The sequence below is a fragment of the Rhinoraja longicauda genome, chromosome 13 (genome assembly GCF_053455715.1).
Source record: "Rhinoraja longicauda isolate Sanriku21f chromosome 13, sRhiLon1.1, whole genome shotgun sequence".
NCBI classification, from domain to species: Eukaryota; Metazoa; Chordata; class Chondrichthyes; order Rajiformes; family Arhynchobatidae; genus Rhinoraja; species Rhinoraja longicauda.
In genome coordinates, this window is record NC_135965.1 from 16,461,969 (window position 1) to 16,606,147 (window position 144,179).

Genomic DNA, 144,179 nt, shown 5'->3' on the forward strand with positions numbered 1-144,179 from the left:
AGCTTGTTCACATCTTTTCTTTTATTTTTACTTTTCTCATAGTCTTGTTGCAAGATATATTTTGACATGATATTACAAAATTCTGTGCTTCCTATGACACTGTGTCACAATAACCAAACCCTATTGCCACTGCTTGACACTGGAACATCCTTTTTAAGTAGAAGACAATGACATTTTAATATGAGGGATTGGTGGCATAGTTTCCGAAATTCTTTTATTTTTTTGTCTTAATCTGACAGGATCAAGTTATCCTGCTGGTATGATGTTTAGTCAAGGAGACAAGCTCATTCAAAAGCATGTAAAATTGAACTGGTGCATAATCTTTTACCAATTTCTTATTTTATACTCCCCTAACTTTGTAAGCTTTTAGCAAAGAAAAAAAATGGTAAGGATCTGCTCCTCATGAAGAGTGCATCTGCTGCTGTGATCTCTGGCGATGCTAAAGGGAAAGAAGCTAAGTCCCTAAATTACTAGATCCTACAATTGGATTTCGAAGTTGTGTTTCATATTTTAACAGTATTTTAAGATGTACAGAAACACGGAACTGCAGTGCAGTGCTGATTTAAAAAGAAAGACACAATGCACTGGAGTAACTCAGCGGGTCAGGCAGCATCTCTGGAGAACATGGATCGGTGACGTTTCTGATCGGCACCCTTTTTCAGACTGATTCAAAATGGGTAGAATCATTGTTTCGGGTTAGGACCCTTCTTCAGACTGATTGAACATAGGCCGGTGACATCTGAAGAAGGGTCTCGACATGAAATGTCACCTATCCATCTTCTTCAGAATGTAGCTTGACCTGCTCAATTACTCCAGCACTTTGTATCTGAGGTGATTTATCAGAATGCTGCCTGGATTCGAGGATTTCAGTTACAAGGAGATTTTGGATAAACTTGGATTGTTTCCTCTGGAAGGTTGGAGGTTGAGGGGAATACTTGATAGAAGTATATAAAATTATGAGAGTCATAGATAGGGTAGCCGGTGAGAACCTTTTTCCCAAGGTTATCAAAATGTGAAAAATGTAGAGTAAACATCTGAAGTTAACTGAAGTTAATGGGACCAGACTAAAGAAGTGTCTCCTTTGAAGTTAACTGACTGTAGGACATGTTTATGCGTTCCTCATCTCCACAGAGATGCTTGCTCTATGGTGATTTATCTTAACTGGAAAGTCATATCAAAAAGAGATTTGATGTAACCAGGTTGTTACATATGTAGTTTAGTTTAGTTTAGTTTGGTATAATTTAGAGATACAATATGAAAACAGTCCCTTCATACACAGTAGGGACAAATTTATAGAAGCCAATTAAATTAGAAACATGCACATCTTTGTTATGTGGGAGGAAACCGGAGCACCCGGACATACACACTCCATACAGACAGCACCCATAGTCAGGATCAGACCTGGGTTTCTGGTGCTATAAGGCAGCAATTCTACCGCTGTGCCACTGTGCCATCCCTACTTGCCTGGATTAATTTGAGCACCCAGCTAGAGAACAATGACTTAATCTTGAACCAAAGAAGTCATTCAGAACATTCTTGTTATTTTGGGGACTTTCCCTGGTTATACCAAATTCTGATTTTGTGTTTGTTGGCAGGGATTATGTGCAAGACAAGATCAACTTCAGTTTGGTTGATGGGCACTTCTGTGATATGCCCTTGTGCATGTGTAAGTCTCAAGTGGAGAATGGTAAAATGCTGTGGATTATTTGTGGTACAGTCAAAGCCTCTTCGGATACCAAAAAATATACTGTCTTGGTATCTGGGATAAATTAGTCCAATCTGGAAGAAGATTAGAAATGGGCTAGGATCTATTGTACTGTCCACCACATGAGATTCTATGGATTATTAAATACTCCCTTAAAGCATCTCCAGTAGGCACACTGGTGGCACAGCACTAAATGTTATTCCCATATCATGTATCTATACACAGTAACTTACTTGATTGTAATCATGTATCGTCTTTCCGCTGACTGGATAGCATGCAACAAAAGCTTTTCACTGTACCTCAGCGCACGTGACAATAAACTAAACTGAGAACTGAGGGTTCATATGCACAGTAGTTAGTGTAGCTATTCCACAGTGCCAGCTTCCTGGGTTCAATTCTGAGCTCAAGTGCTATTTGTATGAAGCGTGCACATTCTTTCTCTGTGTGGGTTTCCCATGTGTTTGTTCCCACATCCCAAAGACATGCTGAGATATTAGCATATTGGCCACTGTAAATTGCAGAGAGGAAATGGTAGGAGAATCAGGAAGGGCATGCGAGGCTAGATAGGTTATCAGGAGATTTCCAGCATCTGCAACACATATGGAAAATGCTGGAAAAACTCAGCAGGTCAAGCAGCATCGGAAAAGAAAAGCAGGCAATGTTTTGTGTCTGCGACCCTTGAGCAGAATATATTTATAACAGGACCTCCCTTCCACCCTCACAAAGGGCCAGAGGAACTCAGCAGAACAGGCAGCATCTACGGAGGGAATGGACAGGCGACTTTTCAGGACGGGACCCTTCTTCAGGCAGATTGGAATAGGAGGGAGAAAGCTTTCAGATCCCGACCCAAACCATCGCCTGCCCATTCCCTCCCCAGATGCTGCCTGACCCATTGAGTTCCTCCAGCAATTTGTGTTTTAATCAAGATTCCAGCATTTGCAATTCCTTGAGTCTACCTTCTGCACTTCCTGCTCTTCTGATCTTTCACTGCACATACTGTGATTGCTGTTGATGCTCAATCAACTCTTCCTTATCATCATGCACTGATCCTGCACTCCCTCTTCGTGTTTCTCTTGTGTTTCCTCTTTCCTGAGGGGACTAGTAATGTCCTCAACTAAGCTCCATGTTCTGCCATGCCTTTCATGTTCGTGGGTCTGGAGATCAGATGAAAGTGAGAAGCCAGATAAAAATGGATGATCTCCCAATATCTAACCATTGGGGATAATGACTTTGAAAGCTAAATGGCAACTGTTACTAACTTAATATGGTGGAATAAACAATATCTGGTTATTTAGGTGGTTCTTGTGTATATATTCAATGCCTGCTGTACAATATGATCTATTATAATCTGCCGCACACTTTTGGCATGCGAAGAGGTGAGGTGGACGATTAAATAGCAACCTTAGGGGCAACTTTTCACTTAGAGGGTGATAGGTGTATGGAACAAGCTGTCCAATGAGGTAGTTGAGGCAGGTACTATAACAGCATTTAAAAGACAATCGCACAGGTGCATGGATAGGAAAGGTTTAGAGGGATATGGGCCAAACATCGGCAAATGGCCCTTAGATGGGACATTTTGATTGGCATGGAGGAACTGGGGCCTGTGTAACTCTAAGAAGGGCCTGGATAACTCTAAGAAGTTGACCTGTTGGAAACTTGGGCTTACCTAATGTATTGGAAAATCAGGCACGGCACCACCAGAGAGAGTAACACTCCCAATGTATCTCAGCTTAGATATTCCGCACATTTTGGTGAATGGAGATTGAAGCTGCAACTACCTGCCTCAGAGGTGAGACTGATACCAGGTAAACTTTGCCAGATCCGTAGTTTACTCACTCGCCTCTTTGTGCAGATTAACCACTTATTATGGAAGCCACCCATCTTTCAGTTCCAGTCCTCGCAGTAACTCGCATCTACAACGCAATGTTGACAGCGGTCATTTTATCGGGTCTTTAAACAAAAACAAAAAGTCGGCCTTCTTATCTCCTGCTGTTGTTAAAAGGAAAGGTTTTCTTTCGGCTTTTGTTTTTTTTTAGCTACCATGACAGGATGGTGAAATCATCTATTTATTCTCCCCTCACTGTTCCCACCGCCCCCCCAGTGTGCTGTACACATCACTCTTTTGCTGAGAAGAGGAGCAAGCACCCTGCTGCCAGCCCTTGGCTATGGCTGCTCTTAATCCAGCTGCTGAGATTTAGGGAACATGGTTTGAGGTGACTCAATGCCTCGTTCCTCACTGGGAAAATATCTCCCACTGCAACATAGACCCCCTCCAATCATCACTGGTAAAATAGGGGTAATAAATAACATCGCTGCAATGCTCCAACATCCCATTTTAAATGGTACTTAACGCAAGCTGGTTAAGTTAATTATCCTGAGAGTCGGCATTGTAATAGTGCATCGCAATCTGTGGCATGGCTCCCCCATCTTTCCAAGTCGGCTGATGGGCTTTTGGTGTTAACATTCAGTCCAAATGCTTTTCGCACAAAGAAGAATTGAAGCTTGATCTGTAATAAATTGGGATCAAAACTGCCCATCAAAACCGTGACAGAGAGAGGTATTATTCATGTACAAAGAAGCCTTTCAGCTGTCCCAGTGCAGCCAGTGTGTATCTGCTGATGATTCTTTTACATGCTTCTAGCTGTCACTTACTGTCATGTGAGGGTGATGGCATACACTGCTCATTTCCAGGCTCCGTTACAACCACATAAAATTTCAAAATCGGTGGCAGAAATCTGTCCTGTGATTTACACTCTCTCACAGTGGGTAGTGAGCACCATGCTTTGAACCAGTTGATACCATTTTAAAAGGCTTTGTTTTAATCAATTTCTCTCGCAGCTTCCACCCTAAGGCCAATGAGCTTTTTCTGGTGCCAATCTTCCTCCAAAGTACTTGATCCCTGCTGACTCCAATGAGACACCCAGCCCTGTCACATTCTCTCTCTGTACATTTTCCATGGCTCCCATCACCAGTGCACACTGACAGCCACTCATCAAGGCTGATGCACCGATAACTACTTTAATGTGTGGCAACAATGCAGAACTGTTAGCCTTGGTTGCAACAAGATAAAAAAATTAAAAAGTAATTTTGCACATCTCTTCATAAACACTGGTGGTGAATAAACTGTGATATCAGCCCATTGAAGATTGCCAAAGCACATTTTCTTGGTGTTCGCCTTGTTGGACATAAAGGTCGTGATGGCTTATGTATAGAAATAAACTGCAGATGCTGGTTTATACCGACGATGGGCACAAAGTGCTGAAGTAACTCAGCGGATCAGGCAGCATCTCTGGAGAAAAAGGATGGGTCGCGTTTCTGGTTGGGACCCTTCTTCAGATTGAAATAGCTGAAGTCTGAAGCTGAATGAAGACTTTAAAACTTTTGATATTTCCTACAATAATTCTGCCACATGATTAATTTTTATGCAAAAAACTACTATTTACTCAACTTACCTTACCTTCCATACATATGCATAATGGCATAAAATTGAATGAGTGCAAACCTTATCATTAATGACACAAGGCTATACAGGGCCTTGGTGAGACCACACCTGGAGTATTGTGTACAGTTTTGGTCTCCTAATCTGAGGAAAGACATACTAGCCTTAGAAGGAGTACAGAGAAGGTTCACCAGATTGATCCCTGGGATGGCAGGACTTTCATATGAAGAAAGACTGGATAGACTGGGCTTATGCTCGCTGGAATTTAGAAGATTGAGGGGGGATCTTATAGAAACATATAAAATTCTTAAGGGGTTGGAGAGGCTAGATGCGGGAAGATTGTTCCCGATGTTGGGGAAGTCCAGAACCAGGGGTCACAGCTTAAGGATAAGGGGGAAGTCTTTTAGGACCGAGATGAGAAAACATTTCTTGACACAGAGAGTGGTGAGCCTGTGGAATTCTCTGCCACAGAAGGTAGTTGAGGCCAGTTCATTGGCTATATTTAAGAGGGAGTTAGATGTGGCCCTTGTGGCTAAAGGAATCAGGGGGTATGGAGAGAAGGCAGGTACAGGTTACTGAGCTGGATGATCAGCCATGATCATATTGAATGGCGGTGCAGGCTTGAAGGGCCGAATGGCCTACTCCTGCACCTGTTTTCTATGTTTCTATGTCTATGTTTCTAAGGTTGCCCTGCATATCACAAAGTCTGTGAATAGTGTGTGCCTCGAACATTGAAGCTGGTTTTAATCAAAGGTTTAAAATCTACTTTCACACAAGTTAAATTGAGTTCAGTTTTTCTTGGTCAACTACTGGAGAATTCAATATATCCATTATCTTCCACTTGGATCTTCCTTCAAATGATTTTCTTCCTTCCCATTCTCACTGAGCCTCTTGATGTTGTTATCCTCAGGGCATTTAAATCACCTCTCCAACAGACCCTCGTCCATGACCAACACAGCCTCCCCAATATATCACTCATGCTCACCCCAGCTTAATCAAGTTGTTCAACTTGTTCCTACTTCTCTGTGCTACCTCATCCCCCGACCGAAGATTTGCAGCCCAAAGGCAGGACCTGGCAGAGGAAAGATTTGTGCACACAAACGTGTAAGACCTGTTCCATTATATTCAAGTCCTTGGCCTAATGTACGATAGAAATTTACTGCGAGACTTCACAAAAATGTAGTGTGGCAGCATGTGCATTATAACTTTACAAAATATCACACTGCCATTCAATTTCTAGTTCACTATACGTGTCCTCCCCAGATTACAGAAGTGTTCTCTTCCTGTGAACCTTTTGTAAAAATGTAAACCCATTCTGCTTGTCTCCCAAACCTTTGTTTTATGTACAGACTTTCCATAAGTCAGCTATTCATAAGCTAGAGTGGACCTATAGTTTGTATACCTACAATAAAAAATATGCACTTTAGGTTTCCAGAACAAAATAGGGAGTGAGGTGCACATTACTGAACAAAGAACACACTTATACTTTCATTGGACAAAGTTACAATTCATTTGATTACGACTAATATATAGCTCCTGACATCCTTTCTAATAAGAACCTGTCAATCTCTGCCTTAAAAGTATCCATTAACTTGACATCCACAGCCGTCTGTGGCAATAACCATCCTCTGACTAAAGAAGTTCCTCCTCATCTCCTTTCTAAAGGTACACCTTTTTATTCTGATGCTATGGCCTCTGGTCCTAGACTCTCCCACTGGTGGAAACATCCTCTACACATCCACTCTATCCAGGCCTTTCATGATTTGGTAAGTTTCAGTGAAGTCCCTCCTCATTCTTCTAAACCCCAGTGAGTACAGTCACAGTACAATACAATACAATACAATACAATACAATACAATATATCTTTATTGTCATTGTACAGGGGTACAACGAGATTGGAAATGCGCCTTCCATACGATGCAATAAATTAATTAGCTAATCAGTATAAATTTAGACAACCCAGTGAAACAAAATTAGAAACAGTTTTAAAACAGAATAAAGTTCAAGTAGGTCTGTGCCGGTTCACTGTGCGATGTGACCATCCAGCTCAGCAGGATCGGTTCATAGAAGCTATGGCCCTGGGGATGTAGCTGTTTCTGAATCTGGAGTTGCGGGCGTAGAAGGCCTTGTAGCATCTGCCAGATGGTAGAATTTCGAACAGACTATTGCAGCGGTGTGAGGAGTCTTTGTGAATGCTGGTGGCTTTTCTGAGGCATCCTGTGTTGTAGATGCCCTCCAAGGCAGGTAGCGGTGTTTCGATAGTCTTCTTAGCTCTATGGACTACCCGCTGAAGAGCTTTCCTCTCTGCCTCCGTGCAGCTGAGATACCACACAGGGATGCCATGCATTAGGATGCTCTCTATGGTGCAGCGGTAGAAGGTCGTCAACAGCTGTTGGGGCAGACCAGACTTTTTCAGTGTTCTCAGGTAGAACAGTCGTTGCTGCACCTTCTTGACCAGCGCAGCGGTGTTAGTGGACCATGTGAGATCCTCCGAAATGTGAGTGCCCAGAAACTTGAAGCTGGACACTCTCTCCACATTGTCCCCATTGATAAAGATCGGAGCGTATTCCCCGTTGTGTGATCTATGGAAGTTGATGATCAGCTCTTTGGTCTTGGAGGTGTTTAGGGACAGGTTGTTATCTGAGCACCAGTCCGCCAGGTTCTGCACCTCCGCTCAAACTGTCAAACGCTCATCATATGCTAACCCAATCATTCCTGGGATCATTTTCGTAAACCACTTCTGGACCCTCTCCAGCACCAGCACATCCTTCTTCAGCTAGGGGACCCAAAATTGCTCACAATACTCCCAGTGCCTTATAAAACCTCAGCATTACTGAAAGGTATCTATCAACCTCTACCTTAAAAATCATTCGTACTCTGCATCAAATCCCCTTCCAACGGAGAGAGTGCAAAAGATTCATACACCGATCAGTCAAAACATTATGACCACCTGCGCCGACCTACCGAGGCATGGACTCTACAAGACCCCTGAAGGTGTCCTGTGGTATCTGGCACCAAAACATTAGCAGCGGATCTTTCAAGTCCTGTAAGTTGCGAGGTGGAGCCGCCGTAGATCGGACTTGTTGGTCCAGCACATCCCACAGATGCTCAATCGGATTGAGAGCTGCAGAATTTGGAGGCCAGGAAAACACCGTGAACACTTCATCATGTTCCTCAAAACATTCCCGAACAATGTGTGCAGTGTGGTAGGGCGCATTATCCTGCTGAAAGATGCCACTGCCATCAGGGAATACCATTGCCATGAAGGGGTGTACCTGGTCTGCAACGATGTTTAGGTAGGTGACACATGTCAAATTGACGCCCACATGAATGGCTGGATCCAGGTTTTCCCAGCAGAACATTGCCCAGAGCATCACACTACCTCCACTGGCTTGCGTCTTCCCACAGGGCATCCTGGTGTCATCACTGCCCTTGCGCATCGATGAGCCTTGGGCGCCCAACACCCTGTCGCCAGTTTGTGGTTTGTCCCTCCTAGGAGCAAAGAGGTCCTTCTACAGTTGTACCGGGCCCTGGTGAGACCGCACCTGGAGTACTGTGTGCAGTTTTGGTCTCCAAATTTGAGGAAGGATATTCTTGCTATGGAGGGCGTGCAGCGTAGGTTCACTAGGTTAATTCCCGGAATGGCGGGACTGTCGTATGTTGAAAGGCTGGAGCGATTGGGCTTGTGTACACTGGAATTTAGAAGGATGAGGGGGGATCTTATTGAAACATATAAGATAATTAGGGGATTGGACACATTAGAGGCAGGAAACATGTTCCCAATGTTGGGAGAGTCCAGAACAAGGGGCCACAGTTTAAGAATAAGGGGTAGGCCATTTAGAACGCAGATGAGGAAGAACTTTTTCAGTCAGAGAGTGGTGAAGGTGTGGAATTCTCTGCCTCAGAAGGCAGTGGACGCCAGTTCGTTGGATGCTTTCAAGAGAGAGCTGGATAGAGCTCTTAAGGATAGCGGAGTGAGGGGGTATGGGGAGAAGGCAGGAACGGGGTACTGGTTGAGAGTGATCAGCCATGATCGCATTGAATGGCGGTGCTGGCTCGAAGGGCTGAATGGCCTACTCCTGCACCTATTGTCTATTGTCTATTGTCTATTGTCTATTGACCACTGTTGGTAGGTACTCACCACTGGTGACCGGGAGCACCCCACAAGCCTTGCCGTTTCAGAGATGCTCTGACCCAGTTGTCTGGCCATAACAATTTGGCCCTTGTAAAAGTTGCTCAGGTCTTCAATCCTGCCCATTTCTCCTGCATCCAACACATCAACTTCAAGAACTAACTGTTCACTTGCTGCCTAATATATCCCACCCCTTGACAGGTGCCATTGTAACAAGATAATCAATGTTATTTACTTCATCTATCAGTGGTCATAATGTCTTGGCTCCTGCCCATGCCCCCGCCCAGAGAAAAAAACATTATCAAATCACTGTCTTAAATGAGTGTCCCTCCATTGTTAAATTGTGACCCTTAGTTTTAGATCCACTACACAAGGCAACATTAGCTCCACATCCATCCTATCACAATTCCATCTTTTAATCCTCATTCACTCTTCAAAACTCCAAGTCCAACCTTTCTTTCTAAGACCATCCACCCATTCCAGGTATTTTTCTACTGGAGATAAATGGGTCTATTGTGGATAGGGTGAGCAGTTTCAAATACTTGGGAGTCCGCATCGCAGAGGATCTGACGTGGGCAACGCACATTGCCGCACTGGTGGGTAAGGCTAAGCAGCGCCTTTACCACCTTAGACAACTGAGGAAATTCAGAGTGTCGCTGAGGATCCTTCATTGCTTCTACTCTGGGGCTGTAGAGAGCATCCTGTCCGGCAACATTACAGTCTGGTTTGGGAACAGCTCTGCCCAGGACAGGATGGCCCTGCAGAGAGTAGTGCGTTCGGCAGAACGCACCATGGGAACTACACTCGTCCCCCTGCAGGACCTATACATCAGGAGGTGCAGATCCAGAGCAAGCAAGATCATGAGGGACCCCTGCCACCCCAGTAACGGACAGTTCCAGATGCTACGGTCAGGCAAACGCCTCCGCTGTCACGCTGTGAAAACGGAGAGGATGAGACGGAGCTTCTTCCCACAGGCCATCAGGACTGTCAACTTTGATAACCCCAGAGACTAAATTTTTGTCGACACTTTTTGTGCTATGTTTAGTAACTTATTAACTTTATTTATATGCTGTAACTGTAATTATTTTTGTGCACAACCCGCAGGCATTGCCACTTTCATTTCACTGCACATCGAGTATGTGTATGTGACAAATAAATTTGACTTGACTTGACTTGACTTCTCTCCAGCTAAATGCAATGAATAAAGAAAATTATACCTACAAGTCATTAAAAATATAAGATTGCATTTCAAGTTCCAATCTACCATCAATGGTGCCTGCATATAAAGTGGATAACTTGGGCAAAAATTTCACTGAAATCAATGGAAAACATCAGCTGGTATAGAATCTACAGATTATTTGATACTGTCCATTTTACATTGCCATTAAAAAATAAAAGTAATTTCCTGAGTGATTGCAGCTAGATGGTAGTGCCTTATAGTGTGGTGAAGACACAGCCGCCAATTCCCCCACAGTTCTATCATACATGTACCAGCTCGTAACTGTGTTGTGTCAATGTCAAGCTGTATCTTGGTGTAGATATATCCCCTGTGTAAAGTGGAGGTGACGATGTTTGTTAGTGCACATACCTGCGGAAATCATGCGCAACATGACAGCCTAACTAGTAATAACTTCCCTGCAAGGCATTAGCACTTTAAAAATAATTAAACCACTATGGTCTTACCATTGGCAAGCGCCAGCTGTAACCATGGTAACTCCCCGACCATGGTTGCTGCTGAGAAAAACGGGATTTTCAGTAATACATGAAACAACTGGCTGGCGATATGTTCACCATTCGAAAGAAATTAGACAATTTGCAACAAAACAACTGCAACACATTTCAAGCATGTTAGCTAAACACCGCACACACAGATACTAATTCACTGCACCTTCTCACAAAAGCCAGCATATACTCCCTGTTTTCTCTTTATAAATGTCTGCTTGTGCATGTTATGCCTTTGTTGTTACTCTTTCTAATGACCATCACATGTGCATGTAATTGTTCAATTGCTTTCATATCGGCCAGAACACGAACTCACGTCCTATCACTTCACTCTCTCCTAACAACTAAATTGCATTTCTCACTATAACCACTCACATAGAAAATAGGACATCCCCCTAGTCAGTTCACACATTCTGCAACAGCATCTTCTTTCATATCTTTTTAATAGCCAGTCCTACCAGGGGTGAAAATAACTTACATTTCATACTGGCATCACCAAAGTAGCACATTTAACCTATTTGTATCGATAATATCAGCCATTTTCCACGGTACATCATTCTCGCCTATACTGGCTAATGTGCATGCATATGTACATGCACATGCATCCACAGACACATACCCACATGCACACATTTACACACACGCACACGCCCATTCACTTTATTCTTTCCTAATGAGCTAACAGTTGATTGCAAACTGTCATACATTTCTTCACCAAATCCTCTTACTCAAAATTACTACACAGTACTGTAGAACTGCCTGGTTTTCCAGATAGCCAGGAGTAGACAACCATCATGTCAGTAGTTAGGTGGGTCTATGCATCAGTGCTATCTCAGAGAATCTGGACACTGGAGTGTCAGAGGAACGAGTAATAGACAATAGACAATAGACAATAGGCGCAGGAGTAGGCCATTCAGCCCTTCGAGCCAGCACCGCCATTCAATGCGATCATGGCTGATCACTCTCAATCAGTACCCCGTTCCTGCCTTCTCCCCATACCCCCTCACTCCGCTATCCTTAAGCTGGAGAAATGTCCAGGATTCATGGAGTCAAAAGTGAAACTGGAATTTGGATGGTGTAATAGCAAAGCACGGTTGTCACATGAAAGCCCAGCAACTTACTCTCCTTTCTCTTTTAATGTTTGAAAAGCAGCATTGCTCAGACAATGATGTCAACCCATGCATAACTGAAGCAAATTACAATATAAACCACCCAAATAAAAATTTGGAGTGACAAGAACAAAAGTGAGGCAGAAACAATTGTCAGTGCAATAAAGTTGATTTTAAATTGTAAGGTTTTAGAAATTTCCACTTGGCAGTTGATGATCTAGCCCTATACAGTTAAGGTGGAAACTGAAGGAAGAATGGAGAACGTTTCTGTGTCACACTTGTTAACATCAAAATCGCACAAATAATGGACTACAATATGCTTGGCTCACAAATGTAGTTTGTATAATGAAGCAACCTTCCCCTATTAATGCCACAAAAGAATAGGCCAAACACTTAGCAGGTTTGTTTCTATCTAAAAGAAAAGAAGTTGCAGCAGATGTAACAGAGATAGGTCAGATGCAGTGATAACAATAATCTGTTCATATGAATATCATAGAGTATTTCCTCAAACAAAAAGCATAGATTGCTGGGAGCTATCCACAGTGGAATCAGCATTTGAGGAGCGAATGGACATATTAACATTTTGGAATAGCCTTTTACTATAACTGGGGGAAAAAAAGCCCAATGGAAAACATTTAAAACACATTAGATCAAATGGAAAAGGAAATACAAAGTGAAGATATGTGGCAATTAAAACATGATTAAAGGACTTAAGTGACAATGAAGTGAAAGAAGGAAATAAAATAAACAAAAGTCATTTGATGGGATATTCATTTGCAGGTGATATTTTAACCTGCCACAAATCTTTACAGGGAAGTCAAAATGAAAAGTATAAAATGAGCATCGCAACCAATCCTGTCTGTTTTAGTTAGTTAGTAAAGTTAGTTTAGTTTATTATCATATACAACAGGGTGCAATGAAATTCTTTATTCACACGAAGCTCATGGAGTAAACAGAATACATGATAATGATGGATACAACAATAAATTCAATGGTGTAAAGATTACAGTGCAATCTAAAGTAGTGTAAAAAAACATTAAATTGAAGTAACAGAATAAGTGAATGATGTAGAGCTAAGAGTGCATGGCAGCATATGTCGGTAGAGGGTGTGTCAGAGGGGTAGGGAAGGAGCTGCTCATGTCCAGACATTCTGGCTTTCAAGCTCCTGTATCTTCTCCCAGAAGAAAGAGAGAACAGGGAATGGTCAGAATGACAGCCATCCATGACAATACATCCAGTCTTCCTGAAAGCACCATAAAGTTGGACTGGATGGACAGAAATGATGTGCCTGTAATGGACTGGGCTGTGTTCACCACACTCAGCAGATTAAAGTCGGTCAAGAGCAAAGCATTTGCCGTGGCAGGCTGAGACGCTTCCTGTAGAATATCTCCAATACCACAGCTGTAGACGTTCAAAGGAATCCTCATGGAACTGCTCGACCTTCTCAACACCTAAGTAAATATACGTTGATGCACTTCCTTGATCACAACATCAGCATGAAAGGTCCAGATTAGGTTCCTGGTGATATTGGAACTTGAAGCTGTTGGCCATCTCTACATCAGCTCAGTTACTGAGGACTGGGTTGCATTCAACCCCTCACTTCCTGAGGTCAATAACCAAATCTTTTGTCTCTCTGACACTAAGGGTCAGGTTGTTGTTCTGACACCATGTTCATGTTCTCCGGAAATGCTGCCTGACCTGCTAGGTTACCCCAACATTTTGTGTCTTTCCTGGGTAAACCAGCATCTGCATTTCCTTACTTCTACTTCAATACTTAGTATGATTGTGCCAATGTATAATAGGATTGTCACTCAACTGTATGCAAAAAAATAATAATTTCACTATACTTGGGTACATCTGAATAAAGTACCATTGATCTAATAATTCATGACATGAGGTATACTATCTACTGTACTCATCATTGTCATTGATTTAACAGTAGTATCATTGGCGAACTTAAAGATTGCTTGGCTACAGGGAGTTGTGCAGGGGACCGAGCACACAATTCTGACGAGCACCAGTATCGAGGGTCAGGATGGAGGAAATATCATAACCAATTCTAATCGACTGAGAAAAGGTACAAAGTGCTGGAGTAATTCAGCAGGTCAGGCAGCATCTCTGGAAAACATGGATAGGTGATATCTTGGGTTGGGGAACTTCTTCACCTGTCCTTCTTCGCCAGATATGTTCCATGACCCCCTAAGTTACTGCTGCACTTTGTCTTTTTTTGTAAACCAGCAACTGCAGTTCCTTGTGTTTAACTGGCTAAGGTCTGCCGCTCAGAAAGTCCAGTAGTCAGTTGCAGATAGAGGCCTCGAGGCTGAGGTCCAGGTATTTAGAGATGAGTTTATTTGGTATTATGGTGTTGAAGGCCGAGTTGTAGTCAATGAATAGCATCCTGACACAGGGGTTTCCTATTGTCAAAGTGATCCTGCCAAACAAAACAAAATTCTGGAAACACCCAGCAGATAGGCAGCATCTGTGGAAAAGGAAACAGAATTAACACCTGAGGTCAAAGATTAAATCTAATTGTTTCACGATCTTTGACTTAAATGCTAATTCATTTTCTCTTTTCACAGACGGTGCTGGGCATTTCCTGCATTTTTTGTTTTTATTTCCGATTCCCAGCACAGCTTTTAATTTTAACCTATTGATGAGCAGTGTTGCACCAGATTATTGATGACATGCTCATAAACATTGTCACAACATGGAAGAAGTCATTGTGGACAATGGGCAAATTTAGAAATTGTTTCTGTATTTCTATCGGCCTCTCTTCCACTATTCTTAATGCGATTTTACAGGCTGCATGGCAGCACAGAGGTAGAGTTGCTGTGCTACAGTGCGGAGACCCGAGTTCAATCCTGACTATGGGTGCAGCCTGTATGGAGTTTGTACATTCTCCCTGTGACCGTGTTTTTCTCCGGATGCTCCGGTTTCCTCCCACATTCCAAAGATGTGAAGGTTTGTAGGTTAATTGGCTTCTGTAAATTGTCCCTAATGTCCAGGATAGAACTAGTGTGGCTTGATCTTGGTTGGTTTGGCCCCGGCAGATAGAAGGGCCTGTTTCCACACTGTATCTCTAAACTAATTTGTAAATTGACATGCAAGTACAGAGATTGAGAATGGAAACATCTTGCTTTTTGCTAAAGTTTGTGTCTCATGTCTCTTTGCTCCTCTAGTAAACAACTGATTCTTTCTACATTCTGCCCAGAAACTGTTAAATCTGTTAATAATCCAACCTTGTAATCGGCACAATCCACTCAACATGAGGCAGCGAAATAGAAAACAAGCTGGACTAGTGCCATGTCACTGAGGCCTGAGAGTGCGTGTTTTAGTTTTCTCTCCATTAATCTAATCCCCGTGCTTTTTGCTGCAGGAGATCTACCGAAACAACTTTTCACACTATTTACTTGCTTAATTCTTGCTTTGCACATAAATGCTACATTTCCACACCTTTCCCCACATTTTTTTTTACTCTTGCTTTTTCACTGATTTCTTTGTTCCTCGTCTCTTTCTCATGCCAAATGTACCTAGTTTTTTAACCACTTTTTCACTTCTGTGCATTGTGCATTTAATCCTGCTTACATTCTCTATTGACACTGCTGATGGTGTGGTTTGCGACCCTTTTACATCTTCTGTCATTCCCACACAAAATTCCTCTCCCAATAGCAGGAAACATTGAAGGAATAGTTGTACTGCAAGGGCCAGGAAGCGAGTGGGTAAGATCATCTCTTACCCCTCTCACCCTAGCCACAAACTCTTTAAAGCACATCCCTCTGGAAGGCGACTCCGAACTGTCAAAGCAGCCACAGACAGACATAAAAACAGCTTTTTTTCCGCGAGTAGTAGCTCTACTCAATAACCAAAAGTCTGTAGTCTCTTTTTGCTCTTGTTTATTTCACTCACATGTTTAAACCATAATGTTGTATTCTTAATGTTTTAATGTTTTATGCTTTATTCTTAATTGTTTACTGTACGTCCATGTTGTTGCTTACGAGCGGAGCGCCAAGGCACATTCCTTGTATGTGTACATACTTGGCCAATAAATTTGTGTAGGAAAATAACTGCAATGCTGGTACAAATCAAAGGTATCACAAAATGCTGGAGTAACTCAGCAGGTCAGGCAGCATCTCTGGAGAGAAGGAATGGGTGACAAATTCCTTCTCTCCAGAGATGCTGCCTGACCTGCTGAGTTACTCCAGCATTTTGTGATGGCCAATAAACGTATTCATTCATTCATTCATTCCTTCATTCATTCATTCATTCATTCATTCATTCATTCATTCATTCATTCATTCATTCATTCATTCATGCACCCAGTAATCCTAAACTGAAATAAAGAGATAATACCCTTCAAGGATAAACAGTGTTGGAAATGTCACAGTGCTGTGTTTGAGGACATGGGCTTCTCATGATACTCGTTCCCACACCCTGAATTTCAAAGCTATCACAACGACTTATCTGCAATATTATTCAATTAACCTATTAAATTATTCAGGTAATTATTGGCAATTCAATGTGCATTTCTTGAGTTTGAGTGTCAGGTCGTTGTTTAATCTGTTTATGGGATAGTTCTCCAACTTAAATATAAATCTTCAGATGTTCACATGAAAGATGTTGGCTGCATCATCTTGGCTGATGTGCTTTAGTTTTATTGGAAAGCGTTTCTAATATATGCTAGCTGCTGTATCTAGCTTTATTCTTTCTGACAATCAACTAGCCTAATTTTGGTCTGCACTATTTATTTCACTGGTCCCAAGTAGATTGTTCTGTTGGGAGGGAAGCTCCAAGATGATTCATGAGATACAGTACAGCATAGTCTCTCTGAGATGAAATAGTCCCTGTCATATAAGTGTGAAGTATAGGGGTGTGGCTTCTGCCACTGGGTGTCAGGTGTTAATGATACTGAATGTTGGTGAATGTCTTAAATGAGCAGAATGCTAGACATCAATCTGTGCTCAAGAAGTCCAGGTGCTGTCCATTTACTGTCCATGTGTAAAAGCTGGCAGATCTGCTGATTTTTAGGTAAAAGATCTGCCCCATTATTTATGACACAACACATTGACTCAACACAATGACATGCTGGCCTTTGGTACATCCATCGTGTCTTACAGTGTACAACATCCAACAAGGTACAGAGGAGTATGCACAAAATCATCCCTGGTTTAAGACATTTGGGATACTGTTTGAAGAGGAAGAATGAATTACTCCAGAGAAGATGGTCCAAAGGAAATAATGCTGTTGCATTCATAGAACATATGAACAGCACAGGAACAGGTCCTTTGGTTCAAAAGGTCCATGCCGAACATGATGCCAAGACAAACTAATCTCAGCTATCTGCACGTGATCCATTTCCCTGCACTCTTTGTATATTTGTGTGCCTATTAAATAACCTGATGGCCCATTGAATCACAATAACTTCTAAGAGATTGTTTCATTCTAGAATAGTGTTCAAAGGGAAAGTGAAAAAGAGTCAAGAAGTTTGACTCCTTACATAGAGATGGCTGTCTGAGGGAGGATCAGTCACAGAGGATGACAACTGAGGAATTAATCTTGATATATCTGGTTGGATGGACAGTGGAGTCCACTAATTCCTGGGAATCATATTGTCTTCTGCATTGCTGTTGATGCTTTAGATGCGATCTATAATTTGGTTTGAGATCTGCAGTCACTATGTGGCAAAGCTTCAAAAGCAACATCTATGCATCTAGTGATTGTGAAGACCATGCACCATTTAGATCTGATTGGAGCCTTCCCTGGCAAACTAATGCCCCAAGCCTTTTTTCCGAACTTAGTCAGAAGTTAGATGTTTCTTTCCAGATAGTTTTCGTTCTCACAAAGGGAACAAAGTGAGGCACTATCCTGCCCCACAGAGGCATAATAATGTAACACAAAGATTGAGAGAAGAACAAGCACGGAGTTTGATGATTTGTTTCTATTCCAAAAATGAGGCTTGATTGCCATCCATGTGGATTACTTTCTTGCACGTTCCTAAATTGTGATAATGAGGAACAATGTAGGTCAGCTTCAATAACCATTCAATTATGTTATTTTAGGACTTGGGTTATGGGTTATGGCTGCCATTGCAGAATTTACTTTATTAAGTTTACTTTAGAGATACAGCACGGAAACAGGCCCTTCATTCCACCAAGTCTGCACTGACCGGCGATCAGCCCATACACTAACACTATCCTACAGACTAGGGACAATTTACAATTTTATAAAAGCCAATTAATCTACAAATCTGTACAGCTTTGAAGTGTAGGAGGAGACCGGAGCACCCAGAGAAAACCTTCACGGTCACAGGGAGTATGAACAAACTCCGTACAAACAGCACCCATAGTCAGGATCAAACCTGGGTCTTTGGCACTGTAAGGCAGCAACTCTACCGCTGCGCCACTGTGTCACCCCAATTTAGTTGGACAAACATAAGTCTAGAATGTAGCTTTCTTTTCTGCATTCCAGGAGTAACAGAATCAGACACTGCACCGTAGTCATTGCATCGTAGAGCTACACAGCACAAAACATAGACCTTTCAGCCCAAATTGTCCATGCTGACCAAGTTTTAACTGAGTAAGTCCTATACCTGGCCTATACAGCTCCAAACATCTCCTCTACTTGTACCTGTCCGTGTCTTTTAAATGCCTTTATTACATTTTTTTAATATCATAATTATATCTGGTATATACAGCTTTATTATGCCAATTTCTATTTGTTAAACAGTGGACCCTAACCGTTCAAAATTGAAGCACATAGGTCACTTTTACATTTAAAGCACAAAAATATCTAGTTCCAGTTCAATGCAGTTCCAAGCCCCCCTCTTTCCTTCTCTACTGTACTGAGGTCTGCTTAACATATCTAGTAAATTAATAACTTAAATCCATTCCACATTCAAGTCCTCTCCATCAGTCACAGTGATATATGAATAGGCAGCTGTTTCAGAAATCCATCTACACCTCACTGAATGACACCATAAAATAAAGTCAAATGATGGACTATGCATCTGGATTTTTTTAAAGTTTTGCTGTGCGTATTAAGTTCACATTGTAGTTAAGAACTTGTAAATTCACCCACTGATTCTTTTCTCAAAATTGTACCAATAATACAACTACGTACTTAATGTAGAAAAACGTGGAGCTAAAAAGTGGATTGTGGAGTCCTGTGTTCCATTCTGCAAAGAAAGAAAAGTCTTTTTTATGGCTAAATCCTGAAAATGTGATAATTCTATCTGAATTGTGCAGTTCAGGAGCTCTCTCTGCTGTGGTTTATGATACCCATAAAGTGGGTGAGGTTGTCCTTTATGCAGTGCCAATTTGGAAGCAACTAATATTTCTCAGAGTTACTTTGGGTGAGTTGCACTATCATCTCTCTACATTAATCTTTTTACCATGGTTGCTTCCATGAAGATTCAACTGAATGTGGAACACATACTCAGCTGTGGCACATTTGGATGCAAATCAATTGACTGCAAGAACCCAAAGTTGATGCAGAAGAAAGCTTCATGTATGGTGTCTCCAGAAACTGCAGATGCTGGAAGCTTAAGCAAAACAGAAAGTACTGGAGGAACGGTAGCGCAGCGGTAGAGTTGCTGCTTTACAGCGAATGCAGCGCCGGAGACTCAGGTTCGATCCTGACTACGGGTGCTGCACTGTAAGGAGTTTGTACGTTCTCCCCGTGACCTGCGTGGGTTTTCTCCGAGATCTTCGGTTTCCTCCCACACTCCAAAGACGTACAGGTATGTAGGTTAATTGGCTGGGTAAATGTAAAAATTGTCCCTAGTGGGTGTAGGATAGTGTTAATGTACGGGGATCGCTGGGCGGCACGGACTTGGTGGGCCGAAAAGGCCTGTTTCCGGCTGTATATATATGATATGATATGATGATATGATAACTCAGCAAGTCAGGCGGTATCTGTGGAGGGAATGGACAGATGATGTTTCAGGTCAGGACCTATCTTCAGACCACATACAACTAGAGGCATGCAGTCACATGTCCATCAATATAAATAGGCAAAGCTATACCATGCCCTATATCATTGCAATAAGATTCCTTAGTCCAAAAATCAAACATTGCATTTACCCTCTTGATAGATGCCTGAATCTCCATGTTGACCTACAATCATTCATATACAGGCACACCTTCATCCCTTTAAACCTCGCTACCCAATCTCTACCATTTAACAAATAGAATGCATGCCGTCACTTCTCTCTACATTATGCTCCATCCACCATGTTCTCACCCTTCCAGCTTCTTCATAACCACTTGAATCCTCTCTACCTCCCCCACTGTACTCACAATCTCACATGGTTTGGATTTATCAGCAAAATTATAAATAAGATATTTCAGCCTGTTTAGAAAAAGGGGCCAAGCACTGAAACTCTGTTGTAAACACTAAGCACATCCTGCCAACCTGAAGATGTTCCATTCATTCCCATTCTTTGCCTCTTGTGAACCTTATAGGTTTCATGTATTGAGATGGAATGAAAAGCTTTGTTTTGCCTGTTATCCAGACACATCAGGTATACCATACATAGATGCACTCAGTTCAAACTTAAATATAATAGATAAAGCAAAGAGGAAGATAGAGAGTGTAAATATGATTCTCAGAATATTAGTCTCATAAATATACATTCCTACTCTTCCTAATTGGCTGGTTGTCTCTATTAAACATAAAGGTTTTCCAAAGCTGTTGGACAATTTGTATGCCAGCTACATTCATTGATATTTTGTGGTATGTTATTATTTAGGCTGAGAATCAAGATGGATCTAGATTGGGTTACTCTTCAAAAAAGGGCACAGGTTTGTTGGCCCAATGGTCTCCTTTCGTGTGGCTTCATCCTACAGGTCGTTGCGGACCTAATGGGCCGAGGGGCTTGTTTCCACGCTGTATCTCTAAAACTAAACTAAGCCAAACTACAGTGAAACATTTCCATTAATCACACCGGTGAGGTGCATACCCTGCTGTGCTGAAACTCTTCCATGGCATTTCCCCATTATACTTCTCCCTCTGCCTTAATCTTAGCAAAAAGATTTTCATTCCTGACAAGAAGAATGTTACTTATTAAAAATCCATTTCATTTTGTTGACTCTTAATATTGCCCACACTTCATTTTAACTGCGATGCAGCCATGTAGTTTCAGGTTGGTATTAAGAGGAAATAATGCTACAGATAAGGCATATAATTAAATTTGATAGTAGAATACGTGAGGAGAGTGACCCCTTTCCATCTCAGACTGATTTCCATTTTCCCAACTATGATTCAGACCGCTATTTGATTAGAGGTTGCGTCATTAAAGATGCATTGAAATCTCCTCTGATCTTCATAAAACATGCAATGAATTGTCTCACTGAACAATGCAACCACAATCAGGTGAAGTCTGCTTCCAAGGCATTTCCAAGAATAAGGGGTAGGCCATTTAGAACGGAGATGAGGAAACACTTTTTCAGTCATAGAGTTGTAAATCTGTGGAATTCTCTGCCTCAGAAGGCAGTGGAGGCCAATTCTCTGAATGAATTCAAGAGAGAGCTAGATAGAACTCTTAAGGATAGCGGAGTCAGGGGGTATGGGGAGAAGGCAGGAATGGGGTACTGATTGAGAATGATCAGCCATGATCACATTGAATGGTGGTGCTGGCTCGAAGGGCCGAATGGCCTACTCCTGCACCTATTGTCTATTGTCTATTGTCTATTTTTGCACAGGCTCAATACCAGTCGGCCAGCACACAATGCACGGTGGCACAGCGGTAGAGCTGCTGCTTTACACAACAGAGACCCGGATTCTCTCCTGACTATGGGTTTGTATGTTCCCCCCGTGACCACATGGGTTTTCTCTTGGTGCTCCGTTTTCCTCCCACATTCCAAAGGCATACAGGTTTGTAGGTTAATTGGCTTCATTAAAGATTGTACTTTGTCCCTAGTGTGTAGGGTAGTGCTAGTATCTACGGATCGCCGGTCAGCACGGACCTGGCGGGCTGAAGGGCCTGCTTCCATGCTGTATCTCGAACTGAAACTAAACTCTTCTACATGCAGCAAAATGGAGACACAAGGAAATGCAGATGCTGGAATATTGAGCAATAAACAAAGCATGAAAGCACCAGTCTGAAGAAGGGTCTCAACCCAAAACGTCACTTCTTCCTTCTATCCAGAAATGCTGCCTGTCCCGCTGAGTTACTCCATCATTTTGCATCTATCATGAGCATAACTCAACAGGTCTGGCAGCATCTGTGGAGGGAATGGAAAGGTACTATTTCAGGTCACGAGCCTGAAGAAGGGTCCTGATCGAAAATGTCATCTATTCAGTCCCTCCACAGATGCAGCCTGACCCAGTGACTTACTACAGCACTTTGTGTTTTGCTTCTGCTTTCCGCACCTGTGTGCTGTTCTGGGCTGGGTCGGTCTGCAGTGTTAGCAGAGTCTGCCAAATGTAGGTCTCCGCCAGCTATAACTGCAACCGAAAGCATATCAAAGTAGAAACCTCTTGAAAGCAAGTTAATACCGTTTGTTATTTTTGCAAATCTTTTTAAATTAAACGCTCTATAGCCAACACTTCCTCTTTACCTTTTCTACTTAGTTTTATATTTTGACACCAGGTGAAGCATTACTTAATTATTTTTCTGACACTTGCAGATAGAACAGAACAAACAACAGAGTGACAGCCTTCAGCCCATGACGCCAAATTAATCTAATCCCATTTTACTGTTTGTGGTCTATGTTCCACCATTCCCTGCCTGTTTATGTGCTGTATAAATGCTTCTCGGACATCGATATCATGTCTACTTCTACCCCAACCCCTGGCTGTGTGTTCCAGGCACCTGCCACTCTGCACAAAAACATTTGGTTCACACATCTTTCAACATTTCCCCTTTCACTTTAAACCTATACTCTCTGATATTAGAAATATCCACTCTGGGAAAAATACTCTGACAATCTACCCCATCCACTCCTCTATATGTACTTCTATCAGTTCACGCCCTCAGTGAAAACTCCAGAGAAAACAATCCAAATCTGTACAACCTTTCCTGATAGCTAATACCCTCTTATCCAGTTAGCAATCTGGTAAAATTCTTCTGCACCCTCTCCGAAGCCTCCTCATCCTTCCTTTAGTTTTAGTTTAGTTTAGTTTAGAGATACAGCGTGGAAACAGGCCCTCCGGCCCCCCGGGTCCGCGCCGACCAGCGATCCCCGCACATTGACACTATCCTACACACACTAGGGACAATTTTTACATTAACCTACAAAGCCAATTAACCTACAAACCTGTACGGCTTTGGATTGTGGGAGGAAACTGATGAACTCGGAGAAAACCCACGCAGGTCGCAGGAAGAATGTACAAACTCCGTATAGACAGCACCCGTAGTCGGGATCGAACCCGGGTCTCCGGTGCTGCAAGCGCTGTAAGGCAACAGCTCTACCACTGCACCACCATGCCACTCATTCCTGTAGTGGGGCAACCAGAACTGCACTCAATGCTCCAAATGTGGTCTGATCAAAACTTTACAGCTACATCATGACTTCTCTACTTTTATATTCAACACCGTGACTGATGAAGGCAGATAAGCCATATGCCTTCTTTAACATGCTGTCCACTTTCAGAAAGCTGATTCATATTCCAAGATCCCTCTGTACATCAATGTGATCTAACAATTTACTGTCAATTTTCCTCTTACATTAGACCTTTGAAAGTGCAATTCTCACACTTGTGCAAATTAAACTCCATCTGCCATTTCTCCGCTCATATCTCTAACTAATCAATTATTTGACAACCTTCCTCATTTACCACATTTTCAGGTTGTCTGCAATCTGACTAATCAGATGACTTAGATTCTCATTGAAATCATTTATCTATGTAACAGAGGTCCCAGCAACAGATGACCAAAGATAACAGCAAAGAAATCAACAAGGAAGAATAATTTGTGATATTTTTCCTTTCCCATAAAAATCATTTATTACGCTGTTCAAAACTAGTTTAGTTTTGTTTAGCTTATTGTCACTGTTTCTAATAACACTACAAAAAAAGTGCACTCGTTATGCATTTACCTGTTTCATAAAGACAATGTGCACTCCATCCAAACAATGCACAAAGTTTCTCTGATTAAATGGAAGTATTTAACAAGAATTTAAAGGATAGAATGGAAAAAAGAGTGATAGATTTAGAGAGACAACATTGTACTGATCAGGTTTGTGATGAGGGCAGGGTTGTTCCCAACCCCCATGCCCCATTCCCAACAAGCCCCTCCCAACCCCCAATGTCATGCTGCCGCCACCTGCTGGCAAGGGCCCTTTGATGCTGCCTCCTCAGCGTTGCAACCAACTTTGCCCATTCCCGAGTGCAAGTTCGCTCTCAGATACAGCACAGTTGCTTTCCTTTACATCACACAGCTGGCTGTGGAGTTCTCTGCCATAATTCTGCAAACACCTTGTTTAAACTCAATTCATTTACAAATAACAGTCTGTGATTTTTGCCCTCCGGCTAAAAGAACTTGATTTACTTATATTATGTGAACTCTCACCATATGGAAAAACACGGCTCTTTCTACGTCCATGAATCATTTTTGTGACATTAAGAGGCACCAAGTTGTTTGCATTTTGTTTATCTTCCCTCACCCGAGGCATACACTTCATGCTATCAGTTCATGATCCCGCAATCTTTGGAATGCAGAAAAGGTGGCCAGCTGTTTCAGGGAGAGAAGTGCAGGGTATAAACTAAGTTAAAGCGGTGTAATATTATTCTGAAACCTAAGATTACTGAAGAGATCTTACAAAACAACTTTTGAACTCAAATTGTGGAATAGATGAAAAGAGAACACAAGTAAGATGGGCCAAAATCAATAAAAAAGAGAGAAGGTAATAAATGATATTTCATCACAGGCGTGAAAGTGAAAGTGAGGACAAGTATTGAGGGCAATTAAAAAAGCAATGAGGGAAGGTGAAAGGCAGGCAGGCAGCCAAAAACAAATCTTGTCCAAACAGGGAACTGCAAACCTAATTGTTGTTTTGTTGTTGCTTTCTACAAACTCTGGAGATGTTCTTTTACGGCATCTTGTTATCCTGATGTCGTTCTTCAAACACTTCACCTCCTCAATACTATCACACAAATAACTGAACTGCCTTCTGAACGATAAGTAGAGTTTGCACCACTCTAATTGACCAACTCTTTCACTTGTGCGATAGTTTTAGCTGGGTTTGTTGAGTTCACACATGGGTTTCCTCTGGGTGCTCTGGTTTCCTCCCACTTCCGAAAGACATGTGAGTTGTAATTGCCATTTTAAATTATCCACAGTATCTAGTTGAGTAGTAGAATTTGGGGGATCTGATGAGTATGTGGCACAGTGGCACAGTGGCACAGTGGCACAGCAGCAGAGCGACACAGTGGCACAGTGGTGGAGTTGCTGCCTTACAGCGCCAGAGACCCAGGTTCGATCCTGACTACCACTGCTGTCTATATGGTGTTTGTACATTCTCCCTTTGACCGTGTGTGTTTTCCCCAGGTGCTCCGGTTTCCTCCCACATTCCAAAGACATGCCAGTTTGTAGGTAAATTGGCTTCTGTAAATTTTCCCAAAGGTATAGGATAGAACTAGTGTCAGTTGATCGTTGGTCGGCATGGACTCGGTGGGCCGAAGGGCCTGTTTCCATGCTATATCTCTAAGCTAAAATAAAATAAAATGGTTTAGTGTAGTATTTGAGCAATTGGGTGGTTAATGACCAGTCAGACCCGGCATGCCTGTTTCCTTCTCTATGGCTTTATGTTTTGTGATTAAATCAATAAAGATTTGTTTAAATTGCAACAGACAAACAAATAGCAAGAGTTAAAGCTAGATCCTCCTCCTGGTGGATAGTGAATGGACAGTCATGTATCAATCAACCAATATCTGAAGAAGGGTCTCGACCCGAAACGTCACCCATTCCTTTTCTCCAGAGATGCTACCTGTCCCGCTGAGTTACTCCAGCTTTTTGTGTCTATCTTCGGTTTAAACCAGCATCTGCAGTTCCTTCTTACAAGTATTTCTCCATTGTCTGTCTGACCTATATTACTTGTTTCAGGGTCATTTGTACCTCAGGCTCATCCAGTTGTAAGAGAGAACAATTGGGACATTCATATCCACTGTGTAAACCATGGAGCAATATTTTCACCCCCAGTTCAGATTTCCATCTCATTGCAGCTTGGGGGCATTGGTGGAATGTTTCCCTGCACAACAGCCACTACATTTCAAAGTAATTTGTTGTACAGAAGACAGATGTTTTCTAGTGATAAAGAGATAATAAAAACAATTAATTCATTCACAGTATAATTGTGAGATTGCATGACCCAAATACATGTAAAGTAAAGCAAGCAGCAGTCACAAGATCATGCTTCATACAAGCCTTAAAGCTCCCACTTCTCAGTGGTGGATTATTACTGGCTCAAGACAATAATGGAGAGTGTCGAGAAAGTCAAGAGCGTTTATTTGTGATATGCACTGGATCTGAACCGGAACAATATAATTATGACTTGCTGCAGCGTTAGGGGCACATCAGGTGCAACAAAAACAACAAAAATATATACAATTAATTATTAGTTATTGTAAGTAAACTAGACGATGATAGCGAAAGTATGGAGCAAACATCTGTAGTGGTGCAGTGGTGTTGTGGGGTATGAGCAGAACAAAATGTTACCACATTCAGTATCAACTCTGAACACCAGAACAATAGATGAGGGGGGACATTGAAACTTAACCAAAGAGTGAAAGGCCTGGATAGAGTGGATGTGGAGAGGATATTTCCACTCGTGGGAGAGTCTAGGACCAGAGGGCACAGCCTCAGAATAAAAGGGTGTACCTTTAGGAAGGAGCTGAGAAGGGATTTCTTTAGTCAGAGAGTGGTGAATCTATGGAATTCATTGCCACAGAAGACTGTGGAGGCCGTCAATGGATATTTTTATGGCAGAGATTGATAGATTCTTGATTAGGACGGATGTCAGGGGTTATGGGGAGAAGGCAGGAGAATGGGGTTGAGAGGAAAAGATACATTAGCCATGATTGAATGGCAGAGTGGACTTGATGGGCTGAATGGCCTAATTCTGCTCCTATCACTTATGAACATGAATTTATGAACACCATTCCATATTTATCAGATGATGTAATACCCATTCATTTATCTCACAGAGGTTAATTCCCAAGGCTTAGAAAGTCCTTTGCATAACTCCAAAAGTGCCAGTGTTATGCAACTGAAAATTGGCTTATCCTGGAGTGGAATGCAGGGAGCAAATGCAAAGGCCACGTGGAGTTGGTGTCTGAGGTAACGGTGATTTATTAAAACTGGAGTCAAAGCTGATTTCCTGAGCAGGACTTTGGTACAGCTTTTACATTCTCAGCTGACACGATTACACAGAAAACTGATTAACAGTAAAACTAGGTCTTAATTACAGAATGATGGTTACAGAATGACTTAATTAGGTAACAAACTAGGTCTTGATTACAGAATAAAATGATTATCCACAAGTCTAAGTTAGTTGACAATAGATACAATTTTCTGTTACAATGATGGGTGCACACTGTAACATAATGAAGTTCCTGAAACTTGGGTGTCGTCACCTCTGCATTCCATATCTCTACCTATAGGTTTTGTCTGTGGTTTCCGGTCACCACAGTAGCACAATCCACATCCCTATGTACTAGATATTAGCCCTCACTATTCTTTCCACTAAAACATTGATATGAAAAGAACAACATTGCATACAATTCTGAATGTCTTGGTTCTCATCAGAAAATTCCATTGACATTTCGGTGGGAGTCCTACGAACCTTTTTGGGAAGCATAATACTCCCTCTGCAATATCAATGGAAAAGAAGCATGTATGGTATCCTTCCACAATAGTTTCAACTTCATTGGGTCTTTGAAAATTATAATTTTACTCACTTAAAGAGCAACCAAGTTTTGGTAACTCCACTCACCCTGAAATGGTGCTTTTTACACGGCAATATTCAAAGTGCCTTCTTTGTCTTCTCTAAAATCTGAGAGCTTCTGTCTCATAATACAACCTCACACCTGTTAATGTGTGTCAACATAATGGGCACTCTCAGTTTTCTTCAAGACCTGGCTGCACGGGTAGCACCTATGAGATTAAATCCTTGCACCTATGAGATTAAGCAATGGATTAATAGAGTAAGGAAACTGATGCCATACAATATTATAAAGGGAGACCCATATTATGCTAGTTTGTAAATGTGGCAATTCAAGGACTCAGTCTTTCTGAGATTTTTATGAGAAGTGTTAGGATAGCCCAATATGTTCTTTAATGCTCTCAGAAAGGTAGTAAAGCATTTTCTAGGTAATGGTAGGCAGTAGCACTTGTAATCGACACCTCAGATAGTCAGTCCAAAGGCTCTGTGCTATTTTCAGATGTTCATAGATCAAGCTATGGCCACTCATACAAAGGAAAGTAAAGATAGAAAAGCACATCTTGTTTTGCCAATGTTATTTGTGAGGGTTTGTGAGAAAGACAGATCAGTATTGAGCGGGTCCTCAAAGAATGAACTGGTTAGATTCAGAGTGACCGACCAAGATTACATAGATTCCACAAACTTTGTATCTGCTCCTCTGTCAGCAATGCATTATGGATGCGGTGTGTATAGAAACATAGAAAATAGGTGTATGAAGAGGCCATTCGGCCCTTTGAGCCAGCACCGCCATTCATTGTGATCATAGCCGATCATCCGGCACGGTAGCGCAGCGGTAGAGTTGCTGCTTTACAGCGAATGCAGCGCCGGAGACTCAGGTTCGATCCTGACTACGGGTGCGGTACTGTAAGGAGTTTGTACGTTCTCCCCGTGACCTGCATGGGTTTTCTCCGAGATCTTCGGTTTCCTCCCACACTCCAAAAGACGTACAGGTATGTAGGTTAATTGGCTGGGTAAATGTAAAAATTGTCCCTAGTGGGTGTAGGATAGTGTTAATGTGCGGGGATCGCTGGGCGGCACGGACTTGGTGGGCCGAAAAGGCCTGTTTCCGGCTGTATATATATGATATGATATGATAATCAGTAACCTGTGCCTGCCTTCTCCCCATATCCCTTGATTCCACTAGCCCCCAGAGCTCTATCTAACTCTCTCTTAAATTCATCCAGTGATTTGGCCTCCACTGCCCTCTGTGGCAGAGAATTCCTCAAATTCACAACTCTCTAGGTGAAAAAGCTCCTTCTCACCTCAGTTTTAAATGGCCTCCCCTTTATTCTAAGACTGTGGTCCCTGGTTCTGGACTCGCCCAACATTGGGAACATTTTTCCTGCATCTAACTTGTCCAGTCCTTTTATAATTTGATATGTATCATATACAGCAACTTGTCAGCATTGTGGGCATTGCCTCCCATGCCTATGACGCTTCCAAGTATGATCAGAGCAGCAATGTTATGTGCACACCACAGCTCTAAGCTCTCTAGCAGGTCATCCAACATCCAGACTTGGATGTGTCAACATTGTGTTGACTGTAGAAAAGAGTGAAGACACACACAAAATTCAGAACATTTGAATCCAAACTGATTCATTAATATTCTTTTGGCTGAAAAAAAATTATTGTGGAAATATAGTCTCTTCCCTGAAGTTGACTGGCAAATATCTCAGTTGGAACAATGCTGGGTAATTAGGGATGGGAAGTTAATCTCAGACTTCCACAGACCACAACTAAGGAGCAAATTGAAAATCAATCTACCTAATTAAAAACAAAGATTACATTAACATTTCCAAAGGACAAAATTACTGACTACAGTAAAGGAGAAACAAACTGAATGGAAACCAAAGTATTGCAAAACCAAACATCAAGCAAAAGGGAGATATTTTAATCACTGGAAAACCTAAAAAGCTTTCCTTGCTACTTACTCAAATCACAATTGGCCAACAAGATAAATTTTTGAATCGGGAGAGCAACAAAACTCAGTTACCATTGAAAATAAACAAAGCGTTGAAGTTAAAATTTAATTTAACTGCAAAGGAAGGAAAGCGTGTCATAGATATTCTTTCAATTTTATAATTTGTTGGATCATCTAAGAATAGTTAGGGTGGCACAGTGCCGCAGCGGTCAGGCCAGTTGCCAGTGCACGGCCTTGCTCTTCGTGCAGTTCACCCTGGCTCCCGTGGCCGACTCAAACTGGTCACAGATGCTAATCAATCTGCATCCGAGTAGAAGACAGTGACATCGTCCATGTACAGGGAGATTTTGACCTGAGTGCCCCCACTGCCTGGCAATGTCACTCCTCTTATGCTCATGTCCTTCCCGATGGACTCGGCAAATGTTTAATACAACAGACGAACAAGACAAGGGAGAGAGGGCAACCCTGCTTGACTCCAGACCTGACGGGGAAGCTGTCCGATTCCCACCCATTGGTTTGGACTGTACTACAGATATTGGTGTAGAGCAGTTGGATCCAATTTCTGATTCCCTCCCGAAAGCCCATTTTGGAGAGCACATTCCTCATGTACATGTGCGATATCATGTCAAAGGCCTTCTCCTGGTCCAAGCTGACCAGGCAGGCATCCATCCGTCTGTCCTGCACATAGGCAATGATAGCCCTCAACAGTGCCAGGCTGTCTGAGATTTTCCTGCCAGGTACAGCACAGGTTTGGTCCGGGTGGATCACCTGTCCTACAGCAGACTTGACCCGGTTGGCGATGGCCTTTGACAGGATCTTGTAATCTGCATTCAATAATGTGATGGGCCTCCAATTTCTTATAAAATTCATCTCCCCCTTCTGCTTGTAGATGAGGGCGATGCTGCCCTTCCTCACAGTCTCACTGTGTTCAAATTGCGATGGCCGGGAATCGAACCCGGGCCACCTGCTTGGAAGGCAACTTTGCTCACCACATCGTGGTGCAAGGTTCCATGCTACAACGGGAAGTTAGTTAGTCTCAGCACAATTGCTCGGAGACACAAATTCACACTATCATTTAGGCTAATTAGTGGTGTGGGAATTAGAAAAAACAAATTGTGCCGGCCACAATTTGCTTAGATTCTCAGTGCAATGGAAGTTATCCTCAATTTTGTGCACTGTGAATGACACATGTTGCCACTGTTTGCGAATTATTCTTTAATTTAATGCGTCCTTTGCATCAGATGACAGGAGTGTGTTAAATTTTCCCCAATGAACTTCATGTTCCTTCCCTCACAAAACAAGTTAAACTGATAAGTGACTGAGTGTGGAATCGAGGAACTCTGGCAATCAAGGGTTATTCAAGACAATTGCACTGACAGGGACCATACCCACCATGAAGAAAGGCAGTTGGAGATCAGAAAACTCATCCTGAGGATATAAGTTTAATAAGTTCATAATTCCTAGGAGCAGAATTAGGCCATTCGGCCCACCGTGTCTACTTCACCATTCAATCATGGCTGATCTACCTTTCCTTCTCAACCACATTGTTTCCCCTAACCCTTGACATCCTTGCTAGCTGTCAATCTCCACCTTAAAAATATCCATTGATTTGGCCTCCACAGCCGTCTGTAGCAAAACAAATTCTACAGATTCACCTCCCTCTGGCTAAAGAAATATCTCCTCATCTCCTTTCTAAAGGTATGTTCTTTTATTCTGAGGCTGTAATGTCAGGTCCTAGACTCTTCCACTAGTGGAAACATCCTCTCCACATTCACTCTATCCAGGCCTTTCACTGTAAGGAAAGTTTTAATGAGGTCCCCCCTCATCCCTCTAAATTCCAGCGAGTACAGGCCCAGTGCCATTAAACGCTCATCATATGTTAACCCAATCATTCCTGGGATCATTCTCGTAAAATCGCTATATCAATGTAGCAATTGCTCAGTGCAGTGTCCTAGGCCCAACTCTCTTCTGACATGACCTGCCATCAACCTCATTGGAGACCTTTGAAATTTTAATCATAGAAACATAGAAACATAGAAACATAGAAAATATGTGCAGGAGGACGCCATTCGGCCCTTCGAGCCAGCACCGCCATTCATTGTGGTCATGGCTGATCATCCACAATCAGTAACACGTGCCTGCCTTCTCCCTGTAACCCTTGATTCCGCTAGCCCCAAGAGCTCAATCTAACTCTCTTTTAAATTCATCTAGTGAATCGGCCTCCACTGCCTCTGTAGCCAATTCACTGGATGAATTTAAAACTTTATCATACTTCAACCTTTGCACTAAATGTTGTACCCTTTATCCTTTACCTTTGCACTGTGGACGGCTTGATTGTATTCACGTGTAGTCTTTTTCTTATGGATAGCACGTAAACAAAAGCTTTTCACTGTTATGTCGGCACATGTGACAATGAATAAACTGAACTAAGCTATCTCGCTATTGTACCATGATGGAATGTGCTGTTCCTTTTCAATAAGTAAAGTTATCTTTTATAACAATTTAACATGAGAGAAGCTATTTCATAGTTTGGACACCTAATGTTAGCTCAAAACATGCATCTATTTCGACAACAGCCTGTTCACCATGCTCTCATCTTATGGAATTCCACAGGATCAATTTTAATTCAGGCGTGCAAGTCTTAAAAAGTGTTGTGGAGGACCAGGATGGACAGCAAATCCAGATTTTTGTTTTACTGGATATATAACCAGGGATGATCTTATTCTTATTCCGGAAATAAAATCTGGACCATTCATCTTTTCATATCCGTCCTTCAAAGTCATATATTTTTCCATTGTCTGAAGAAAGGTCTCAACCCAAAATGTCACCTATTCCTTTTCTCCAGTGACGCTGCCTGACCCGCTGAGTTACTCCAACATTTTGTGTCTATTTTCCATTGTTAGGCTTTACTTTAGAGATAGAGTGCAGTAACAGGCCCTTCCGTCCACCGAGTTTGCCCGACTTGCAATCACACTGTACACTAGCACTATCCTACACACTATCCCGCATCAGATACACAGCATATTATTTTCTGTGATCGCATGGGATTCCATAAGACCATAAGACCAGAGGACATGCGAGAAGAATTAGACCATTGGGCCCAATCGAGTCTGCTCCACCATTCAATCATGGCTGATCTATCTTTCCCTCTCAACCTCATTCTTCTGTCTTCTGCCCATAATCTTTGACGCTCTTAAGAACCTATCGATCTCTGCTTTAAAAAATACCTGCGGGTCCTCCCAAAGGCGATAGGTTCGGGAGGTTAATTGTCCTCTGTACAGTTTTTCAATGACACAACGTGGCACTTTCTAAATGCAATGCAATGTCAGGCATTTTTCTGCAGCAGTGTGACTGTGGGAAACATGTTCGGCATCCTCGGTTTGATGTTTTCTTTCTCTCTGGCTGGCCACAGCTCAGTGAATGTCTGATGGTTCTATTCCAGTGAGGATATACAAGCTGTTGACATTTGTTGGCTGAAGGTAACAGTGGTGATTCTTCAAAAGCCCAGATATATTCTAGTAAATCTGGGCTGCACTCCCACAACGTCCAATATATCCTTCCTGAAGTTAGTTGCCAAAAACTGAAATCAGTTCTCCAGATGGATCCTGACCAAACACTGATGAATAACATCCACCACTCAAGATAAACACTGACATTTCATTATAGTCTTTTTGATTTGTTTCTTTCAACTATGTACCGATGTTTAGACACTTGTGTACATGGACATCAAAATTCCTCTTCTCTAAAGTTCTAATTTATTTGTCATTGCCTTCACATTAGATTGGCTCTTGAATCTTAAGTGGTTGACACTACATTCATCATATTAAACTCTCCCAGCACAACGTTGTTCATTCAAGGGCAGCACAGTGGCACAGCTGGTAGAGCTGCAGCCTCACATTGCCAGAGATCCTACCTTACATCATCAGGTTTGATCCTGACCTCGGCCTCTATGTGTATAGAGTTTGTACATTCTCCCTGTGGCCATTTGAATTTCCTCCGGTTCTCTCCCACATCCCAAAGACATGCGGGTTTGCAGGTTAATTGGCCTTTGTAAATTCCTCCTAATGTTTGGAGAGTGGATGAGGAAGTGGGATAACACAAAACTAGTGTGAATGGGTGACCGATGGTTAGCATGGACTCAGTAGGGAAAGAAGTTCTGTTTCCATGCTACAACTCTTCCATGATTAAACTATTTAATCTGCCTCTGCCCCTTCACAATCACCTTCTGGCATCTCACAAAATATCAGGTTAAAAACTGAATGGCACTGGGGAGGTGCTTCAAAGAATAGTTGCACCAATCTGGAACAAAAAAAAAACTGCTGGAAGAACTCAACATGTTGAACAGCATCTGCAGAAAGGGTGGAAGGGAATTAATTTTCAGTGTTTTGGGTCAAGACCCTGCATCAGGACTAAATTAGGGTAAATGCTGGGGAACTGGATCACACTAAACTTGTGCAAATTCATGTGCCATAGTCTCTTGCACGAGCCTTTCCTGATGTAGAGAGCAAAATGAGCCGACTTCATATGAGAGGTGGCTCTGAAGATGATAGGACACTAGCCATGGCCTCATTGAAACAAAATATTCAAACATTCAATGTCAATAGACAATAGACAATAGATGCAGGGCCATTCGGCCCTTCGAGCCAGCACCGCCATTCTATGTGATCATGGTTGATCATCCACAATCAGTACCCCGCTCCTGCCCTCTCCCCATACCCCCTGACTCCGCTATCATTAAGAGTCATTTTGATCAAATATGTTAAACAATTACAGACTAATAAAAATACAAGTACACCACTGATTTTCAGGCAACTGATGGGCACCACTTCCTCGGGCACCTCTTTTAATCCGGACAAAATTCCGAGAGCATTGCGTATGGCGCTCACCCTTTTGGGTCGTGTGCCTCCATCCTGAAGGATTTAATTGTTTACTTCTTTGTTAATTGTTAATCCTTTATTTAAGTTTATAGCAGTCCATGGTGCTTTAGAGACACTGGAGGGGTGTAATTAATGGGTCAGAGGTGTATTGTTGAATTATTATTACGTGACCTCTGTTGGTCCGGCAAAATGGATAATCCGGCAAGGCTCTGGAACCAAAGGTGCCGGAAAATCGATGGTTTACCTGTATTAAGATAGAACAAAATGAAATAAACAGCAAAAGGCAGTTATCTGTTCCACAGTGTTACGTGGTCTGATACTACTTTGCATCTGGCCCCTTTTCTCATGTTGCCTCGACACTTTCAGGCTCAGCAGCGGTTGCAGCAGCCAAGCAGTAGGTTAGAATCATCCACATCTGAGCTCCAGCTTGTCTCATTCTTTCTTGTTTCGTTGAGTTTTCATAGAATGTATTAATGAGATGAGCCACAAGCAGCCAACAGCTAACAAATTGTCATGCACTTATAACACCGGTGATAGAGACATTGCAGAATCTCAGATAGTCATACAGCGTGGAAACAGGCCCTTTGGCCCAACTTGCCTATGCCAACCAACATGTCCCATCTACACTAGTCCCACCTGCCTACGTTTGATCCATATCCCTCTAAACCTACCCTATCCATGTACCTGAGTAAATGTTCCTTCGACGTCATCGTGCCTATCCCTTGAAGTCGAGGATGATGGTCTACATTCCGATGTCAGAACGAAGACGCCTGTGCATGTGTTTGTTTACCGTGTACCTAATGTTGCACTCCAAGAAGCACACGGTCCTTCACAAATCAATCAACTAATTCCAATGGCAAGGGAACCAAGACGATTGGAGCTGATAGATCTGTTGCAGCCTTCATCCGTCTTCTCAGCCTTTGAGTTCAAGATAACTTTATCCGCCTGGTCCGCCATTGAGGTCTTGTACGTTGGCCTTGGTCTTGTTCTTTACACGTTGCAATAATACCTGCCTCATCTACCTCCTGCGACAGCTTGTTCCATACACCCACCATCCATTGTGTAAAAAAGTTACCTCTCAGGTTCCCAATAAATCATTCCCCCCTCACCTTAAACCTATGTCCTCTGGTTCTTGATACCTTTACTCAGTCTTTTAGACAAGCAAGGAAATTAGCAGTTCTTATCTACCTTTGAAAGAATTACTTGGATGATTTGACTCAGGATTGCATTCCAGTTCACTATTAAATTGACTTTTGAAAATATTTCAAGAATATGATAGGTTCTATCATTTAAAACTTTAAGAGACACAAAGTGTTGGAGTAACTCACCAGGTCAGCCAGCACATCTGGAGAAAATGAATAGGTGATGTTTTGGGTTCCTGAAATAAGACCTATCTATGTTCTTCGTAGATGCTGCCTGACCTACTGAGTTACTGTAGCACTTTGTGTCCTTTTGTGCATTAACCAGCATCTGCAATTCTTTAAAACTTTAAACTTTTAAAGAGCTATAGACTTATACAGCACATAAATAGGTCATTTGGCTCACCCAGTTGGCATACTGGGCTAGTCCCATTTGTCTGCATTTGGCCCATAGCCCTCTAAACCCATCCTATGCGTTTATCCGTTCACATGTCTTTTAAAAGTCATAAGTGTAGTCACTTCTATAGATCTTTCTGACATTACATCCATCATTATGTCAGAGGGGAATTGGCAAAGCAGATAGAATAACATATCAACACAATTTTCTCAAAGGTTCTGCAGTACACATTCATTGACTTCAATTTAGACTTTGGAGATACAATGTGAAAACAGGCCCTTTAGCCCACCATGTCTGTGCCGATCAGCAATCATGCCATTCACTAACACTATCCTACACACGGGACAATTTACAATTTACAGAGGCCAAGAAACCTAAAACCTGAACATCTGTGGAGTGTGGGAGGAAACCGGAGCACCCGTAAAAAAAAAACATGCAGTCACAGGGAGAAGGTACAAACTCCGTGCAGACAGCATGTGTAGTCAGGATCGAACCCGGTCTTTGGCATTGTAAGGCAGGAACTCCACCGCTGCATCACCATGCCACCCAGTGTCATGAGTTGGGTATGATTTGGACGAGGGAATTGAATGCAACATCTCTAAGTTTGCGGATGACACGAAGCTGGGTGGCAGTGTTAGCTGCGAGGAGGATGCTAGGAGGCTGCAGAGTGACTTGGATAGATTAGGCGAGTGGGCAAATGCATGGCAGATGCAATATAATGTGGATAAATGTGAGGTTATCCACTTTGGCGGCAAGAACAGGAAAGCAGAGTATTACCTGAATGGTGACCGATTGGGAGAAGGGGAGATGCAACGTGACCTGGGTGTCATGGTGCACCAGTCATTGAAAGCAAGCGTGCAGGTGCAGCAGGCAGTGAAGAAAGCGAATGGTATGTTGGCATTCATAGCAAGAGGATTTGAGTTTAGGAGCAGGGAGGTTCTGCTGCAGTTGTACAGGGCCTTGGTGAGACCGCACCTAGAGTATTGTGTGCAGTTTTGGTCTCCTAACCTGAGGAAAGACGTTCTTGCCTTAGAGGGAGTACAGAGAAGGTTCACCAGATTGATCCCTGGGATGGCGGGACTTTCATATGAGGAAAGACTGGATAGACTGGACTTGTACTCGCTGGAATTTAGAAGACTGAGGGGGGATCTTATAGAAACATATAAAATTCTTAAGGGGTTGGAGAGGCCAGATGCGGGAAGATTATTCCCGATGTTGGGGGAGTCCAGAACCAGGGGTCACAGCTTAAGGATAAGGGGGAAGTCTTTTAGGACCGAGATGAGAAAACATTTCTTCACACAGAGAGTGGTGAGTCTGTGAAATTCTCTGCCACAGAAGGTAGTTGAGGCCAGTTCATTGGCTATATTTAAGAGGGAGTTAGATGTGGCCCTTTTTGCTAAAGGGATCAGGGGGTATGGAGAGAAGGCAGGTACAGGCTACTGAGCGGGATGATCAGCCATGATCATATTGAATGGCGGTGCAGGCTCGAAGGCCGAATGGCCTACTCCTGCACCTATTTTCTATGCTTCTATGTTTCTATGAGATAAATAAAGGTGACAGTTTCATGCTTGTGATGGAGGTGGTGTGGCTGTGGTCAGGTGATTCATGTTCAGCCCAACTATCAGCTTCCCATTTATTCTCTTTTGTGCATATTCTGTGGCAACAACATAGGCTAGATGTTCCTCTTTGATATCAATGGCAATTGGAAGTAATTGGAAGGAAATGCAGATGTTAGTGTACACCGGAGATAGAGACAAAAAACCTGGAATAACTCAGCAGGCCAGGTAGCATCTCTGGAGTAAAGGAATAGGCAATGTTTCGGGTCAGGACACAAAGAAGGGTGTTAATCCAAAACATCACCTATCCTTTTTCTCCAGAGATTCTGCCTGACCCGCTGAGTTACTCCAGCTTTTTGTGTCTATCTTCGGAAGTAATTGGTAAATGGTTCATTATTATCACCTGTACGGAGAAACTGTGAAAAAAAATGTTTTGCATGCTGTCTAGGCAAATCATCCCATACATCAGTACAATCAAACCGTACAGGTAGTGCAGAAGGAGAAAGGAAACAGAGTGTAGAATGTAGTGCTAGCGGATAAGACATGTTCCTGTTCAGCTGAGTCAGCATTAATATGACTGCTTTGAATATTTTATTTGGTCTTCAAGCAGTCCTCCTCCTTCCAATGGGGGCTGTTTTGGCGTGGGAGGATGTGGGTGAACAGGAATTAGTGCCTGTTGAAAGATTTAAATACCTGCATTTTTGTTGTTGTATGTTTTGCAGAGGAAGAGGGAACCAATAACACATGCAAAATTAGCCACAGGTGTTACCACTTCCCAACCACAAGCTTTTTCTTTCAGAGGAGGGACCTTTCCAGATGTACAGAGTATGTGTAACCAGAGAGAGAAAGAGAGCGAGAGAAAGAGAGAGAGAGAGAAATAGAAAGACAGATGCCAGCTGAATGTTTTTTTTAAAATATTTTATTTAAATTTTAACAGAACCCATACGTTATACATTTTACATTCCTTAGTAAACAATAGTCACTGACCTATAACTTCGATTATACACGTATTGTTCTGTATTTTCTCCCCTCCCCCCCACCCCACCCCCCCCCCCCCCCCCCCCCCACCCCCCAGTTCAAAAGAAGGAAAAAGAAAAAGCAGAAGAAAGAAAGAAAAAGAAAAACCTGGAGTCCTGAGGGAGTCACTTCCGAGTAGTTTCTTTTTAAATTCTTGTTAGGTATCAAAGCAATCCTGAATTTAACTACTTCCTATTCTTAATCCTAGCTTTGCCATGAATGGGTTCCACACCTTCAAAAAGAAGTCATATCCATTTCTCAGATTATACGTTGCTTTTTCTAATGGGATACAACTCCGCATTTCTGCATGCCATCTTTCAAATCTTATTTCATTTTGTTCTTTCCATGTGACCGCAACACATTTTTTTGCTACTGCTAATGATATTTTGAGAAATCTTTCTTGATGTTTATCCAAACTTAGCTTTGGTATTATTCCTTTTGTATCTCCTAGCAAGAACAACCTTGAATCCATTGGTATGATCTTATTCATCAATTGATCTAAAAACTTTTTTAGGTCTTGCCAAAAAGGAATTACCTTCTGACATGCCCATGTAGAGTGTATAAAAGTGCCCACGTCTTGGTTGCATCTAAAACACCTTTCAGATGAGTTTGGTTTAAATTTATTTAATTTTTCCGGGGTTTAATATAGTTGCTGCAAAAAATTATACTGTACTAAGCTGTATCTCACATTAATAGTATTTTTCATACTATCTAAACACAGTCTTTCCCAACTTGGTTCATCAATAATAGTATTAAGATCTGTTTCCCATCTTTGTCTTGCTTTATGAATTCCTATCTTTGGACTAGATATCTGTAGTAGTTTATACATTGATGATATAAAATTTTTCATTCCCTTGCCCTGAATCAAGGATTCGATTCCTTTAATCTGAAATAGAGACATTGAATTACCTAACTTTTCCCTTAAAAAAGATTGTAATTGATAATAGAAAAAAATACTATTCCCTGGAATTTGATATTTATTTCTCAATTGCGAAAATGTCAAAAAGATATTCCCTTCATAGCAGTCTCCTATATTTTTAATACCCTTCCGTTCCCAGAGTTGTAGTATTTGATTATTCCAAGCAAACGGCAATAATCCATTTTTTACTAATGGAGTTTTAGCTGTTAAGAAAAATCTTTTATCCTTAACTTTAACTGTTTTCAACAATGTATTAATTAAATGTTTTAGCAAAGGTGACTCTTTATCCTTAACTAATAGCTTCGCTTCCCATTTATATATAAATTCTTCTGGACAAGATTCTTTTATTTTATCCATTTCAATTTTAACCCATGCTGTTTTTCCACCCTCTCGATAAAAGGATGAAATAAAACTCATTTGTGCTGCCAGATAGTAATTTTTAAAATTTGGTAATTGCAATCCACCTAATTCAAATTTCCATGTTAATTTTTCCAGAGACACTCTTGGCATTTTACCTTTCCAAAGAAAATTCCTCACAGTTTTGTTCAATTCTTGAAAAAATTTATTTGGCAAAGGTATAGGCAGTGTTGAAAATAAATACTGTATCCTCGGAAAAATATTCATCTTAATACAATTCACTCTCCCTATCAATGTAATTGGAAGATTCATCCATTTCTTCAGGTCCTCATCTATTTTTTTTATTAGTGGTTTATAATTTAATTTATACAAATTATTTAACTTATTATCTACATTAACTCCTAAAAACTTAATGCCTTCTTTTTGCCATTTAAACTGACTTTCTCTTTTACATTGATCATAATTGCCTTCAACAAGAGGCATTATTTCAGTTTTATCTTTATTAATTTTATATCCTGATACTTTCCCATATTCTTCCAGTCTGAAATATAATTTTCTTAAGGATTCCAATGGTCTAGTAGGACAAATTAAGACATCATCAGCAAATAAAGTAATTTTGTGATCTTCCTGATTAACTTTAAATCCTTTAATATCTAAATCTGCTCTTATTAGCTCTGCCAGAGGTTCAATGGCCAATACAAATAAAGCCGGTGACAAGGGACATCCCTGTCTACTAGATCTTTCCAAATTAAATGATTGAGAAGATTGGCCATTTGTCACCACTTTGGCTTTAGGTTGTTTATAAAGCGCTTTTACCCAGTTAATAAAACCATTTCCTAATCGGTACTTCTCTAATACTTTAAATAAAAAATCCCATTCTAACCTGTCAAACGCCTTTTCAGCATCTAAAGCAACTGCTACGCTCAATTCCTTTCTTTTCTGTGCTAAATGTAAAATACTTATAAATCTTGCTACATTATCAGATATTTTCCTTTTTTTGACAAATCCAGTTTGGTCATCTTTAACCAGCTTCGGTAAATATTCTGCCAATCTCCTTGCTAAAAGTTTAGCAACTATTTTATAATCTGCATTCAACAATGATATTGGTCTATAAGAAGATGCAGTTAAAGGGTCTTTCCCTTTTTTTTTAATTACAGTTATAATTGCCAATGAGAAGGAGTCTGGTAATGTAGAAGTTTTTTCCGCTTGATGTATCACTTCCATAAATAGTGGTAACAACAAATCTTTAAATTTTTTATAGAACTCAGGCGGAAAACCATCTTCCCCTGGAGATTTATTACTTGGTAAAGAATATAATACTTCCTCCACCTCTCTCAAAGTAAAGGAGGCATTTAGTCCCATCTGCTCCTCATTAGAGATTGTTGGTAATTGTATCTTGGATAAAAAATTATTTATCTTAATTTCATCCTTTTCAGATTCAGAATGGTACAGATTAGTGTAGAATTGCTTAAATACCTCATTGATTTCTCTAGGTTTATAAGTAATAATGTTCTGATCTGTTCTAATTGAATTTATTGTTCTTGATATTTGTTCTTCTTTCAGTTGCCATGCCAATACCTTGTGCGCTCTTTCTCCTAATTCATAATATCTTTGGTTAGTTCGTAATATTAGTTTTTCTGTTCTGTGAGGATGTAAAGTATTGTATTGAAATTTTTTATTTGCAAGTTGTGTTTTTTTTGTATCTGAAGAAGTTTTCTGTAGGTCTTTTTCTAATACGGTGATTTCTTTTTCTAATCTTTCAGATTCCTTCCTATAGTCTTTCTTTATCTTAGATGAGTAGCTTATAATTTGGCCTCTCAAATAAGCCTTCATTGCATCCCATACAATAAATTTATCATCCACTGAATTTAAATTTGTCTCCAAATATAATTCAATTTGTCCTCGAATAAAATCACAGAAGTCTTGTCTTTTCAATAATAAAGAGTTGAGTCTCCATCTATACACTGACTGTTCTTTATCTGGCATCGTAATTTTCATTAATAATGGTGAGTGATCCGATAACAATCTAGCCTTGTAATCTATTTGTATTATTCTACCGCTTAATTGAGCTGAAATCAAAAATAGATCTATTCTAGAATATGTATCATGTCTATTGGAATAAAAAGAGTAATCTCTTTCCTTGGGATGGCTTTTCCTCCAAACATCTATTAAATTTAAACTTTCCATTAAATTCAAGGTTGTCTTCGCTGCTCTTGTCCTTGTCGTTGTCCTTGATGATCTATCCATTACTGGATTTAAACAAAAATTGAAATCTCCCCCTATCAATATATTTTCATGTGCTTCCGCTAGATTTAGAAAAGTATCCTGCACAAACTTCTCATCATCTGTATTTGGTGCATATATATTCATTAAAGTCCACAATTCTGAGAAACTTTGACAATGTACAATTATAAATCTACCTACTGGGTCACTTACAATATTTTGTATCTTAATTGGTAGCGTTTTCTTAAATAGGATAGCAACCCCTCTTGCTTTTGAGTTAAAAGAAGATGCGACCATACTTCCTACCCAATCTCTCTTTAACTTTTGATGCTCTTTGTCCGTTAGATGTGTTTCTTGCAAGAAAGCTATATCTACTTCCAATTTTTTCATCTGTGTTAAAATTCTCTTCCTTTTTATCGGTCCATTTAACCCATTCACATTATAGCTTAAAAAATTTAATGTGTTATCCATTCATTCCTTTTTTTTTTCGTTTCCTTACCTTGATACCTCTTCCGGTATTTACATTGTGCCGTATTTCAGTGTGCTCCCCTCCATAGTCCAGGTATAAAAACAGAAAAGAAATAAGAAAGATAGAGAAATAGACCCTCCCTCTAATGTTGTTAATAAATAGATTAGCAACATTACCCCCCTCTATTATACGAGGTGTGGTCCGCTGAATGTTTGTCATGACATCTGTTTCTCTTCCTTTTCACGCTACAGAACTATAGATATCTGTCAGCGCATTACATTATGAAACATTCATGTTACTCCTTTAACTGCAAGTCACATGTGAACTTTGTTCCCCAGCAACCCTTTTCTAAGCTCTCTTTGCCCCCCCCCCCCCCTCCTCTGCTGGTTTAAACAACTTTTAGCAACAAGAAGCAGAGAAGAAAGAGCAACTGCTTGGCTTCTGGAGTCTCGGCACAGACCCACCAAAGTCTATGGTCAATCAGTTCTGGCAAAGTGCGTGCCTTGATAGGTTCACCCATGGCACAGCAGGTCATCAACTAGAATGAGTACTAAATGTCTCAATATCTTCCTTACTATCTAAGGCATTGCATAGAGTCAAGAATTGAACCTCAAAACAAAGGTACCTTATTTATGAAACTGTTTACAGAACTAGCCTATATCCCAATTTTCCAATTTCAGGTAAGCTGTTCTCCCTCCATCGCTTTCTCTGACTCACAGATCCACCCAGGTCCTCTCACATATCTCCTTCTTTCCAACTTTCCACCCAGCCCCCTATTTTCTAACCCTTCCTCTACCTACCCCATCTGCCCATCACCAACACACTCCTCCCACAAAGTCCCTAATCCCCTTAGATACACACAACATGTTGGAGTAACTCAGCGGGTTAGCCAGCATCTTGGAGAAAAAGGATAGGTGATGTTTCAAGTTGGGACCTTTCTTCAGACTGAGAGTAGAGGTTGAGTTCATGGGGGGGGGAGGATAGTGGGGGGAGGGTGGTAGAATATTAACGTGAGGCAAGAAAATGCCAGAACAAACAGGGCTGACAACAGATCACCTCAGGCAGGGTGGTCTCCATAATGGCCCATTGTTGGGTGGGGAAGGTGTGATAACAAGAGAGATACAAGGATGTGAACAGTGAGCTTGGTAGGGCGACTAGGGTTGGGGAGAGGGGGAGAGAAGGGAACGGAAGGAATGCAGGGGTTACTTGAAATTAGAGAAATCACCATTCATACTGCTGGGTTATAAGTTGCCTAAGCAAAGTATGAGGTGCTATTCCTCCAATTTGCATGTGGCCTCACTCTGACAGTGGAGGAGGTCCAGGACTGAAAGGTCAGTATGGGAATGTACCCTAATCCCTGTCTTCCACTGTTCCCATCAGCCAGTCATTCCTCCTTTACTGAGGTCTACCTTTCTTTTGTTAAATATATTCCATAATCTGCAGCCTTCTTTTATCTCCACATCCCTTTGAGCTTCTGCACCGATTCAACTTTTCCCTCCCCACGTGACTCCTTCTGCCAATTAGAACCTCATCACCTGGATGCAGTTATCACTTCCTAGCTCTTCCCTTACTCCTCAACATTGCCTCGCTACACTGATAACCTACCCTACTCTTTTAGTCCTGAAGGGTCTTGCCCTCAAATGCTAACCGTCCATCTCTCTGCATAAATAGTGCCTGGCCTGCTGAGTTCCTCCAGCAGTTTATCAATTGCTTCAGCTTCCAGTATCTGTAAGTTCTGTATCTGTATCTTCAGCTTCCAGTATCTGTCATTAATTGGGACTTTCTTTCCCGGTTTGTTGATCTATAATTTTCTATCCCCAAATCCTGATGCAACAGAATCCAACAGTCATCATATAAAATAGTCCTTAAAGGAATGGATGACCTTAGAAGAACAATTATTGTCCATAGAAGATAGAACAGTACAGCACAGGAAAAGGCCCTTCGGCCCATAGTATCCATGCCAAATATAATGCCAAATCAAACTAATCTAATCTCCTCTGCCTGCACATGATCCATATACATCCATTCCCCACATAACCATGTGCCTATCTTAAAGCTTCTTAAATGCCACTATTGCATCTGCCTCTGCCACCACCCCTAGCAGTGTGTTCCAGGCACCCACCACTCTCAATATAAAAGACTTGCACAGCACATCTCCTTTCACATATGTTCCACCAAATGCCTTCTCCTCGTTATGCCATCCCACATGAAAGAATGACCTGCTTCCACTCCGGTTCTGTAATTTCCAAGGTAGCAAACAAAGTTGAGATGGGAACTGTAGACTTTTCCACAGCTAGGGCAGTAAAAGGCTGTGAGAGCTGGCAGGTTGGTAGTTTATGAGGTAGTCCACTCTTTCTGCAGTGCATTTGTATGGCCTTGAATAAAACGACCATGTTCCAAGTATAATCCATGGAGAAGGGGTAAGATGGAGTTTGAGGAGAACGATGAGGCTCTCTATCACCTATGATATGAAGAAAAATACTAAGCAATGAAGAAAAATAACCAGAATATTGGAAGTCTGGTGAAAAAAGGGTGCTAAATGGGAATGAACCATGGAGAGAGTTTAAAGGAACAATGCAAAAAGAACAACCATTCATTTATATGACAGGTAAAATTCACCCCGATGACGTGAGAGGGAAAGAGACCTAACTCGACAAAATGAAATAAATGAACAGGTTGGCAGAGAGACTGTGACAGTTTCAAGTGTGGACAGGGTCAAAAGCTTGAAAGCATCTGTTACCAGATTCAAAAACAGCATCTTCTCTGCTGCTATCACACTATGGAACTCTTAAGCCAAGGATAGATTCCTAATCTTCCAATCTACCTCATTGCGGCTCTTGCACATTTTTTGCCCACCCTTTTAGTGTAGCTGTAACACTATATTCTACACTTTGTTTATTTTCTTGAATACTTCATCATGTTTTGCCTGAAGAGCATGCAAAACAATTTTTTTCACTGTATCTTGGAGCACACAACCATAAAAGATAAAAAACAATTTGGGGTGGAAGCGATATTGTACAGTTTGTCCAAGAGTGACTTCATGAAGAAGGGAAGGATAATGAAAATAGTTTTCTCTCCCTCTACCATATACGGGAAATTTTACCACAAATTATTTTGCAACACCAGCACACGCAGTAAGTCAAATTAAACTATTTTTAAACTGATGACAGATTTAAAAGAACAATTATTGGCTTCAGATCAAAATAACATAATACACATATTATATTTCTTTAATAATGAAAGATAAAATAAATTAAACCATATAAATAATAGTTTAGTCTCTGTGTGCTTCAGTATGCACAACGTCTTTGAGACGATCTTTCCTAGTCTGGTTCAAATTAGTTGCAGTTCTCCAAGGCCCCGTTGTTGAGCTGTGTTCATGCTCTGGAGGGTTAGTGCTGCACCTTCCACTATCATCACCTTTGCATTGGTCAGACAAGCCTCAATGGGGCTCATTTAAGGATGGTGCATATTCCTCTGACATGTGAAGGATCCCTCCATCATGACCTCATGTGATCGGGCGTGTGATTGTGTTGAGTCACTGCTGTCATCTGCCAAATCTAGTGTCAGTTTGATGTGGTCCTCATCCTATTGGCACAGTGGTGCAGCGGTTGAGTTGCTGCCTTGCACCACCAGAGTACTGGGTTCGATCCTGACTATGGGTGTTGTCTGTGCGGAGTTTGTATGTTCTCCCAGTGACCTGGGTGGGTTTTCTCAGGGTGCTCCGGTTTCCTCCCACACTCCAAAGACGTACAGGTTTGTTGACTAATTGGCTTCTGTAAATTGTAAATTATCCCCAATGTGTAGGATAGTGTTAGTTTACAGGGTGACCACTGCTCAGCATGGACTTGTTTTGCCGAGGAGCCTGTTTCCATGCTATATCTCTAAAGCCAAAACTAAAGCTAAAACTAGATGCTGGAAATCTGACCCTCTGACCAAAGAAATTCCTCAGCATCTCCTTTCTAAAGGTGCGTCTTTTTATTCTGAGGCTATGCTCTCTGGTCCTAGACTCTCCCACTCATGGAAACATCCTCTCCACATCCATTCCACATCCAGCAACTCTACTAATGTGCCACTGTGCCACCCAGCTTCCCCTGCAACCGCACGAGATGCAACACCTGTCCCTTTACCTCCCCCCTCAACTCCATCCAAGGACCCAAACAGTCTTTCCAGGTGAGGCAGAGGTTCATCTGCACCTCCTCCAACCTCATCTATTGCATCCGCTGCTCCAGATGTCAACTTATTTACATCGGCGAAACCAAACGCAGGCTCGGCGATCGCTTCGCTCAACACCTGCGCTCGGTCCGCGTTGGCCAAACTGATCTCCCGGTGGCCGAGCACTTCAACTCCCCCTCCCATTCCCAGTTTGACCTTTCTGTCATGGGCCTCCTCCAGTGCCATAGTGAGGCCCACCGGAAATTGGAGGAACAGCACCTCATATTTCGCCTGGGCAGCTTGCAGCCCAGTGGTATGAACATCGACTTCTCCAACTTTAGATAGTTCCTCTGTCCCTCTCTTCCCCTCCCTCTTCCCAGATCTCCCTCTATCTTCCTGTCTCCACCTATATCCTTCCTTTGTCCCGCCCCCCTGACATCAGTCTGAAGAAGGGTCTCGACCCGAAACGTCACCCATTCCTCCTCTCCTGAGATGCTGCCTGACCTGCTGAGTTACTCCAGCATTTTGTGAATAAATACCTTCGATTTGTACCAGCATCTGCAGTTATTTTCTTATACTCTTTAATTAAATATGATTCAGTTGTGGTGTTCAGTTTCTTGACAGTGGTATTATTCTGAATAACTGTAGCCCATGTGATGTTGATACTGACTGGGTGACATAATGTAGGTTTTCTTGGTCTTTGATCGAATGATGAAGGAATGACGATAATGCAGGTCCTACTGAGATTACAACAAAGTTCCGTTCCTGAGAACTCTTTGTAACCCAAATGGATTGCAAGTCAGAAATGCAGCCACCCTGCAATATATTTAAGTAACTCAGTGGGTCAGGCATCATCTCTGGAGAGAAGGAATGGGTGACGTTTCGGGTCAAGACCCTTGTTTGAATGTACAGATTGCCCATAAGTTGGGGTTCAAAACCTGGGTCAGACTGGATATTTTAAGTCAAGATAGCGAGTGATGTGGACTAGAATTTACATTGGAATAATTTAACTATGTTCTTTTCCAATGAAGCCTCTATGAATATTCAGCTGCTATAGAGTCACTTTATGAAGGCAAACCAATATTGGAACAAATGCATGCCATCCAATATACAATTGTTCTGAAAGGTATTAGATGATAGCTAAGTTAATTCCATCAGATGTTGCCAAGCAATTTATGTTAAACATTAATCCCTTTTTTTAACAAGTATATATTTACCCATTTACCCTGAATTTTTAATAAAAAAGGAAATGCAAATACTGGTTGATACCACAGATAGACACTAAATGTTAGAGTAACTCAGCAGGTCGGGCAGCATTTCTGTAGAAAATGGATAGGTAACATTTCAATTCAGGGCCCATCTTCAGACTGAAGAAGAGTGCCGACCCGAAACGACACCTATCCATTTTTGCCAGAGATACTGCCTGCCCGCTGAGTTGCTCCAGCATTTTGTCTCTACCCTGATTTTTATCTCTTGTTTAAATCATTTTAAAATGGTAATTCTAAACCAATTTTAACCAATGCATTTGTTAAGCCTGGTATCCAGTGTCTGCAGGAGTTTACAATGCTCCTTCATTACAGCAAATGTTGTTTCTGATGGATGAGTAATGCACAGGTAACCGAACAGATGGTGCCTTTAAACAAAATCTCCATTCATTGGCAACTTACAGTATTGCATGTAAATACAATTGAAATTATTTAACAAAGTACAATTTGCAGCATTGCTGGTATTGATTTTATGGCAGAATACGGTATGGAAAATGCAGAGAGTTAGAGGCCAATTTGTTGATATTGATCTCAGTAAATTGTTCAGAAATTGTTCTAAAATTAGAAAACAAATAGCTCAAATTAAGTTTGAAGTGGTCATGCTTCTTTTGAACATGAGGCTGACTCTAATTAAGTTTTGGGTTAGCACTCTTCTTCAGTCTGAGGAAGGGTTTTGGCTCAAAACGTTACCCGTTCCTTATCTCCAGAGATGCTGTCTGCACCGCTGAGTTACTCCAGCTTTTTGTAACTTTCTTTTCTCTAATTAATGAAGACCTGTTACTTGAAGCAGCTAGAGCTATGAATTATCAAAGCATTACTGCTCACCATTTTAACTCCCGTTCCCATTCCCATATTGAACTGTCTATCCTCAGCTTGTTCCACTGCCAGAGTGAAGCCACATGTAAATGGGAAGAACAATACCTAATATTCCACTGGGGTACAACCTATTGCATAATTATTGAACTTCAGGGAACAACCCCTCTTTGCCTCATCATCCTTCCATCTACCCCTTCCCCATGCCCCTTGTGCACTTTTCTTTCCATCCCCCCCTTCCCTATCACCCAACACCATTCCCCTCCTCAACCCACACAATACTCGCCCATCCCTACTCTATGTCCTCCATTCCAGCATTCCCCACTTTCCTTTCTTATCAGATTTTGCCATTTGTACGCTTTGTCCTTTCCACTTATCACCCCCAGCCTCAGTTACTATCTCCACCCTTCTCTACCAACCTGACAAACTTGGCAATCACCCCCTCTTTACTTGGATCTACTTATCACTTGCCAATTCTTGCCCCATCCCTTCCCCTCACTTGTTTCTATCAGCTTTCACCTCCCACTCCATTATTTTGAAGAAGGGTCCCGACCAGAAACATTGGTTGTTCGTGTCCAGGTGCTGCCTGACCCATTGAATTCCTCAATCAATTTGTTTTGCATTACTTTAATAAATTAATTTCACTTTCGGGCTTGTCTAAATTAACTTATAATTCTCAGAATGTTATAATCAAAGAATTCATTCCTCAAAAAGCAATACTGAAAGGGACCAAGTAGTTAATCAGTGTCTATGGCAAGCCTCATTGCAATAACCAAGGAAAAAATGAAAAATTGTAGATTAAGAGAACCTCATCAATTTTATTTGAAAGCCTACTTGCTGCATTTTTTAAATTCTAGCTAAAAGAGGAAAGAATCATGTGGGGAATAGATAGGGTGAATGCACAGACTCTTTTATCCAGGGAAAAGTGAATCAAGAACCAGAGGACTTAGGTTTAAATTGAGAGGGGAAAGATTTAATAGGGAACTGAGAGGCAACTTTTTCACTTGGAAGATAGAGTGTATATATGGAGTGAGCTGCCCGAGGAGGTAGTCAAGGAAATGTTTGGAGAAACATGGACCAAATGTGGGCAAATGGGACGAGCTTAGATGGGCATCTTGGTTGGCATGGAAGAGTTGGGCTGAAGGGTTTATTTCAGTGCTGCATGACGCCATAACTCTAATTTTGCCCCAGGCAGATTATGGGGAATTCTCCACCCTGTCAAAATACAGTAGCTCTGCCTATCGCAAAAGTCATTTTACCAATTATTCTTAATTTTACATCATAGATCATGCAACGTAATGGGAGGAACATCTATTGTAGGAGATAATCAATGCAAATTAACAATAAAAAGTAAAAGAAATTATGTCAGACCATTACACAGCATGCAAAAATACAAATAACATGAAGTACACTGCTCGCTTATTAAAAAGTTACTGCACTTGATTGCTTATGATTTATAGCTATAAATCATATTGTAAGGCAGTATTCTACATGGTTATTCAGTGCAATATTACTTGACACAGCTATAATAGATTATAAATAAAGAATGACTTGTTAAACTGTGGGGCAACACACTGTATTTTTATTAGTGCTGATTGAGACAGGGAAGAGAAAAGCAGATGAATGTGTTTTGTAATATATTATCAATTACAGTGCCATGGATCAGGGGAGATTAGACTAATAAAGTAAAACTATAAAGTGGGTCAATTCTGGGTAACTAATATCTGTCGTAAATGTTTATTAAATGCTTTTTTTTTGTTTGCAGAAATAACTATAACTTTTTTTTCTTAAATGCAAATGAATGGGATGCTTGGTATTTAAAAGTGACAACCCATAACAGCAGGAGGGATTAGATTAGTCAACTAAATATGCAAACTGGATGGACTCTGGAGACTGTAAATTTATTACAATTTTTCACTGACTAGTTTTAATTCAATGTTACATTGAAAAGCTAGGTAAGACAAATTTCAGTATATTAAGTTCAAGTAATGTATTTAAATGTCAAAAGTACAAAGAGTAAACAGGTGGAGACTGCCTTCATTTATTTATTTTATTAATGGGATGCAAAATCAAATGTGAATTGTTTTGTGAAGAAGCAGTTTTAATATTTCAAAAGCAATTATAGAATCTGGCATTAAAGAAAAAACTCCAGGGGTCATATTGTTGGAATTTTGGTAATTTTACCATTTAATTGCCACCAAATGACAACTGCATTCTCAGCCCTAATGGTTCTTCTAGGCATGTTCATCACAGGCTTTCTGTTCTACTGTTTTGTTTTAAACAATGCCAGATGTTAACCAGCAACCACAGAAATATTTGTTATTTTTGTGGTAACATTGGAACTTGAAGAACTCCCAAACCACTTACCAGCCAATGAAGTAAAATATCATATTGTAATATTTAGAATCTCTTATGCTGCTAGCACTTAACATCACACAAAAGTCATAGTTATTATCGTGGATGTGTTCGCTTCATCCTACTCATTTCACCTATTCAGGCTCCGACAATGTAAAGTTATTCACTGTAATCCCACTTCCCTGCTTTTTCACAATTACTTAATGATTTTTATTCTTCAAGTGCTTGTTAATTATCCGAAATGATTCATCCTCAGAAATCATACAGCAATCCTTTTAATATTCAATGTATCTGATATGTGATATGAAGATTTTTTTAAACACTTTAAAACACATTTCTGGAACAAATCATAAACTAACAACCTCTTATTTTTTATTCACCCATCAATGGAAATAATCAATCTCCATTTAACCTATTTTCTATTATTTCCCCACAAACTGTTTTATTTAGGTTTAGGTTTATTATTGTCATGTGTACGGAGATACAGTGAAAAGCTTTGTTTTGCATGCAATCGGATCAGATAATACTATACGTAAATACAATTAAGTCAAACTCTAGTACATTCCATAGAGCAAAGGGGAAGACACAGAGTGCAGAATATAGTTCTCATCTACAAACACATTTACAATCACAAATAATGGCCTTTTTCACCGGCAATTCTGTTTTCAATCTGTTCCTACATTCTATTAAAATGTTATCATTCAGATGCACAGGAGCAACATTACTTGTTGTTTATTCCGTCAAATCACACAGCACCCTGACTTGAAAGTATGCTATTGTTGCTTTATCATTGCTTGAGCTGAATTCTGAAACTCAATATCCAGAGACACCATAGATGCCTCAGCAGCAGAAGGACAGCAGAAGGTCAAGAGGAAGGCTACGCACCACTTTAGACTTGAGATACAGTGTGGAAACAGGCCCTTTGGCCCTCTGAGTCAGCACTAACCAGCGATCACCCCATACACTAGCACTATCCTACCCACTAGGAACAATTTACAATTTTACAGAATCCTACATGTCCTTGGAGTGTGGGAGGAAACTGGAGCACCAGGAGAAAACCCATGCGGTTACAGGGAGAGCATACAAACTCCGTACAGACAGCAACCTGTAGTCAGGATTGAACCTGGATCCCTGGCCTTAAAAGGCTTTTTTTTTTACCACTGCCACTACCACTTTACCTCTACCACTTTACTGCACCACTATGCCACCCTTCCTTAAACAAAATTGAAGATGGGAAATAAATGCTGGTTTGGTCATATTTCATAATTTATTAAATCTCAGCAATTTTTCCAAAATCCATTATATTGACTTTGGTCTGTGGCTACATTATCCTTATCCTAGTGCCCATGTTATTTTGGATCTTACCATCACCTCCAGTTTGTTAATTTAAGCGTGAGTTGATATGTTCCTGTTTTACAACTGCAACCAATTATTTTTGGGTAGAAAAGTACATTCAAAATCAATTGAAAACGTGCGATTAACTGCACTATAAAACAGCATCTCAATCAAAAGTTTGCAGCCACTACAAAATCAACAGCAAAATTATCAGCTTCTGTCTGTTGCTGCTTAATTGCCCATGCCAATGGATACATGTTCAGTTGATAATTGAAACTTTCTCAAACTTCTCAACCGTCTGAACAAAGCTGTGTGAATAATAATTCACTGCATATGAAGGGGCAAATCGTTTTCTACAACAACATAGTAATGAAAAGGAGAAAGAAAATGTTACAGAGTTCTTAATCCATGCATGAAACATAACCTGTTGTATTTATTCATTCAGAAGATATAAATGATACTGAAATGTTCATATGATTGTCCCTGATCTGAGGATCTTGAATGCCACTACACCATCTGCCTCCACCACCACCCCTGGCAATGCATTCCAAGTATCTAACGCTCTCTGGGTAAAAAAAAACTTGCCTTGCACATTTCCTTTAACTCTCCCCTATCTAATTAATACTTAACCATTGGGATTCAAGCTCATATTTCTAAATGCCAGTCCAACAACTTAATCATTGCAATTGGATTACCTTCTTCGTAGCTTTGAATTCTTCATTGTGTAGACACTCCTCAAGCAATGTGGGTCAGTATTCCAAAACAAATTCTGGACGACAGTGTAGCATGTAATGCCTCTGCTCCTAACATCATAGTTGGATCACTGATCAATGTGAAGTGAGGAAAGCCCAAAAATTTTTTATAAAATGTTGTGGACATTGGATAGAAGTAACACAGTATTTAGGGCACTTAATGAGTATTTGAGAGTTGGTACAGATTCCGTGAGCCAAAGAGCCTGATTCTGAGCTGTGTGTGTCTCCACAGCATGTAGTCCACTGAAACAGACGTGTGTAGTTTCACACAGTTGCTTTGCCTTACAACAAGTATGCAAACACAGTTATGAGCATCAATATTTTTCTGTCTCACTCTACAACCACCCATCATCATAAGCATGGAGGGAGAAAAAGGTAGAGAACAACCAAACACAACGTGCTGGGGGAACTCAGTGGGTCAGGCAGCATCTGTGGAGGGAATGTGTGCCGAATGGGGTGTGGGGAGTGCATGGGAAGGATTGGGTGGGTAATACTCAAAATTGGAGAAGTCAATTGTAATACCGTTGGGAGATAACTCCAGTTAGTCTGAAGAAGGATCAAGACTCAAAATATCATCTGTTATTGCCCTCCGCAGATGCTGCCTGACCTGCTGAGTTACTCCGGCACTTTGTATTTTGCTCTAGATTCCACCATTGCAGTTTTTAATGTCTCTGCGGTAGAGAACCAGTCTTGCCTAGCTCTTGTGGCACACATTCCTGCACTCTAATTAAGAGTGACATTGGTGGAAGCCTGGGAATAAGCCTAGTCCTTCAACCAGAGCGTGTTGAGCATGAGAGGAAATTAATTAGTTTTAATAATTAGGGCAACATTTGTTCTTTTATCCAATATATCTGTATGTCAGAGATTTAAAGTATTAGGCGTATAATAAAACACTGGTTTTGTAATGGAAGAAAAACAATTTAAATTGCTCTTTCCTAAAGCAGAAGATTAATAGATTTATGGATGGTTGAGAGTTTAATAAGTCTGTAATTTGCTCTAGGCATGCTTGGATGACATCTAAACCCTAAGATTAAATCGCACTCACTTGCTACCAGCTGGAATTTCTTATTTCTTATAATATGCACTATAATTTCCATAAAGTGAAAACAATACTGACGACAGCAAAGAGCAAGCTAACCGATTGTAAAAGGCTATTGTAAACATTCTCTGCAGAATAAGACTCTCACAATTCTGATATTCCTCCTCCACTGTCTCCCATGGCAAGAGTTTATTCATTACCTTTGGCCAAAATAGCTCAATCTAAGCACAGCTGGTAGAGCCTGCTGCCTCACAATGCCAGAGGCTTGGGTTTAACCCTGACCTCGGCTGCTCTCTGTGAGGTGTTTGCACGTTCCCCCTCTGACCACACGGGTTTCCTCTGGGTGCTCTAGATTCCTCCCGCATCCAAAGACATGCGGGTTTGTAGATTAATTGGCCTCTGTAAGTTGCCCCTAGTGTGTTATCCAGTATACCACCTGCCTCTTTTCGCTTCCCAATTCTATCACTCTTTTAACCTACCTGAATCAATTGATGAGACAGGTCAAAGAGTCATAGTCAGAGCTCTGCAGCATGGAAATGGGCTTCAGCCCAACTCATCCATGTCAATGAAGGGGAAAAAAACAAGCCCATCCAGCCTCTCCTTTTATCAAAAACCTTCCAGACCCAGTGGCATTCTTGTAAAGCATTTTTGCAACCTTTCCATTTTCATGGTCAGAGTTGTAACAGTACTCCAAATGTAGCCTTACCAATGTCATGTACAGCTGTAACATTGAATTAAATTGAAGCGTTTATTGTCATTCAAAATAAATTTGAACGAAATGTTGTTGCCATACAGTCATGACAATAAAGAGCACAAAACACACAATTACATAAGTTTAACATAAACAACCATCACAGTGACTCCTCCAGGCAACTCATCACTGTGATGGAAGGCAAAAAAAAATCCTTTGTTCTTCTCCCACGGTCAGGCAGTCAAACTGCTGCGTCGAGGCGATCAAGGCTCCAGATTTGTTTGAAGCCCCTGCTGGGTGATGGAAGATCTCATGGCGCAGGGCAATGAAGATCCTGCAATGGGCCGAGCAAGCCTTGCAATTCGGGGCGGTCGAAGCCGCCACGGTTGGAGCTCCCGAAAGCCGGTCGCCAGCCAGGGACCTGCGAGCTCCTGACGTTGCAGTCCACAGAGCCCGCGGCCGAAGCCTCCGAATGTAGAGTTGCAGCCGCAATCACAGCGCCACCACGGCCTCCGAAAGTCGGCCAGCGCAGAGATGGTAAGTCCAGGCCCTGCGACCGGAGCCCTCAAGGTCGATCCCAACTCCACGATGTTAGGCCGTAGCGCGAACGGAGATACGACACGGAAAAGGGTCGCATCTCCGTTGGGGAAGAGATTTAAAAAAGTTTCCCCCACCCCTCCACCTCCCCCCACATAATACACAGCTCCAAAGACGTACAGGTATGTAGGTTAATTGGCTGGGTAAATGTAAAAAAATTGTCCCTAGTGGGTGTAGGATAGTGTTAATGTGCGGGGATCACTGGGCGGCATGGACTTGGAGGGCCGAAAAGGCCTGTTTCCGGCTGTACATATATGATATGATATGATGATATGATAAATTTAGGCTATCACATACATCTCATGCTAACAATGGGCAAAGAAAGAAGAAAGACAAACAGACTGCCGGCGAGCCACAGCTGCAGGGGCAGCACCGCCCCAACTCCTGTTATCGATACACAGACTGATGAAGACAATGGTGCAAAATGCTTCTTCACCACACTGTCTAAATGAGAGACCAATTTCATTGACCTATATACTTGTAGACCCTTGTAGACTATAGACTCTATATACTTTGGCGCCAGGTTTTTGAGTTTATTCCAAATCTAATTCTTCATTTGCAAACCTACATTACCCAAGGGTCCACCTATGTAATCTGGTCTCATGTCACAAAACACAATCTCCGTCCTTTGCTCCTCATTATCACCTGTGCAACATTATGCTAAGATGGCAAGCCTCTGCATTTATGACATAACATTTTCTTCTACCTACCACCATGGGCAGCACAGTGGTGCAGCAGTAGCTTTGTTGCCTTACAGCGCCAGAGACTCCGGTTCAATCCTGACAATGGGTCTGTTCAGACTTGGTATATTCTCCTTGTGACCACGTGGGTTTTCTCTGGGTGCTCCGGTTTCCTCCCACAATCCAAAGACATGCAGGTTTGTAGGTTAATTGGCCTTTGTAAAATGTCCCTCGTGTGTAGGATAGAACTATCACTTAAAACCTCTAGCTAGAGAAAGTGGGACTCTTTCATTTCTACCTAGTTGAACACAGATGCTGCAACATGGGGCTGTTGTTAAAATGGGTACCTCTGCTGCAACAAAGACTGTGTGGCATTTTAACAGCAATCAGGGTAATATATACGAGCCTAATGCTATCCGAATTAGGATGTGTGAAACTTTACTCCATTAATAACACTGATACGCAGCAAAGTGCACACCAGTTCATTTCTTAAAGAGAAGATCATAATGAGGATTGAAGGGGTGGAGTAGATAAGGAAGAACCTGTGTATGTGATAGAGTTCAATTTCAAGAGACATTTGATGAATATCTCTACTGCAATGTTGCTACTGAAACTAAGAGCACAAGACATTAGGGTAAAGTGTTGGTTAAAAGTGCTGAAAATAGATGGCAGAAGTAAATGGATGAATGTTAGGTAGGCTAGCTTTTATTAGTGCCACACCATAAAGATCAACTTTAGTCACTCCTCCATTGACATGACTTGATGAAAGGAGGAGAAAACCTGGAAAACCTGAAAAGTATTTTGGGTCTGAAGAAGGGTCTCGACCTGAAACGTCACCCATTCCTTCTCTCCATAGATGCTGCCTGTCCCGCTGATTTACTCCAGATGTTTGTGTCTATCTTCAGTTTAAACCAGCATCTGCAGTTCCTTTTTACACATAATCTGTATACAGATTCTAAAATTGGATTTTGCCAGGAGATCTCATTCATCATAACCATGGTCCAGTGATGGAACAAAGTGTTGAATTCCAGAGCTGACGTAAGAATGAATGTACAAACATCAAGAGACCAATTGACCGAGAATGGCATCAAGGAGCCCTGGTAAAACTTAAGTCGATTTCCACCAAGCAGAAAATATTCTGGTTGGAGTTAAACCTCTTATATAGGGCACTGGCTGGAGTTGTTACAGATCCCTGCTCCAGGACATGACAGTAGAAGTTCCCCAGAAAGAGTCCCAGCAACATTTCTAGGGTGAAAGGTCAAGTAATGACCATTTCCTACAAGAAAAAGTCAATTGCATACTTCATGTTGAAAGAGGTTATCGCTGCTGAGTTCCCCACCAACAGCATTTTGGAGTATGATATGGGGGAGGGTAAGGTGATAGGGTAGGATGGTAGTTATTATTGACCAACAACTAAACTGACCAACAACATAAATATACTGGTGATCGATGCAGGTCATAAACGAGTTTTCCTTACTGCATGTAACTCACCTTCTGACACCCCAAAACCTTACCACCATCTGCAAGCCACAAGTAATTTGCACCATGGAATAAACTCCATTTGCATGTGAATAAAAATAGTGAATTGGGAAGTGTTGGCAGAAAGAGAAAGAGACATGATAGGCTAAATAGTACAGTTCAGAAGATATATAATTTACAGGCCTTTGGGAAAGAGCTGGGAAATGGGGCTGACTCAATAGTATAAAGGGTCTATGGTACTGCAATATAGCTATGAAAATACAGTTCCTTCTTCATAAAATGTCACGGCATACTCAAAACACTGGCAAGTGTGGAATGCACTGATAGCATTTAACACAAAATAGTTGTGTACTTAAAAAATAAATGTCAAAGGGAAATCAAAATTCTAGCAGATAGAGATGAAGGGCATTTATTCACAAAATGCTGGAGTAACTCAGCAGGTCAGGCAGCATCTCAGGAGCGAAGGAATGGGTGACGGTTCGGGTCGAGACCCTTCTTCAGACTGATGGGCATAATCCTTTTAGAGAGCCAATCCATTTCATAAGTCCCATCACATACTTCTGGAATGGTGGAAGTATACCACTGCAATGGCAATTAATTCAACATTTTATTGCATCAATAAATATGCCTTTCTCATGTTATGTTTTGGAATTGTACATTCTCTTTCCTTTCTATGTAATACAGAATTGGAAATTGGATCAATTATGTATATCCAAGGTGTTTATAGGCAAGAGTATTGCTCTAGACATTCACAACTCATTTAGATATATGGTTATAATTTGGGTCAATATTACACATAAAAGGTCACTTACTGAAATTCCAAGAACATGTTTAAAAGCCTTTACATTGGCAAAACATTTGTGCACTTTCACTCAATTGTTTTACTAATTTGCAATATAAGTCAGAGCTCCCTTCAGCTCCAAATTCCCTTTACATGCATTTAGGACCCTTTTGCATCACTGCATGTTTTTTTAATTTGTCCCCTATCATACAGGCCCAAGCCAGAACCTGTTTTGACACAACTTCTCACAATAAAATAGTGTGAAAAATAATGAGTAGGGAATGGTATAGAATGGAAAAATGTTATCAGGAATAGAAATAAATTAACACAGCCACATTGTTGGAGTGTCCAAGGGAATAAACAGGTGCCAGAAATTGGTCATTTTTAATCCATACTTTACCCTCTGAAATCTTTTCTGTGGAGCCAACTATAGAAGCACCATTCATGGAGTTGTCCAGTAAGAGCTGGAAATTGAAGAACCATTTCACTTGCTTCATTTTGCCCCGGGTGAGCTGCACTCATTTTACTTTAAATGACTTAAACAGTTGATTTCAGGATCAACACACAAAATGCTGGAGTAACTCAGTAGGTCGGGAGCTTCTGTGGAGGGAATGGACAGACAAAGTTTTGTGTCGGGATCCTTCTTCAGACTGATTGTAGCAGGAGGGAGAAAGCTGGAAAAGAGATGGGGACAGGACAAAGGCTGGCAAGTGATAGGTGGAATTAGGCGAGCGAGGGTTTGATTGAAAATTGGGTGGAGTAAGTGATAAAGACTGGAGGTGAAAAGGAGACAGAAAAGTGTCAGATAAAGGGAGAAGTATGAATGAAGTCAGAATTAAGGATATGGGCATAGCGGATGGTGGGTAGAGAGGTGAGGTGTGTGGGCCTGGAGGGAGGGTTGGGGGGTAAAGAAGAGCAGATGGTGGGAGAAATGGATGCGCACTGGATTGGGGGCAGAAATGGGCCTCAGGAAAGAGAGAGGGGAAGGGGGGATGTTAATTAAAATAGGTTTTAAGATGTTTGAATTGCGACCCAATTCCCTCAGAAGCACAATGTTTGCCATCCTCCAACTAAGTTCCCAACAAAGTGAATGCCTCATAATTTGAGAAAATATTATTTTCATACATAATCACCACACTTCAACTACAAGGTACCAAATCAAAGAAATTTAAATCCAGGCATCGTTGGGAAGAAGTCATTTTCTGTGGAGTAATTTTCCAATTCATTCTGTTGTCCAGGGGGCAATAAAGTGCAATGACCCCCATATCCTGCGGAAATCTTTTTTTAATGATACAGCAGCGGCAATTACTGATTATATTATCTTATACAAGGAAGAGTAATGCAAGGTATTGTAAGTATGCTAAGCATATGAATAATTCATAATCGTAGATATTCAGAAAAGTCATGAGGCATGAACTTGAAAATTATAGCCCGTTAACCTAACACCTATGATGGAACAAATAGAGGATTGCATTAGAAGGGCCAGTATCAATTATTTAGAGCAGAGTTGACAAAAGTGGTCGTCACATATTTATTATAGGTTTGTCTCTCAAATCCCCTGGAATGCTTTTGGAAGGTAATTGAAAGAAAGAATATAAAGAAAGATTTTTTTTTAAGCAGCTAGATATTTAAAATTAAAAATAGAACATTGTACAAACACTAAAATGCAAGATATAACAGGGACAATTTACTCCAACAGGGGGTATTTAGAAACTGAAAACTCAAGTAAGGTAGCTATCAGAAATCTTTCTCCAAAATGGTGAATATGTGGAATTCTATGTTTAGGGTTCAGTATTGATGTGGATAGAGAACTGGCTGGCAGACAGGAAGCAAAGAGTAGGAATAAACGGGTCCTTTTCAGAATGGCAGGCAGTGACTAGTGGGGTACCGCAAGGCTCAGTGCTGGGACCCCAGTTATTTACAATATATATTAATAATTTGGACGAGGGAATTGAATGCAACATCTCCAAGTTTGCGGATGACACGAAGCTGGGGGACAGTGTTAGCTGTGCGGAGGATGTTAGGAGGCTGCAACGTGACTTGGATAGGTTAGGTGAGTGGGCAAAGGCATGGCAGATGCAGTATAATGTGGATAAATGTGAGGTTATCCACTTTGGTGGCAAGAACAGGAAAGCAGATTATTATCTGAATGATAGCCGATTAGGAGAAGGGGAGATGCAACGAGACCTGGGTGACGTGGTACACCAGTCATTGAAAGTAGGCATGCAGGTGCAGCAGGGAGTGAAGAAAGTGAATGGTATGTTGGCATTCATAGCGAGGGGATTTGAGTATAGGACCAGGGAGGTTCTGCTGCAGTTGTACAGGGCATTGGTAAGACCACACCTGGAGTATTGCGTACAGTTTTGGTCTCCTAATCTGAGGAAAGACATTCTTGCCATAGAGGGAGTACAGAGAAGGTTCACCAGATTGATTCCTGGGATGGCAGGACTTTCATATGAAGAAAGACTGGATAGACTCAGCTTGTACTCGCTGGAATTTAGAAGACTGAGGGGGGATCTTTTAGAAACTTACAAAATTGTTAAGGGGTTGGACAGGCTAGATGCAGGAAGATTGTTCCCGATGTTGGGGAAGTCCAGAACAAGGGGTCACAGTTTGAGGATAAGGGGGAAGTCATTTAGGACCGAGATGAGAAAGTTTTTTTTCACACAGAGAGTGGTGAATCTGTGGAATTCTCTGCCACAGAAGGTAGTTGAGGCCAGTTCATTGGCTATATTTAAGAGGGAGATAGATGTGGCCCTTGTGGCTAAAGGGATCAGGGGGTATGGAGAGAAGGCAGGTACGGGATACTGAGTTGGATGATCAGCCATGATCATATTGAATGGCGGTGCAGGCTTGAAGGGCCGAATGGCCTACTCCTGCACCTATTTTCTATGTTTCTATGTTTCTATGTTGTTCCTCAGGATTGAGGATGACTTAGTTCCATGCTGGTTTCATGGGATCTGATGTGTTTGATGAGGTCACTATGAACAGCAGACACTTCCTCTGATGGGCATGGTGGTGGGTGGTAATGTATGTAATAGTGCACTCTTTCCACCTTTTACATGGAATCTATTTGTGCTGTTGATGAATTCACGCATAGTTTAATATGTTTCCCAAAGTTCCTTCTCCATATTGAGTTTTCAATGTCTAGAGATTTGCAGGAACCACCTGGGATATTGCATTAATCCCAATCAAAGCAAAAGCACTTGTTTCAGTCAAATTCTCCAAAAAGAGATTGATGTGTAACTGCTTAAGATGGACATTGAATATTGGTCAACATGAACAAGGATTATAACAATTAGGACAGCACAGTGGCACAGCGGTAGAATTGCTGCCTTACAGCACCAGAGAACTGCATTAGATCCTGACTACGGGTGCTGTCTGTATGGAGTTTGTACGTTCTCTGCGTGACCCGTGGGTTTTCTTTGGGTGCTCCGGTTTCCTCCCATATTCCAAAAACATACAGGTTTGTAGGTTAATTGTCTTCGGTAAAATCGTAAATTGTCCCTGGCTTGAAGGATCGTGTTAGTGTGCGTGGTGGTCAGTACGGACTCGATGGGCCCAAAGGCCTGTTCCACGCTATATCTCTAAATTCTAAAGTCTAAAGTAAACAATGCAACAGAGTCAAAGCTTATTGGCTGCAAAATGCTTCAGGACATTCTGATGTCTTGGACGCTACTCATGGAGTGCAAATCTTCCTGTTAAAGCTAGTGAGTACTGCATTTGAAACAAAGTCCAAAACATATTTGGAGACTGGTAGGTTAAGAGAAGGCTTTGGGTGTATGTTGATTTGAATAGTTGGCTCATTGCCTAGATGTCCAAGAAATTTTATTGTGTAAGCAAAGAACATTTGCTTGTAAATTTACCTCAGACAGATACATGTGAGAAAACCCACAATAAACCATACATCATCACCTGCAGTTTTCAGTAGTGGTCATCTTTAGCATCAGGATTACAGATTATTCCCTCATGAATAAGTTAATACTAAATTTGGCTATACTTAGCATTCAATTATTTTTTTCTGGTGACCTTGCTATGTGAAAACCAAAACTGGAAAGTAAATTTCAATACCACACTTAACAACACTTGATTTGATCTTATTGTACCATTTCAAGGCCTTTCACTGCACCATTTGATAAACATAATGTTATACAAACTGTTTGCATGTAGCTATCTGGATTTGCACCAGACATATAATTGGCTCAAGTTATTTCTGACTTTGATTCTCTCTCCCCCAACTCCAGCAGTGCAATTGTCTCCGCTTAACATCTCCTGTGAGAAGTATGGAAAATAAAATCTACATTTAACCATTACATACTCCAATGTGTTGTGGCACAAGAGGGGAAAGTACTATAGGGGCTGCAAACCATGTTCCACTTCAAATACTCTACCTCAAGTAAATAGCACCATATTCCTTTGTGTTCAATACATTATTTATGTTCAACAGAGGCTTATTCGGAAACACTGTGCTAACTTTTCCAACAATTTCAATCGGCCTCAGAACTGAACATTCTCTCTCACACATTTTTACCACAAAAAAAGACACAAAGTAATGGCGTAACTCAGTATCAGGTTGGGCAGCATCTTCAGAGGACATGGATAGGTGATGTTTCAGGTCGGGACCCTTCTTCTGATTGATTTAGTCTGAATCAGTCTGAAGAAGGGTCTCAGCCTGAAACGTCACCTATCCATGCCCTTCAGAGATGCTGTCTGACCTACTGAGTTACTCCATTACTTTGTCTATTCTTTGTAAACCAGTATCTGTGGTTCTTTGTGTCTCCAATTTTCCCACTCGTTTCTTCATGTCAACTTTAACAGTTCAATTCAATCACAAATCCAAAAGGATAAACTTTATATTGATGTATGCTCACTTTTTTTAGATTCATTGCGTGAATAGTAAAACAGAGGAGAGGGCTGATAAAAAGAAAATTGATTATTTTTGATACAACAAGATTATTAGGCAAAAACATATTTTCCATGTTGGCATTTGTTAAGTTGAGCTGTGCTTTTTGCTATTTCAAAAAATCAAACTCCACTGAATTGCAACTTCTACCAATTGTACTAAAGATTTTAGTTTAGAGATACACGGGGAGAACGTACAAACCCCATACAGACAGCACCCGTAGTCAAACCCAGGTCTCCAGTGCTGCATTTACTATACGGCAGCAACTCTACCACTGCACCACCGTGCTGATTACATGTTTTAGAAAAGTTGACCAGGAAAATTGACGAGTTCAGAACAGTCAATGGGGTATACATGAAGGTTGCTAAGGCTTTTGACATTGTCCCACATTGTAGGTCGGTCCAGAAGATTAAGGTAGAAGGGAGCCAAAGCGTGTTGGGGTGTTGACAAAGATCAACTGGAAAGCTGAGTGGAACAGTGGCAGATGAAAGTGTAAATTAATACACTTTGAGAAGTCAAAGTCTGGAAGGCCACATGGAGTAAATGGCAGGATCTTTAGGAGCATTGATGTACAGAGACCTTGAGGTGGAAGTCCACAGCTCCTTGAAAGGGATGACACCAGTGGATAGGGCAGTAAAGAAGGCATTTGCTGTTTGCCTTGCTAGACTGAGGCATTGAGTATAAGAGTCATGTTGCAGTTGTCCCAGACATTGATTACATACCTGTGGCGCTGCTGCAAGTAAGAATTTCATTGTTCCGTTTCGGGACAATAAAACATTCTTAACTCTTGACTGCACTTCGAGTATTTTATGCAGCTCTCGCTTTCTTACTATAGGAAGGCCATTGTAGCAATAGGGTGAGTGCAGAAGAAATTCACCCAGATTTGGTCTGGAATAGAGGGCTGCACTGGATCGATGGAAACAGAGGAGTTACCTTATAGAGGTTTATAAAATTATGAGGGTAATAGAAAGGATAGGCTGAACCTTTTTTTCCACAGAGTCTAGAAGGGAAGGGCACTGATTTAAGAGGAAGGTTAAAGGAGATCTGAGTGGTAGTGGAGGCAGATACTATTACAATATTTAAAAGGCATTTGGATAACTACTTGGCAAGGAAAGGAGTGGTATTATAAGAGCCTAATGTGGGCAAATGAGATTAGTGTAGATAGGGATCATGATCAACGTGGACAAGGTGGGCCAAAAGGGATTGTTTCTGTGTTGTGCATTTCTTTAATTCTGTGATTCTATGATTAAGATCCAACAATGTATTATTTATTGCAAAATGGGCATTTTCTAAAACAGCACAAACTTCAACTTTGGCCGTTGGTGCAGCAGAGAAATAAATTACAGCTGGCATGAACAAACTGGGCTTGCCAAGTCCGAGTGTCATTTCCTGATGGTGTATCATATGAGTCATGAATAAACATTTTGTTTGTGCATTTTGCCTTTGTATAAAAGCAATCTGTGGAAGACAAAAGCCTCATATGGTAGGAAATCAAACAATTGGCACACACCTAACCACTTGTGGAAACACTCTCAATTTCAATATTTTAAAAGCTTCCCTGGGTCTAGGCATGTGCAATATTAAACTATTGAAGAACACGTATGTTCATTTTTGTGTCAATTGGATTCATTGTGGAGCACTGGGGTGGGAGCTGCTTTACCCCCTTGTCGTCCACCCTGGGTAGTTCTACAGAACTGGCAAAATTTGCAGCAAAGCGCCAACTACGGTACTCTGAAGCACCAATTGCCGCTTTTGATTGTGGTAGTTGACATACGAAAGAAGAAGTGGAGCACTACCGTTTACATTTATTTAGAGATGCAGCATGGAAACAGGCCCTTCTGTCAATTGACTCTATGCTGGCCATTGATTACCCATTCACACTAGTTCTATGTTATCCATTTCATCATCCACTCCCATCACACAAGGGACAATTTACAGAGGTCAATTAACCTACAAGCCCACACATCTTTGGAATGTGGGAGGAAACAGGGGGCACCCAGAAGAAACCCAAGAGTCACAAGGAGAACATGCAAACTCCACACAGACAGCACACGAGGTCGGGATTGAACCCAGGTCTCTGGTGCTGTGATATAGCAGCTCAACCATCTGCACCACTGTGCTACCCAGTTGATCTATGTCTCCAATTTAGTAAGACGTATACAGTAGGAGACTAGAAAGGGGGATATGGACTAAAAGGAAATTAGCATGGGTTCCCACTTCAGATCAACTCCCTTGCTTGAGGCTCATAGAAAGTAGATCAGTAGCCCTTCAGACCACAATGTCGATGTCAAACATGATACCAAGTTCAACTTATCTCCTCTGTCTGCACGTGATCCACATCCTGTCCATTCCCTGGATATCCATGTGAAGTGTTACAGCTGAATTCTGCTCAATTCTCACTGCCACCCAGTCACATCCTTCCGCATTTGTACATTCTCTCTGTGACCGTGTGGGTTTTCTCCGGGTGCTCCGGTTTCCTTCCACATACCAAAGTCGTGCAGATTTGTAGGTTAATTGGCTGAGATAAAACTATAAATTGTCCCTAGTGCGTAGGCTATTGTTAGTGTACAGGGGATCGCTGCTCAGTGTAGACTCGGTGGGCCGAAGGGCCTGTTCCCACACTGTATCACTAAAGTCTAAAGTCTAAATTCTTCAAACCTGTATCACACCTTCTGCTCCTATCTCTGGCCTTTATTCCAAACATCTGGCTATCAAAACCCCCTTGCTTATGTCCACTTATTACTACCACGCTTTGTCCTGCCTCTCCCCTTTTCCAGATTTCTTCTCCCCCCTGGCGATCAGTCTGAAGATGTAGATGCATAATGTCGCTGATCCATGTTCTCCAGGGGTGCTGCCTGTCCAGTTGATTTACTCCAGCACTTGGGGTCCTTTTGTGTATTAACCAGCATCTGAAGGTTTTTGTTTCAACATCTAATTTTTTTAGAATTGTTCTCTTAATTTTGAAAATACATTCAAGAGAGAGCTAGATAGAGCTCTTAAGGATAGCTGGGTCAGGGGGTATGGGGAGAAAGCGGGAACGGGGTACTGATTGAGAATGGCCTACTCCTGCACCTATTGTCTATTGTCTATTGTTTATTGTAAAATAATTGAAGATATCCACGCACACTAAAATACTACTAAATAATGAAAAGCATTGAAATAAAACAAAATAAGTAAAATATAAATATAAATATTCAATATTCAAACATGTTTTTTTTCTTTCAGATCCCATCAATTAATGGAGTTTCAGGCTGACACCAGGGTCTACCAGGGGAACATGAAGGTGAACGTCCCAGTAAAATTCTGAGAACCCCTTTGCAATCATGCTATGCTACAGAACTCTGTTCAATGTCTTGCATTGGTGCTGAGTGAGAGATACACAATCCGTCAGCTCAGGTCTAGGTCCAAATAAAGCACCATTGAAATGAAGCACCATTGAACCATTGAACCAGGTTGTACTTGCCTGCAAGCGATTGAACGCCAACAGCTTCATTTGCAACTTTTGACCACAATCAGTGTAATTCCGTTCATAGAATTCAACGCAGCTTGCTTAAAATGTTAGACAATTCATACAGAGTAGATAAGCCATCAACTTTTCACAATTGACAAGAGAAACAGGGCTCGATTTTATTTTCCATTTATTCTTCACACAACGTTTAGATTCAGTTTAAGTATTCTCTGGGCCCAGATTGCGTGAAGGTAGTCATGAATCCCTTCATTGCATTAATAACTATCCATCCCCCTTACTCTCCTAAATTCAATTAAATGCAAAATGCATGGTAAAATGCATGAAGGCTGAATAAAATGTTTGCACACTGCATTTTTTTAAAAATTGTTTTTATTACAGAATCCCGCGCTGAAATAGAAATGGATCAACAGCTGTGTGCGATCTTTCTGTGCTATGATGTGTTTTACTGGGGCCCACGAGATCTGGTCCCTACGAGCTGGTGCTTTATCATCCCACTATTTGAAAACTGAATGAAAACTAGACAGACATTTGAAGGAAGATTGCATGACAGGAGCAAACTTTAAAAAAGGTTTCTCAAATATAAAGACTTGTAAGAAATAACAGAGGTTACAAAGGTTCTCACCCCTGGAAGGGATTATGTGGTGGTCATTACATAAAATTGGCCTTGAGCGGGATAGGATCAGCAGCCCGATGTTCCAGGATTTTGATGTTCGGACGTGATTAAGGGCGGCACGGTAGCGCAGCGGTAGAGTTGCTGCTTTACAGCGAATGCAGCGCCGGAGACTCAGGTTCGATCCTGACTACGGGTGCTGCACTGTAAGGAGTTTGTACGTTCTCCCCGTGACCTGCGTGGGTTTTCTCCGAGATCTCCTCCCACACTCCAAAGACGTACAGGTATGTAGGTTAATTGGCTGGGTAAATGTAAAAATTGTCCCTAGTGGGTGTAGGATAGTGTTAATGTACGGGGATCGCTGGGCGGCACGGACTTGGAGGGCCGAAAAGGCCTGTTTCCGGCTGTATATATATGATATGATATGATAAGGGAGAGGTAAAAGAGGTGGAGGAGTTACATTTCTAAATCATGGGGAATGTTACAGCTTCACTCAGAGAGGATGTACAGGGGGGTTAATCCACTGAGGCAATATGGGTGGAGCTCAAAAACAAGAAAGATACAGAGATTATACTGTAGGCCTCCCAATAGCCAGATTTAGGTCAGTCACGGATATGGACGGAAAAATGGTAAGCATTGAACTTTGAGAGTTCAAATGTAACGGGAAAGTATATAGTTAATGGGACAACCCTTGGCACCAATGATGGGCAGAGGGAAGGAATTGATGACGTTTCGGGTCGAGACCCTTCTTCAGACCCGAAAGGTCTTGAACCGAACCAAAATGTCACCTATTCCTTCTCTCCAGCATCTGCAGTTCCTTCCTACACATGTACAGGGAAATTTTGGTATCCAAGTCCATTGCTGCCTGAAAGTAACAACACAAGTGGATTGAGTGGTAAATAAACATATAGTATGCTTGTTGTCATTGGACATGCCATTAAGTATCATAGTCAAGAAACTGTACTGAGTTTTACAAAAATTTGGTTAGGTTGCAGAAGTGGTTTACCAAGATTAGAGTTAGAGAGTATTAGCTAAAAGGACAAGTTGGACAAACTTAGATTCTCTGTCTCAGAGAAGAAAAATAAGAGAGGGGGCCTTAATTAGTCTGAAACACGGGTTGTTCCTCATATCCTGCTAAGATGAAAACATAGTTAGATGTTTATCCATTGCCAGGCAGTACATTTATGGAGGAAAGAAGATAAGACTTTATTGCTTTCCATCACAATGGGGAATGGGGAAGAGCCATTGTGGTGGATGTTTATGTCAAATTTATATGTAGTTGTGTGTCTTGTTGCTTTTTTGGTATGACTATGGCAAACCAAATTCCTCATATGGTGCAAAACAAATTTGGCTAATAAATTACGATCATGATTATTATGATCATGATATGGAAGTGGGAGATTAAACACAATATTTATACAAATTAAAAAGGTTCTCAAAACAAGGGCAATTGGAATTCATTGTGCAGAATATAAAATCATAAATAGAAATAGGTCCCTTTGTACCTGCCTTTCTCATTCAATAAGATCATCACTGATCCAATCTACCATGATCTTATTGAATCCATAAAGACAAATCAGAATCACCTTCTTAAAGATGCCACCCAATACATTGTTAAATTCATACTTTTAAACAGGAAAAAGGGAAGAATAACAGTACCAAACATTAACTAGTTTTAGTCTGGATAATTCCTAAATTTAGATTAGGCAAATTTTAAGTGTCAAACAATACTGTTTTATTAGATTATTGAAGATTCCATCAACTAATTTTAGTATATTGCACAATTAAAATAACATAAAATGTCAGTAGAGTTTAATATGTTACTAAATTACTGATTAGTATACATAATAATTCTTGGAAATATATTTCTTTTGGAAAGATAAATATTGTTTTATTTCCCATTCCCATTCTCCCAATCTCCCATTTCCATTCCACCCAGCATGTCACCCTTGTTAAATGTGCCCCAATTTCTAAAGTAAAAGAAACAATAATTCAGAAAAGTAATTAATTTTTATTACATCGGAATGGTTATTAACTAATTACATCAAATCGCATCATCTGATGAGATTCGATTGGAGTGAGACCAAAAGGGGAATGTAAATTATTTAAAGGAGAAGTGAATTATTATTTTGCAGCAATTGATCATAAAACCTTTGTTATTGTCTTTAAGTATAGTAGGTGGTCATAAAACCTTTGTTATTGTCTTTAAGTATAGTAGGTGTTAAATAGTGAACAGTTAACTAATTGTGTTAATTTCACTATTTTACTGTTTTATTTCCTTGACTTGTTATGCTCTAAGCAAACACATTCAGCAAAAATGCAATTTTTTGTGCATTATTGTCTGCAGATGTCTCAGTGAGATTTAAGGGCTCATTGGGTGTCTCGTATGATCTTAGGGCTGGTTATGATGGGTGCCTATTGCAATGGTAATGGGTTTGGTACAAAAACATCAGCATTTTCTTTTGACATTCCTCCCAGCATTTCACCCTTGTTTTATTTCAACACTTCTTTACAATGTGGCTCGTGTTCCACAAGTACATCTGTAAATTCAGCGTCCACCCTTCCCCCCTTCCCTTGCTTCCTTTTACCCTTGCAACATTTGTACAACTAATGTAGGTTAATTCTGCAAATATCACTTATGTTAATTGGTATCCCAAACTGCTACATCATTTATGTAAAGACTTCTGGTGAACTTTGAAAAATTAATGCCTTTAATTTTGGTGAATGGCAACAGCAGCAAAGCTCTGTAAATTGCACTTTAATGAGATTTTGCTACAGGGGATAATCTGCTACTGACAGGGAAACATCTTGAAAACATCTGTAGACCTATAATTTCACTCCAAAAATTAGATCCCTCCACATGACTCTTGACACAGATCAGAAGAAAAGAGGGGGAGAAAGAAACTTTAGGCATCAAGTTCTTATATAACTGAGATCAAATGATGGACAAAATAACTTTGCCGATGTTGCTGCACAGACAAATCAATTTATCTAATGAATTAATGTTTGGCGTGATTTAATTAATAGGGAATAATACTTTGTACACTGCTGTGTGCTTTATATAATGAACTGAGAGCATTAGTAGGTATGAAATTCCATGAAAGGATATGCCTGACTAACACAACTCTATAGGTGCAAGATAAAAGCTATTATTGTTAAAAGCTTGATATCAGACCAAGTGTGCAAGTAATGCAATCATTAATATAAACCATTTCTTTAATTCCTGCATACAAACTATGTTTTCATTTGCCTCGACAAAAGATTGCACTGGAATTGAATAAAGTAGAAAACTTCACAGAAAATTGGGAAGCTAATTTTAAAATATTAGCGCACTAAAGCTGCCAACTATTCAGGACACCAGATCGGTTTCAGCTGAGCTGGATTGCATCTGGTAGGTCTAAAATAAGCTAAGATTGCTCTAAGTAAGATATCACTATGGAATCAACCCTTCAGTCCTACCTAGAGTGTGCACATATGCATTTTCAAACATCATTATGCCTAAATTGTGCCAAACCTACTGCGGTTTAGAACAGGTTTTGGATCCTTCGGTCATTTGTAACTGCCAGATTTTAAATCTGTTCAGTTTTAAAACTCAGTTTGTTGCATGTCATTTAAATATATTTCTGCTTAGAAGTTTTTTAATGCAATCGATGAACACAAACTGAGATAAAGTACTTAATAATCACACTCCACCCTCATTATAACAGAACGCTTGGGAGCCAAGCTTTTTTGCATGTTATAACAAGGAATGCACTATGGTGAATATGATTATAATGAATATTCTTGTGTGTTTAATGCTGAAATTGGGGACTGGGAGCTGATTAAGGTTCTTGGTTGTACTCTGTGCTTTAATCAGCTCTCTGCCCCAACTCCAACATTAAAAAGATGCTGGAGCATTCATTACATCCATTAATAGATGGAATAATTTAGGACTTTGTTCTTGGAATAAGGCAAGCCTATTAACAGCTTACTTTGTGATTCTTCAGACGGTTTAAGATATAAACCTTCACCAGACACTTAAATTTTCTCTCTTGAACAACCGAATTATTCCTTTCTGTCAATCTATTTAATAATGTTCCCTAACATACAATAATCAGAATGCTATTGGGTGTTGTTCATTGCATGTGAAAGAATGGTGAACACATTATAATAAAACACAGTTCATTGTTTACTTTGGTAAAAGAGTGTCCAATTTAATTACATTTTTTTTAAGGTAATTGATTCTAAGCTTTCTGAATGTTAAGGGTTTTGGATAATGAATTTCACTGTAACAATACTGAGGGAATTACATGAAAAGATTTTCTTCACAGACTCCCATTACTGACAGTCACATGCAATAGGTTACAACATTTAATTTCCTCTTCAAGTATCACTGCCTATTCAGATCTCAGTCCTGCATAAGAGAAATGTTCCTTGACCTGTCCCTGACCAAAATTTTCATGTATTAGAAATTGCAGATCATTCAAACTTTTTCCTCAACTTCCTTTTAAGTTTTTTTTACCAATGACTTTGACTCTATGCCTAAGATTGACACAAAGTGCTAGAGTAACTCAGCGAGTCAGGCAGCATTTCTGGAGAAATAGGATGAATGTCGTTTCAGCTCAGGACCTTTCTTCAGACTGGAGGAGGGTCCCAACCCAAAACATTATCCATCCTTTTTCTCCAGAGATTCTGCTTGACCCGTTGAGTTAATCCAACACTTTGTATCTATCTTCGGTATAAACCAGCATATGCAGTTCCTTTCTACACTTTAAGTCTATGCCTATTTATTATTGAGTTCTCTGCTAATGAAAAGAGTTATTTCCCATTTACCATGTCAGGGCTCTCAGTTTATTAAATCCTAACTAAATTTCCTCTCAGTCTTTCTTGTGGCAAACAAAACAATCAATTCTAGACATTATTAAAAACCAAAACAACTGCAAACACAGCAAATCTGAAATGAAAGCAGAAAACACTGAAAATACTCAGTGGACCTGGCAGCATCTGTGGTGATCAACTTAATAGATTGAAGCACAATATGAAAGGCACTGATAGAGTAGATGGTTAGAGTAACAAGCAATCTGTTGGAGGAATTCAATAGGTTGAGAAGTATGTACAGGGCGAAAGGAGCTGATGACGTTTTGAGTCAAAATTCTGCATCAGCATCAGGAATGCAGAGGGGTGATAGCCAGTAAAAAGGGAGAAGATGAGCCTGGAACCTAATTTGAGGAAGGACATCCTTGTAATTGAGGCAGTGAGGCATAGGTTCACGAGATTGATCCCTGGGATGGCGGGACTGTCATATGAGGAAAGATTGAAAAGACTAGGCTTGTATTCACTGGAGTTTAGAAGGATGAGAGGGGATCTTATAGAAACATATAAAATTATAAAAGGACTGGACAAGCTAGATGTAGGAAAAATGTTCCCAATGTTGGGTGAGTCCAGAACCAAGGGCCACAGTCTTAGATTAAATGGGAGGCCATTTAAAACTGAGGTGAGAAGGAACTTTTTCACCCAGAGAGTTGTGAATTTGTGGAATTCTCTGCCACAGAGGGCAGTGGGGGCCAAATCATTGGATGGATTTAAGAAAGAGTTAGATAGAGCTCTAGGGGCTAGTGGAATCAAGGGATATGGGGAGAAGGCAGGCACGGGTTATTGATTGTGGATGATCAGCCATGATCACAATGAATGGTGGTGCTGGCTCGATGGGCCAAATAGCCTCCTCCTGCACCTATTTTCTATGTTTCTATGTTTCTATGTTTCTATGAGCCAGTGGGTGAGTAGTGGACAGGGAAGGGCAAAGCCTGATGGGCAAAATGAGCAAGGTAAGGGATAGAGAAAGGTGGAATTGACAGACACAGAGAGCTGAGAAATGAAGACATACATGTGGAAAGGAGATGGAGCCTGGAAGGGATGGGGAGGGTGAAGATGAGGAAAATGGCCAAATGGCCTAATTCTGCTCCAAGAACCTAAGAGCTTATGAGAAGATGATGGTCTGGAGTGCAAGTATGGGAAAGGGAAAAGATTAGAAGGAGAACCAGAATGGGAGAGGGCTCACTAATTAGATTGCAGCATGAAAACCATAGGTATTCACTTTTCCGATTAGTCAGTCATTTTTAGACTTTATTAATTTTATGTGCATAACATCAGATGTGTTACATTGATCTTCCTTGTTTCCTTGTTCAAAAAGCCAATACAAAATAATTAATACCTTAGGCTAACATTCATGCTGATTTTGATTAATCCTTGCCAATCCAAGTGATAATTTATAATGTTCCGCAGATCTTTTTTTCATTATCCTTTAGTTTTTTGGGGGCTAACTGGTCCGTGATCACTTCACCTTTCTCCCATTTTGAATAACTGTCTGGCATAGGAAGGTTTTGTCATTTAAAGAAAATTTTATTCAGCCAACACCTGATTGATATTCACAATGGTCAATAAATGGTAAGATCACATCTAATCCACATTAGCAGAAACAACTGCCTCATATCAGGTTTGAATATTATTGTTTGCTTCACGCTACTGTTGATGCAATGATTTCTCAAATCTGCACTCATCTTTCTTGTAAGAGCCACCTCATTAACCATCTTGGGCAAAGCATTAGCCAATAAAAATCATCAGCAAACTTGCTGCTTGATGTTCTTTCTTCCCCAGGGAAGATAAGCATTTACTACAATTTACTGCTACCATGTACTTAAGCAAGAGGATAAATTTAGTTTAGTTTAGAGATACAGCGCGGAAACAGGCCCATCAGCCCACGAGGCCACGCCGACTAGCAATCCCTGCTATAATACCATCCCCCACACTATGGACAATTTACAATTTTTACTGATGTCAATTAACCTACAAAATCAGTATGTCTTTGAAGTGTGGGAGGAAACTGGAGTTCCAGGAGAAAACCCACGCAGGCCACGAGGAAAATGTACAAACTCTGTACAGACAAACAGCCGTAGTCAGGATTGAACCCGGGTCTCTGACGCTGTGAGGCAGCAACTCTACCACTGCGCCACTTTGCCGATTCGACCTAAAACATCACCTATCGATGTTCTCCAGAGATGCTGTGTGACATGCTGAGTTACTCCAGCACCTTGTGGCCTTTTGTGTATTAAAGTTTCACCAGCATGTGCAGTTCTTTATTTCCACTTCAACCTATCATCAGATACAAAGCAAAACCACGATTGAGAGAGAGAGATAAATAAAAGATAGGCAGAAAAAAATGTGTTTTTTTTTAAATCTCCAATGATTAAAATCTGAAGTACTTGATTCCTTTATGGTTAATGTTAATTTTCAGTATCAGTATTTGTTTTACATGGATTAAGTCACTTTCCTGCACCAATCTCACATCCTATGAATTCCTTTAGAAAAATCTATGCACTGCTCAACGGCAGGTACTATTCACTGATGTACAGTTCATGAAACCCCACTTCCCACCTGCTGGACAGCTGGAAAGTAGCCAACTCACAATCAATAAGCTAGTTCACCAACCTGGTCCCAATCTGAGCAGGAATATTAACACACAGAGGGAGTTACTTGAGCAAGTGGCTGTCTGTGGACCACTGAAATAGATTTTAGGGCAGCACAGTGGCACAATGATAGAGTTGCTGCCTTACAGCACCAGAGATCTGGGTTCGATCCTGACTACGGGTGCTGTCCCTACGAAGTTAGTATGTTCTCCCCGTGGCCTGCATGGGTTTTCTTCGGGAGCTCTAGTTTCCTCCCATGTTCCAAAGACGTACAGGTTTGTAAGTTAATTGGCTTAGTAAAATTGTGATGAGTGGTAGGATGAGTGCTTGTAGGTTTGGAGCATTCACCAGGCAGAGACAAATATCCACTAGGCACTCGGTATCTTTGCCCATATTGACAAGGAAAGTCTTCATGCAATTGCTACTCAGAGGAATTCTTGCTCATGTGGTCCATACCAATACTTCCAACAAATGAAAATGTTCGCTCAGCTGTGCGCCAGTGGAAAATGTAAAAGGTGTAAAGATCTAAGGGAATTGTTTCAATGCTAATGCTTGCGGTTTTGGGAAATTTACAACCAACAATTTCAGCGTGAAATCAGCCCACATAGAGAGTAAAGCAAAACTATTTGTGTTGGATTTTCCTCTTGTGGTGCAAGCACCCTGTCACAGCCAGGAATTATATTTTGTTTTTTTTCTTCTTTGTCTTGAAACAGTTTTGGGAGTTTGCCAACAGATGAACAGCAGCCATCACATAAATTTCGTTGCTATGGAAACAATTATTTTATTTGTAAAGCAATCATTTAAGTGGAGAAGTGGTTTCCAGTAGCGAGCTTGTCAATTAATACACCAGTAATGAATATGAAAACAGATTCAGAAAAAAGAATTTTCCAATGGAATACTTTTTTCACAACTCTATGTGTACACATACCCAAGATACAACCGCTGTGTGAAAAACATTTTGGGGGATTAAATTGCTTTAGATCTGCATTTAAGCTGAAAGCAAGGGTCATATATGAACCAAACACAAAGTGCAGGAGTAACTCAGATGGTCAGGCAGCATCTGTAGAGGACTTGGACAGGCGACATTTGGGTGGGACCCTGCTTCAGACTGGAGATGTTGGAGTTCCAATATTTAGATCCAGCAAAAAAAAAACTCCTTGTGTCCTACCTGTTTGACGTGGTCTATTCTACAAAGCAACTTGTTTATCAATCACTGTTGGGTCAACTGATGCCCCATAACTCTCATCTTCCATTTCATAACCTCATGTCCATTGCGAATTAAAAATGTTTCTACAACGATCCATCTTATGCTAATCGTCTACTTCTGTCCACCACTCCAGACATCTAAGATGTCCATGCCTGCAAGAAGCAATGCATTTCAAATGAAAAGAATTGGCATTGTTACGCCAACCTGGGGCAAATCAGTGAAAACAGTTGGCTGCCAATTTCCACCAGAATGGTTCTATGCCAGAAGTACATATTGTTCTTTCCAACCAAAACACAAGTTTTGTGTAAATGTTAAAAGCCCTTACCCTTTTAGCTTCACAAAGCTAAAACCGCCCAAAGTGTAACGCTTATAACAAATCTACATTTTGAAAACTAGACTAGAAGAACAAAAGAACCTCATGTTTTTCAAAGTTACTTTGTTTTTCTATTCTTCACAGGTTAGATACGAAAAAAATCTTGAAGTGAAGGAACATGAAAGTGATTTCTTAGCTGCGGTCAAATACCTTTACACAATAGTTTACTCTCAGTTTCAGTTTTCTTGTTTGTTATTTACATACAGTCCATCTACATCAATGAATAAGATTCTGCGTAGAATGCCTTAAAACAGTTGTAAGCTGCATCATTTTAATTTCTTAATTTTTTTGTTTTAGATTTACAGCGCAGAAACAGGCCCTTCGGTCCACCGAGTCGCACCGACCAGCAATCTCCGCACATTAACTCTACCCTACACACACTAGGAACAATTTACACTTATATCAAGCCAATTTTACCTACAAACCTGTACATCTTTTGAGTGTGGGAGAAAACCGAAGATCTCGGAGAAAACCACGCGGTCACGGGGAGAACGTTCAAACTCCATAAAGGCAGCATCCATAGTCAGGATCAAACCCGGGTCTCAGGCACTGCAAGCAATGTAAGGCCGCAACTCCACCGCTGCGCCACCATGCCGCCCCATACTGCTATGCCACCGTGCCACCCATTCTTAAATGGTAGCACAAATTTAATGTGAACAACATAGGCATTGGTTTAAAAATATACTCCTTGTTTAAAAATATACGACTCATTTAAAAATATACTACTTGGTTAAAAATATACTACACATTTTAAAATATACTTCTTGTATAAAGGATGAATGAGCAATCATCTATTTCATCGGCCAGATCAATATAATTCTGGCCCAAATTATACTCAGTCGGCTCAGTCAGTATGTGCATTACTCACACTCCCATGCCAAAACAGATTGTTTACTCCAAGCTGTTACCTAGAAAGTGATTATCAGGTGGGAAGAGTAAAACATTCAAAGTTGTCATCAAGGTTGCCTTGTAAAAGAACCAACAGTGACATTTAAGAGGTTTTTTGATAGGCACATTGATATGCAGGCAATGAAGGTATATGGATCACGTGCAGGCAGAGTTTCACTTGGCACCAAAGGGCCTGTACCTGTCTGTACTGTTCTATGTTCTGTGTAAAAATACAATATTTCTCCTGGTTCCTGAGAATCCTTGGCCCGTATCTGCACAGTGCAGAAGCATTCAGTGTGATATAGTGAACATAGAAGAGTACAGCACAGGAACGGGCCCTTCGGCCCACAATGTTTGTGCTGAACATGATGCTAAGTCAAACTGATCTCATCTAACCGTACATAATCCATATCCCTCTATTCCTTGCATTTTCATGTGCCTATAAAATGCCTCTTCAACAATATCATATCTGCCTCCACCATCACCCCAGCCAATGAGTACCAGGCTCCCACCACTCTGTGTAAAAAAGCTTGCCCCGCACATCTCTATTAAACCTTCCCCCTCTTATAGCTCTGCCCTCTAGTGTTTGACATTTTCATCATGGGAAAAAGGTTCTGACTGTCTACCCTAACTATGCCTCTCATAATTTCATATACTCTTATCAAGTCTCCCCTCCATCTTTGATGTTTCGGATAATACAATCCAAGTTGATCCAACCTTTCCCTGCAGCTGAAAAACTCTAATCCAGGCAGCATTCTGGTAAACCTCCTCTACACCCTCTCCAAAGCCTCTACATCCTTTTTAAGAACATGGGGAATCGTGAGGTCATGTAGAGATACACTACTTCACACATTACTTCATCAGGCATCTCCTCCCCATCTATTGTTCCCGCATTGGTCTCATAACAATTTATCCTTGTCTTTATTTTTATTTATAATGAATGTCTCTTGCTATCCACTTTGCTGCTGTAACACTGCACATTTCCCTGGTGTGGGACAAATAAAGGAATATATTATTATTATTATTATTATTATTAAATTACCTCAGAAGCCAAAGAGTTGGAGAGGAAGCAATTTTATCCTTGATATCAAGGAGGAACAAGACTTTTGAATTACATTGAGATAATTGGGAAATGAAAATAGGATGGGTTGTTAAAAATTCACCAACTTGCTATAAAAGGCAAATTCCAACCCAAGCATAAAAAGCTAAAATAAGGACTACAAGCATTCTGATAAAAAAAACAAGAGACTCATTGTGAATAATTATTGGAGACTATTTAGCCACCAGCAATAATTAAATGAAAGGTAAATTCACAGGATTCATGTAAAAAAAAATGTATCAAACAAAAGCTGTGGCCAAAGTAATTAGAAATACAAGAGATGGCAGATGCTGGAATCTGGACCAACAAACAATCTGCCAGAGGAACTTAAATGGTCGTGCAGCATAAGTGGGTGAAATAAATTCTGGGGCAGGTTTTCAACCCAAACTTCAACCATTCCTTTCCCATGACATATGTCGCTAGACCCACTGAGTTCCTCCAGCAGTTTGTTTATTGCAAGAATAATTATTAAAAGTTGCAAAGAATGAAATTTCAGATTGCAATTCAAGGGAACAAATGAAGCATTTATTTTGCAAAATCCTGCCCATCAAACAAGCTGTACCATAAAAGAATAATATTGTCCAAACATTTTGACTATGTAGCTGCCATTCATAAATTTGGAGTTAATTCTTTAAAACAAGAACTGTGAGCCAGGTGCAATTTCAAACAAGTTGAAAATATTAACTCTGCAAACAATAACAGATAAATTATCTGAAAAAAAACCATTCAAGTCTCTATTCAATTGGTCAGATTAATAAGAAACTGTAACTTGTTGGGTGCAAGTGCCTGGAAAAGAATGAGGAATACACAGCAGGAAATAACAACAACGATGTTGATCACAGCTCTGGTAAAAACAGTCCTTTCTTTGAAGGGCAGATGCTTTCTGCCCCAGAACCATTCAACTTCCTCTCACCCCCGCCTCTCCAAAAAGTCCACTTGTTATCTTTGTCCACAGTATTTCACTTTTGTGTATTTACTTCTGATTTCCTGAGTAATTTCCTGTTACAGGTCAGTAGTGTGATCTTTAGCAACCAATTGGCAAAACTATAAAACCAATAATGCACATGTGACATGAACTAGTTGAACTCAATTGCCTTTCCCATAATTAAAAACATACAGAGGTTCACTAACATAATCATACTGCAGGAGGTCCACAGTGCAAGCTCTTATGAACCCGAGGCATTGTTGGCATACTAAGCAGGTGCTGCTTATAATCTAATGCCAAATCAGCAGTCACAAAAATAAATCACAAAATTTAGACATCCACGATTTAAGAATTTTTTTATTACAGTTTGCTACGTTTAGGAGATGTTAAAAATATCAGTGCATTTTCTAAAACCGTTGATGTTTGATAGGCTTTAGACTTTAGAGATACCGTGCGGAAACAGGCCCTATGACCGCCAAGTACTCGCCAGCCAGCAATCACCCCGTACACTAGGGGCAGCTTACAATTTTACCGAAGCCAATTAACCTACAAACCTGTACGTCTTTGGAGTGTGGGAGGAAACCGGAGCACCAGGAGAAAACCCACAAAGTCACAGGGAGAATGTACAGCTCCGTACAGACAGCGCCCGTAGTCAGGATCGAACCCGGGTCTCCGGCGCCGTAAGGCAGCAACTCAACCGCAGCACCACTGTGCCGCTTGTAGCAACAATGGTACTCACATGATCTTAAAGGAATCCTTAGGCTAGAAGAGAGTTGGGATGGAGAATGCAGGTTAGAGTGGAAGAAAATATGGGGAAGGGAATTGGGTGGGAGGAAAAATTGTCGGGAAGGTGGAATTGAGTTTTAATGGTTAAGGTCCATAAACTACAAAATAGCCCATACAAGCAGCCAGGCTGACAAAGTGAGTGATGCCATCTGCACAGAGATGAGCTGGTGAGAGAGCACAATGGACGTGTTGATTACAACAATCTCACAGCAAGTGCAAGTAGGTGAGAAATAAAATATAACCAAAAATATCCAACTTAAATTAAGCAGGTTACAATAATTTCACCATGGGGTACTTGTTTTATTCTGAATAAATTAGGAAGTTTGCAGGCTCAAATCTTTGATTCAATTTCTGGTGCTAAATGATAAAAGTCTTCATCATGCGCGAGAAATATGAGAGACAAATGGACCACAAGAGACTGAATTTTAACAGGAGGAGTTCGGTCCAATTTTCTGATAAGCAATCTTCTGCCTAAAATGAAAAAGCTCTTAACCACCAGAAAATTTGGCCGTTAATGTACAACTTCTGCATAAAAAGAACAAGGTCAAATGGAAACTCAATAAAATGCAGATGCTGGAAACTTAAGCAAAATGCAAACTGATGGAGGAACTCAGCATGTTAGGCAGCATATGTGGAGGGAAATGTACACTTGGTGTTCCTCCAGAAGTTTGATTTTGCACAAGCAAAAATTAGTTCGATTTAGTTTGGTTTTAGTTAAGTTCAGTTCACAGATAGATGCCTAGATTTCTAGGCATTGTTATTAGATGGCATCAAAGGATGGGGATAAGGGGGGGGGGGGGGTGGGTGTCAATGGCATGTGAGTCGGGCCTGTTCCAGTGCTTGTTGTGAGTCTACTGTTCATCGCTTCAGTATTCATGCTGCACATCTGGGGCAAGTACACTCGCACATAGACCGGACTTCAAGTTTCAACAATATATTCAGTCATCCTGGACCAAATGCCAATAGATTATAGAAAATAAGTGGATGAATGAAATTGACAAGATTACTCTGAGAACCAGCATGGAATCTATGGGCCAAAACGCTTCCTTATATTTAAAAGAAATGTGAGAAATGTAATCTGAGAAATAAAGTAATGCTGCAGTATTAATTGAGTTGATAACATTCCTGAATTAAGTGGTTCTGAAGCTCTGTTTTAGAACTCAAACACATGATCCAGAGTGACAATAATGAGAGAGCGCTGCACTGCCTGAATTTTGATCCTGTGGATTATAAATTAAAATTTGCAGACTTTGATTCCAATGCCATTAGTAGAAATGCAGCCATAAGCTTTACGTGTCAACATTCCTCCAACAGACCAAAGTCATCTAAAATAGAATAAATAGCATTGACTTTTTCTTGATCAACATCTGCTTTGATCTGTTGTTTTCATACCATACCCCTCCATATTTCTCATCTCTCTCTCAGTCTCAAGAAGGGTCTCGACCCCAAATGTCACCCATTCCTTCTTTCCAGAGATACTGCTGTCCCACTGAGTTACATCGGTGTAAATCAGCAACTGCAGCTCTTTCCTACGCATTGCTGTTTGTTTACTTTAGTTTAACATTGTCACGTGTACCGAGGTACAGTGAAATGCTTTTTTATTGAGTGCTATCCAGTCAGCGAAAAGACTATGTATGATTACAATCATGCCGCCCACCGTGTACAAATACAGGATAAAGGGAATAACATGTAGTGCAAGATAAAGTCCAGTAAAGTCCGATTTAAGATAGTCCGAGTGTCGCCAATAAGGTGAATGGTAGGTCAGGACCGCTCTCTAGTTGGTGATAGGATGGTTTGGTTGTCTGATAACAGCTGGAAAGAAACTGTTCCTGAATGTGGAGGCGTGCATTTTCACATGTGTAACTCTTGCCTGATGGGAGAGGGGAGAAGAGGGAGTGCCATCTTCATAAATTTTGCCCGCACTGCCAAAATGAGTTCATTGCATATTAAATGTTCGGGATATACTGAGGACACTTTAAATAATTTGGTAATTGCTATACAACTCAACTTAATAAGGTTTCATCCATAAAAAGAAGCAATTTAACTAAAAATACTGAGCACCAAATAGATGGTTTGTTATTAACCCTCCATGAGCCAGTGACTAATAATCCGCAGCAGTGTGAGCACTCCGAGTCAGCTCATTCCATGTAGTATAATAATCAGGAATGAAATGTGTCTTGTGCACCAGCACAAAATAAGCAATGGGTAATAGGCAATCCATTTTATACACTGCCAGTTCACTTTCTCATCAGCTTCATTGCAGATTTGCTATTTTGTGCAATCGCAAAAGAGTTTTTTTTACTCCTTTCAATTTTGTTAAATGCAAATTGATCTGATCATGATGTTTGTTACAAGTGGTATAGTGGATATAGCAATCTCTACCTCCAGAAAATGTTGAGCAGAGATTAAAAAATGAACAGGCAACATCCCTTCAGCTCATAGTTTATTCATAATTTATTATACTGTCATTTGTTGTCCAACTGAATTTGCAGGTTGGTGTTCAGGTGCTTGTCTGAACTGCGTAGAAAAGAGAATCAGATTTGTTAACTTCAATGTTGCAAACATGATGCCATTCTCCAGTGTCAGTCTCTTTTGTCTCATGTCTTGCAGTTGTCATTCAGTCCCCTCTCATCTGCACTTTTACTGCTATCTGGATCCAGAGGCTTCATTGCCTACCCTCCCTGGTTGCCTGGTTTATTGGGAGGCAAAGAACCTTTATCATTATTGAAAGAATTTATGAGTTGGTGAAATTTAGATTCAAAGAGAAACAGGTCCTTCCGCCCAACTCATTCATGCTGACAAAGTTGCCCGACCAAGCCAGTCCCATTTTCCCGTGCCTTACCCCATGCCCCCCCAAACCTTTCTGACCTGTGTACCTATCCAAGTGTCTTTTAAATATCATAATTGTACCCCCGTCTACAACTTCCCCAGGCAACTCATTCCATATAGGCACAATCTTCTGGGTGAAAAACTTGTCCCTCGGGTCTCTTTTAAATCTTTTCCCTTTCACCTTAAACCCCTGCCCTCTACTTTTAGACTCTCTTACTCTGGGGAAAAGACTGATGCTATTCAGCCTATCTATGATGAGCGTTTGTCAGCACTGGGCATGTACTCGCTGAAGTTTAGAAGAATGTGAGGGGGATCCTCATTGAAACATACAGAATAGTGAAAGGCTTGGATAGAGTGGATGTGGAGAGGATATATCCACCAGTGGGAGAGTCTAGGACTAGAGGTCATAGCCTCAGACGTAAAGGAAGGAGATAGACATTTCTGTGAAATCTGTGGAATTCTTTGCCACAAAAGGCTGTAGTGGCCAAGTCAGTGGATATTTTTAAGGCAGAGATAGATAGATTTTTTGATTAGTACAGGTGTCAGAGGTTATGGGGAGAAGGCAGGAGAATGGGGTTAGGAGGAAGAGATAGATCAGCCATGATTGAATGGCCGAGTAGAGTTGATGGGCCTAATTCTACTCCTATCACTTATGACCTTAAAAGGCCTTTGTGCTTGTGTAGACTTTTAAGGTCTATTTTAATACTCACTATGCCTTAAATCTTGTACATGATATAATTTAGCAGTGGAGGGGGATAACCTTTAAACAAGAATGGACCAGGATTCCCACCAATGCAACTTTGCCTTATAGAGGCAGGATAAGTTTGTGTCCATAGTAAATGGGTTTTAAGTTTGGGAGAAAAGTATCTGAATTTGAGTTACATGTTCAAATCACAAATTGCTGGAGGAATTCAGAAGGTCAGACAGCATCTATGGAGGGAATGCACAGACAATGCTTTGAGTCAGGACCTTCGGTCTGAAGAAGGGTCCTGACAAAAAAAAATCTCTGTCCATTCCCTCCAGAGATGCCGCCTAACCCACTTTCTTCCATCACTTTGTGTTTTGCTCAAAATTCCAGCATCTGAAGTTTCTTGTGTCTCTTGAGTAACAATATACAGAAAATGAGCTGATATAAGGGAGGAGGAAACTCCTGGATCATTAACAGCAAACTGACAGGTTGGACCAAGCGATCCATTGATTGTACAGCAAATTTTATGTAACTCTTTAAGTATATAGTCATAAAGTCATATGGCATGTAAACAGGCCCTGCCCAACTTCCCCAAAAAGAAACAATATGTCCCATCTACACTAGTCCCACCTACCTGCCTTTGGCCCAAATCCCTCTAAGCCTATCCTATCCATGTACCTGTCCAAATGTTTCTTAAACTTTGCGATAGTAACTGCCTTTGCTACCTTTCCCAGCTGCTTGTTCACCACACCCACCATCCTTCATGAGAAAAGTTACCCTTCAGATTTCTATTAAGCCTTTCCCCCCTCACCTTAAATCTATGCCTTCTGGTTCTTAATTCCCCTACTCTGGGGAAGAATATATGTGCCTTTATCCGATCTGTTCCTCTCATGATTTTGGACATCCCTATAAGATCGCCCTTCATCTTCCTGCCCTCCAGGGAATAGAATCCTAGACTGGTCAACCTCTCCCTATAACTCAGGCCCCCATGCCCTGGCAGTATCATTATGGATACTGTACTCATAGAGTCATAGAGTCATAGAATGATACAGTCTGGAAACAGGCCCTTCGGCCCAACTGGCTCACACCGGCCAACGATGTCCCAGCTACACTAGTTTGATCCATATCACTCTAAACCTGTCCTATCCATGTACCTGTCTAACTGTTTCTTAAACGATGGGATAGTCCCAACCTCAACTACCTCCTCTTGCAGCTTGTTCCGTACATCCATCACCCTTCGTGTGAAAAAGTTACCCCTCGGATTCCTATTAAATCTTTTCCCCTTCACCTTGAACCTATGTCCTCTGGTCCTCAATTCCCCTACTCTGGGCAAAAGACTGTGCATCTACCTGATCTATTCCTCTCATGATTTTGTACACCTCTGTAAGATCTCCCCTCCTCCTCCTGCGCTCCATGGAATAGAGACACAGCCTACTCAACCTCTCCCTATAGCTCACACCCTCTAGTCCTGGCAACATCCTCGTAATTTATTTCTGAACCCTTTCAAGCTTGACAATATCTTTCCTATAACATGGTGCTCAGAACTGAACACAATATTCTAAATGCGGTCTCACCAACGTCTTATACAACTGCAACATGACCTCCCAACTTCTATACTCAATACTCTGACTGATGAAGGCCAAAGTGCTAAAAGCCTTTTTGACCACCTTATCTACCTGCGACTCGACCTTCAAGGAACCATGCACCTGTACTCCTAGATCCCTCTGCTTACAACAGTACCCAGAGGCCTACCATTTACTGTGTAGGTCCTGCCCTTGTTCAACGTCCCAAAATGCAACACCTCACACTTCTCTGTATTAAATTCCATCAGCTAGTAATTGGACTCCACAATGAAATCCAGGATCAAATTTTATGCATCTCTTTCAATGTACATCACGGATACAGTACTCAGCTAGTAATGGGACCCCACAATGAAATCCCTGAGTTGCAAGAACATCTCAAGAGGGGTTTCACATCTTCTGCCTGCAGTGGAAAATCTGACCTCTTTTGGCTTCCATGTCATATTGTGACTTTTAAGTTAAAGCACAGATGAAATTACTTTGTATCTATGCAAGTAGACACAAAAAAGCAGCAGTAACTCAGCGGGTCAGGCAGCATCTCTGGAGAGAAGGAATGGATGACGTTTCGGGTCGAGACCCTTCTCCTTGCATTTATGCAGAAACAGGAGCATAATTACAATAATCTTCCAGCATGGGTGAAATTCCTTGGAGAGCTTGTCATGTGACAGGCCACACAAGTCAGGCACTTAAATCCATGTGTTTAAAATGGAGCCAGGACAACAGTCCACCCAATTCTAACCAGCCGCCTCAGTGAGTTGACATTTTGATGAAGTGAGTCAGAGTGAGCCATTCTAGGTGTTGTTGTTTCACTCTGAATATTCATTGTTTATTAAGATTTGAAATGTGGTTACAAAGCAGACCTCCACTGCCTCCAAGAAACCATTGTTTATTCACCATATAACCCTGTCAAGACTGCCATTCAGCTGTCAGGCCCATGACGTTTAGATAAATGCAGTCTGCATCCTAACTGACCCAATACATGATTTAAGATCATATATTTTTAACTACCTTTACAGCTTGATAAAACACATTGACACAGCCTAGATCTCAGTGGTGCACTAGAATGGAGATAATGCCTATTGTTAAAAAAACATTTTTTATTCATCAAGAATAATTATATAACAAGTGTTGGGGGCTGAGCAAAGTAGTAACAGGGTGACAGCATCTATTTTCTATCATTCCCATTCAAATTTATTTCTGAAACCATTCAAAGTAACCTTACAGCCATTTATCTTTCTGATTCTGATCAATCTTAATTATATTTAAAAGATTTTTTATGCAAGTTTGAATATATTGTATTGTGAATATTTTGTAAGGAAGCTTTGACTGTCAAGTTAAACATGTGTCTTTTTTAAGCAGAATCTTTTGGTAAAACTTTGTGGTTAATAAAAACAGCAGGAAGGCAGATGTATAGAATTGAACATTTTCCAAATGCTTACTATTCTTAGGTCAACAACTTACAACAAGAGGATGGCATATTTTAAATGCTGACAGTGTTAAATATTCTGCAACATCAAACGGACTTTGAATTCAAAGTTTTACTTTGTTCCTGAGATTATACGGAAAAAAATACTTACAACTGCAGAAAATGCTTTCCTTAGCAATTTTTGTTTTAAATCTAGTGTTGGTCAATGCAAAGGCATAAGTAAGGAAAATGGTTCACAAAAAACAAGTCCCAGTCCCATTGTAAATGCACAGAAGATAGACACAAAATGCTGGAGGAACTCAGCGGGCAGGCAGCATCTTTCGTTAGAAGGAATGGGTGACGTTTTGGGTCGAGACCCTTCATCAGACCACAGTCTGCTGACAATTAAAACAAAATCCTGACACCTGAGTACAAATGCTCAATAGAGCTGGAATTTGCAATTTAGTGTTTTCCACAGCTGACTTTGTCTAAAACTTCTTAAAACAGGTGCAGCCTCTAATTAAATGCAAAAAAAGGTTAGATGATTTATCTACCTTTAGCACTATAAAAGGTTGTCTTCACTAGTTAGTAAGTTTGTCATATTTGTAATTAGCAGATCTGCATCTTTCCCTCTTTTGAGCTATTCTGGATTACAAATATAAATTTAAAACTAATTGTGTGTGATATTCAGAATCTCAAATGTGATGGATCTTACACAGGAGAAAAATTGAATAAAATGGGTGATGTGAAACCCAGAGAAATAAGCTGTGTTATGCTTTTTCCCATCCATTGGAGTGGAATCACAGTCAGACCACAATAATGGCATCGAGTTTACTCCAAATGGAATCAGATGGGATAATGCTTACTATCAGCTCAATCTTTCGGTTTCAGATAACACACTTTGTTAAATTTTTCCTCTGTGCAAGATCCATCACATTTGAAATGCTGGGTCCTAACCTGGTTTAACTTCCAAAAAAAAAGACTTTGCATTGATATGAGATAAATTCCCATCAGTCATTCCCTTGTCCACTTTCCCAGTTGGTCTGGATCCTGTTGTAACCTTAAACAATGATCTTCACTGCCCACTCTACCACCAACTTTGGTGTCATCTGAAAACGTGGCAGCAGTTTTGGGCCTGATTCTGTCTTTTAATCTGAACAAGTTCAGCTTTTGATCATTAATGCACACCATTTATTATTGCAAAAGGCTTCACTGGCTTACATGGGTATTAAATCTCAAACATCACGTCTTTGAACATTGATGCACACCACTTATTATTCTAAGGACTTTCTTAGGTTCACATGTGTATTAAATCTCAAACATCACAGCTTTGCAGATCCAGCAATGGAAAAAATAAATGAGTTTAGCAATTTCTACATTGGTCCCATTGCCAAGCCAAAATAATTCAACCAGCTGCCCTGACTTATCAGTTAAAAAGATGGTCTCACAAAAGAGAAGAATTGTGCCATTCTGTAATTTATCATGCATTTCTTCATTGTGCTATTGTTGTTTCCTGTACAATCATTTTGTTTGGCGTTTGAAATAAAAAAAATTAGAACCCAAATGAACAAACAGCTACAATTACTGGGTTCTGTTGATTGCACAATACTATGAAAACCATATTGAAGCACAATCTCAATTTAGAATCATTTAGTACCTTCAGGACAAAAGCATCTAATGTTTTTATGACAGTAATAACATGTTAGTTGTCATAATAAATCCTGCAGCTCCTATAAAAAGGAAATGGTTATGAATGTATAAGTCTTAGCTCATGAACATAACACAAGATTTTTTTAAAAATAATTGCAATGTTATTCAATACTGTCTTACATTTTAAATATGACAACTGTTCTGGTTGTATACAAAAATATAAACATTTAATTTTCTGAAAAGAAAGCATCAATGTAAGAGACGCAATTGTTAGTGATACAGCATTATAATTATTAAAAAGTACATGGTTCTCAAATAAAACATTTTACTTTTATACAAAAGATCTAAATACATATGCAAATGTTAAGTTGATAGGGGCCTCCAGGAATTGTTTTCTATTATATGATGAACCTATCACCTCTTGATAATCTGCAACTGGGAAAAAATTGTAATGCTGAAGAATTCATCATATAATACTATATACCTTGAGGCCTATTAACTTTATTTTTCTCACATATGTACCTGGTTTTTCAGATGCAGTGAGAATGAAAGTTGAAAAAAAATGTTTTAACACACGATGGCCAAGTAGTTAAAGAGATCCAACGAGTTGCCTCACAAGGAGCTCCACCCCCACTCCTGGGAATCTGAAAAATCACGATGTGATACAATTTTTAATGGACAGCACAATGGTAACCTGTGAAACAATTTACCAGACAGGTGGTATAGCTGCTGCCTCACAGCCCCAAAGACCCGGGTTCAATCCGAACCTTCATTGCTGACTGTGTGGAGTAAAAAACAACCCATTGAACGAAATTCAACAGTTCAGTCACCATCCGTGGAGGGAATGTACTTTTCAGGTCAGGGCCCTTCTTTGGACTGATTAGTTTGAAGAAGGGTTCCAAATTAAAAGGTCCTTATGGATCAAATTGCTCTGATTTCCCAAAGACATGCAAGTTGGTAGGTTAATTGGTCATTGAAAATTGTTCTCTGTGTCTTGGTGAATGGTAGAACTTGGGGAGAACTGATGAAAATGTAGGGAGAATTTTTTAAATTGTAGTAGTGTAATGGAAGTAATGACAACACGAGTAGATAGATTGGTAACGAAGACGTACAGTATGCTTGCCTTCATCCGTCAAACTTTATATGCGTATGTTTCTTACTTTCTTATTTTCTGGTATAGATTCAATTCTCTTTTGAAAGTTCCTATTGTTTCCACTATTTGAATGAAACAATTTTGAATAATGGTGATGCTATGCTCCATTTTGCATGGGTATTGCTATAAAGTACCACACCGATTTGCATCATATTATGAATATGTAATTGACACAGCAATCCAAACCTGTACAGCAGAAGCTATAAAGTAATTTGGAGAATAGATCCTGTACCGTGATCATGTACTCCCAAGAAAATGCTGAGTTGACCAATTAGCAGCTAAAACGTTCAAAGCATTTACCAACTTGCCTTTGAACACCCAGCAGCAGCTGTGGTCATTGTTATGCCCAGAGAAATTGCCGTGGCAAATACGTGTTCTTCAGGTGCTAATTATAGAAGGGCTCAGACAAACAGGCTGCATTTTGAAAATATATTAGCGACCAGAATTTCCACTCTTTTTTTTAAAAATCACAAGATTGTGCCGATGTTTATGGAGCTTTGCATTCATTTATTCAGAGAAAGATTAGGGTAGACTAGCAGAACCAACCCATTATCTTTAATTGCAGGACTGAAAAATTACATTTAAGCATTTAAAAGGGCAGTCTGTCTGGTAAATTGTTTCACAGGTTACCATATTAATAAATAGAGAACATATTATAATCCTGTAAAAAATATATAAATGGAGCGCACTGTGGAAGCAAATGCTGCCGCAAATATATGATCAGAATCCAAAACAATATACGGACCTATTTTTTTGTAGAAAGAACCTCCTGCAAAGCAAGTCTAGTGTAAGAGTTCTCGAAGCATGAGAACCGAGATAATTGATCTTTCTACATTGAGAGAATAAAACTGCCTTAATATCTTTATTGTGAAGAAATAAACTATCCCTTTACCATAATTTTTTTTCTGTTTTACATTCATGTTGAATCATCCAGGGCAGGAAAGGTATTTTATGAATAGTTTTTGATATTACATTAATTCATGCATTTATTTTGTACGCCTGCATTTGCATTTATACAAAATAAAATAGGATAAGTCATGGCCATTTAATTCCGCAGTACTGTTCCACCATTAAATTACATAATGCATGAACTACATCTTAACATAGAGTTAAGATGTAGTTCGTGCATTATGTAATTTATTGGCTTATTTTTGAAATTCCTACCACCATCCTGTCTAACCAAAATCAATCCCAATTTCCAAATTTTCAATTGATTTCCACCCTCAGCATCTTTTCTTTTTGAGGAAAAAAATTCTGGAATTTCCTATGGACATCACTGTTTTTCTGAAGTGTTACTTCCTGAAATTCTTACATTTTAACTCAATTGATTCCATGTTCTTATTGAAAGTGGACTGCTGTGGAAACATAAGTCAGCTGCAGCTACGCTATTTGCCCACATTGGTATGAAACATTGGAGGCAAAAGGGGAAGCGAGATTCCCCATACTTGTGCTTCAATGTATGATTAAGTAAAGATCACCAGTGATATGACTGCTGATCAAAGTGAGTTGGTGCCAAATTATAAATGTAGCCATTTATGGTGTAGAAGGTTGCCATTTCATTCTTCATGTCTTTGGCAGACAAAAAAATCTACTGAAGTTAATCCTATTTTACACTAATTAGTCCATAGACTTGTAGGTAAAACACATCAAGTATGCATTTAGGTACTTTTTAGACATGATAAGGATTTTATCAACCATCCTTTCAGGAAAGGTGCTGCAGACTCCCACTCCTTAAATATAGGTATCTTTCCTGAAATCTCCTATACCCATTCAGTTAGTCACCATAAGTCTTTGTCCCCAGTTACGGGCCTATCTGCTAAAAGGTAAGAATCCTTTCTGATCACCCTATTTAAGCCTCTAAAACTGTACACATCCATTAAATTCCAAGACACAAGAGTTTGCGGAAGTTGGAATCTGGAGCAAGTAAACAATCTGATGGAAGAATTTGGTGGGTCAGGCAGCATCTGTGGAGTTTCGGATCAGGACCTGCATGTTAGAACATAGAACTGAGAACAGTACAGCACTGGAACAAAGCCTTTGGCCCACAGTGTCTGTGCCAAACATGATGCCAAGACCAACTCTTATCTGCCTGCACATAATTCATATCCCTCCATTCCCTGCATATCCATGTGCCTATCCAAAAGTATTTTAAATGCCACTATCGTATCTGCCTCCACCATCATATCATGTTCAAGGCACTCATTACCCTCTGTTTTAAATAAAAACTTGCCCCACACATCACCTTTAAACTTTGCTACTCTCACCATAAAATTATGTCCTCTAGTCGTTGATAATTCCATCATGGGATGAAGGTTCTGTTTACCTTATTTGTGCCTCATCCTTTAGAATTTCATCAGCATTTTAGACAAGCAGCTCTGTGATAGAAGGACCTCAGACCATGATTGTGGCTCGCAAAATCTTTGCCCTGGCTACAATGAGGTTCACTGTATCCATTAGCAAATAGTCCTGATCCCTGGAATGTGCCAGTTAGCAAGATTCACGTGTGGACATCCCCTTGCACTGGAAAACGAATAAGTTTTAGGCAGCCCAAACTGCATTGTGGAACAGACAAAGTATGTAGCAAGGAACTGGAGATGCTGGTTAACACCGAAGATAGACACAAAATGCTGGAGTAACTCAGCAGTACAGGCAACATCTCTGGATAAAAGGAATAGGTGAAATTTTGGGGCAAAACTCTTCTTTAGACCTTTTTCTGAACATGATGAGCCAAAACATCATCTATTCCTTTTCTCCAGAGGTACTATCTGAACTACTGAGTTACTCCAGCATTTTGTTTCCTGCATCATGGAACAGATGTCCAATGTTATGCAGCTGATTCGTATGAAACCTGATAAAGACCATTGCATTCCTTTCTAGATCAAAAGCACAGTCACAAGGAGGTGACCCTCAGAGGTGACCAAGGACAATGCCCATGTCATCTATACTGCAGTATCAAGGGCAGCATGTGGTGGCTGATGATCTGATAGGTAAGGCCTTTCTTAACATCAGTCAACAGAGGTCTTGGGACTTGTTTGAGAGTTCTCATTCATGAGGCATTCTGTCAAGTGGCTTTGTCGGTCCAGCCTGGGAACCGCCCTTTAGAATTCACCACCTTTTTTTCCAACAGAGTCTCCAGAACATGCAATATAAGCCACTAACTTGTGGGCAAAGATATTTTATCTACAAAACCTTTTCTACCAGTGACTGGTGGTGCAACATTGAACTCTCCACCGCAATGAGACCAGGCTCATTCTTCACAGCACTGGGAACAAATAGAACCTAAACATGCTGTTATATTTGGTCTGAAGAAGGGTCCCGACCCAAAGCGTCACCTATCCATGTTCTCCAGGGATGCTCCTTGACCCGCTGAGTTACTCCCGTGCTTTGCGCCTTTTTTTTGGAAACCAGCATCTGCAATTCCTAGTTTCTACAATTTTGCGTTTGTTAACCTGGAATTTCCACATGGTTGGATGAAGCCATAGATAAAGGTGGCTATCAGTATGTCGGGTATAATTTTTGCCCTTTTCTTGGGAAACTGGTTTATCACAATCTATCTGGGATCTCCAGACCAAGTAAAAGATGGCTCAGGTTGCTTCTGCTGGGTAAGAGCAGGGTATGGGCCACATGCGTGCCACGTGCTGTATGCTTTTCTGGAGTTGCCACGATCACCTGCGACCGTCTCCCACATTTACTGAGCACCTTGAGGATGAAGAATCACTTGACGTTCACCTGCATTGAATCCCTTCACCACTTGCCATTCCTTATTAGTTCCACTGTGCCTACTCTTCCATTCACCCTGTCTCCCGTGGTAGAAGCTGAGTCCGATATCTTGGCAGCTTGAGATGACTGGGCACGATCTCAGCTGATGCTCTGCAGTGCGAGGGGAAAATGCTTTCCTGCTTCATTTTTGCTTTGCTTATTCCAGCAAGTGTAAAGTGGAACTTTTAAGGCTAAAGTGACAAAACTTTTTGGCCACTGGTTAAGGAATGGCAGTCACTGATGACACCAACGAAAATCAGCCACAAATATCGATCAAGCTTTGTAATGAGAAATTCCCCATTCCTGACACTTTTTGCTTCCCTGCATTTCTGCATGGAGTCATTGGTGATCAGAAGAACAGTGGCACAGCAGTGGAGTTCCTGCCTCACAGTGCCAGGGACCCAGACTTCGGGTGCTGTCTGTACAGAGTTTGCACTTTTGCACCGTAACTGCATGGGTATCCTCTGGGCATTCTGGATTCTCAATGGTTCAATGGTTCAATGGTTCAATGGTCCTTTATTGTCACGTGTACAGTGAAATTTGATTTACCATACAGTCATACAGTCTTTCTACATCACAAAGAAGTGCAGGTTTGTAGGTTAATTGGCTTCTGAAAATTGCTCCTGGTGTGTTGGATGTGAAACTGGGATAACATAGAACTAGTGTGAAGGTGTGATTGGTCGACGCGGACTTATTGGGCCAAAGACCCTATTACCATGCTGTATTTCTAAACTAAACTAAGCTGCAAGTGATGTCATCAAACTTCAATCACAGTGAAGAATACCCACAGTTGGCAAACTAACAAATTAAACATTCGTGCCAAGAAAACTTCTTGGCAATTTATAAGACTTCTTCGCACCTTAACACTAATCTGGAAGAATATTTTGGCTGTAACATTCTACTGCACCCAAAACCTAGGATTGTGCATAATTCAGAAAACTGTGCACAATGGGCAAAATTAAAATAGATCAAGGCCGAAGCAGAAATATCACAAATGCAATAAAAGATTTAAAAATCAAAAGAATTTCAAAACCCCTGAGGAAATTAGATTCCATGCGAAAAATCAGATTTTCAGGGCCAGAGAGATTGTTCAACAGTAATCTTTCCTTGTGACATTGCTAAAAATGTAGTCGCCCCTTACTCAACAAAGTATAACGCATACAGTATTTTCCACTGCTGTCCCAGTTAATCAAAAGTTACGTTTCAGTCCAGCGATTCTTTGCTGGTTTTATCATCAAAGCAGTAAATTTGTGTGAGATGACAGTTGCTGGATTTCCATGTTTAACTGCAAAGGTGCAAATGTCAGAAGTAGTGATCTCTGAAAGAGTAAGAATGCTCAATGTTTCACAGTTTTAGATCTTATATTCCATGCTGTTTTAATAACAGTATGAAAGCCGTGAACAAGTTCATCACCAATGCAAAGGAGATTTCACATGTATTGTCACAGAAATTCGGCACAGTGGCTTCACTGGCAGAGCTGCTGCCTAATCGCGCCAGACACCCGGGTTCAATCCTAACCTCAGGTGCTGCATGTGTCAAGATTGCACATTCTCCCTGTGACCGCATGGTTTTCTCTGGGGGCTCTGGTTTCCACCCACATCACAATTCATGGAGGTTTGTAGATTGATTGGTTGGACTCTGTAAAGTGCCCCATGTGTGTAGGGAGTTCATGCTAAAGTGGGATAACATAGAACTAATGCGAATAGGTGATCGATGGCCGTCATGGACTCAGTGGGCCGAATGTCCTGTTTCAATGCTGTATCTTTCAATCAATCAATTAAATGTTGAGCTATAATGGACCCATTTTGAATTTGTTTAGCCATGCTGCGAAAAGGTAGTAAGAAACAGTAAAATATGTTTAACTTTATTTTTAACCAGTAGCTTTTACTGCAAGTGAGTATATGTATTTTATATATTGCACTCTATATCTTCCCCTTTGCTCTGTCTATTGTGCTCTACTTTGATTTGATTGTATCTGTGTATAGTATTATCTGATATGTTTGGATAGCATTCAAAGCAAAGCTATTCACTGTACCTCAGTCCTTGTGACAATAATAAACTGAAACCTAAACATAAACATATTAAGTACTAGACCAAGAGGACCCGTTGGGCCCAAACCTCTCCTGAATTGGTGCAGCACCCTCTCCTCTCCCGCATCCCCTTCCCCCTTCCCCCTTCCCCATCCCCCCTCCCCCTCCCCCTCCCCCTCAAACCCCCTAATCCTCCCTCCCTCCCCCCCCCCCCCTCCATCCCTCCCTCTCTCCACCTCCCTCCCTTGGAGATAGATTTAAATGTTAAAATGTGAATAACTTTTAAAATATAACACCGACAGCGAGTAAGGTGGGCCTAATATTGTCACGTTATCATGCACCGTTTTGGCTGTAGTTCAGGAACAAACAAACAAACAAACAAGAGTTTTAGTATATAGATTATTGGTTCTTACATGATCCTGTTCCCTAATTTCTGGTTCATGCAGTACTTTTAAAAAAGCCCTCAACATCACAGGAAACAGTGATGCTTTGCAGTAAAGGAGCAGTCAAAATATAGAAACAAGGAACTGCAGATGCCGAGTTTTAAAAAAAGACACAGAATGCTGGAGTAAGTCAATGGGTCAGGCAGCATCCCTAGAGACTTCAATAGGTCAGGATCCTTCCTCAGTCTGATGTCTGAAGAAGTTCCCAACCCAAAACGTCACCCATCCAGGGATTGTGCCTGACCCACTGATTTAATCAAGCATTTTATGTCTTTCCATGGTCTGAAGTAACCTGGGATCACGAATTAATGGTAAGAAGCCATTAAAGAAATGGGAAGAGAATACTTAAGGGGTGAGAGCACTTGAGGTAGGGAAAGCAGTACTTAAGGGGTGAGAGCACTTGAGGTAGGGAAAGCAGTAAAAGTGCAGGTATTTACAGGTAAAATGTCTTGATATTTTGGATTTAGGAGAGGAAGTGGGTATAGAAAGAGGAAAACTGGAGAAGAATTCAAATATTCAACAGACCTTGTAGGATATTTAAGAGTAATATAGTTCCCAGGGATTTAGCTATGAAGTATGGAATAAGCTCTGAAAAAACTAGATAAGACCAAAGCTGCCAATGGAGTTTCTCAAATCATTAGGGCACCATTATGCACAGCAGGCACCATCTTCATTATCTTCACCCATCATGAACCAGTTTCTGTTAGTCCTAACTTCCTTCAACATGAACTCTATGATTGCAGATATTGGACAGTATGTCATGAGTTTTCTGATATTTCATGATAGGTGCAAGAAATAAAATTAGCAGATTTGTCAGATTAACATCTTTAATAAAATTATCTACATTTTAATGCGTTTTCTGAATTTTTTATATTCTCCCTTGGCATCAAATGTCAAATTTCTTATTTTTATCATCGTAACTAAAAATGGCAAAGAAAATTGCTGTGTACATGGGTAAAGACAGTGGAGAGGAGGGTATTATCTAGGAAAATTAAGAAATGCAATCAGTTTGGAAAAAAGCAAGAAACAGTAACAGGCAGAAAACGTTGATGGAATTTGCCAATCGGCTCTCAAATGATGGTGGTAATATAGGACAAAGTATGTCAGAAAATTCGAGGAACATCTTACAAGGGAATACTGTAATCAAACCAAACTTTGATCTACAATTGACTGGGCATACCAAATAAGCAATAAAAATCTGGAAGACAAACACATGGAAATTATACAAGATAGTTCTCCAGATCAATACATTGAGTAACCAACTCCAGCACAGGCTAGATTTCTGCAATAAAAAAGGATTAGTTTATAATCTTAAGGGGCCCTTTAGTGATCATAATATGGGGGGAAAAAGAAGGTCCATCCATAACCAGGGTCTCAATTTAAAACAAATGAGATTATAACCCTATTATTCTAAATTTGGGTGACACGGTGGTGCAGCCAGGAGAGCTCCTGCCTCATCATGCCAGAGAATCTGGATTGATTCTGACCTCGGGTGCGACCTGTGTGGAGTTTGCACATTCTCCCTGTATCCACGGGAATTTTCTTTGGGTGCTCCAGCTTCCTTCACATGCCAAAGAAGTACAGATTTGTAGGTTGAATGGCCTCTGTGAATTGCCCCTGGTGTGTAGGAAGTGGATGCAAAAGTGGGATAACATAGAACATAGAACATAGAATATAGAATGAGTGATCGATGGCTGGCTTGGACTCGGTGGGCTGCGAGGTCTGTTTCCACATTGTACTTTTCAATTCAACTCAATTTAGCTCTGGTAGATTTGACATCATACATAGATCATAAGAAATTTAAATCCTTTTAAGCACAAAATGCAACAGGAAAAGTGGCCCATTTATAGATTTTAAGAGAAGTTAAAGATTTAATAAGTTGAAAGGAAAAGGCTTAAGATGTTGCCGAAAAAGTAGTATGTCTGTGGATTGAGAAGCTTTCAGATTCCGGATAAGGAAGATCAAGACATCGATCATAAAAAAAAAATTACAGGAGTAATCTAGTGAGAACCTTGAAAACAGTTTTAAAACACAATTTAGGAAAACTTCAGCTATGCAAAAAGGAAGACAAATTATATCGGGGAATAGAAATTAGAATAGAAATCAGATAGACACAAAATGCTGGAGTAACTCAATGGGATAGGCAGCATCTCTGGAAAGAAGGAATGGGTAACGTTTCAGATTGAGACCCTTCTTCAGAAAGAGAACGTTTCATAGAATGTGTTGGATATACCCAACAGGTCAAGTAACACCTGTGGAGAGCGAAGTAGAGTTATCATTTCAGGTTAATGTCCTACCATCAAAGACGTCCAATATGTTGAGTATTTGCAGCTCTTCCTAGTTTTGTTACTTATTTGCAGCAAATTCAGTTCCCTTTGCTTTCAATTGAGGAAAAGGGAAGCATCAGAAAAATGAAATTATATTTTTGTCTATATTGATAAAAGATGACACAAAAGGCAAACCAGAAATGTTGGAGGGCAGCACGTCTAAAGGGAATGGGGAGTTGAAGGAATGGGGAGTATCATGTTAAACTGCAGAAAATAATGGGACTGAATTCTTATAAATCTCCAGGACTTAATCACGGGTACCCCAAGGTTTTGAAAGAGCCGATGGTGACAGTGGATGCATTAGTTATTATATTCAAGTATTCTTTGGACTATGGAATGGTCTCCGCAGATTTGGAAAGTTGTAAATGTAAATGGATTAAAGAAAGGAGGGAGAACGAAAACAGCAAACAGAAAACAGATATTTTACCCTTTATCAGTGGCAGAAAAAATGCCAGAATTAAGATGGAGGTAGTGAAATCAAAACACCTAGAAAATGATAGACAAAAATAGCTGGAGTAACTCGGGACCCTTCCACCACCTAAAAACGATAGTAGGTTTAAATAGGGTAAATATGTTTTTTATGGAAGGGAAATCATGTTTGACTCACTGACTATATAAGGAGGAAGCGTGAATGTGGATTATATGGACTTTCAGAAGACCTTCAGAAAGGTGCCAGGTAAGAGGTTATTAAACCAAATGAGAACATGTGGCACTTAGGAAAGATACTAGCAATGATTGAGGATTAATTAATGGACAAAAGACAGGGTATGAATTAGAAGGTCATTTTCTAATTTGATTTGATTCTCATTTAGTTTATCTTCTGGAGTGCCGCCTCAACCAGTCCCCAGCTGCTCACGATATAGAAAAAGGATTTGGATGAAGGAACCAAATGTAAAATATCCAAGATTGCCAGTGACGCAAGGTTCAATTGCAGCATGAGTTGTGTGGAGGTTGCAGAAAGCCTTCAAGAAGAAATGTACACACTAACTGAATGGGACAGTACATGGCAAATGAAATACTGTATCATATAAACTTTGCAAAAAAATGGAAAGCAAATCTTTTTTAATAGTAAGAAATTGAAACATGGTGGTGTTCAATGAGGTTTGACAGAGTAGGTATGAATTGATATTTCTCCTGGCTGGGTTGTCTTGAACCAGGGCTCAGAGCATCAAAAGTAGAAGTTTGCTGCTGAGGATTGAAATGGAAGAAATTTCTTGACCCAGAGAGCAACGAATCCTTGGAATTCTGTAACTCGAATGGGCTATGGAAGTGCAGCTGCTGAGTACAATCAAAACAGAGAGAGATAGGTTTTAGGATGTTGAGAGAATCAAGAGATGTCCGGTTAGCGCAGGAGAATGCCAGTGAGGTTGAAGGTCAGCTGTCATCCTATTGAAAGGCACTGAAAGTGCAAGGGTTTGGTTGCATCACACCTGTTTTTATTTAACTTCTTATGTTCTCAAGTTAATCTTCATACGGACTGTCCAACAATTTACTGTCTTGTAAATTGAGAATTGTGACAATGACCATGGGTTACCGTCAAGGAAGATCAAGGAAGAAAGTAGAACTGAGGCTAATATTAGATCATTTCAGATCTATCGATTGTGGGCCTGCCTCAAGGAACTGAATGGCCCACTCTTGCTCCCATTACTTATTCTTTTAAGAAACACACTTATCTCAACTGAACAATTTAACATTCATTCTTCCACATAGTCTTTCAGAAAAATAGAAAAGTAATCAGAGGTCCACACAGAGGGGAGGGACATTCTTCCACAGTAACAGAGCTGGTATAGCCGCTGCCGCCTAGTGCCAGAGAAAAGGGTTCAATCTTCGCACCAGGTGCTGTTTGCGTTAAGTTCACGTTTTACCTCTGACTGCATCAATTACTTCAAGGGGCTCCGGTTTCCTCCCACATTCAAGTTTGTAGATTAATTGACTGCTGAAAATTATTCCTATGGTGTAGATGAGCCAGAGGATTTGGAGGTTGTTGTTAAAATTCAATTGATGTAGGATTCATATAAATGCACGATTGATGGTTGGCAGGGACTTGATAAGCCGAAGGGCCTGGAGCCATGGTGTATCTCTGTAAGATTCTATGACTCTCTAAACTCTCCAGATGTCTTTGAGAGACTAATTACTGGAAAATTCTACATTCTTCCCATCTTTAGAATGAACAGGTACCAATATGATATTTTTTGCAGCATGCATGTGCTTCAGATGACAGATACTGTTCTGGAAAGATCTACATTTGACAGAACAAATACCATTCTGAAACATTTCACAGCCAGTTCATGGTCAGAATGGACAAATATAATTGCAAGTTGAAAATTGGGTGGAAAATATACTGTTGACACAAGCTTTGGTATTGTTTGATTGCTTTGAGGAGTAATGTCCCAAGAAAACTAAAGAAGATGCAAAGGTAAATTTAGTTATTTCAATGTAGTCCTATATAGCTGGGTATTTATTTCTAATCTTTTCGATAAACTATTTTATTTTGACTGTTACTTTTGTGATTGGAAATTACAACTACTGAGAAAAGATCAGGGGTTGAAAGGATTGTTAGCAAATGTGCACTGGTTTGAGATTCGGGTCAAATGTATTTCACTGGTGAGTGAGGAATCACCAGACGTCAGAATTAAATGAAAAAGCCCATGTTTGCGAAGAAAGATGCTAGGGTGTTTAGTAATGGATTTCCATCTTCCTACTAGAGTTTACTCAAAAATTCAAAGCACATGTGCAATGAATTTCTGAGTTAAGTCTAACAGAAGTGATCAACGTGTTAAGTGCCTATCTCCAAATGGAGGGATAAGCTTTGAAAATTTAAAGAAACTGCAGATCTGGAAATCTGAAAACATAAAACAGAAAATGCCGAAAAACTCAGTCAGCCAGCATCAGTGGAAAGGGAAACAGTCAGCATTTCAAGTCAGCGATCCTTCCTCACAACTGTAAGTGGCCATTGTTTTTTCTCATTGTATTTCAGGTCTTCAACAACTTAGCTTAAATACTGCAGATACTGGAAATATGTTGGTATATGAAGCACTAATGAACCAATACCAATGCCAAATTTGAAATAACAATAGAAAATATAATGGAAATTGACTTGATATGTTACTTTTGTTTCTCTCGCTGCCGATACTATCTGACTTGCTGGGTGGGTGCTTCCAGAATTTATTGTTTTTATAAATTATCTGAATTTGGGTATTTTGCCCATGAGACGTAACAACACAGTAAATTATAGTTAATTACAGGAGAACCAAGAAGGACCAGTGAAATGCAAGCCGTAGCTTAATGTGGGATGGTCTATTTTTGGGAAGATCAACATGAAGATGCAGTATAATGTTGTGTGGTGTAACAGCACGGTCAAACAACAGACCTGAGAGTAGATATTCACAAATGTTTGATGGATCACGAGGAAATAACAAGGTAGTTCTGAAAATGTACGGATGCTTTATAACTAGAGAGACTGAATACAAAACAAGATGGCGTAAAACATTCCTAAATCTCCAGCTAGACCTTAGCCAGAGTGTTGAGTTCATAAACCTAAAGGGTCCTGAAGAGGAGATGGAATAATCAAGCAGAGTGCTAATGGTGATGAGGTGTTTCTGTTATATGGAGAGTTTGGAGAAGCTGGTGGGGTGTTCTGCTTAGAAAAGGGAAAAGAAACTACAACTGAGGTATTCAAAATCAAAAGCGACTTGACCCAAAACATTTCCTATCCATGTCCTCTAGAGATGCTGCCAGACTTGCTGAGTTACTCCAGCACTTTGTGTTCTACAAATTCAAAACCATGTTGAGTTTTGAGAGAGGAAGTAGATGGCGGGTATCCATCCATCACACATACAAAAATTGGCAAAAGACCTAGAAAGTGAAATGAGGCGCTTTTTTTACACATAGACAACTTTTAAGATCTGGAAAGTATTGCAGAAAAATGTAGTGGAATCATATTTCATAGGAACTTTCAAAAGGCACTTTGAGGAGAGTTAATTTACAGACAAAGACTGTAGTGCGGGTTTCAATTGTACAGCTCTGGTTAAATGGCCATTTTCTGTGCTGTGAGTTACTTTCAACCATGTTTTACAGAAATCGGCCAACTTCGACAACCAGCTGTTGATCAAAGAATGGATGTTACAGCTCGGCTACAGTGTGAAAAACTGCCTAGTTGTTATTCATCACACAGGGATATGATCATGATGAAGTTTGGTTAAAATTTCAACTGGACACAATAGTTTCTATGAATCTAATTCTTCCCTGTTCTATCTCAATGAGATCAGTTTGCATTGCAGATTTGTAGGCACCCTATCAAGTATTCTTGCAATCGACACAATCAAGTAAAAAGACACACAAACATATGTATCCATGTATGCACATGCCTACAGACAAGCATAAATGCACACAAACACACGAATACAAAACACTTATCACACAGAAATATGCAAGATTGCAAAAGTAATTATTAGCCACAAACACATGCATCGTGCGTGTGTGTGCACACGCACACACACACACACACATTCACAGATACGCACGTGGAAAAATAGGAACGTATGGTCATTTATTGATACAAAAGACAACATTCCACCTCTCAGCCAGTCTCCATGCATCCAGATGACTGGTCAGTGTAAAGACGTGAGGGGGTGGAGCAAGAGCTGGATGTATCTAGGTGACGAAGTCACCTTATTTTCTGCCTCAGTAGTTTGTCACCCTAACGCATAAACATTGAATTCTCTAATTTCAGGTAACCTGCACCCCCTCATTCCCTCTATCCATCTAGATCCTCCCACACATGTCATTCTTTTCCAATCCGCTCCATATGCTCTACTCCAGATACTCCACCACTGAGTGCCTTCCCCCGACTGTTCCCATCACCACACCTCCCTCACGGTCTCATTCTCCATCTTCCTTTCCCATTAGATTCCATCAGCAGTAGTCCCTGATTACCTCCACCAATCATGCTCCAGCCTCTGTTGACATCTCCACTCCACTTTCCATATGGCTCCAACCACCTATTCGCCCCTCTTCTTCTGGATCTGCTTATCGTGTGCCAGCTCTTACCTCACCTCCCTCGCCTCACCCCCCCTCGACCTGCCATCATCCACTGCATCTTATCATCCTGCTAATTTTGAACTTAGTTTTCCAACAGACTTTGGATCACATGTGCCCTAACCTTCTGGACCAGCCTGCAGTGCTGGACATCATCAAATGCCTCACTAAAGTCCACGTAAACCAGTGAAAAGTGCAGTGAAAAACATTGAGGCAAGTAATGGGGCAATTGATGCAGCCTTGCTAAATACCCATCCACACTGAGACTACATATAGTGTGGACTCACTACTTAAGATTACAGTTTCGATGCCTTCATGTAGCAGACTTGGGATGGTGATGAATTTCTCAATGTGGCCAAATTTGTGAAGGATACTCCACTGTCACTCGCGATTGCTGGAGTTAAAGGCTTTAGTGAAATCAAGAAATGCCAGAATGTCTGAAGAAGGGTACCAACCTGAAACATCATCCAGAGAAGCTGCCTGACTCACTGAATTACTCCAGCATTTTGTGTCTTTTTTCATAAATCACCATCTGCAATTCCTTGTATCTCCCTTTTTATAGTCAAAATGCTGTCCCCAGACGCTCTTGATGTTGTCATGTGGTGAGGATTATCTCCATCTTTTCCATAGGTGGACAGAATCCACATGAAAATTCAAGGAGAAACTCTTGGTCTTCTGGTAGTGGCAGTTAAGATAAATCATTGGGATGACTTTCCCCAACGCAGACAGTAGGGAAACTCCTCTGTAGTTACCACACATCCAGTCAAACAAGTGTACACACATAATTATTTACATAACTACTCACCCACAACACACAAAAACACGCATAGCATGTTGTGATTGCTTTCAAGTCTCACACATACAAACGCTTGCAAGAGATGACAAGCATCTCAGGCAGTCTAATACAGATATAAATGCACATGTGCACACATCTTTTGGATTACGTGAGTATTTAATTTCACATTGCACACATATAAAAACAATCATGTATCCAGTATCGTAGTTCTAATACTGATGCTGAAGCTACAAGTTATCAGCCAGTAATATTAACTCTGATTTTCTCTCTCCACAGATGCTGCCTGAGCTGCTGATTATTTCCCTTTATTTCAGATTTCCTGCATTTGCTGTACCTGCATTTCTTTTTATCTCTCTCCTCCGTTTCTATTTATCCCCTTCTATTTATATAAACAAGATAAACGATTAAGAAGCCTTCATCACACTCTATTAGCCAGCGCCACTATCTTTTTGATCTTTCAGTCATTCTTGGTCTCCACTGTGTTACAGATATTTTCTGTTCTTTCCAGATTGCGCTTATCCACGATTTAAAACAGGCCGGATTTCCAATATTCCCTTGTTCTCATTAATCTCATTACATCGTCCTGTAATGTTGACTATGATTTCTTCTCTTCACAGATGCTGCCTCACCTGCTGAGTATTTCCAGCCACCTCAGTTTATTATATCATACCAGTTTGGGAAACAGATCCAAAGACACAAGTTAAATGATTCACCCACCCCTCATTAATAACGTACAGATTGCTTTGAATTTATAATGCAAAGAATTAGTAAGCAGAACTGGGTCCAGATTCTTTGAATCAATTTTGTTACAATTCTCTGTTTGTGTTCTGGGTCTTGTTTCATCCTGAGTCTGGCTTGGCAGCTTATAATAGTATGGTTCTTTCTGGCATCTCATTGCTTCGAATCAACATAAAAATTCAAATTCAGTAAATAAAGTGACAAGCTGTGTTTTGTCAATCAATCAAAGGTGTCTTGTCCTTTTCTTATTACTGATATTGCTGTGATTTATGTACATTTTAATTATTCAGATGTTTATTATGTACAATGGGATGAAATTTGGAGCCTCATATTTTCTTTCTACACATTCAGTGCATACTGCAATTATAGCCACAGATATCTGTTTATTTGATGAATTCTGTTTCTTCTACATAGTTTGATAAATAAGGAAATAAGTCAAAACCTACTTCATATACAGTAATTAAAGTGAAAAATCTAGTCATGATGCAAATCCTTAATTGGACTCCAGGAGAGATATGCGAAATTTCTCTTTAATAATACGAGATGACTAGGGACAGAAAAACAAAGCATGCTAAAATATGGTTTAGAAGTTCAATTAATCATGAAGTAGAAATCATCCAATTTAGCATTCCTCATTCAGTAGCTCTCTAGATTCAGGTAATGTTCCTTTAATCATCTGATTGCATTATTAAGCCTTTTTATACTTTGGATGTGTAATATAAAATTTGTATTTTATATCTTCATTTTTTTAAAGTCTTCTGAAACCTTTGGATAGTCTGTGTGTATAATGGCAAATCACTTCTATCCAATGTTTAAGTGAATCATTAGGAAATTTTTTCAATGGTGTCCCATTAGCATTCATGTTTAATATATGTGTTTTATGGTAACTCATTTAAAAAGTCAAAGGTTTCAGTGTAAAACAAACCTCCCATGTGCAGTTACCTCCTATAATATGTAGGAGGTTGTGAATATCTCCATGAATGTGATGCACTATATTTCAAAGAATTTGGCTCTTCCAATCACATAGATGTAGAATCACATAGGCTGCAGATGCTTTTAATTTTACAGGAAGACCACCTTTCCTTTCACTCAAGAACCAGATATATGCATATATTACACATATATGTTACACACACACACACACACACATGTATATGTATGTATGTATATATATATATATATATATATACACGCACATAGACACACACACACATCGACACACACACACACACATCGACACACACACATATATATGTGTGTGTGTGTGTGTGTGTGTGTGTGTGTGTGTGTGTGTGTGTGTGTGTGTGTGTGTGGATGTGTGTGTGTGTCTATGTGTGTGTATATATATGTGTGTGTGTGTGTGTGTGTGTGTGTGTGTGTGTGTGTGTGTGTGTGTGTGTGTGTGTGTGTGTGTGTGTGTGTGTGTGTGTGTGTGTGTGTGTGTGTGTGTATGTCACCATACATATATACATACATACATATATATCCAAACACAAAGCTCGTATTTAAAAAATAAATGTAGGCCTGTTTTCCATGAACATGACCATGGTAGCTCAGTCCTGCTCACTCAGCTCTCTGGTTCTCGAGTGAAAGGGAAGGTGGTCTTCCTGTAAAATTAAAAGCGTCCCCAGTCTATGTGATTCTACATCCATGTGATTGGAAGAGCCAAATTCTTTGAAATATAGAATCCGAGAGAATTAATTCATTTATATATATATATATGTGTGTGTGTGTGTGTGTGTGTGTGTGTGTGTGTGTGTGTGTGTGTGTGTGTGTGTGTATATGTATATATGTGTGTGTGTACTACCCCTCAGTGCCTCCAATCTCATAGTTCCCCAGCCCCGCACGGCCCGATTCTACCTCCTACCCAAAATCCACAAACACAATTGTCCCGGCAGACCCATTGTCTCTGCCTGCTCATGCCCCACCGAACTTATCTCTACCTACCTCGACTCCATCCTATCCCCCCTGGTCAAATCCCTCCCCACCTACGTCCAAGACACCTCACACGCTCTCCATCTCCTGGACAACTTCCGGTTCCCAGGCCCCCACTCCCTCATTTTCACCATGGATGTCCAGTCACTCTACACTTCCATCCCCCACAAGGATGGTCTCGAAGCCCTCCGTTTCTTCCTCGACCGTAGAACCAGCCAATCCCCATCGACCAACACTCTCCTCCGCCTAGCAGAGCTGGTTCTTACCCTCAACAACTTCTCCTTTGACTCCTCCCACTTCCTCCAAACCAGAGGCGTGGCTATGGGCACTCGCATGGGCCCTAGCTACGCCTGCCTCTTTGTTGGGTACGTCGAACAATCCCTGTTCCAGACGTACACTGGCCCCATCCCCGAACTCTACCTCCGCTACATCGACGACTGCATTGGTGCTACCTCTTACACCCATGCAGAACTCACTGACTTTATACACTTCACCTCCAATTTCCATCCTGCTCTTAAATATACCTGGACTATCTCTGACATCTCCCTCCCGTTTCTGGACCTCACCATCTCCATCACAGGAGAAAAACTAGTGACGGACATTTATTACAAGCCCACCGACTCGCACAGCTATCTGGACTACACTTCTTCCCACCCGGTCCCCTGCAAAAAGTCTATCCCCTACTCCCAATTCCTCCGTCTACGCCGCATCTGCGCCCGGGATGAGGTGTTTCACACTAGGGCTTCCGAGATGTCCTCGTTGTTCAGAAAACGGGGCTTCCCCTCCTCCATTATAGATGAGGCTCTCACTAGGGTCTCTTCTACATCCCGCAGCTCCGCTCTTGCTCCCCATCCCCACACTCGCAACAAGGACAGGATCCCCCTCGTTCTCACCTTCCATCCCACCAGCCAGCGGATCCAACATATTATCCACCAACATTTCCGTCACCTACAACAGGACCCCACCACTGGCCATATCTTCCCATCCCCTCCCCTCTCTGCGTTCCGCAGAGACCGTTCCCTCCGCAACTCCCTGGTCCACTCGTCCCTTCCTACCCAAACCACCCTAACCCCGGGCACTTTCCCTTGCAACCGCACGAGATGCAACACCTGTCCCTTTACCTCCCCCCTCAACTCCATCAAAGGACCCAAACATTCTTTCCAGGTGAGACAGAGGTTCACCTGCACCTCCTCCAACCTCATCTATTGCATCCGCTGCTCTAGATGACAACTTATCTATATCGGCGAAACCAAGCGCAGGCTCGGCGATCGCTTCGCTGAACACCTGCGCTCGGTCCGCATTAACGCAACTGATCTCCCGGTGGCCCAGCACTTTAACTCCCCCTCCCATTCCCAGTCTGACCTCTCTGTCATGGGCCTCCTCCAGTGCCATGGTGAGGCCCGCCGGAAGTTGGAGGAGCAGCACCTCATATTTCGCCTGGGCAGTTTGCGGCCCGGTGGTATGAACGTCGACTTCTCCAACTTCAGATAGCTCCTCTGTCCCTCCCTTCCCCTCCTCCTTCCCAGATCTCCCTCTATCTTCCTGTCTCCACCTATATCCTTCCTTTGTCCCACCCCCGACATCAGTCTGAAGAAGGGTCTCGACCCGAAACGTCACCCATTCCTTCTCTCCCGAGATGCTGCCTGACCTGCTGAGTTACTCCAGCATTTTGTGAATAAATCGATTTGTACCAGCATCTGCAGTTATTTTCTTATACTATATATATATATATATATATATATATATATATATATCACTGACGCACGCACACAAATATATATATATATATATATATACATATATATAAATGAATAAATTCTCTCAGTTGGTTTGAGTATATATATATTACACACACACACACCCACGCACATATATATATATAAAACATACACATGCACACACACATATATATATGATTGTGTGTGCGTAATATATACATATATATATATTACACCGACATTTATACACACATATATATACACATACATACATACACACATACATACATACATACATACATACATACATACATACATACATACATACATACATACATACATACATACATACATACATACATACATACATACATACATACATACATACATACATACATACACACATACACACCTACCTAGACATATAATCTTAAAATTTTGGTTCTCACATTTGCCATCACCAGTACCACTGGAAAGACATTTTAAACTGCTCTTTCTTCTTCTTAGGCAGTGTCTTGGGGTTGCGGATGACTGTTCTCCTTCAGCTCTGTGGGTACTGAGGTGACTGATGGGTCCGATGCAAGGTTTGCAGACACTGCCGGAGGAGGTGCTTAGCAGAGGAAGGGGCTTCAGTGCCCATTCCAATCTCTCCTCGGGATGGTGGCCTTACTGATCCAACTTGCTCCTTCTTATGAAGATACTCTGAGAGTACCGTTGAGTTGAGAGGTCCAGGATTTTGACTCTGCAATAATGATGAAACAGCAAAGTATCTCCAGGTCAGGATGATGTGTGATTTAAAAGGGGGTCCGAAGGTGATGGTGTTCCCAAGTAATTCCTTGATTGCTGCTCTCATGGATTTAAAGGTCCTGTCAATTGAGTTAGTACTATACATTTGATAGATGGCATGCACGACTGCCACATTGCGATGGTGGTGGCGGGTGTTAATGGTCAGTATGGATGATTGGGAGCCAATAAATTAGACTAATTAATCTCTGAAGCTGCCAAACGTCTTGAGTGTTGTCAGAGCTGCACTTATCAAAGCGATTATAAAGTATTCTATCACACTCCTGATTTGTGCCTCGCAGATAGTAGGAAATGCTAAGCTTAGTTTCCTAAACTTCATTTTTAACTTTTCCAATACTAATTTTTTCATTCGGCTTTATATTTCCTCATCCTGTCTCATCACAAGTTCTGTGCAACATTTAAAGGACAAAGGACATCCCTGTGACTAACATGCAGCTCCACTAATCTTTATGGCAGTTTCCATCATACTGACATGCCAGCATGTGGTTATCAGAATTTATATTATGCCAGAACTAATTCCTAAACCCTGGTTTCTCAACCCAACATGATTTAATGGCAAGGTGAGCAATATGATTTAGTGTGCTATCCTGTTATGAAAGCAACTACTTGGGAAAGAACATAAATGATCTCTGATTCATGTTCCCATATGCTGAGTGATAGGACAAGTTCCCGATCAGTCTTTACAACTGGAAGAAAGCAAAGTGTTTCAAATGGGTTAAAACTTTAGAGGACGGTCGGTCATTCCAAGATGATCTTGCACTCTTCTAGGTTATCACAATGGGAAATTCTTCAGAGATCTTATGAACTGCTTTTTTCCTGCACCTTAGTTTTGAAGAATGAGGGGACTTGATGGGATCGTATAAGATCATAAGGGGTCATGACAGGGCAGATGAGGAGAATGTAGAAAAGGGCGGGGGGCTGAAGTCACTGCTCAAAAAGACGGGATCACCCATTTAACATAGGAATTAATCAATTTGCTTAGATGTTTTGAGTCTTTGAAACTCTCCCACAAAGAGCATCAAAGAGCCTTAGAGTATATTTAAGGCAGAGTAAGATAGAAACTTGATAAACAAGGGAGTGAAAGCTTACCATGAGTCAAAGAGAATGCAGAATTGAGGTTACTACCAGATGAACCATTATCTTATTAAATTGTAGAGGAGGTTTACAAGTTGTAATCTACTCTATATTCATGGGAAGAGCTGCAGTAATTTTGATAGAAAGCCACAGACACGGCATAGAGTGGATTATTGGCAACTTTCCAAAGTTGTTTGGCAAGGACTGAAGGACCTTCCATGCTTTGATTTCAGACAATACCCTGTTTCAATGAAGAACAGTTTCAATAAAGGGTTGGATCAACACCAACAGAACTCGTGTGTGCTATAAATTGACTATAAAGGTTCAGGTTGACTCCAATGAGAAACTGAGTGAAATTCTCTTCTGCAGTATAAGGTAAAGTTCAGACTTTGTCGCAAGAAAGCGATCTGCTGGAACTGCTCAGTGGGTCAGGCAGTATCTGTGGAGGCAGAAGGATGGGAAATGTTTTGGGTCAGAACCCTGCATCAGGTTCCCTGACTTTAACTTCATTCAAATCTCATTTTATTATAACAGCAAACGTTTAACTAATGAGGAGATCTCTGAAGTTTGGAAGAAAGGAAGGTGGTCATTGAAAAATATTACAATTCTACCACCATGCATCATGTTGCATGATAAAATTTCAAGGTCAACATGGCTCCGACTGAAAAACAAAGCGACCCTTATTTCTGTCCTGAGAAGGTGGTTAAAATCCACAACCAGGGAAGTATTAAAGTCATAATCATGAGACAGATTTAGAGTCATAGAATCATGCAGCGTGGAAACAGGCTCTTCTGCCCAACTTGCCCACAGCAATCAACATGCCCCATTTACACTAGTCCCACCTGCCTGCGTTTGGTCCATATACTTGTAAACCCATCCTTTCCATGTACCTGTCCAAATGTTTTTTTAACATTGTGCTAGCACCTGCCTAAACTACCTCTTGTGCAGCTTGTAGGAGCCATATACCTACCATATCATTCCAAAGTACCTACCACCATTGTGTAAAAAAGCTTCCCCTCAGGTTACTATTAAATCTTTTTCCTCTCACCTTAAACCTATGCCCTCTGGTTCTTGATTCCCTTACTGTGAGAAAAAGACTGTGCGTTTACTATATCTATTCCTCTCATGATCTTAGACACCTTTATAAGATTAACCCTCAACCTCCTGCACTCCAAGGAATAAAGTCTAGGCTGCTCAACCTCTCCCTATAGCTCAGGCCCTCAAGTCCTGGTAACATCCTCATATGGTCAGAAAGATTATCCAACTCACCTAGGGCAATAGATAGGATGAATGTACAGAGTCTTTACCCAGGGTAGGGGAATCAAGAAGTAGATGCACAAGTTTAAGGTGAGAAGGGCAAGGCTTAATAGGAACATGAGGGCACCTTTTCACTGAGGGCAGTGGGTACGTGGGATGAACAGCTTGAAGAGATAGTTGAGGCAGATTCTATAACAGAATTTAAAAGCCATGTGAACAGGTACATGGACATGAAAGGTTTGGAGGGATATGGGCCAAAAGTGACCAAAGGGAACTAACTTAGATGGGGCATCTTGGTCGGCATGGATCAGTTAGGCTGAAGGGCCTGTTTCCATGCTGTATGACCCAATGACCTCTCCCCCCCCCCCCCCCTCCCCACCACGGCACCTCAATCATTCCAAAAATAGCAATTTCTCTTCAGAATACCAAACTGTTTTGTAAACATTTTTTTGAAGTACAGTCAGTTTTTGATCAATCTTTTTAGAAGGAAATAGCTTCCAGATATCCGGACTAAATTTACCTTGCTGCTGAGTTTCAGTTCAGTCAGAAGTGATGCTTTGCTATCAATCAGATTAACTGTGTTAGAGTTGGGTTCTGAATTATCAGTATAAGATAAAGAAAAAATAATTGAACAGTAATCCTACTCTTGATAACTGCTTGGTGATCTCTGCCAGAGCTATGGGTACATTTGGCACCCATGCATGTTCATGTGAAAATGTCCTGTTTTGGCTTTTACACTTTCCATAATCTACTATCACTTCTGGTCTATATACTATAAAAACAACTTGCATTTATGTAGCACATTTAACGTGGTTGAAAATCCACAGGCTATTGACTAAAACTCGCCTACAAAGGATGAACCTTCGGATGAGTTATCACTACTGCATTAAGATCGTATTAAAGGGTGGGGAGGGGGATAAAATTAGAAAAGAAAAAATCAAATTGTTTCTTTCAAGTCAGTCTAGCCGATATGTCTGCACAATCAGGAAATAGTGCTTTGCAAGAAAATAAATATAACAAAGGAAAAGGGGGCAGAGTGATAGGGGGAATTATCAGGAAAAAATGAAATAAATGGTGTATATCTTTATTTCAGATCATCCTAAAAAGGGAAAATGGAAAATGTAACTCCGAGTGAGTATTGAACACACTGATGTTTTAGAAAAGAGTCCATAAGGTTTGCACCAAATTCCATCAGAATTTGTCAAGATTCCATCAGTCACAGGTATATTTTATTTCACATAATGGGGAGGGGGTGGGGGGGGAGGAAGTATGAGAAAAGCAAGCCTTTTGTTTATTTACTGAGGATGAAACGCGGTCTTTATCTCACAAAGTCTGAATGGCTCATGTTTTTTCTAACGAGGTCTCGCTGCATGGTCACCGTTTCCTGCCTGGTGTTCATGTTCATCATAACTTTTTTACATCTGTCTCCTCACATTCCTTTGAAGAGTCTTTGACCTGGTAAGTTAAACATTCTTTGACTGCGCTTCTTGGGCAATATATTGACATCCTTGTGTTCTGTGACACGGACATGAAGTTCCTTTCTCTGTTACCCAGATGTTTCTGTTGGTAGGGAACATAGCGACAGCCTACATGCTGGGCAACGTTGAAACTAGAGAGCCTTGAAGTCCACAGTTTCTAATCAGTGTTGAAACTCTTTCTAACTTAGGGTCTTTACCATCCCTGACAGATAAAAGGATCTGCGGACAGGATGGCCTTTGCACAGTCTTGCTCAGACCACCCCAAGATGACCCGACACCCCGGTGTGTACCTGGCAATAAGTTTAAATGCTATAATGCTTTTCTTCTTTGATGTGATCTTACAATGAACCCAGTGACCTTTGATGGTTCTTTATCTTGCATGTGTTCTTGTAAGATAGAAAATTAGATCCTTTTTAAAACCACTCGAGACATCAAATCAGCAAGCTTGTTTTCACCGCAAGCAAATATATTTGTACCTTTATCTCATACTAACTACCGATTCACTTATGTAAATAGAGGCATGATATAGAGAGAAAACAATTAGTGTTGAGCAAATTATGTTACATCATGTTAACAATATTTTTTTAAGACGCTGGATACCAACTACATTAGAGAGATCAATAAGGGGTGATTTTATTTTTGCGGGCCTAATAACTTCTGCGTAACGGTTTGAGAAATGCCAATGATAACGAACTGTTGGAATTGCAAAGGATTACAAAGGTAGGAACACACTTCTGTTACAACTTAAATATATTTGTAGAGATTCCATCAAAATAGAATCATATGTATTTTCTAAAAATATTTACTTGATTAGGAAGGGTGTCAAAGGTTACAGGGAGAAAGCAGGTGAATGTGGCTAAGAGGGAAAAATATATCAGCCGTGATCGAATGGCAGAGTAAACTTGATGGGCTGCACAGCTTAATTCTGCTACTATGTCTTATGGTATATGGTCTTATGAGCCAAAAGGTATCTAAGTAAATATTTTTAACAAGCATTTGGGTTTGTTAGCTCCCATTTTTTTATGCTATGCATAGAAACAAAAAATACTTACATGTACGTTTATTTGATGAATTGTACCTAACACACTGTTACCATAGGCGACAGTAACCATATGAGAGGTTACAGCCATTCTATTCAATATGGTGGAGGTGACCTAATAGAAATTAGTCAAATATTAATGCAACTCATTGTTTCCTACTGAGTTGGCACCCATGCCACTATTTTGGAAATCAAAAACTCATAGCCAATATGGCTGAGCAAGTACTCATTAGAAAATGAACATCCCCTATGAATGCAATTCAGTGGAGTCATGAACAATGTCAGGTTATCATAGAACATAGAACTGTATAGGGCCTGTTCCAGTTAGGCGATTTTAAGGTGACTAGGCTGTTGCCAAATGTTCGCCGGGGTGTCGCGAGCATGATCTTGAGGAGTCTCCAATGGATCTCGGCGTGTCGCGGAAAAATTTACCTGCTAGAAATTTCTCGGCGACAGCTGGCTTGCCGCCAGGTATCGTAGCTTATTGAGAGCGCTGTCGCATGCTGTCCCCAGGTTTGCTAGGTTGTCGCAGATGCATTTAGAAGCACATAATATTAAATTAAGAAAAGGCATTTAAAGATACCAGAAGATAGTTTTGTTTAACCAATTTATTTACCATCAGGACATTTGACAGGTAGATTGGAGGTGACAGTTTGATGGTCAGGTAAGCGTGGGAATTTTGCGATGTTTCCGAAGACGGTGTAATCTCTTAGCCAGGTGCTAGTTTCACCAAAAAAGTAACTTGTATCGACCTGACTCGGCATTGTCGTGGTCATTGTCGTGGGGTAAAAGAAAATTTTGGCGATCTGCTACGACTTTGACAGTCGCCGGCAGTTGCCTTAAAAATTGCGTAACTGGGACAGGCCCTTACAGCATTAGCCCACGAAATCTCTGCCGAACATAACGCCAAGAACAACTGTTATCTGCTGGTACATAATCCATATACCCCCATTCCTTAAATGCCACTATTGTATCTGCCTCCACCACCATTCCCAAAGCATGTTCCAACCACTCACCACCCTCTGCTTTAAAAAAAATTATCCCGCGCATTTCCTCTAAACTTTGCTCCTCTCACCAGAAATCTATGCCCTCTAGTATTTAATATTTCCAACGGGAAAAGGATCTGTCTGTCTACCCTATTATGCCTAATAATTTTATATACTTCTATCAGGTCTGTCCCTTCAACTTCTGATGTACTCTGGCCAAGGAATTGGGTTGCATTCTCATACATACAGTATTTAGTGCATGTGATTTATTATTTTAAGCCAAAGTAAAATTACACAGTTATTGTGGATCAAACTAATTGGTTTAATAATAATGTGATGCCCATGCAGTTGGACACCACTAACACCCAGAGCTTATTCAATATGATTAGTATTCAGACATCTGGAGCTCTGGAAAAAAACATAAGCTCCCAACCCCTGTACCCCATGACCTGGACCTCCTACACTACAGAATATTACAATGGCAGGACCTTAAACAAAGTGTTCAATGCCCTGTTAAGCATCATGTGCTCTTATCTACATGCCATATATTTTCCAGGCCTCATCTTACGTGAGATTCGATGGACTTTTTCATCACACCAATGCAATCTAACAATGTACAGTCAGTACATCAACAGAGCTCTGTTATGTTCTTTTGTTTACAAAGAATGTTAGAATGCCTTTATTTTTTGAAAGAGCGTGAAAGTGTGGATTAAATTCTGCAGGGGGTGAATATCCTCAATGTTGGCACGTTTACAATGGAAAAATCCCACAGGTGAAGCTTTCTGACAGGATTTCTGGTGGAATACAATTTTAACTAATTTCCAACATGCAAAGATTCCCCTTCAACATTTTTGCAGTTATTGACCCTTCCTTTCTTCCTGCAATTTGCAGAGTCTGACATATGTCACACATGTAATACAAACTTGACAGTGTTTTGTAACTTAGATTGATAATTAAAAAGCATTCCAAATGCCCTTGTCAACTAATGCAACAGAAATGAAGGGAGTTTGAACAGCAGATTTGGTTACCACAAAATGCTCTATATGGCCTTTCCCCACTTCATCATAGATGCAACATGACTGCTCTGTTACTTACTGCTTAACTCCTTTCTCTGAGAATGACCACTCTGCACAGTTTTTAGGTCACAGGTTAATTTCACAGAAATACTGAGCCACAGAACAAATATTCTAACCTTGCACCCACAATACTTCTCCAACCCTGCTAATTCCCAAGACAAGATAAAATGGTCCCCATGACATGCATTATCAAGTATCATAGGATATGAATGGTTTGAAGGTAGGATTTGTCCACTTTAGAGAAGGGTTGATCTATTTTTACAGATGGACCATAGAAAGTACTCTGGCGGGTTGCATCACAGCTTGGTTTGGGAACAGCTCTTCCTAAGACTTGTGGATGTAGCGCAGTCCATCTCACAGACCAAACTCCCCACCACTGACTCCATCTACACTTCACACTGATCAGAAAAGCAACCAACATAATCAAAGACTTGTCTCACCCTGATCATTCCTTCCTCTGCCTGATCCTGATGGGCAAGAGGTACAGAAGCTTGTAAACGTATACCACCAGTCTCGGGAACACCTTCTTCCCCTCTGTTATGAGGCTTCTGATGGCCAATCCATAAGCTAGGGTACTGTACGATTCATATCTATCCCATTGCAGACATTACCTTTGTTTATGGAACTGTGGCACTACAATGCTGAGAACTATATTCTGCACTATCTTCCCCTTTGCACTACAATTGAACTTTAATTTGACTTAATTATATTTATGCATGGTATTATCTAATTTGATTGGATAGCAATCAAACATTCACTGTACCTCAATATACATGGCAATATTAAATCTAAACCTAAACCATTGTGTTTCATTTTCCTCAATAAAAGCATGGAATTACATCAGAAGGAGACCAGCTATTCAATGTATATGTAACATATGCATGTTTTGTATATGCAGAGTTATGTATATGCAGAGTACTGTGACATGGATGAGTTGAACTATGGCAATGATAAGTTTGCACTATAACTGGAAAATCATATCTTGTCACAAGACAAATCTGCACTTTGTGAATTGAGAATGGGAACATTCACTCAAACTGTTAACATTTTAAGCTTTGATAGTGGCAATATGCTCAAAGCTTTTTCTAATCTGAAATAATTCAAATCGGAGCTCGCAACATAAATGAGAACCCACCCTGACCAGAATAAGTTCAGCATCTACTGGTTATGCTTGCTCTAATGAAACCTAAAACAAATTTTAATTAAAAATAAAAGACAAGCAGATGCTGTTAATATTTTTTGCTGGAAGCAATCCTTGAAATTAAACAAATAGCCCTCAGAACCAATTTACAGCAAATGATCAGATATATGCCGACCAATTTGGCAATTATGATGAGATAAGAAAATTATTGATTACAACATAACTTTATTTCACACGACATGATAAAAATATTTCTCCCTAATCATACAACACTTGTGGTATCAAAATGTCAAAGTATGAACTATAAAAAGCAATCCTGGAATGGGAAAGAAAATTCTGTGCAATTTGTTAGGCTATCTAACCATCTGCAATAAACTTTTATTTAACACATGCTTATTATATTTTGAGTTATCATCTGTACTTTTTGATATTAAATAACCTGATTTCTGCATTGATGTGATTAAGATATTCATCATCATTTCAATAACAGCTTTTAAAGTACATTGCAGTGATACCTTTACAATGCCTTTTATGCCTATTTAATTTCATTATGGCACCAAACTAGCTTGGCAACAATAATGAAATTATAACAACAACTCATATTGTTGTTATTTAGGAAGTCCGCAGACTACAATATTTACTTCTTGCTATTATGAAAAACGGGCTAGCATCAAAATGCAACTTTATCTGTATTTGGAAATTAAATTTACTGATGGTCACATTTTCTGATTGATGAGCTAGACGAAAGGCGCTATAATAAGAGAATTGTCTGTATCTTTACTGCACAGATGCGTGACTTTATGAATGAAATATCCTCATATTTACGTCAACCAGAACAAATTGTCAATCTCCGGAGTTTGCAAGAATTTAAATATCCTTTATCATTGCTCTAAAATGTACCAAAGGAAACAGCCTTCAATTCTGTAAACAAGCTTGAATGTCGCAATATTTGAATGTAGTTGATACACGAATGGTAAGAAGAAAAAGCAAATAACTAGTTCAAGTTAATAAAATGCACCAAAAGTTCTCATTAATGCTCAGCTGTTACCATGTGACATTAACATTTCAAAGCTTAACCCATTTCTGTAGAAATTACTATTTCTTTGCCAGGCAAGCAAAAGAAAAAAACCCTATTCAAAATAAACAAATGAATACTAACTGTGAAACTTCAGAGGAATAAATTTCTTATAAATATAGTAAACCCATGCACAATAATACGACATGGTGGTATTTTCAAGGAGTTTGTTACTAAAATATTTAATAAACCTCTGGAAGTATTAACAACAATTCCAAAGTACATCACATTTAACATTAATAAACATTAATTGAATGCCACGTTCATTATAATAACGGACACAACTGCAAATAAATCCTCAAAATCTAGACAAGCTAAAGTGGTAAATCTCAAATACGAGGAATTCATGCCAAATTGCTTTAAAGGATTAGTGACCTGAATAATTTATGTATTTAAATATAAATAGAAGTAATCAGAATATTTTTTTTCCATTCCTACATTCTGTTAAAATAGTACAAAAATATTCCATCATAAATCGATGTTTTAAAATTCAGAAATGCTGTAATCTGGGGGTCCATTCCATCATTTTAGCCAGAATTTTGAAAATCAGTTAACTACTGTTTGGGAGAACAATTTTAGTACTCATCAGTGTTTTGGAGATCCCTCCAGTCATAAACCAATATTAATCAATATTTTAAGATCCATTCTATCACTAACAAATGATTGAGGATTCATCCCTGCCAATGCATCCTTCACTGCTTTGATTAATTCTGTTATAAACTGGAGTTTTGAGCCATTTCATCACCATCAATGATGTGTTAATACATTCTGTCATTCCATCTCTGTTTCCTCCAACAAAATATATGTCAACAACCTTGTCCCACCCAACTAAAAAACCAAAACTAAAAAAAATCCATTTAGATGCATGATTTTCTACCATTGTTTTGAGAATTATGATCTATCTCTCTCTTAAGCTTCCAAAGATAGGATAGGTTCAGCATATTTAATTTTAGTATTTAGTTTTTCTAGTTTAGAGATAGAGCGCGGAAACAGGCCCTTCGGCCCACTGAGTCCGCACCAACCAACGATCCCCACACATTAAAACTATCAGGAATAATTTACGCATACACCAAGCCAATTAACCTGCAAACCAAGCCAATTAACCTACAAGTCTTTGGAATGATCTGGTATTTGGTCTATCTGGGTATATTTGTATTATCTGGGTTTTTTTCATTTCTGCCTGAAAAGGGTACAATAACAGGAAGAAGATGCATCACATTTTTCATGCTTTTAAAAGTAGCGATCCCCACACCATTAAACTTAAAATGTATAATTTTAAGCTAAAATTATACACTCCTCCTTGACTAATGAATTGAAAGTGGAAAGGTAGTAGTTTAAATGCAGCCCAACATCTAGCACCAAGTTTAATTATCTTTCAGAAGGCTGAAACATAAAGCGATGCACTCTCATATCTTCATTGCATCCTTTACAGCTGAGGTACAGTATATGTGGCATTCCCCTTCCTGTTTTAATTAAAGACTGTTCAGTAACAAATGCCTACATAAACATTTGAGAAATTACATTCACCTTACAATATTTATCCATTTTGATTTGTTGAGATATACATGACTCAGGTCTTTCCAGATTTCTGACAACATTTTGGTGACTAACACTGCATATAACTGAAGTTGTTTCAGACTTTCCTCTTGAAGCTACCATACATATCAATGAGATGAAACTGTTGATCAGTATTTCAGTCTCAGATTTATTAGCTAAATAAAAATAGAGCAAGGGTTTGTATATTGTATGAATCTGCTGGACAACCTCCTGTGCAAATGTTGAGGGAACTACCTAAGAACTTTCTTCAAAGGTTTGCTTATTAGTCCGGGTAACGCTTGGATGATAAATCGTTTAATCTGCAAAGCAGTAGCAATTTAAATTGCTGTTTGGACCCCCACCCTTTAAATGTTTTCACCCAGCAAAACAATATTGTTTTAATAATTTTTCCCCAGAGATTTCAACCTAATTTCACCTAAAACTACACTCAGGAAATTAATGAAAACAACAATTGGTCTGACTTGCAAATACCTTACTTGTAAGAAATCGGAAACAGGCTGTTTCAGCCACTAGGTCAAATGTGCATTTTAATCATGTTAAAGATACCTTTGCTGCAAAGCAAAAGATCATGGTTTTTCACAACAGGCATTCCTCAGGGTCCCTCCTTCAATGTGCTTAATTTTCTATTGCATTGGTTGGAAGTCCTAAAATAACCTAATTTTTTCACTTCGTCCGGGAGGGCAGTAAACTCACAGTAGGCAGACATTCTTTCTCCAGTTTCCGAGGCAAATAAATTACATACTATCCATTTAATGGTTCTGCCCATGACATTTAATACAATATATAAATTCATTCTATCACTATTTTACCTTGTACACACCTAACTGAAGTAGATATACACAGGTATTATCCGAATGGAATGAAACCTTTTGCTGTATTTAGTAAGATTGCTGCTGTTGAACACTTACTAAATAACCACAGAATATTAACAGTTTTATTTTTCCTTCTTTCGCTGGATAATATAATGGAAACTTTCTGATATTTCTCCCTAAATATATTAGAGGTGAATTGAGTATATTATTTTCCAATTAATGTCCAAACGCGTGTTATAAATTAGAGTTTTGTAATAATTAGCTAAGAAAACTGACATTTTAACTGATCAATTATTGTAGGTAACTTCAAAAATTTATTTAGTCAAAACCGGCAGCACTTCTCACATCAGTAAACAAGGCCAGACAGCTTATCGAGCCTATATCGAGCCTATGCCAGCTGTCAGATCATTTCCATCGGTCCCATCCGCCCACATCTTCCCAGTAACCTATTCTTTACCACTAGGCCAAGAAATGCCTGAATCTCCTGCCATGTGCTCACTCAAAATTTATACTGGCCTAATAACCTATCAACCAATGCAAAAAAGAAATTGAACTGCTGATGCTTGATTCTAAAACAAGAACAGAAATGCCTGAATTTCATAAGTTCATAAGTTTAGGAGCAGAATGCCATTTAGCCCATCAAGCCTACTCCAACAATCAATTATGGCTGATCTATCTTTCCCTCTCAACCCGATTCTCCTGCCTTTTCTCCCATAAACCCTGACACCCTTACTCAGAAGAACTCAGACAGTTCAACTGTGGATAAAGAAACCAATTAACATTTCAGGTCGAAGACACTTCATGAGAAATTATCAACGAGCATGAGGAAGAAACCAGGGGACCTAGGGGAAACCAATGCGGTCACAAGGAGAACATGCAAACTCCGTGCAGACAGCACCTGAGATAATGATCGGAGGACACTGTGCGATTGCAGATCCAGCTGCTGCAACACTGTGCCAGCTTAGGGTGGGATCACAAGTGAGAGGATAGAATTTGAACCGAATTGGGTCTCTTTCTGCAGAAGATTAGATAGTGGCTCTTCCAATTTTAGAATATTGTGTTCACTTGGGAAGTTGTGCCTTTCAAGGGCAATATGGTGAGCAAAGTGTCAAGGGGTATAATAGTGCAATGTTAATTTGAATTACTGTTCATATATATCTGTAATTATATTTTCCTACAGGAACAGTAGTCAAAAATATTCATTTGCCCATGGAGGAGCTTGGGACAATCAAGATGTGAACATTTCTTAGAAATAAAGGTTTTTCTTCCTGCTGGAAGTCTGAATGAAGCACTTCACAGCAACTAAAATGAAACAATATATAGTTTTGGAAAGATACTAACTGCCACAGGATACTTTCCAGCCTTTCTTGCTGGGGCATGGCCAGGTTGTCACTTCTGCCTCTGTTATCTTTAAACATGTGCCTGGCATTTTCAACATACACCCATAGAATACTCAATCAAGTTGATCTTTTTTGCTACACTCTAGTTGCTGTGTGCGCATCCAACCAATAACATCAAGGCAATATTGCCAAGTCACAATTTGTTTGTCTTTGGATGAAGCATATTTTTATTTTGTTACTATATGTGGGCGTTGCTGGCTAAGCCATTTGTTAATCATCCATCACTAATTGCCTTTAGGCAGTTTAGTTTAGTTTAGAGTTACAGCGTGGAAACAGACCCTCTGCATGTCAACCAACGATCACCCGTACCCTAGTCCTATCCTGCACACTAGGGGCAATTTACAGAAGCCAATGAACCTATATACCTTGCATGTCTTTGGACGTGGGTCCAAACATTGAGTCTGGAGTATTATAGGGTGGCACAGCGGTATAATTGCTGCCTTACAGTATCAGAGACCTGGCTTCAATCCTGACTACGGGTGCTGTCTGTACGGAGTTTGTACGTTCTGCATGGGTTTTCTCCGGCTGCTCCGGTTCCCTCCACATTCCAAAGACGTACAGGTTTGTAGGCTAATTGGCTTATGTAAATTGTAAATTATCCTTAGTGTGTAGGATAGTGCTAGCGTGTGGAGTAATCACTCGTCGGCACGGACTTGGTGGGCTGAAGGACCAGTTTCCATGCTGTATCTCTCAAATCAAAGCTAAAGAATCACATATAGGCCATTGTGGATGGCAAATTCCATTACCTGAGGAACATTACTGATCCTGATTATTATCATATTCACCTATCATCATATTCACCATGATTACACCAGATTGTTTTAATTGAGTTTAAATTATTTATTTGCCATGGTAAAAATGGAACTTGTGTCTCAGAATTAATAGTCCGGCCATTAGGTCCTAACCCAGTATCATAACCACAGTGCTATCTATAATATTACTGTATATACCAGGATACCAAAGTTTTAAACCTATAGTGAGCAACTTACATTAAGTACAACAAATATTAGAACTAAACTTTTAAAGGTGGAAAAAGAAAAAGGATTATAATACACATTCTCATTTTGATTTTGTGGTGTCCTGAGCGTTATAAAGTATGAGACAATAATCTGACATCATCCACATGGCAGTTCTACTCAGCCTAGATTGACTTTCTTGATTCTCCACCATTATAAACGTATCCCTTTTTCCTAAAATTACCATTGTTGCCATTTGCTCTGAAATGATTTTATCACAGTTCAGAGACACAGGTGAGGCATTTCTGGTCCTGTACTTGCGACTGTTCCAATATAGATAGAGGAGTGGGCAAGGATGCCCTCTCCTTTGCATTCCTTTGTAAAGGAAAATATTAGCATATTCATTTGTAAGTTTTTCATCGCATAATTTTATTACGCTTTGCACACATAAGAAAAACATTTCCAATGCATGGACTCTTGTCTAAACTCTACAACCTAGTTTAATGCATAAGACCATCATTTTTATTTTACTAGTTTCCTAGAAGTTCATTATTATTCACTGCTAGTTAGCATCTGTCCATCTGCGAGAGATGACGGTGTGGCTTTGATGTTGCCCTGCTTGGAGAGGGGAATGTTTTTTTATCTGTGCTTGCCTTTTCTGCTGTGCTGACTAGGCCTATCTTTGACAGGTCTATTCTATTCACTCCTAGCTTCTTCCAAACATACTAAATGCCAAACAAACACAAAAACAAATCCAAGCATAATTATAAAATAGTGAAATTTCAAAGTGATTTCCATTTCCCAACATGTACGCAAGTACCCATTCCAAACTTTACAATTAATACATACATTTCTGATCCAATAATAAAATGATTTCAAATTTCCTTTGATAGTCAACTCAATTGCTCCAGTCTTTGCAAACTTTCAACAACAAAAAAAATGGTGGTGATATTTAATAATTCCTGCAATTTTGTTGTTTAGACTTTACTTTAGACTTTAGAGTTACAGAGTGGAAACAGGCCCTTTGGCCCACTGAGTCCGTGCTGACCAGCAATCACCCCATACACTAGCACTATTCTACATACAAGGAACAATTTACAATTTTACCAAAGGCAATTATCCTACAAACCTGTACATCTTTGGAGTGTGGGAGGAAAGCTGAATATCTGGAGAAAACCCACAAAGAGAATGTACAAACTCTGTAGTCAGCATAGTCAGGATCAAACTGAGGTCTCTGGCACTGTAAGGCAGCAACTCTACCACTATGCCACTGTGTATCGGTGCTGAATAAATATAATTTTAATATTCAAAATTGGTAGTGTTGTAACTTAGGTCACTATTTGAATGATTGCACGGACAAGAATTTGCTGACAGATAATAGGTCATTTCAGACTCTTAAACACATTTTTATCTGTAATAGTGGTTCAAGGTTTATATATTCACTAGGTTCATTTGCCTTCTCCCTTATTGTGATTGTTTCCATTGTCAACAAAAAAAGCATGTGATGTTGTGATCCAATGCTACCATGTGAAAAACTCCTTGAAAGTGATTAGGTTGGAAAATGTTGAATGAAACTTAGTATTTTCCTCCTTCTTGGCTGGAATAATGCCCTGCTCACCACTCTGTAAGAACTCAGCTGAGAACAGGTCACCTGTAGGTTGGTCTGCACTGCAGATGAGATTTTAGTCCAGTGTTTAACTGAAAGTAGCAATTAGTGGTGGAAAACAAATTGGTGACCAATTGAGTGAGAATTGCACCCATTTAAGACCTGTGCCCCAGATCATAACCTAGACCTCTTTATCATCCTCTAACTTTGGCTCGTGCTTGAAACTTCCAGGAAAACCTCCACAGTCAATTAGAATTTGTCAGATTCCAAAATAAATCCAAATGACCTGGCGACCCACAGAGATGGCATGTTAAGAAACAGATTAGTAAGTTCACCATGAGGGAGTGGAAAGGAAAGGATTGGCACTTGGAATCCCGGTCTATCATATAACCATATAACCATATAACAACTACAGCACGGAAACAGGCCCGTTCAGCCCTACCAGTCCACGCCGACCACTCTCTCCGACCTAGTCTCATCTACCTGCTCTCAGACCATAACCCTCTAATCCCCTCTTATCCATATACCTATCCAATTTACTCTTAAATAATAAAATCGAGCCTGCCTCCACCACTTCCACCGGAAGCCCATTCCATACAGCCACCACCCTCTGAGTAAAGAAGTTACCCCTCATGTTACCCCTAAACTTTTGTCCCTCAATTCTGAAGCTATGTCCCCTTGTTGGAATCTTCCCCACTCTCAAAGGGAAAAGCCTACCCACGTCAACTCTGTCCGTCCCTCTTAAAATTTTAAAAACCTCTATCAAGTCCCCCCTCAACCTTCTACGCTCCAAAGAATAAAGGCCCAACCTGTTCAACCTCTCTCTGTAGCTTAAGTGCTGAAACCCAGGCAACATTCTAGTAAATCTCCTCTGTACCCTCTCCATTTTGTCGACATCCTTCCTATAATTCGGCAACCAGAACTGCACACCATACTCCAGATTCGGCCTCACCAATGCCCTGTACAATTTTAACATTACATCCCAACTTCTATACTCGATGCTCTGATTTATAAAGGCAAGCATACCAAACGCCTTCTTCACCACCCTATCCACATGAGATTCCACCTTCAGGGAACAATGCACAGTTATTCCCAGATCCCTCTGTTCCACTGCATTCCTCAATTCCCTACCATTTACCCTGTACGTCTTATTTTGATTTGTCCTACCAAAATGCAGCACCTCACACTTATCAGCATTAAACTCCATCTGCCATCTTTCAGCCCACCCTTCCAAAAGGCCCAAATCTGTCTGTAGACTTTGAAACTCTACTTCATTATTAACTACACCACCTATCTTAGTATCATCTGCATATTTACTAATCCAATTTGCCACACCATCATCCAGATCATTAATGTAAATGACAAACAACAGTGGAGCCAACACAGATCCTTGGGGTACTCCACTAGACACTGGCCTCCAACCTGACATACAATTGTCAACCATTACCCTCTGGTATCTCCCATTCAGCCATTGTTGAATCCATCTTGCAACCTCACTATTAATACCCAACGATTTAACCTTCTTAATCAACCTTCCATGTGGAACCTTGTCAAATGCCTTACTGAAGTCCATATAGACAACATCCATAGCCTTGCCCTTATCAATTTCCCTGGTAACCTCTTCAAAAAATTCAAGAAGATTAGTCAAACATGACCTTCCAGGCACAAATCCATGTTGACTGTTTCTAATCAGGCCTTGTTTATCCAAATAATTATATATATTGTCCCTAAGTATCTTTTCCATTAATTTTCCCACTACAGACGTCAAACTAACAGGTCTATAATTGCTAGGTTTACTTTCAGAACCTTTTTTAAACAAAGGCACAACATGCGCAATGCGCCAATCTTCCGGCACCATCCCCGTTTCTAATGACGTTTGAAATATTTCCGTCATAGCCCCTGCTATTTCTGCACTAACTTCCCTCAATGTCAGGGAATATCCTATCAGGACCTGGAGACTTATCCACTTTTAATATTTTTCAAAAGTGTCCGTACCTCCTCTTCTTTAATCCTCATAATTTCCATCACTACTCTACTTGTTTCGCTTACCTCACATAATTCAATATCCTTCTCCTCGGTGAATACCGAAGAAAAGAAATTGTTTAATATCTCCCCCATTTCTTCCGGCCCAGCACATAGCTGTCCACTCTGACTCTCTAATGGACCAATTTTATCCCTCGCTATCCTTTTGCTATTGACATATCTGTAGAACCCCTTGGGGTTTACTTTTACATTACTTGCCAAAGCAGCCTCATATCTTTTTTTCGCTTTTCTAATTTCCTTCTTAAGATTCCTTTTACATTCTTTATATTCCTCAAGAACCTCATTTACTCCCTGTCGCTTATATTTATTGTATATCTCCCTCTTTTTCCGAACCAAGTGTCCAATTTCCCTGGAAAACCACGGCTCTTTCAAATTATTATTCTTTCCTTTCCACCGAACAGGGACATAAAGACTCTGTACTCTCAAAATTTCACCTTTAAATATCCTCCATTTCTCTATTATATCCTTTTCATAAAACAAAAAGTCCCATTTCACTCCTTTTAAATCCTTTCTCATCTCCTCAAAATTAGCCTTTCTCCAATCCAAAATCTCAACCCTTGGTCCAGATTTGACCTTCTCCATAATTATATTGAAACTAATGGTATTGTGATCACTAGACCCAAAGTGCTCCTCAACACATACCTCCGTCACCTGACCCGTCTCATTTCCCAACAGGAGGTCCAACACTGCCCCTTCTCTGGTAGGTACCTCCACGTATTGCTACAAAAAACTATCCTGCACACATTTTACAAACTCCAAACCATCCAGTCCTTTAACAGAATGTGATTCCCAGTCTATGTACGGAAAATTGAAATCACCCACAATCACTACTCTGTGCTTACTACTAATATCTGCTATCTCCTTACATATTTGCTCTTCCAATTCTCGTTCCCTATTTGGCGGTCTATAATACACCCCTATAAGTGTCGCTAAACCTTTCTCATTTCTGAGTTCCACCCAAACAGCCTCCCTAATCGAGCCTTCTAGTCTGTCCTGCCAAAGCACTACTGTGATATCCTCCCTGACAAGCAATGCAACACCCCCACCTCTTGCCCCTCCGATTCTATCACATCTGAATCAATGAAATCTTGGAATATTTAATTGCCAATCGCAACCCTCCTGCAACCATGTTTCACTGATTGCCACAACATCATACTTCCAGATGTCAATCCAACCTCTAAGCTCATCCACCTTTCTTACAATGCTCCTAGCATTAAAATATACACATTTAAAGGACCCATCATTTCTTATTCTCAGTTTATTTATTTTCACTTCTTTCTCTCCTACATATTGGGTCTGAGTGTTTCCCTTTTCTGCCTCCTGCCTCACACACTGCCTATTAGCTATCTGTGTTTGAGTCCCTCCCCCCAACCATACTAGTTTAAAGTCTCCGCAATTACCTTAGCAAATCTCCCCGACAGGATATTGGTTCCTCTCAGGTTCAGATGCAACTTTATGGGGCCAGAAGGTCTACTTTTGTTTCTCTTTGCTTTCAAGTAAATATTAAAAATAAGAATAGGTCAGAGGAATATAAGCAAAATGCATGGTGATGTGAGCAAGTTAGGCTGAAGGGCCTGTTCCCACTCTGTACAAGTCAATCACCATGATGCTATGGCACATAATCTGAGAGAAATTGTTTCACCTCACCTCTGCTTTAAATGTGTGAGCCCTTATTTTGACTCAAGGACCCTTACTTCTAGATATTATGGCAGGGGAAAACATCTTCCCATCTCCTCATAAGATATGAGCAAAGGTAGGAACAGATAGAGCAGTGATTCAGTTTAGTTTAGTTTAGAGATAGAGCGTGGTAACAGGCCCTTCGGCCCACCGAGTCCACACCGATCAGCGATCCCCGCACATTAACACTATCCTACACACACTGGGGACAATTTTACATTTATATATTAATACCAAGCCAATTAACTTACAAACTTACTTCTTTGGAGTGTGGGAGGAAACCAAAGATCTCGGAGAAAACCCACGCAAGTCACAGGGAGAACGTACAAACTCTGTACAGACAAGCACCTGTAGTCAGGACCAAACCGAAGTCTCTGGTGCTGAATGGCAGTAGCTCTACCGCTAAGCCACCATGCCGCCCTTTTAAGGCCCTGTCCCAGTTCGGCGATTTTGTTAGGCGACTACAGGCGACTAAGCTGTCGCCGCACGGTCGCCGGGGCATGGTTGTGAGTAGTCTCCAAAGAGTCATAGTGTTTTTCTGGTAATCGCTGGATTTTGTGAAGGCTTGAAATTTTTTGGCGACTGTTGGTTTGACGCCAATGAGCAAACCTTGACGTCTCCTGACGTGGGCGCTGTCGTAGTTTGTCGCCAAGTTGTCACCTGGTGAAGTAGGTTGTCGCCAGGTGATTAAGGTTGTTGCCGGTGCTGACTGTGGCGAATTCCAAGTGTGGACTTGATCTGATCGTCCATCAGTGTAATGAGTCCATAAATGATGTTAGGCTTTGTATGTTTTTGCACTTGTATTCCGTTTAAAGTTTGAATTTTAACATTTGAAGTTTATTGAAATTTTGAAGTTTATTACAACACTGTTGTATGGAGTTATTGTATTTCAGAGTAGTTTCTCATGGCATCACTTTCAAATAGTCATGATGCAGAATGATTGGAAACCCTACCGTACACCCCCTTTTATAAGGAAAGTGGGTGAAACGTGAATTGTCTTCAGTTGTCTTCAGTCTTCAGGGTCATAGCTTGTCGTAGCTTGTCACGGATAGACGTAGGTTGACTACGGTTGTCACCTCTGTGGTGGTAGGTTGTCGTAGGTGCGGTCGTAGGTGGACGTTCTACTTGCGACGATTGGATGTCTGGTTTTCGGTAGCTTGCCGTAGCTTGACGTCGACTAGGTGGTAGGTTGTTGTAGCTTGTCGTAGACATTGTGGTAGGTGGGGTCCAGTCTAGTTCGGCGACCTGCTACGACTATGACAGTCACCGGCAGTCGCCTTAAAAAATGCCTAACTGGGATAGGGTCTTTAGGGTGTTTAAGGTGTTTTAAGAGGCTTTTAGATGGACACATGATGTGCAGGAAATGAAAGGATAGAGAGCATGTGTAGACAGAATGAATTACTTTAAGTAGACATCACGTTCGGTACAGACATTGTGGGCTTAATGGCCTTTTTCTATGCTGTACTGTTCTATGTTTGATATTTACTAGTCCATTCAAATTGACGCTTCTCCAAGCTGCTTCCAATGCATTAACATCTTTCTATTTGTTGTTGCATCTGCCATTGTCAACTAAATATTGGTGCTGATCAGTAGGAGTATGATGAGTATGATGAAGGTGAATTAATATCAACAAATGTAGCTGAGCCATTAATTCCACTGGATGTTCGTTGTAATGTTATTTAAATAATGCACACAGGTTTATAATTCTTATACTATGAAGCTCACTAATTTGTTTCAAACAAAATCTGCATATTATAAAAGCAACAGCTTTTAAATGAATTTATCAGAATTAAATATATGAATATTTCTGTTAGAATAAAGAATAAGGTCATCTCATGGCTTTTAGGAAGGAACTACATCTTATCATTAAATGCCTGTGTAAAGCATCACAAAATAATTATGGCAACAAATATTATTCAAGTGTTGTTTTGCTGATAAATCATTTTTTATTATAAATTCAAACAATTCTTTTATTGAATCCCATAGTGAGAAAGTTGGGAGACGGATGAATTGCTGATATTTATATGAATGTAGAATTCCTTGTTCTGGTGGGTGAATAAAAGGTGATATCTGATCTCTGAAGAAAATCAGGGGATAGGAACATGGGCATCGAGGACTTTTGGGATAATTTTCCATTAATGTTTGTAAAATCTGGTGCGCCCTCAAGGAGTATGCTCTTCCGCCATTGGATATGCTCTGTGGACTCACGTGATTGAATAAATGTATGTGCCTGAATAGGAAAAGTTTATCCATAAGGCTTCATCTGGCAGAAATTGCTGTACCTATTTTAGTATTATATAAAAAATAGGTACACCATCTTGATTTTGCTGCACATATAGCCAATGAGCCCATGTTTGTACTTACTTTAATTTAGTTCAATGATACAGCATTGAATCAGGCTCTTCAGCCCATCGAGTACATGCTGACCATTCATACTAGTTCTATATTACAGTAGTTCACGCTAGTTCACACTAGTTCTATATTAACCTACTTTCTCTTCCACTCCCTACACATTGGGGACAATTTTACAGAGACCACTTATCCTACAAACCCGCACATCTTTGAGATGTGGGTGGAAACTGAAGCACTCGGAGGCTAAATTGCGTTGTTGCTTGAATATGTGTAGCATTGGATGGAACGGAACTGGATCAGTTTGTTAATATTAGGTTGGATGCTGCTGAGATAATTTCTAAGCAATAGATTAATATTATTCTTTAGAATAACATTCTTAATAATTAATTACTCACAAGATATTGAACAACTGTGGCAAAGCAAATTACTAAATGCACTCAATCAAATGAAGGATTTGATTGGCTGCATCATTGCTTTTGAAACGATATTAAAAATCTCTTTTCAAAAGATGACTACAATCTACAAAAGGAGTTAATGAATTTTCTGTCATGCTTGCCAGAGCCTTTCAATGGATGGGAATTCTATGTGAAGTCTCCTCCATTGTACTATCTCTTGCCCCTATTCCAGCAGAAATGATGTTGGACAGTTTATTGTTATCATTAGTAGATTGGGATAGTGTTATGGACATGGGGATCTTTCAATGCTTTCAAATCCGTGTTTAATTTTTTACATATCACAAATAAAATGGGTGAGAAAATTATTATTTTGGCCATTCTTCCAAGCAATATTTATTACAGTAAAGGCATTTTTTTAAATGTCACTGTTTTGATTGGCCATTGAGTGTATCAGTCCCTGCCACGATCTATGTATGCTCTTTACTTTCTGACAATGGTATTGGTTTAAAGAGCACTCGCCATAGTTCACCCTGGTTACCTTCTATGCAATTATTTTTCCTAGAAAGATGAGCCAATATAATTAAGATGCTAAACAGTCACATTTTTCTTTTTCAACTTTCTGTCTTTGTATTTAACATAAAATTGGCAAATTATAGTATTGTTACTATATTGTTTACAATATTGTTAAAATTATTGTTCAACCGGACAAATATCACCTCCACATGAAGAAAACAAGACAAATAATTCAATTATCATTTTGCAAGCATTATAGCAAAATTGACTTTTTTTTTAGGTGTGAAACTAATTATTACTGTATTTAAATGTAAATTGCACTTAATCCATTGCAGAAAAACAGCAGACAAATTATGAGTGAGTCAACATTTATGGCATCGTAAGATTTCAGACTGTCTTACTTATTTCTAGATTGATAAGAAAACTGAAAAATGTTGTGATAAGGAATAAATATCCATGAGCGAATACAAGACAATAATCTCATTACTAAATATAGCTGTGTAAAGTTTGCAGAAAGTATTTGAATAAGTTACAAGAACCAATACAACTAAATAGGTTAATTCTTGTAATGTTTAAAGATTTTTTTTTAAAGAATGAAATTGTCGTGAAAGTAGTTTGACTTGAATGGTGATTGACACTTAATACAGCAAAAACTGTTGGGTCAGATATAACGAACGGGTTAATCGATGTTGTTGAAATCTGATGATATACTTATTCTATTAATAATGTCAGTAGGAACCAATGTGGGTTTTATGGAGTAATGTAAGGCAGATTATTGCATAGCAACATATTCAAAGAAATTACAAACTGCAAATATCCTACCCAACGCCTGCACAATCAACTCAAACGGAATATTCCAAACAATATAAGCTCTTTGACAAGTTGAATCGGATATGGATGCTAAAACGCAACATGTTAAAATGCATTCAGAGCAACGGCATTTTTCTGTTAATTTCCCCAAGATTGTTAAGAGTTTTCAAATTCCAGAGGCACATTGGAGAATCAGATAAAGGGCAAATAGTGTGCATTCACCAGAACAGAAAAGAGTTCTCCAAGCCAAATGTTTGCAAGGTATACGTTACCTTATGGTCAATAAACTTTGAATGTAATTGTCACTACGAAAAGTAATTAGAAACGGTGAACTATAGTTTACACGGCCGAAGGAAGGTTTTTGCATTTTGCGGCATTCTTCACATACCTCTCCTTTGATAACTGGACTTTGTTTTCCAATCATTTGCTGTGGTGCACATACCAGAGGCCGTGCTAAAAAATACAAAAAAAGTTTTCCAACGCTGTAACTCAATTCAAGCCACTTTTATTTTAAGAATTATTATGCCACAAAAGTATTCAAGCCTATACTTCCCATTGAAAATTGAATAGGTGAAGACACGTTTTTTGTTGCGAAAGACGAGCGTTTGCACAGTTCTCTTGACAACGGCAAAAATTCAAAAGTCTTTCTAGCCTTTTTGTTGCTGCCCATATACATCACAAATCAATTGAATATGACTGAGTGCCAATCACCGCGGGTTTATACCCATTCTACCCAGCACAATAGGACTATGCTCAAAGGGAAAACGGAAGTTTTCCACATTTTGGATGCTAAAGAATCATTTCAGTGGTGCAAAGATGCTCAAAATTTCGGAAACGCAATCGGCATTTCATTACTTAGATTTCATGAGAACAAGTAAATTAGAACGGCCAGTAAAAGTACTTTAAATATTTTTTACATTTATGGAACTAGTTATAATGCTAGTTATAACATTTTAAATCGAATCCCTTCGGCTTCTCCTTTGACCCAACTCAAGGTGAAGGGTGGGTGGTTAAAGCTCTTAACATCATTAAATGTGGCCAACTTAAATTAGGTTTATCATCTAGTAGCATTTAGATTGTTTTGGATTTCAAATGATATGAAGAAACATTCAAATCTTGTCGTCAACTGTTTAGTTTCAGTCGCGAATGAATGAATTAGGCATAAGCTTTAGTTTTTTTATAAAATGTTTGTGCTCTACAAGGACTCATCTGTTTATCTTAATCTTATTAACAACTTTTTTTTTCGCTTCTCCCTTTATTTCACGAAATATATATTTTTAAAAGAGGTTCTCTGGTTACAACTGAACAGCTTTAGTTCAACAAAAGCTGCTTTCCCCACTTTTTTTAAGCAATCCGAATATCGGACACTGTATTCGTTTTATTTTATTCGTAGCTGAAAACTTGGATATTAAAATTCTGACCACAGTATAGGCAAACCGCACTCTTCTGTTTTGAAATACCGAGTCCGTTTGTGTTCACGTTTCTGTCGCTACTTACGTTTTAGTGCATACTTGTGCCTTAAACAATCCATCAGACAACAGCTGGGCTGCCGTGTGGTCTAATGCTTATCATTGTCTACTTGTTTTTGTCTCTTTTTAACTAGCTTTTCATTCCTTTTTACTTCGTGTTTACCATTTATTCAATTTGAGTCAACTCCAGCAGCACAAGTGTTTTTGAAGAGCTGTAATTCAAAGCGTCCCGTGTAACCTTTCACAGTCATTTAAGCTTCCCTTAATTTTTCTGTCACCTAAATAAGCCATCAAGGCTTTTAAAAGCTCATGATTCTTGATTGAAATTGGTGTGGGTCCATGCTTGTTTTTTGTGTCATGATACTGCAACCAACTTTCACAGAGACAACTTGGGACAAAAAGAACCACTGTTGAACAAGATAATTCTTGCCTCCCCTTTTACTTCTGTCTTTTACCTCCTGTCCTATTGTCCACACCCTCCTTTCTTTGGGGGCTTTTATCAACTTGATTCTTTTCTCACCCTCTTTTTTTTGCTCAAAATCTATTCTGAAGCAGGCCATGCTTTTGTGATTGTCAGAAAATGTCTGGAGTGTCATCGCTCCAAAAGAAATGGGGGAAAGGGAGGATTCTGGACCGCAATGTTGCCCATGCATGCAGAACATCCCAATCTGTTTTTGTGCATTCAGTTGGTAAGGTTCAGCAGGGATCTTCCACTTGGTCTCGTTCAGGACAATGGGAGGCTGGCCAGCTGCACAAGCACCACAAAGGGTTTAGACTTCTGTGAACCGTGTTTACTTAGGGCTCTCTTTCTGACCTGGAAGTAACACTTGTTTCTTATACATACACTTATCCAACAGTGTTAAAATAAGATATAGTATCCCTTGTCGGGCTATCTGAACTGAACTAGAAACATACCATAAATTGTGTATACAATAGCAAAAACGAGATGTCAGAAAATCAATCTATCTATCTATCTATCTATCTATCTATCTATCTATCTATCTATCTATCTATCTATCTATCTATCTATCTATCTATCTATCTATCTATCTATCTATCTATCTATCTATCTGTCTGTCTGTCTATCTATCTATCTATCTATCTATCTATCTATCTGTCTATCTGTCTATCTATCTATCTCTCTATCTCTATCTCTCTATCTCTCTATCTCTATCTCTACATCTCTCTATCTCTATCTTGTAGCTATCTATCTATCTTTTAGCTATCTGTCTGTTTGTCTATTTCGCCATGTATTATATTGAATGCGTAGAAAAATACAGGAAGTGTGTGTAATATATATTTATGCACCCCTTTCGAAGTTTTCAGTAATTGTTTGAGAAATTAGAAATATTTAAAATTTATATTATAAATCATTTTTTAAGAAAGGAAAACTGGATTTACATTTTTTAAGCAAATAATAACTATCTGTACCAGTATAAATTAGATTAACATTTATCTCTTCTTCCATTTGTCTCTCATTCCCCGGGACAGATTGTTCTACTCCAGCAGATCGGCGTGTTATTGTTGTCCATATTGGAATATTATTCGAGAACTTTTATTAGCTTTCGAATTTTATGAAATTTATCGACACTTGATTTCGCCAAACCTTTTATAAAGTATGGATGACAGCAACTTCTCTCCGCTCTTTGAACTTTTCTATTTGATAATGGCTTCTCATTTGTTTTCCACAACGCTACGAAACTTTTATATTGTTGACATCATCCTGTCTGTAAGTTGTGGAAAAGCTGAATTTAGCCGAACAACATGCATTGATTTTTTTAATTCCCTTTTACAATTACTAATTGCGGAACATGTTTTCTGCAAATATGAACTTTATTAAGATTCCACCAAAATGTTCAAATAATCAAGTCGTTGGTTATGCTTTCCCATATATAACTACTTTGCATAATAAATCTTTTTGATTTAGATAACATAAGATTTCAAACTACAATTTTGGTTGGTCACTGGGAATGACTATCGGCATTGCCCCAGCGCTTTGGTTTGATTTGGTCTTTGATTTATTTTTAAAAGCAACTCACATTAATGATTACTAAAGATAGATACCGCGAGCTGTACTGCCAAGTATCTACCCTGGTTGCTACTACTGTGTTTTTGCAAACGATAGGGACAAAAATGTTACTTACTCTTTTAAGTTACAGTTCTGTAATCTTGTTTATATATGTATGTATACATATTCTCTAATTGCAGTGGTATCTGGGAATGTGTCGTTGTGTTTGTTTTTCCCCCTCTTTGTCATTAATATGCATTTGCAGAACAAAGTGGTGATAATGCACGGGCTCTAACACTGTTATTTGAATGTCATGCATGCACATTGGCTAGACTGATGCGATGTTCATGCCTTCATCAGCACCTGCTGAAGTGTTGGGTTTGACTGATTTGGGGGGTGAAATTTCGACAGCATTTCCCTTGAAATTGGGATTCAGACTTGAAATGAAGCCAAGCGCTTTGGAGTCCACCTCGTACATCTTTGATTCAGAGCTGCATCTAACTCCCAGGAGCGCTCGCTTTGATCTCTTTGATTTTTCACCAGATCTGTTATGCAGTAAATTCCTAGGTTTTCCATAGAAACATCTTCTTTCCTTTTGCGATATTGATGTTTTCTTCTTTGTAGGGGTTATGATATGGTGAATCAGATTTAGAAAAGCTCGGACAATGCCCTTATTCATGGTCTGTTTTTTTTTTTGTAACCCCCGAAATGAATCAAAATACTGTTTATTCTGTTGCTCTTTACTCTAGTCAGTTCAGCTGCCTTTCAACATTTTAAACTCTTTGTAACACCAGCAGGTTGCGTTGTCATGGCAATCTACTGTATGGTGAGCCCGAAAGACAATGACTTTCAAGAGCTTGAAAAGTGAGTTTTCGCTTTCCATGCAACCACTTCCGATGGAGCGAGGCTTCTCTCGCGGCTTTTCTGAGAGATCGGCAGCTTGTCAGTCTAACAATGTACATCTTCGGGTCGCCAACTTTTTTTTTTCTTCCTTTTGATCTGCGATGCTAAAAAGGGGAAAGCAGTCAATGAAAAATAACCAAGGCACTAACGAGACTGCCCACCACCACCCCCAATAACCCCCCCCCCCCCCCCCCCCCCCGCCAACCCCTTCCCTTTTATCCGGAAGACACATTTAATGCCATCCCTCATGAAGCTTCTTCAGCTAAATAACTTAGAAAAACTTTCTCTCAGCATAATTATTAAAACTTCTACCTGGAGTTTGCAAAAGCTCTTGAGCACGTTTATGACTTATAGAAACCGCTATCCTGACGAAATGAAAATGAGAATACAATGTATCATCTTTTTTTTGCATTTATGCCATACAACGAGTGGATGTTTTTGGAGGCATGTTTCAAAGATATTCCCCACACTCATATGGCCAACTTCAAAGTCCGCAGTCTTTTTTTAATTTAATTTCAGAAATAAACTTTATTTGTAATATTAAAAAATATGCAAAACATAAGGGGTACAGAACTTTTGATACAATCTTATTATTCAACATTGCTAGTGTTACACCTAGTGGGGTTGGAATCTCGTTTTCTTTAAACGTAGCACCCCATTGTCGCTCATGTGCCCCCTGGGGTGACGTCTCTTCCCTTGTATGAGGAGTATTACCGCCGGATCCAGCCCCTCAAAGTCCTCAGCCCCTTGCTGAAGTGTAATGTTTGAGTTAGATGTTGATCTTTAATCCCTTGCAACCTTCTCCCTCCCACCTCCCTCCTCACCGCCTTTAACTAAGCACGAAGCATGCCAAAATAAACACCGCTGGTCGTTTTATCGTCTTCAGTGCTCTCTTAAACTTGACTTTTGATGCAACTTGAAATGGTCTTCCTTTCAACTACATTTTTTTTTAAACATTAAAGCGTCGGGCTCGTGCTTAGCCTGTTTTGCTTATCGATTAACAGGTTCTTAACATTGTTTATTGGCCGAGGTCAGCGAACACAAAATAAATGGGAGGGGAGAACTTTGAGGGGTGGTGGGGGTAGGGGGCGTGGGCGTGGGGGTGGGGGTAGGGGGGGGGGGGGTTGGGTGGGGGGGGGTGAGTTTGGGTATGAGCTGAAGAGTTGTGGGAAGGAAGAACATTAATAAAGTTACTGCAGTTACTTGAGGCGCTTAGAGCACTTTCTTTCCCATTTGCTATGTGCCCCGGTGACAACACGCAATGCCCGGATACAAATAGAATGGTGTGGGCTCTATGCGCACATGTGCTGCCTAGCATGCTGCAATGGCGTCTGAAGATCAGCACAAAATGAAAAGAACCCTTTCATGTAACGGAATCTAATAAATCTTAACATTTCCTCACTAACTTTTTGGACATTCGTCAACCCTACCCCCACCGTCCATATTAAGAGGTCACCACAGACACGCATCGTGCTAGAATTTCTTTTAAAATGTTCCAATCAATTATTGAAGTCAATTCAATCTTGATCCAAATCATTTGAAGTTTTGTTGGCGACTGACCTTATTGGGGTCAAGTGTGTCAGTGATTTTTAAAGCGAATATTAATCTTTTCAGGGCTGTGAATGCTCCATAAATGGAGTCATGATTCATGTGTCCTATACATAACTTAACCGCTTTGTACTCTGCAATGTTTCTGTGTGCGTGTATACAGAGGCGAAGTGTGGCAAATTGTTTCATTAAAATAAAACCCTTTTAGGCTTTGAAGAGCTAACACGTCGTGGGGAATTGTGTGATTCCTACTTGATTTTTTTTTTAAATACAGCCATCGGAGTTTTCAATGGAAATATTTTACTTTGGTGAAAGTAAGCAGCAGCGCAGCAGCATTTAAATTCTGATTGCTATTTTTTGCTATCTGAATCAATTCTGTTGGCTTTACTTGTGATGTTCAGATGATATTTGCACAGGTGATATTTAGAACCCGCACTGTTGCGCTAATAGTTTGCTGCAAATGGGGAATCTTTATTCCACTATATATATATATACGTGCGTGTGTGTGTATATATAAGTATACATGTATACTGTTATACTATATGAGAGGTATAATGAATGGCTTGATTGATTAAAGAAAATAGATGCTTTGCTTGAGAGGCAACACATTCCCTGCTCATTTTATGGCAAACATTTATTTTAAGTAGAGGGCTCTTCACTCATTATCCCCACTATCCTCACCACTACAGACGCTAATCTATTAACTGCCCATCTCTGAGCTGGAGTCGAACCAGTTATGTGCTAAAGAAGTTCATCAAGAAATCCTTGAGAGCCATTAATGTAAATATCGCTTTTTCCAGATTAATTAGTTCTCGTACTGTAGCAAACTTTCTGTTCACTCCTGCTAAGTGTATAATACTACCAAGAACAATAAACAGAATGGAAAATGGCTCACGACAATAATTCGACACCTTAAAATGAACATTCAAGTATATTGCACTGAAATAAGAATAGTTTTAAACCGCGCCATTATTTTTTATCTCAATTGTCGGTGATTAGACGAAACGTACTGATTCTCTGTTCAGGTGGATAATGCATTTGGCAAGGACAATCCTTAATGACAACATTAAGGATGCGAAAGGATGACGTTATGTTCGCAAATGCAATGGAGATATATACGCGGAAATCGGGATTTGTATACGCCAATGGTTTATTAAATTATCTCAAACATTTGAGGTATTCTAGATGACTGGCGCACAAAACGATAGGAAATCAGTACTAATGATCTTAATCAAGACTTTAGCAGCAAATGGAAAATGAAAATCCAACTCTCAAAGTCCAATACATTCAATCCGGATTCCCTCAGAGCACCACTTGCATGAGGGATGGATATGGGGAGGGAAGTCAGGGAGAGCGAAGGGAAGGGAGGGGGTGGGGGGCGGGGGGGGGGGGGTTAGAGAGAGATGTTTAGCACGATTGAAATGCAGAGCGGTTTTAAATAATTATGTGGAGAAGGGCGTTGGGGCATTGGGGAGATAAGAAACCAGACTTATTGTAATTTTGCAGGCATAAATAAATTAGAAGAAAAAGTTTGTTTTTCTCACGACCGACGTTTTCTTAGGGTGATATATATCACCCTAATATATATATTATATATATGTGTTGTGTGTGTGTGTGTGTGTATAATATATATATATATATATATATATACATAAATTATATAAACCCACTCACAGCAAACTACACTTCCGATTAAAACAAAGGTATCTTTTTAAATAGCAGCTGTTTTCACAATTAAATTAGCGGGTGTAGTTAACTATATCATGTAACTAGATTTTTTGTATGTTATAAATGTATAAATCAACAAGCGAGAAAACACAAATCGTCCCTCTGGACAGTCATTAATTGAGAGGAGTAAAATGGTTCTTCTCAGATGTTTTGGGGAGAGAAACCCAATATGTTTATTTTTATTCTTTTAAGTTCTTAAGTCATACGAGCAGTATTGTGTCAAGCGGCATATCCAGTCAACTCTGCCATTCAATCATAGCTGGTCTATCTTTCTTTCTCAGCTCCATTCTCATGCTTTCTCCCCATTTTAATGGCTAGATCGAACACAATGTTAATTGTATGAAACCGCAACATACATTTCTCGATTTTCACTCTCCCATCTGCCATATATTCCCTTTAAAAATCACTGTCACACTTGACCCCAAGAAGACCAGTCGCCTACAAAACATCAAATGATTTGGATCAAGATTGACCCACGTCTCTGCCTTGCATACCTAAATTGTTCACTTTCTCTACTTTAGTATTCTCTCTCTCTCTCTCTCTCTCTCTCTCTCTCTCTCTCTCTCTCTCTCTCTCTCTCTCTCTCTCTCTCTCTCTCTCTCTCTCTCTCTCTCTCTCTCTCTCTCTCTCTCTCCCTCTCCCTCTCTCCCTCTCCCCCTCTCTCCCTCTTTCCCTCTCTCCCCCTCTCCCTCTCTCTCTCTCCCTCTCCTCTCCCCTATCTCTCTCCCTCTCCTCTCCCCTATCTCTCTCCCTCTCCTCTCCCCTATCTCTCTCCCTTTCCTCTCCCCTATCTCCTCTCTCTAACATCTCTCCTCTCTCACTCTCTCTCTTTCTCTTTTTGCACTTATTTATCTATACCTATTATCTCAAACATTCATTTGGAATTGGCCTATGGATAATAGGGTTGTTGAAATCTCAACACCACACAGCATGGGGGCTCTTGTCAGGACCGATTGTATTTTAGGCAAACATTTGTGCAAACAAATCAATAAACTTGGGTCAACTTCTATTCAGGACAATTGTTTGCTGGTTCAACTATCTAGTCATCTAGTTCGGGTTCAATGATCTGGACTACACAGTTGCATTGACCTTATCTGGGGCCATGTTTGCTTGCATTTCATATGCTTATTTATGTTCTTAATTAACATGGATACCCCTTTCCCTCCCCCATCCTAACGAAAAAAAGTGTAGAAATCGGGAGTAGGCTAATTCTTGTAGTTACAACACCTACTCTTCCCAACCTCAAAACCAGGTCGATTTTTTTCGACGTTTAGAGAGGACCAGGGTATTTGACTTCCTTTTTAACAGTACCGAAGTGAGTGGGGCCACATTTTCAACTTTGGGGAAATGTAATGCCACATTAAGTTGCGCATAATATTTAGTAATTTTTACTGTGATTATATAAGGAAGATTCGTGAATTTGGCGGTTGAAACCACATTCTATAGGGCATAATCTCCTTTTTAGCTGTGACCGAGATTAGTTCAGTACGAATTTAAATATTTGTTCTTGAAGTGTTTAAGCGAAGTTATATTTACGTAGAATCCGTAAGTAGATACGCCATATCCTGCATTTGGCTATCCAGTAAATCTCCTGTGGAAATTTTGAAGTAAATGTCCATGTATTCTCTTTGTTTTAAAAGTAGGTACTGCGTCGATGAGTAGATCTACACTTTGCAAATAACTAATTCATTGATAAATTCCATTCATCTTTATTAGATTAGATGATATTTACATTAGAAGTGATGAAGTCAATGTGCATGTGAAGTTCATCATTGCTAATTATTATATCCTTCATTATTAAACTCTAGCATCCAGGCGGCACAATGGCGCATCTGTAGATCTACTGCCTTACAGCGCCAGAGGCCCGGGTTCGATCCTGACTACGGAAGTTGTCTCCATAGAGTTAGCACGTTCTCCCTGTGACCATGTGGGTTTTCTCCGGGCGCTCCGGTTTTTCCCACATTCCAAAAACGTGCAGGTTTGTAGGTTAATTGGCTTCTGTAAATTATAGAATTGTCTCTAGTATGTAGGATAGTGCTAGTTCAAGGGGAACGCTGGTCGGCGAGGACTCGGTGAACCGAATGGCCTGTTTCGCATTGTATTTCTAAATGTCTGAAAAAAGGCCAAAAATGGAGTGTCAATGGTCTTTAATGAACTTTCCTAACGCAAAAGAAAGGATAGGATTTCTTTTTTAACCTATATCGAATGAAATAATTGTGAAGTTTGAACATAACAAACATAATAAATATTATACATGTACGTACTTGAAGTTTATAATGTTCTAGAGGCATCCGATAATTTCTATTAAGGGACACGACGTCTTTTTAGGGTTCCTTAGGTCAACTATTGGTCACGTATTTGAACAAATTCTCTGCTGCAAATCCGTGCCCGATGCTTATTCTGTCTCACTTTCTTAGTGTAGAGCTCATCAATTATGATTTTCAATGTTTCATTCCGACTACCAAATCATCAGCGGTTTCCAAATTTTTTTTTGGAACCGCGGTGTTATCTGGTTTTATGGATTACCTACTAAAACAGTAGTAACCGTTCAGTTCCCGCTTTTTTTTCAGACGTTTAATCATATTGTACGTCAACATCAACATAATACGTCAAGAGAACATCGCACTTAAAACTTAAATGAAAAAAGGGATGGATTAGGATTTTGCTTCTGCTAAAGCCAATAGTGAATGTAAAATCCTGATAATGGTATAGTATATAATTCAGATGCTCTATTTATATCATTGGAAGACACTAATGAGCGAGCTGCTAGTTGGAGGTGCGTTCAGGTGATAAGATTCTCAATCTATAAGCTGTCCTGCTATTTAAACATTCAATGCTTTGATTTTATGTAAGAATGAGGCCCACTCTTATGCATTAAATGGGTGCCCGCGTCTCCGGCATTTAAACCCATGGCTAACATGTTCAGCGGTAAACGAATTCAAATAACTGACACCAAGTTTGCTTCGAGTTCCCAAAAGTAATTTTCATCATGGATCTGGCTTTATAAACGTATTTTATCGATGTCTTCCTGTTGGCCTTTGCAGCCAGATCACCATAGCGCTCTTGCATTACTGAGCTTCAGCTATTGATTGGTTTTTGGTACTTATTAAAAACAATCATATTCAATACTATAGTTTTAACAAAATCCACATACTATTTTGGGATGAATGTTACGGGCAATTAATTCAACAGAAAAAAAAATGGAGCCCTTCCCCTCGGATAGCATTACGACTCTGCGTAATTATTTGTATTTTAAGGTTTTCGTGTTTTATTTGTTGGGATTGTGTGCCTTCGTATCACAATTAGAGAGTACTATTCCCGGCCATCCATTGCTATAGAGTTGCGATTTGTATTTGTTAAGAAATAGTTCGAGGCATGCAATGAATGCATTTTGGTCCTCTTTTTTTCTCGTTAGGCGAATATTTGACTCAAAATGCAAAGTGCACCTTAAATTGCAACATGGAGAAGAACTGATGCATTACTTTAGAATCGCGTAAAGGGCGGTGAACAAATTGATCCTTTATTCCAGACTGAAAGTAAACACAATCTTAAATGTATTTACCAAATGCGCCTCTACTTATTTGACGTGGACAGTTTACCTTCTTTTGAAAATTAGACATTTTAAACAGCTTCTTTTGTTTTGTTTGCCAATGAATAAGTGAACTGATTTTCTTCATACAAGACAATTATTCCATATCCGCCTCACGCTGCGACGATGTGACGGAGACAGCTTTATTATAAACAAGGTTTGTTTGTGGGGTTTTGGCGAACCTTTTGGAAAGGGTTCCCTTTACACCAAAACCACGACTTCCAATCACATCATTCACTTATTTTTTCCAAT